Consider the following 125,238-nt stretch of genomic DNA (forward strand, 5'->3'; position numbering starts at 1 on the left):
TCACCGACTCGATGGCCATGAATTTGAGTAAATCCAGGAGTTGGCGATGGACAGGGAGGCCTGGCGTGCTGCAGTCCATGGGGTCGCAAACAGTCGGATACGGCTGAGTGACTGCAGTGACTGACTGTTACCCTGTCTTTCATTTTTCTCAGCCTTCACATAGTGACAGGAACGTATCTTGGGGATGTATAGTTTCTAATCATGGGGAAAGCCAAAACCATGTGGGTTTAAAACCTTGTATCTAATTTTAAATCAAGAATTCACATTAAAAGTAAAAAGCAACAAGTGAAATTAATTTTAATAAATCATATCAATCCAAAATATTCAAAATATTATTTTCAAAATATAATCAATATAAATTAATTTTTTGTACTGCATTTTCAACAATCCACTGCATATTTTATACTTATGTACATCTCAACTTAGACCAGCCACATTTCAAGAGCTACATCTGGCTGGTGGCTACTTGCCAGTGCTATGAGTCCACTCTTCTTGAGTGCTCTTCTTCTGAGCCATCATCATCTATGCCAGCGTCCCTCTTCTTTCTCCCTCCTGAAATCAAGGACTAGTGTTCTCAGAGAATCTGGTTTACACTTTATGAGAGTACCCACTTCACCTTGCCTTACAGTCAGACGTTTATGTTTCACACTCCTAAACAAGGTTACTAGTGCCTTAATGGCATTTGTCCTGTTCCCCATCTTCTCTCTTCACCAGGTTTAGCACTTAGTTTCAATAGGTGTTTGTTGACAAATGAATGAGACAATTCTTACAAGACTGATGGACATGCTTTATGGAAGCCTTTGTTTCATCTGGGATATCCAGGTTCATGCAACCCATTTCCTGATTAAACAGTGAAGCCATGCAAAGCGCTGCTGGTCTCAGGCTGGAAAGCAAGTGAAACACGTGCTTTATCCTCTGGGGTCTCATGTTCATGAATTCAATATAACAAACAGTTCCTGAACAACCTCCATATTCCAGGCACCATGCTGGGTGCTCTGGGAGCTGCAAAGAGAAGTAAGAAATATCCCTGTCCTCCAGACCCTAAGTATGTAGTAGAGGGCACAAAGAATTACACATTAATCATACACAAATATTTATAATTTTAGATTGAGTAAACAAACTGTTTTAAGTCCTGTAGGGAGAGGACACTTGCGAAAGAAGCTTTATTCAGACTTATCCTTTGAGATGATACTTCAGGTAATACAGAATTTGAACAATTGGAATGGAAGGAAGGAAAGAAACAGCTTTAAAAATCTAACAGATAAGGAAGAAACACAGTACAGAGGAGGTACAGTGAAGAGACCAATTAGGACAAAGAAATTAAATGGACTCCAAAGAGCAGCGTGGAAGAAACTACAGTGTGGCAGAGAAAAAAACCCCACCAGAGGGGCGAGGGCCCCACAGCTCCTTCTTTTTGCATTTCTTTCTTTAAAAAAAAAATTAACAGTTGCATTCCAGTGCTGTTAGTTTCTGCTGAACAGCAAAGTGAATCAGCTATACAGATACACATACCCTCTCTTTGTGACCACAGAGCATTGAGTAGAGTTCCCTGTGCTGTACAGGAGGTTCTCATGAATCATCTATTTTATACATAGCAGTGTATATATGGACTTTCCAGGTAGGGCAGTGGTAAAGAATCTGCCTGCCAATGCAGGAAATGCGAGAAAGGAGGGTTTGATCCTTGGGTTGGGAAGATCCCCTGGAGGAGGAAACAGCCAGTATTCTTGCCTGGAAAATCCCGTGGACAGAGGAGCCTGGCAGGCTATAGTCCATGTAGTCGCCAAGAATCAGACACAACTTAGTGACTGAGCATGCACAGAGTAAATATGTCAATCCCAATCTCCCCATTCATCCCACCTTTCCTTCTTAAACTCTTATTTAAGAAGGCAATGCTACAAAGAACAACTCGACTGGAGGAGAAACAAACCCGGGGATTCTGGGGGGTGGGGTAAGTCTCTGTCACAAGCTCAAAGCGGCAGAGGCAGGGACTAGAAGAATGAAGAGCCCTCCAACCAAGGAAGAGCAAATCTCCTAAAGCAAAGCCCCAGAGTGACAAAGTATGAGAAGAGATGAAACAAACCAAAAAGAACTTTATGTAGCACAGGAGACATGGGTGATATTCTGGCCAGAAAGTACTGTATGCCCTGAGATCACAGGAGCAGTCAGTACAGGAATCTGACAATAGCCTGGGAAAATGAAGAATAGAAACAGTGATTCACTGAGTTGATGTATAAATTACAACTTGTGATAGCCTTCTCCAAGCCACTAGAGTTGAGATTCATGCCTGGAGGTGTGTAGGCAATTCTTCACACAGAGCAGCAGAAAATAGTCCAAGAGTGGTTCTAAGGCAAGTGTACAAAAGGAGAGCAGAGAGAATCTGGTTTAAGGACAAGACTGATTTACCATCAAATTTATTTTAAAATTTAAGACGCATCTATTGCCCCTGAGCACTTTTACTTCAGAAAAAGAGAGACCAGGCCCTTTTACCTTTCAGAACAGGCACACCAGGGTGCCCACAGAACATGTTTTTGCATTTAGTGGTACACACCCAGACAGTAAAGGAGACTCAATGGCCAGCATACATTGGGCATGTGTCAACTACCAGGCCATGTGCAAAGCACTTCTATCAGAATTTAATCCTCAAAGTACTACCAATGACATTACACTGCCTTTTAAACTTTAATTGTTTACTGTTTGGCTGTGCTGGGTCTTCATTGCCGCGAGGGCTTTCCTCTGGTTGCAGCGCACAGGAGCTGGTCCGTGGTTTCTCAGTGTGCTGGTTCGTCTTGCTGCGGGGCGCAGGCTCTAGGCTCCAGTACGTGGGCTCTGTAGCTGTGGTTCCCAGCTGTAGGGCACAGGCTCCACAGTCGTGGCACACAAGCTTCATTGCTCCAAGGCATGTGGGGTGTTCCTGGATCAGAGATGGAATCTATGTCTTCTGCATTGACAGGTGGATTCTTTACCACTGAGCCACCAAGGAAGCGCTGACATTGTTATTATCTTCATTTCTGAGATGGGGAAATAGGTACATAGCTTGCCAAGACCACAACACTAGTAACTCATGGGGCTATAGGAAGCTTTTTATCTTGTAAATTCATAATTTTTATAGTTATAAGACGAATCATATTTCCTATTTTTTGCATGTCAGATTTAGTAAAACAGATTTCCTAGGAATTTAGATAGCTCATTTAAATATTTGAACTTACTGGCATGCTGCTGCTGCTGCTAAGTCACTTCAGTCGTGTCCGACTCTGTGTGACCCCATAGACAGAAGCCCACCAGGCTCCCCCGTCCCTGGGATACTTACTGGCAAAAATTTGGTCAAATTTCTCTCATAATTTTTAAAATTCAGCTTCATTTCTGATACTGGTTTTATGTGCTTCTTTCTCTTTTTCTTAACTAGTCTTTCTAGAAATGTATCAATTTAATTAGTCTTTTCAAAGAAAAGGTTTTCTTGATGTTTGCCCCTTTCTATTATAGATTTGTTTCTTATTTCATTAATTTCCCCTCTTATCTATACTATTTCTTCCTTCTATTTTCCTTGGGAGTTGCTGGTGATTTTTTTTTTCTAGTTTCCTGATATGGATGCTTATTAGATCATTGATTTTTAGCCCTTGTTCTTGTCTAAAGTATGTATTTAAGACTATACAACTTCCTGAAGACACAGTTTTTGTAGGCAGAAGCCCAATGTGTCTCCCTTTGCCTTGCAAAGCAAAATAGCTATCTTTTTCTACTTAAATGTCCATACAATAGAATACTACTTTATGATAAAAGAAAAAATAAAGTACTGATACCTCAAGGTGTAACATAAACTCCACATCATGCTAAGTAAAAGACATCTGTCACATAAGAGCATGTGTTCCATGATTCCACTTACAAAAAATGTCCAGAATGGGCAAATCTATAAAGATGGAAAGTAGACCCAGTGGCTGCCTTCAGTCAGGGGTATGGGTGTGGGAGAGCAGCATGTCTGTTGACCTAATAGGCAAGGGGTTTCTTTCTAGGGTGATGAAAAACTTCTAAGTCAGACTGTGGTAATGGTTGCACAACTCAGTCACTATACTAAAAACCATTAAGTTGTACCCATTAAATGGGTGAATTGTGTGGTATGTGATTGTATCTTAATAAAGATGTTAAAGAGAAAAAATGGCTATTCCATTAAATCAATGAAATATGATTTTAAGGTACATTCTATTACTTAATTATTAAACACTGAGTTTATTTTCAGGTTTTCCACACTGCTGAGTAATAGTGTAACTAAACATTCCATTTGAAAGAACTATTTTATTTTTTTTAACTAAAGCTGCTATAAATGTAAAAGACATGCTATGTTATTAAGGTCACCTTTATAACTTCAAGATTAACACTCTACAGATGTAAAGAACTAGTTATCTTCCATACAATTATCTCCCATAAAACAAGGTCAGTAGCCTGTTCTTATGCCTCATTTATGGTTAGTCCGGCAGAAAGAGACACAAAAATAAAGTGCCTTAAACAAAGAAGACATTTTCTCGGTCACATGAAAGTCTAGAGGTAGGCAACCCAGGGCTGGGGTGGCAGATATCTCCACAATGTCCTTAGGACCCCAGGCTCCTTTTAGTCTACTGCTTAGCCAATCAGAGTATGCTTTTATGGTTCAAACAGTAGCTATCACATCCCCGTTCCAAGCAACATGAAGAAAGAAGCAGGAAAAGTGACTGGAAGGAATGGCAACAAAGGGAACATGCCAGGTATCTTAAAGCAAGGTTCCCACATGCCATTTCTACTATGCATCCATTGTTAACCTAGCTATACTTAATTTCAAGTGAAACTGAGACTATGGTCTTTATTCTAGGTAGCATGTGCCTGGATAGAAATTAGGAGTTCTGTCATCATGGAAGAAAGGGAAACAAAAAGACATTCAGAAGTAAACAGCAGATTCTGCCAATGACTCATAACTTATCTAATGACACAAAACCCTACCAAAAGCTAAAAAGAAAAATAATCTGATCACTAAGGATGAAATAAGATGAACTAAGAACTATACATTAAATAAACCATGGAGGAATGACCGTGCCTAATAGTGAAAAGCATCAGAGGAGACATGTTTGCAAAAGGGTAGAGAAATAACCAAAAGTTCTAATGTGGGGGAGCGTTTTTAATAAAATGGGAACCAGAGGCAATCTATTAGATATATGAAGGCAAAAAAAAAAAAAAGTTTGAATGAGCAATAAAAAAACCATTCTGCCTTCACTTCCCATTAAGACAATAGATTTTAAAACATTATTTATTTTATTTGGAGGTTTATTACAATATTGTGGTGGTTTTTGCCATACATCAACGTGAATCAGCCACGGGTGTACATGTGTCCCCCCATCCTGAATCCCCCATCCCACCTCCCTCCCCACCCCATCCCTCTGGGTCGTCCCAGAGCACCAGCTTTGAGTGCCCTGCAGGCTTCATGTATCAAACTTGCACTGGTCATCGATTTTACATATGGTAATATACATGTTTCAATGCTATTCTCTCAAATCATCCCACCCTCGCCTTCTCCCATATAGTCCAAAAGTCCTTTCTTTACATCTTTGTCTCTTTTGCTATCTTGCATATAGGGTCGTCGTTACTGTCTTTCTAAATTCCATATATATGAATTAATATACTGTATTGATGTTTCTCTTTCTGACTTACTTCACTCTGTAAAATAGGCTCCAGTTTCATCCACCTCATTAGAATTGACTCAAATTGCATTTTTTTTATAACTGAGTAATATATTCCTTTGTGTATATGTACCACACCTTCCTTATCCATTCATCTGCTGATGGACATCTAGGTTGCTTCCACGTCCTGGCTATTGTAAACTGTGCTGCAATGAACACTGGGGTACACGTGTCTCTTTCAGGTCTGGTTTCCTCTGTGTGTGTGCCCAGCACTGGGATTGCTGGGTCGTATGGCAGTTCTATTTCCAGTTTTTTAAGGAATCTCCACACTGTTCTCCATAGTGGTAGTGTTGCTGCTACTGCTGCTAAGTCGCTTCAGTCGTGTCCGACTCTGTGCGACCCCATAGACAGCAGCCCACCAGGCTCCCCCGCCCCTGGGATTCTCCAGGCAAGAACACTGGAGTGGGTTGCCATGGTCATACTAGTTTGCAATCCCACCAACAGAAAACAACAGACTTTTAACAAAAGTTTATCTTTGTCTATTTTATTTGTTCAAATGCTTCTAATTCCCGAAAGGCTTATATTATTAATTGATTTTATTGCTTCTGGTTCTACTTCAAGGATATATAGTTACATCCGACCTTTTCTATATATACTTAAAGATGTGACCATGTTTGTCTAGGAATCACTTTTGTTGTAGTTTTTTATTTACAATGTAAATATGTGCATACTACATATATCAGAAAATACTCAAAACAATTCCAAGAAATCCCAGTGTACATAACTTGGTGTAAATTTACTTAACCCTTTTAATAATTAACTCCACGTGCACAGATAGGCTTGGGTTTTATATAAGAAACATGATTAACTGAATGTGACTAAGTGTTCAGGAGAGATAATATTTAATACATTTCAAGAAAAGGATAATTAATATATTTTAGGTGTTCAGAAGAATTTACCCACAGGAAAGAACTTAACTACACATATGAAGACATAAGGAAAAGTTATCATATGGGAAAAATAGAACTTTCTCGGCTAATGCTGAGATTAGTGTAAAAATTTCATATTATTGAGTTTTTCATAAATGAAAGACTGATGCCCATATATATACACAAATGACCCAAACACTAAAAAAAGTTCACTTTCTTTAGATAATTCTACAACTGGTATGCACTTCCTAGAAGAAAGTACAGGGGTTTTTTAATTGAAAGTAAATTTTTTTTTTTTTGCACAAAATTAATGATTATTCCACCTTTGTGTCATATTCCTGGATCCTTCACCAATGTTACATGAGAAAGAAAAACTAAAGCAAAACAAATGAAAAACTGAAATCAGAATCACTAATGTTATCAAGTAGGGAAACAAATAAATTAAAATCTAGCAGCCATCAGCAAGAGTACAGCACAGATAATGCTGTAAAAAGAAACAAAGAAAATTGCCAGAAAACTGTATGCATCATACTCTTTCAAACCAGCAAAATATGCTCCTGCATACAATGGAACGTAAACAAAATCAATTTCATGTAAGGTATTGAAAGTAAATTTTTAAAATGTAACAAACCCATCAGATTCCACATAGCATGATCATTTAAATAAATATAAGGTGCCTGGGATTTTCATGGTTGTCCAGTGATTAAAATTCAGCACTTCCACTCCAGGGGATGTGGGTTCAATGCCTGGTGGGGGAACTAAGATCTTGCATGCTGTGTAGCATGGTCAAAAATTTTTTTTAAAAGGTAAGAAGTTGCCGTCTTGAAATCACTAAAGCACTAGAAACCATTAAATCTCAATACTATTTCAACTTATTTAGAGGACAAGCCAAGCATGCTTGACTTGTTTCTGAGTCCCCTTTGCAGATTTGCTATTATATCTGACATAGCCTATAGCACATACCACTGAGGAAGAGTGGGAAAGGACTGGCCCGGAAAATCGAGAAGACCGTGCTCCAGTCCCAGTTCAGCCTCCAGTTAGTCACTCTAAGCAAGACACTCTGTCAAGGCCTTCATTTCCTCATTAAAAACAAACAAGTCAGGCCCAATATTCTCTAAGGTCCTTTCTAGCACTGTGATTCTATGGTATCTTGTGGGTTCATTTCAGAAGATGTAACATTTGTTTACATTAAATCACTTCTGATACATTGATTATCAGAAACTGTCCATATAATGAAGTGTGAATTATTTACTTCTTAACATATTTTTTCAGTCCAGAAACAGTAATTCAACTATTACATTCTGAGATTTTAATCAAAATAAGATGACAAGAATCAAAACTTAGCATTTACAGCATTACACCTAGAAATATATATACAGTTAATAGAAGATTAAAGTCAAAAGAATATCGGACAGAGAGAGATTGAGAATTCATGAAGTATGTTTCACTGACAATTACTCCATAACAACTGTGCACTCAGAATTTGTGGAATAACCTTACAAGCTGGGGGAAAAGGCCATCCCAAATGTCAAAACAGAGAACCAAAATGATTCTGAATTTCCTAAAGGTACATTTTGAGGAAGAAAGAATTCTTCCCCATTCCCCCAACCTCCTGTCCCAAAGAGGAGAATTTAAAAATATGCACATCTTTGGTAATAGTTTACAGAAAATAAATGCCCAGATAGAAGGACAATATTTAACTTAATACTTATTCTTTAATTTGTTTTTTATAGCAGACATGTTAATTTCATTTTGAACATGGTATGCCAAATAACCTGAACTTCCAGGAATGAAGTCATGTAGCTCCCCAAGAAATTTCTTCATGGCATCAATTGATATATAACCTACAGAATAGAATATACATAATGGAAATTCTATCATACTATCTCCTTTACAAGGTCTTTGATTTATTAGAGCTAAGATTTCCAAAGAATGTTTTTAGAAAAGAAGTAAAAAGAAGAAATACCAGTGAGAATATTCTCCATAAAACATGATAACTATCAAGGAACACCTTCCTCCCCTCTTCACCACTACCCCTAGCCTTATACTATTTTTAAAACACCAGATACTTCATTAGCCACTTTGACTACAGAGACTGTGATGTACCGGTTAGGGCTGGAACTTAAAAGTACCTAGACCAAAATAACTGGGACGTGTGTCTGGCTTCGAATGTAATCGCTTAGAACTCCCTATCCAGTTAGCTACTAGCAACACAAACAGCTAGCTCATCTTCCCAGTAGACAAGTGACACCTTCCTGCATTGCTAACACTGAGATAACAGTCTTTAATAAAAAATTAAGAGGAAAACTGATACCACAACTTAGTCATTGAAGGTTGTAGGTATGAGTAATTCCGATGTTATTAATAATCTGAAATAGATATGAGAATCAAAAAGAAAACCTGAATGGAAAGAGCTTACAGACTCAATGATTTTGAGTAATATTACCTTTATTGCAGTTGCTTATCTGAGTGATAATGTTTTATGTGTAATACAAATGTTTGTGGTTTATACTAATATTGAAACTTAATTTAAAAGTAAATACCATATGAAAAAATATTCTGCTAGAGCTCGGAGATGACTGAATTTAAACCACCACCATCAATAGTATATCTATACAGTTTGATTGTTTATAATAATAGATCATAAATTCAGTTAATAAATTAACTATGAGGCCAATAACATAAAATTTATTAGCATCTTTAAAGATATTTTAAACATAACCATTTACTTTAGAATATCTTTTAAAGAACTATTACTATATTCTATATTGCTCATGGTCCTTGCCTAATGGCTAGATTTCTGTGTAAAATAAACTAATGCATTAAAATATTAACATTTCATTAATTGCACATACATACTGTGTGAAGTTTCTAAAGATATGTGGGAGGATAGAAATTTTTTAAATATTTACTATATTAATAAAATTATTCCTGCTAGTTAAAGAAGGATAGGAAATTTACAATTTAAAACTGGATTATTGTAGCAGTTTTGAAGTAGTTAGGACTTCAGGCTGAAATGACAGACACCCAATTTAAACCAGCTTAAACGTAAACTAAGGAGAACCGACTGCATGCATAGCCCAGTAAACTCTGCTCAGTGTTCTGTGGTGACCTAAATGGAAGGAAATCCAAAGAAGTGGGGATATATATATATATACACATAGTTGACTCACTTTGCTATACAGCATAAACTAAAACGTTGTAAAATGACTCAGTTCAGTTCAGCCGCTCAGTCGTGTCCAACTCTCTGCAACCTCATGAATCACAGCACACCAGGCCTCCCTGTCCATCACCAACTCCCGGAGTTCACTCAAACTCACCTCCATCAAGTCGGTAATGCCATCCAGCCATCTCATTCTCTGTCATCCCCATCTCCTCCCACCCCCAATCCCTCGCAGCATCAGAGTCTTTTCCAGTGAGTCAACTCGTCGCATGAGGTGGCCAAAGTATTAGAGTTTCAGCTTTAGCAGAAGTCCTTCCAATGAATACCTAGGACTGATCTCCTCCAGAATGGACTGGTTGGATCTCCTTGCAGTCAAGGGACTCTCAAGAGTCTTCTCCAGCACCATAGTTCAAAAGCATCAAAATGACTATACTCCAATAAAAATCAATTTTAAAAAATTAAAAAAAAATAAATTAGCTGAAGGTGAGTTTACTGGAAAGACACTGCCATATCAACCAAACTATGAGGAAGGCATACATGTTGCTAAGCCTCAGAAATTACCAGCTCTCACAGCCATCTCACTGATCTCCAGCTTTTTCCTATACATATTAATTTCAATTAATTTTCTTCCCAACACAAGCTGACTTTCTTTACAGGGTAAAAAATATGGCCACCAATAGCTCTCAAGTTTTATATCTTAGAGCTATGGTCACTTGAATAAGAATGACATGACTTGCTGCACTCCATGTTTAGAAATCCAAAGAACTGTGATTGGTCCACCTCAAGTCAGGTATTCATTCCCAAAGCAACTGCTGGGGGTAGGAACTAGCTCATGTTTTAGAAAATGTAACCCAAAATAATTGGGAAGAAGAAAAGAGAGTTCCTAGGAAAGACATTCTTGGTAGACAATTCTATATGAGTCTGTGGTAGCCAGCCCCTCAGATGGCCCTGAATGATCCCTATCTCCTGGTATTCATGAATTTGTGTAGGCTCCTCCCACTTTGTAATTGGGTTGTTCCCTGGTGTCTCAGAGGTTAAAGCGTCTGCCTCCAATGCGGGAGACCAGGGTTCGATCCCTGGGTCGGGAAGATCCCCTGGGGAAGGAAACGGTAACCCACTCCAGTATTCTTGCCTGGAGAATCCCATGGACGGAGAAGCCTGGTAGGCTACAGTCCACGGGGTCGCAAAGAGTCGGACACGACTGAGCGACGGAACGGAACGGAATATGACTGACAGCACTTGGCAGAAGCAATGATATGTCCCTTCTGAGAAGAGGATATAGAAAAGACACTGGCTTCTGTCTTTGACACACTCTTTCTCACACCTGCATTTCTCATTCTGAGGAAAGCAAGCTACCATGTTGTGAACAGCCCTTACGGAGTCCACTTGGTGAGATCTAAGCCTTTTGCCAAAACCCAACAAGAACCCAGAGCCTGCCAACAACCATATGCATAAGCTTTGAAATGGATTTTCCTGTCCCTAAAATGACTGCAAACTAGCTGACAAACTGACTGCAACCTTACTAGAGATTATTAGACATAAGTATCCAACTAAGCTTCCCTCGTAGCTCAGTCAGTAAAGAATCTGCCTGCAATGCAAGAGACCTGGGTTCTATTCCTGGGTCAGGAAGATCCCCTAGAGAAGGAAACAGCAACCCACTCCAGTATGCTTGCCTGGGAAATCCCATGGACAGAGGAGCCTGGCAGACTATAGTCCATGGGGTCACAAGAGTTGGACACAACTTAGCAACTAAACTACCAAAATCCAACTAAGATGCTCCTGAACTCTTGGTCCTCAGAAACTATAAAATAATAAGTATTCACTGTTTTAAGCTGCTAAGTTTTGAGCAATTTGTTACACAGCAATATATAAATGGAGAAGGGAATGGCAAATCCCTTCAGTACTCTTGCCTTGAGAACCCCATGAACAGTATGAAAAGGCAAAAAATAGGACACTGAAAGGTGGACTCCCCAGGTCAGTAGGTGCCCAATATGCTACTGGAGATCAGTGGAGAAATAACTCCAGAAAGAATGAAGAGATGGAGCCACAGCAAAAAAAAAAAAAAATAGCCAGTTATGGATGTGACTGGTGATGGAAGCAAAGTCCAATGCTGTAAAGAGCAATATTTCATAGGAACCTGTGATGTTAGGTCCATGAATCAAGGCAAATTGGAAGTGATCAAACAGGAGATGGCAAGAGTGAATGTCAACATTTTAGGAATCAGCGAAATAAAATGGACTGGAATGGATGAATTTAACTCAGATGACCATTATATCTACTACTGTGGGCTAGAATCCCTTAGAAAAAATGGAGTAGCCATCATAGTAAACAAGAGTCCGAAATGCACTACTTGGATGCAATCTCAGAAAGGACAGAATAATCTCTGTTCATTTTCAAGGCAAACCTTGGAATATCACAGTAATCCAAGCCTATGCCCTGAGCAGTAATGCTGAAGAAGCAGAAGTCGAACAGTTCTATGAAGACCTACAAGACCCTGTAGAACAAACACCCAAAAAAGATGTTCTTTTCATTACAGGGTATTGGAATGCAAAAGTAGGAAGTCAAGAAACACCTGGAGTTGGCCTTGAAGTACAGAATGAAGCAGGGCAAAGGCTAATAGAGTTCTCCCAAAAGAATGCACCGGTCATAGCAAACACCCTCTTCCAACAACACAAAAGAAGACTCTACACATGGACATCACCAGATGGTCAACACCGAAATCAGATTAATTATATTCTTTGCAGCCAAAGATGGAGAAGCTCTATACAGTTAGCAAAAAAAAAAAAGACCAGGAGCTGACTGGTTCAGATCATGAACTCTTTATTGAAAATTCAGACTTAAATTGAAGAAAGTAGGGATTACCACTAGACCATTCAGGTATGACCTAAATCAAATCCCTAACAATTATACAGTGGAAATGAGAAATAAATTTAAGGGACTAGATCTGATAGACAGAGTGCCTGATGAACTATGGATGGAGGTTCGTGACGTTGTACAGGAGACAGGGACCAAGACCATCCCCGAGAAAAAGAAATGCAAAATAGCAATATGGCTTTCTGAGGAGGCCTTACAAATAGTTGTGAAAAGAAGAGAAGCGAAAAGCAAAGGAGAAAAGGAAAGATATACCTATTTGAATGCAGAGTTCCAAAGAATAGCAAGGAGAGATAAGAAAGCCTTACTCAGCGATCAATGCAAAGAAATACAGGAAAACAGTAGAATGGGAAAGACTATAAATCCCTTCAAGAAAATTAAGAGATACCAAGGGAACATTTTATGCAAAGAAGAGCTCGATAAAGGACAGAAATGGTATGGATCTAACAGAAGCAGAAGATATTAAGAGATGGCAAGAATACACAGAGAACTGTACAAAAAATATCTTCACGACACAGATAATAACGATGGTGTGATCACTCACCTAGAGCCAGACATCCTGGAATGTGAAGTCAAGTGGGCCATAGGAAGCATCACTACAAACAAAGTTAGTGGAGGTGATGGAATTCCAGTTGAACTAGTTCAAATCCTAAAAGATTGGAGAAGGAAATGGCAACCCACTCCAGTACTTTTGCCTGGGAAATCCTATGGATAGAGGAGCCTGGTGGGTTACAGTCCATGGGGTCACAAAAGAGTCGGACACGACTGAGCGACTAAACACCAACTTAGCTCCACTGACTTTTTTCCTCTGGGAGTGAAACTAAGGGAAGGGTGGGGTGGGGGAAATGATGCATGAAAATGCCTCATTCTGAAGACTTACTACCTAAATATAAATCTCACTATATGAAACAAAAAATCCTAAAAGATGATGCTGTGAAAGCGCTGCCCTCAATATGCCAGGAAATTTGGAAAACTCAGCAGTGGCCACAGGACTGGAAAAGGTCAGTTTTCCTTCCAATCCCAAAGAAAGGCAATCCCGAAGAATGCTCAAACTAGCGCACAATTGCACTCATCTCGCATGCTAGTAAAGTAATGCTCGAAATTCTCCAAGCCAGGCTTCAACAGTACATGACCCATAAACATGTAGATGTTCAAGCTGGTTTTAGAAAAGACAGAGGAACCAGAGATCAAATTCCCAACATCCGCTGGATTGTTGAAAAAGCAAGAAAGTTCCAGAAAAACATCTATTTCTGCTTCATTGACTATGCCAAAGCCTTTGACTGTGTGGATCACAATAAACTGTGGAAAATTCTAAAAGAGATGGGAATACCAGACCACCTCACCTGCCTCTTGAGAAACCTGTATGCAGGTCAGGAAGCAACAGTTAGAATTGGACATGAAACAACAGACTAGTTCCAAACTGGAAAAGGACTACATCAAGGCTGTATATTGGCACCATGCTTATTCAACTTAAATGCAGAGTATATCATGAGAAACGCTGGGCTGGATGAAGCACAAGCTGGAATCAAGATTGCTGGAAGAAATATCAATAACCTCAGATATGCAGATGACACCACCCTTACGGCAGAAAGCAAAGAAGAGCTAAAGATCCTCCTGATGAAAGTGAAAGAGGAGACTGAAAAAGTTGGCTTAAAACTCAACATTCAGACAACAAACATCATGGCATCCACTCTTATCACTTCATGGCAAATAGAAAAACAGTGGAAACAGTGGCAGACTTTATTTTTTGGGGCTCCAAAATCATTGTAGACAGTGACTGCAGCCATGAAATTAAAAGGTGCTTACTCCTTTGAAGAAAAGTTATGACCAACCTAGACAGCTTATTCAAAAACAGACATTACTTTGCCAACAAAGGTCCGTCTAGTCAAGGCTATGGTTTTTCCAGTAGTCATGTATGGATGTGAGAGCTGGACTATAAAGAAAGCTGAGCACTGAAGAATTGATGCTTTTGAACTGTGGTGTTGGAGAAGACTCTTGAGAGTCCCTTGGACTGCAAGGAGATCCAACCAGTCCATCCTAAAGGAAATCAGTCCTGAATGTTCATTGGAAGGACTGATGTTGAAGCTGAAGCTCCAATACTTTGGCCACCTGATGAGAAGAGTTGACTCATTTGAAAAGACCCTGATGCTAGGAAAGGCTGAAGGCTAGAGGAGAAGGGGACAACAGAGGATGAGATAGTTGGATGGCATCATCGATTCAATGGACATGAGTTTGAGTGAACTCCGGGAGTTGGTGATGGACAGGGAGGCCTGGTAGGCTGAAGTCCATGGGGTCACAAAGAGTAGGAGACGACTGAGTGACTGAACTCAATCAAACTGAAGAGATAACTAATAAAGTATCTCTTATAAGTTCCCAAACTTTTAATTATCAGAACTTTTTGGTTTGGGGACTTCCCTGGTGGTTCAGGAGTTAAGATTCACACTTTAATGCAAGGCGGTCTGGGCTTGAAATTTTTTGCCTGCAAGATATTTATCACTATTAGTTATTCTTTTCCTTTTTATTAACTATATGTGCTCAGTTGCTTCAGTCATGTCTGATTCTGCGACCCTGTGGACCATACCCCTCCAGGCTGCTCTGTCCATAGGCTTTTTCCACCATGAATACTAGAGTGGGTTGCCATGCCCTCCTCCAGGGGATCTTCCTGACCCAGAGATCGAACTGGTGTCTCCTGCATCTCCTGCACTGCAGGCAGATTCTTTACCACTGAGCCACTGGGAAGCCACATATGGAGCTGTTAATCAGAATTTTTTATTATGGTGATAACCAGTGAGAGAAATTAATTCCAGTCAAAAGCAAAAAATAAACAAAAAACAGACCAAAAAAACTTTAATATTTTATGGGACACTGGTAACACCTGGATATACATCTGGTTGTCACAAAGTGGGGGTCATGTGGTGGGGAGGGGCATGTTTCTGGATGGGATGCTACTGGCATCTAATGGGCACTAGCCAGGGTTGTTCTCTACAACAAAGAATTATCTGACCTAAAATGCCAACAAAGGTCCATCAATTTCAAAGCTATGGTTTTTCCAGTATTCATGTATAGATGTGAGAGTTGGACTATAAAGAAAGCTGAGCACCAAAGAATTGATGCCTTTGAACTGTGGTGCTGGAGAAGACTCTTGAGAGTTCCTTGGACAGCAAGGAGATCCAACCAGTCCATCCTAAAGGAAATCAATCATGAATATTCACTGGAAGGACTGATGCTGAAGCTGAAACTCCAATACTTTGGCCACCTGATACAAAGAACTGACTGATTTGAAAAGACCCTGATGCTGGGAAAGATTGAAGGCAGGAGGAGAAGGGATGGCATCACTGACTCACTTTGAGTAGGCTCCAGGAGTTGGTGATGGACAGGGAAGCCTGGTGTGCTGCAGTCCATGGGGTTGCAAAGAGTCAGACATGACTGAGGGACTGCACTGAAGTGAAAATGCCATATATGACAGTTCCAGAACTGAGAAAGCCTGTTCCAGGGTATGGCTCCAACTTGTATTTTCTAAAACCAGACATCTAATTAGATTTATTTTAAGAGATTTAACATTCACTGAGTTGAACTCAACCCATTTTGAGGAAGAGACAGTAAAGTTATAGTCACAAATGTTGATACCGCTGCCTAAATTAGAACACTGCTACCCTACAGTTTCAATTAGATTACCACTGCCCTACATTTTCAATTAACACAAGCTGATTTTCTCAACAAGCAGTTATTTCTTTCTGTACAGGCAAATGGGCATGATAAAAAAAGGAAAGACTGTCACTTTATGTCAAAATTGAAGACAATTAAATTATTTTTTAAATAAAGCTTTCTTCCAAGAAAGTACTATTTTTAAATTTAATGCAGTATTAGAAAGAAAAAAATAATTTTTCAACTTCACAAATTAAAAAATTAGAAGATTTTACTTTAGTTCTACCAATAAAATCAATACCAGATTACCACAGGTTAAAATTATACTTTAAAGATAACTAATGATTATTTTTACAGTTTTTAATACTTTTATTTGCCTGCACTGGATCTTAGTGGTGGCACGTGGGATCTAGCTCTCTGCCTGTGTGCTAAATTGCATCCGACTCTTTGTGACCCTATGGACTGGAACCCTCCAGGCTCCTCTGTCCATGGGATTCTCTAGGCAAGAGCGCTGGAATGGGTTGCCATTTCCTCCTCCAGGAGGTCTTCCTGACTGAGGGATCAAACCCATGTCTCTTACGTCTCCTGCACTGGCAGGTGGGTTCTTCACCACTAGCGCCACCTGGGAAGCCAGGGATCAAACCCAGGCCCCTTGTATTGGAAGCACTGAGTCTTAACCACCGGTCCACCAGGGACATCCCGATAGTTCTTTTTTAGTTTGTTTTATATAACACTGCTATGTCTTTTTAAACAGTAAGATGGAAGTGAGATATAGAACAGCATTGTTGCTTCTCCAAATCTAAGCATTTGTCTTTATTGTATGGCTGATTTTAATATTTATTATTGGTCTTTACGTTATCAAACAGTCAGTAAATCCAATGAGCAAAAGATATTTAGTATGTGGTGATGGAGCTGCCTGACGCAAAATCAATACCAATATTATACCATAACCATCCATGGTTTAAGGTACCTACATCTTATCTGAATATTTAGACCTAGGGAAAAATCTAGGCAGCAATCAGCTACTCCCAATCGTAGTACTTAAGTACAGTTGACCCTCCAAATAATGTGGGGGTTAAGGGTGCCAACTCTTTCAGCAGTCAAAAATCCACTTACAATGTATAGCTGGCCCTGGAGATTCAATGTTCCTCTTTATCTGTGGTTCTACATCTGCAAACTCAACCAGCTGCAGATTATGTAGAACTGTAGCATTTATTATTTAGAAAACCCTCATATAAGTGGACCCTGGAAGTTCAAACACTTGCTATCCAAAGGGCAACTGTACTTCTTCTTAGTTCACTGTCCTTTGCTGTCAACAACTGCTCCTAAGAGTTCTAGAATTGACTTTTCTACTATCATAGTTGGAATAGAAGTTTTCTTTGATATCTCCAACACTCAGCCCCAAACTACACATTCGAAGTTCTTAATTGCTTTTCTGAAGGCCATTTATATTACTCAAATGAATAGAAGGAAAAAACTAATAAAACAAATGGATAGATAAACTGAGTTAGAGGAACAGTAATATGATAGAAGACATTTAGGAATTTGTAAACTAGTTGCAAAAGGTAATTATGGCACTGCTAAAAAAGATAAAATGATAAATATACAAATGATTTTATAATGAAACATCTTAAAGACCACACATTTTAATTGTAGTGTTTTGAAAACAAATTTTTAAAATCCTCTATTTTTAAAATTAACAATGACCCTACTAAATACTACCCACATCAGATTATTCAAATAATATTTCCTACTTCACCTCACTTAGCACTGTTCAAATTTCAACGGCCACTTTTCAACTAGTTCCTTTGTTTGCACCCTCTCAATGTCAGCCTCAATTAACTGTCTTCTTTTTATGCTGGGCACTAGAAAATCTAAATATGGAGTCTGTCAACATCTGGGTGACCCATGAAAGGGCTTCTGGGCACACGTGAGCCTCTTTAAATTATATGTAAAGTTTACGTGTTATGTTTGTTTGTATGTATGTATGCTTAGGGGAAGGGACCTAAGTTTCATCAGATTCTCAAAGGAAACTATATAATCAGGGTTGTTCAAGCAATTAATCTGGCTTCCCTGGTGGCTCAGATGGTAAGAATCTGCCTACCATGCAGGAGACCTGATCCATGTGTCAGGAAGATCCCCTGGAGAAAGGAATGGCTACCCACTCCAGTATTCTTGACTGCAGAATTCCATGGACAAAGGAAACTGGGGGCCTACAGTCCAGGGGGCTGCAAAGAGTTGGGTATGACTGAGCAACTAACACTAACATTTTATACAATTAATTTTCTAAAGTGGGACACTTAAGAGCAAAACTTGATGCCAGGACAACAAACTGGAACTGTCTTATGTAAACAGGGATGTGTTTCCACCTTACCAATAGACCAGCATTTTAACATAAGAAATACAGGGACGATTTTGGGTCTGTTCTGCAGATTAATTTATTTAATGTATGAATGAGGTCTCCTATTAGTGTGGATGACAGGGGAGTTATACTTTGTACAAGATATTCCCTTGCTTCTTCCCTACTTGAGTTGACTCTAAATTTTATATTACCTGTTACCATGTTGTTCACTGGATAGTGCTGAAGAGGAAAGTACATCTGCTTTTCTACAACTGGAGTCCTTATAAAATGCTTTTCTGTGCTATAAAATGAAACATATAGAAAGTCATATTTATATTTGTTTTTTGGACTTGTTATACAAATTAGAAATTATTCCAGGCAATACGTATAGCAATGTATTGCTCTGTGATAAGACTTCAGTCTTATTGGATGAAAACATTAACTATAAGCTTCTTTTGTGCTTCCAAACAGACGGGGAAACACTGGAAACAGTGACAGATTTTATTTTGGGGGGCTCCAAAATCACTGCAGATGGTGACTGCAGCCATAAAATTAAAAGATGCTTGCTCCTTGGAAGAAAATTTATGACCAACCCAGACAGCATATTAAAAAGAAGAGACATTACTTTGCCAGAAAAGGTCCAGCTAGTCAAAGCTATGGTTTTTCCAGTAGTCATGTATGATGTGAGAGTTGGACTGTCAAGAAAACTGAGCACCAGTGAATTGATGCCTTTGAACTGTGGTGTTGGAGAACATTCTTTTGAGTCCCTTGGACAGCAAGGAGATCCAACCAGTCCATCCTAAAGGAAATCAATCCAAATGTTCATTGGAAGGACTGATGCTGAAGCTGAAACTCCAATACTTTGGCCATCTGATGCAAAGAACTGACTGATACGAAAAAACCCTGATGCTGGGAAAGACTGAAGGAGGGAGGAGAAGGGGACGACAGAGGATGAGATGGTTGGATGGCATCACCGACTCAATGGACAAGAGTTTGAGTAAACTCTGGGAGCTGGTGATGGACAGGGAGGCCTAGCATACTGTATTCCATGGGGTCGCAAAGAGTCAGACATGACTGAGTGACTGAACTGAACTGAACAGATATTTTTGGTTTTCGAGACTGCTTCCCAAAACAAGTTTGTATTGAGTAATAGAGACCTGGTCTTTCCCCCAATATTCTTGAAAGCATAATTCAATAATATTTTATAATTAGATAAAATACATAAATACACATGTAATTTTAAATACTCTAAAAGAAAACACTCCATTTAAAATAATCGTAACATTTACTGCTATTGTGTTCAAATAACTGGAACTCTATTAATTAGTACTTACACATTTTAAGCAAAAAATGATGTCTGGGAAAAAAACATGAGGTACACTAAGTAACTTCTGAGTTAAAAAAAGAAAAAGTTAAATTATTCTGAGTGTGCTTATATAGTACAATTAATTATATCTAATTTTTACAGAGCTAAGCAGTTTTCAACTAAAATATCCTATTTTCTAACTGACAAATAGCAATGTTTACTATATTTAGACTATATATAATCCATAGATAATATAACTGTATGAGAATAAAAACTTCAATAATAAAACACTGAGGTCATCCTTAAATTTATTTTCCTAAAAAAATATCTAAAATTATACTGAGTGATAACAAAGACTTTATTTTCAATCTGTTTAAAAGTCCTTCTAAAAGAAACTATAGCTTGGAGACTTCCCTGGCAGTCCAATGATTAGGACTCTGTGTTTCCACCACAGGGGTCATGGGTTTGATTTCTGGTTGGGGAACTAAGATCCTGCATGCCATGAGGCATGGCCAAGAAATTAAAAGAAAAGAAATGAAAATAGAGAAACCATAGCTCATTTAGGAACAGTTCTACAAATAAAGCAAAACCATATTCCCAGAAAGGTCACGGACTAAACAAGGATACCAATTATCATTGTTATTATTTACCATGACTCTAAAATTTCAGGCCAAGCAGAAAGAGATGGGGGAGGGAAAAGCAAGAAATGGAAGAGATAGCTAGTAAAATAGAAGAGTTATATACAGAAAAGGAAGAAAAAATACTTTCATTATTAACAAACGATATAAATGTGTACCCTGAAAAGCCAAGAGAAAAAACTGAAATATTTTTAGAATCTTAAAGATTCCAAGTGGGTAAATGTAAGACAAATACTCAAAAATAAATAAATTTTCTATGTATCAGCAATGACTAATGAAAATAAAATGGAAAAAATGATCCGATCCACTATAGCAAAAAAGTTCATAAAAATCTAGGAATAACATAATAAGCAGTTCAACATGATACTGAATAACCAACAAATCACAGAAGAAATAAAAAAAAATAAATCAAAATATGCATAGAAATGAATGAAAATGAAAACACAACAACCCAAAACCTATGGGACACTGTAAAAGCAGTGCTAACGGGAAGGTGCATAGCAATACAGGCTTACCTCAAGAAACAAGAAAGAAGTCAAATAAATAACCTAACTCTACACCTAAAGCAACCAGAAAAGGAAGAAATGAAGAACCCCAAGGTTAGTAGAAGGAAAGAAATCTTAAAAATTAGGGCAGAAATAAATGCAAAAGAAACAAAAGAAACCACAGCAAAAATCAACAAAGCCAAAAGCTGGTTTTTTGAGAAGATAAATAAAATTGACAAACCATTAGCCAGACTCATCAAGAAACAAAGGCAGAAAAATCAACAAAATTAGAAATGAAAATGGAGAGATCACAACAGACAACACAGAAATACAAAGGCTCATAAGAGACTATTATCAGCAACTATATGCCAATAAAATGGACAACTTGGGAGAAATGGACAAATTCTTAGAAAAGTACAACTTTCCAAAACTGAATCAGGAAGAAATAGAAAATCTTAACAGACCCATCACAAGCATGGAAATTGAAACTGTAATCAGAAATCTTCCAACAGGCAGACGCGAGAGACGCCCGGCTCCGGCGCAACCAACCACGTGCAGAATCGTGGCTGAGATGAGCTACCCCGCGCCCAGGGTTAGGGCGGTGGCCGAGAGGAGCTGTACCACGTTCAGGAGGCGGTGGCTGCTTGGGCACCAGAGGGCCAAGAGGAGCTGATCCACATTCAAAGCAGGAGGGGCGGCCTTGAGGAGATACCCCTCGTCCAAGGTAAGGTACAGCGGCTGCACCTTGCTGGAGCAGCTGGGAAGAGATACTCCACGACCAAGTGGAATATAAGAATCCAGTGTTTTGGGGAGGAAGGAACAAGATGGCGGAGGGATAAGACGGTGAGACCACTCTCTCCCCCACAAATTCATCAAAAGAACATTTGAACGTGGAGTAAAGTCCACAAAACAACTTCTGAATACTGGCAGAGGACATCAGGCTCCCAGAAAAGCAGCCCATTGTCTTCTAAAGGAGAGAGAAGAAATCCAGCTCCACCCACCAGAACACCGACACATGCTTCCCTAACCAGGGAATCCGGACAAGTCACCCGTCCAACCCCACACACAGCGAAGAAACTACATAATAAAGAGAACTCCACAAACTGCAAGAAGAGGGAAAGGCCACCCCAAGCAAAGCAATATAAGCAAGATGAAGAGGCAGAGAAATACCCAGCAAGTAAAGGAACAAGATAATTGCCCACCAACACAAACAAAAGGAGAAGATATAGGGAATTTACCTGATAAAGAATTTCAAATTTTGATGGTGAAAATGATTCAAAATCTTGAAAGCAAAATGGAGTTACAGATAAATAACCTGGAGAAAAGGATTGAGAAGATGGAAGAAAGATTTAATAAGGACTTACAAGAAATAAAAAAGAGTCAATATACAATGAATAATGCAATAGATGAGATCAGAAACACTCTGGAGGGAACAAACAGTAGAATAACAGAGGCAGAAGACAGGATAAGCGAACTAGAAGATAAAATTGTAGAAATAAATGAAACAGAGAGGAAAAAAGAAAAACGAATTAAAAGAAATGAGGACAATATTAGAGACCTCTGGGACAATGTTAAATGCTCCAACATTCGAATCATAGGAGTCCCAGAAGAAGACAAAAAGAAAGACCATGAGAGAATACTTGAGGAGATAATAGTTGAAAACTTCCCTAAAATGGGGAAAGAAATAATCACCCAAGTCCAAGAAACCCAGAGAGTCCCCAACAGGATAAACCCAAGGCGAAATACTCCAAGACACATATTAATCAAATTAACAAAGATCAAACACAAAGAACAAATATTAAAAGCAGCAAGGGAAAAGCAGCAAATAACTCATAAGGGGATTCCCATAAGGATAACAGCTGATCTTTCAACAGAAACTCTTCAGGCCAGAAGGGAGTGGCAAGACATGCTTAAAGTGATGAAAGAAAATACCCTACAGCCCAGATTACTATACCCAGCAAGGATCTCATTCAAATATGAAGGAGAAATCAAAAGCTTTACAGACAAGCAAAAGCTGAGGGAATTCAGCATCACCAAACCAGCTCTCCAACAAATGCTAAAGGATCTTCTATAGACAGGAAACACAGAAAGAGTGTATAAACTTGAACCCAAAGCAATAAAGAAAATGGCTACGGGATCGTACTTATCAATAATTACCTTAAACCTAAATGGGTTGAAATTTTCAAAAAGGCTAGGAAACAATTCTCATAGCCATCAATAGTTCAGTGTTGAGTTCATGAATAGTTTTTAAAGTTTGGGAAAACTGTAGTATTTGCTATTTGAAGTACTATTTGTAATTGGCATATTACGATGTAACATTGGTCTTCATTTCCAACTTAAAATGCCTAAAAATGCCTAACAGGTTTTTAGATTTGTGAATTTTAGTTGAAATGTATTTTACGATGTTACTAAACCTGCAGAAATATTGAAATATTTCAGGGAACTTATTCACTGTACATTTAATTTATTTTATTTATAAAAGTTATGAACTGTAGAAAGTTTTACTTGTTGGGTCAAATGCTTGTTGCATTTGAAGTGCTAGTTACAAGAAAATCAAATACCTTCAATGTATAAATGTTATTAAGTTTTTAAAGGACTCTGGAGTATAAGTAAGTTTGTTTAAAGAAATTTAGTCTGTTCAACTTGAAAAAAATAAATAAAATTGGATTATTTGATTTAAAAAAAAAAAAAAGAAATCTTCCAACAAACAAAAGACAAGGACAAGATGGCTTCACAGCTGAATTCTACCAAAAATTTAGAGAAGAGCTAACACCTATCCTACTCAAACTCACAATGAGCTACCATTTCACACCAGTCAGAATGGCTGCTATCCAAAAGTCTACAAGCAATAAATGCTGGAGAGGGTGTGGAGAAAAGGGAACCCTCTTACACTGTTGGTGGGAATGCAAGCTAGTACAGCCACTATGGAGAACAGTGTGGAGATTCCTTAAAAACCTGGAAATAGAACTGCCATATGACCCAGCAATCCCAATGCTGGGCATACACACTGAGGAAACCAGAATTGAAAGAGACACATGTTACTCCAATGTTCATCGCAGCACTGTTCATAATAGCCAGGACATGGAAGCAACCTAGATGTCCATCAGCAGACAAACGGATAAGAAAGCTGTGGTACATATACACGATAGAATATTACTCAGCCATTAAAAAGAGTGCATTTGAATCAGTTCTAATGAGGTGGATTAAACTGGAGCCTATTATACAGAGTGAAGTAAGCCAGAAAGAAAAACACTAATACAGTATACTAACGCATATATATGGAATTTACAAAGACGGTAACAATAACCTTGTATGCGAGACAGCAAAAGAGACACAGATGTATAGAGCAGTCTTTTAGACTCTGTGGGAGAGGGTGAGGGCAGGATGATATGGGAGAATGGCATTGAAACATGTAAATTATCATATGTGAAATGAATCACCAGTCCAGGTTCGATGCATGCCACACGGTACACTGGGATGACCCAGAGGGATGGGGTGGGGAGGGAGGTGGGAGGGGGGTTCAGGATAGGGAACATATGTACACCCATTGCGGATTCATGTCAATGTATGGCAAAAACAATACAATATTGTAAAGAAAATAAATAAAACTGAAAAAAAATTTTTTTAATTTCTATTTCCCATTTTTCTCTTACAAGGTCACTTAGGATAACTATTCTCTCCTTTACTAATTCCTTAATATCTTCACGGTCTCACCTTTTCAATTTCATTTTTTTTTTCTAACCTTACCAGTTTCTTATTTCAAAAAGTATAACAAGTTCAAGGGAGTTCTATGAATAGAGATTCAGTTCAGTTCAGTCGTTCAGTCGTGTCCAACTCTTTGCGGCCTCAGGTACTGCAGCACACCAGGCCTCCCTGTCCATCACCAACTCCCGCAGTCTACCCAAACCCATGTCCATCGAGTCGGTGATGCCATCCAACCTCTGTCATCCCCTTCTCCTCCTGCACTCAGTCTTTCCCAGCATCAGGGTCTTTTCCAGTGAGTCAACTCGTCGCATGAGGTGGCCAAAGTATTGGAGTTTCAGCTTCAACATCAGTCCTTCCAATGAACACCCAGGACTGATCTCCTTTAGAATGGACTGGTTGGATCTCCTTGCAGTCCAAGGGACTTTCAAGAGTCTTCTCCAACACCACAGTTTAAAAGCATCAATTCTTCGGTGCTCAGCTTTCTTTATAGTCCAACTCTCACATCCATACATGACCACTGGAAAAACCATAGCCTTGACTAGACGGACCTTTGTTAGCAAAGTAATGTCTCTGCTTTTTAATACAAAGACCTAGAATATGGATATTCAAACTTAAGTGGTGGAATATCTATAAGTCACGGGAACATGAAGCAATAGTTAACTAAAACTAAATACACAACTTTGTGCTAAATCAGATAACAATGTATATCAAATTAAGGAAAACCATATAGGAGGTACAAAAGGAACAAGAAAAAATTATGGGAAAAAAACTTCAAGGTAAAAAAACTATACTATATAAATTAAACTCATTAATTTTTATATTGAAGAAAGATCATTTTATTACAGCAGCTAAATCCCATACTTTTAATAGTTAATGCTCCCTATGAACATTTGGAAGCCACTGAAGTGGAAAATATAGTATTGGGGCTAGATAGTGAATAAGCCTGCCACAAGGGGGCCTCTCACAGATTAGCCCTAACACAACACCAAGTCCATGTTTGTTTGTCTTTTAAAATATAACTTTAATTTCTTAAGCCAAAGTAGCCACATTATAAACAATTTGGAAAAGAAAAAGGGAAATCCTCTTTCTAATCCTCCAATCCTAATAAAATTACTAATATTTAGTTTATTTCCTTATTATTATTATATATATTTTAAAAATAATATCATAGTAATCAAAAAAAATCCCGCTTCTTTTCTGTAAGGATAGTCTAGCATAATATGGTTAAATGCATGGGTTCTGGAATTAGACTGACCCAGTTAAAATCCTGCTTCTCCCCACTTAATAAAAGTTTGTGTGACTTTGGGGAAATCACTTCGTCTGCTTGCACCTGTGTTCCCTCCCTGCTGTCTGGCCTGAGGCCAGTCTATGGTGCAGGTGATGAGGATCATGGCGACCTCCTTCAGAAGGGCCATGGACGCACTGCTGCACTCAGTGCCCCCGACCCTGCCGCCGGCCACCGCTGACCCACGCCTCCACCAGAGACACCACGACACTCACAGGCAAGTCTGGGTCAGTCTCTTGTGTGGTCACTCCTCCTTTCTCCTGGTGTGCCCAAGGTTTTGTTGGTGCCCTCCAAGAGTCTGTTTCCTAGTCCTGTGTAAGTTCTGGCCACTCTATGGTGGGGTTAATGGCGATCTCCTCTGAGAGGGCTTAGCCATACCCAAGGCGGGAACACAGCCGTGCCCATCAGAACAAGACCCAGTGTCTCCCTCAGTCAGTCTCTCCCATCAGGAAGCTTCCATAAGCCCCTTATCCTTACCCATCAGAGGGCAGACAGAATGAAAACCACTATCACAGAAAACTAATCAAGCTGATCACATGGACCAAAGCCCTGTACTAATCTTTGTGCCATGCCGGGTAGGGTGACCCTATACAGACGGGTCATGGTGGAGGGTTCTGACAAAATGTGGTCCACTGGAGAAGGGAATGGCAAACCACTTCCATACTCTTGCCTCATGAACCCCAGGAACAGTATGAAAAGGCAAAAAGATAGGACACTGAAAGAGGAACTCCTCAGGTTGGTAGGTGCCCAATATGCTACTGGAGAACAATGGAGAAATAACTCCAGAAAGAAGGAAGAGACAGAGCCAAAGCAAAACAACACCCAGCTGTGAATGTGACTAGTGATGGAAGTAAAGTCCAATGCTATAAAAAGCAATTTGCATAGGAACCTGGAATGTTAGGTCCATGAATCAAGGTAAGTTGGAAGTGATCAAACAGGAGACGGCAAGAGTGAATATTGACATTTTAGGAATCAATGAACTAAAATGGACTGGAATGGGTGAATTCAACTCAGATGACCATTATATCTACTACTGTGGGCAAGAATCCCTTAGAAGAAATGGAGTAGCCATCATAGTCAATAAAAGAGTCCAAAATGCAGTACTTGGATGCAATCTCAAAAATGACAGAATGATCTCTGTTCGTTTCAAAGGCAAACCATTCAATATCACAGTAATCCAAGTCTATGTCCCAATCACTAATGCTGAAGAAGCTGAAGTTGAATGGTTCTATGAAGACAAGATCTTCATAGAATGAACACCCAAAAAAGATGTCCTTTTCATGACAGAAATGCAAAAGTAGAAAATCAAGAGATACCTGGAGTAACAGGCAAGTTTGGTCTTGCAGTACAAAATGAAGTAGGGCAAAGACTACAGGAGTTGTGCCAAGACAACGTACTGGTCATAGCAAACACCTTCTTCCAACAACACGAGAGAAGACTCTACACGTGGACATCACCAGATGGTCAACACCAAATACAGATTGATTATATTCTTTGCAGGCGAAGATGGAGAAGCTCTACACAGTCAGCAAAAATAAGACCAGGAGCTGACTGTGGCTCAGATTGCTGCTGCTAAGTCACTTCAGTTGTGTCCGACTCTGTGTGACCCCACAGACAGAAGCCCACCAGGCTCCCCTGTCCCTGGGATTCTCCAGGCAAGAACACTGGAGTGGGTTGCCATTTCCTTCTCCAATGTGTGAAAGTGGAAAGTGAAAAGTGAAAGTGAAGTCGCTCAGTCGTGTCCGACCCTTAGCGACCCCACAGACTGCAGCCTACCAGACTCCTTCATCCATGGGATTTTCTAGGCAAGAGTACTGGAGTGGCTTGCCATTGCCTTCTCTGATTATGAACTCCTTATTACAAGATTCAGACCTAAATGGAAGAAAGCAGGGAAAACCACTAGACCATTCAGGTATGACCTAAATCTTATACAGTGGAAGTGACAAACAGATTCAAGGGATTAGATCTGATAGACAGAGTGCCTGAAGAACTATGAACAGAGGTTCATGACATTGTACCAGGAGGCAGCAATCAAGACCATCCCCAAGAAAAAGAAATGCAAAAAGGCAAAATGGTTGTCTGAGGAAGCGAAAGGCAAAGGAGAAAAGGAAAGATATACCCATTAGAATGCAGAGTTCCAAAGAATAGAAAGGAGAGATAAGAAAGCCTTCCTTAATGATCAATGATAAGAATTAGAGGAAAACAACAGAATGGAAAAGACTAGAGATTTCTTCAAGAAAATTAGAGATCCCAAGGGAACATTTCATGCAAAGAAGGGCACAATAAAGGATAGAAACGGTATGGACCTAACAGAAGCAGAAGATATTAAGAAGAGGTGGCACCAATACACACAGAAGAAGTATATAAAAAAAGATCTTAATGACCCAGATAACCATGATGGTGTGATCACTCACCTAGAGCCAGACATCCTGGAATGCAAAGTCAAGTGAGCCTTAGGAAACATCACTAGAAGCTAAGCTAGTGGAGGTGATGGAATTCCAGTTGGGCTATTTCAAACCCTAAAAGATGATGCTGTGAAAGTGCTGCACTCAGTGAGTGAGTGAGTGAAAGTCATTCAGTCGTTTCTGACTCTTAGAGACCCCATGGACTGTCCCCGGAATTCTCCAGGCCAGAATATTGGAGGGGGTAAGCCTTTCCCTTCTCCAGGGGATCTTCCCAACCAGGGATCGAACCCAGGTCTCCCACATTTCAGGCAGATTCTTTACCAACTGAGTCACAAGGGAAGCCCAAGAACGCTGGAATGGGTAGCCTATCCCTTCTCCAGAAGATCTTCCAGACCCAGGAATCAAACCAGGGTCTCCTGCATTGCAGGCAAATTCTTTACCAACTAGCTATCAGGGCTCAATATGCCAGCAAATCTGGAAAACTCAGCAGTGGAAAACTCAGGACTGGAAAAGGTCAGTTTTCATTCCAATCCCAAAGAAAGGCAATGACAAAGAATGTTCAAACTATTGCACAATTGCACTCATCTCACATGCTAGCAAAGTAATGCTCAAAATTCTCCAAGTCAGGCTTCAACAGTACATGAACCATGAACTTCCAGATGTTCAAGCTGGATTTAGAAAAGGCAAAGGAACCAGTAGTAGATATAATGGTCATCTGAGTTAAATTCACCCATTTCACTACATTTTAGTTCACTGATTCCTAGAATATCTACGTTCACACTTGCCATCTCCTGTTTGACTACTTCCAATTGCTGTGATTCATGGGGTCGCGGAGAGTCGGACACAACTGAGCGACTCCACTGAACTGAACTGAATTTGCCTTGATTCATGGACCTAACATTCCAGGTTCCTATGCAATATTGCTCTTTACAGCATTGGACCTTGCTTCTATCAGCAGTCACATCCACAACTGGGTATTGTTTTTGCTTTGGCTCCATCCCTTCATTCTTTCTGGAGTTATTTCTCCACTGATATCCAGTAGCATACTGGGCACCTACCGACCTGGAGAATTCCTCATTCAGTATCCTATCACTTTGTCTTTTCATACTGCTCATGGGGTTCTCAAGGCAAGTAAACTGAGGTGGTTTGCCATTCCCTTCTCCAGTGGACCACATTCTGTCAGACCTCTCCACCATGACCCGCCCGTCTTGGGTGGCCCCACATGGCATGGCTTAGTTTCACTGAGTTAGACAAGGCTGTGGTCCGTGTGATCAGATAGACTAGTTTTCTGTGATCATGATTTCAGTGTGTCTGCCCTCTGATGCCCTCTCGCAATACCTACCGTCTTATTTGGGTTTCTCTTACCTTGGTCGTGGGGTATCACTTCACGGTTGCTCCAGCAAAGCATTTAACTCAGATGACCATTATATCTACTACTGTGGGCAGGAATCCCTTAGAAGAAATGGAGTAGCCATCATAGTCAATAAAAGAGTCCAAAATGCAGTACTTGGATGCAATCTCAAAAATGACAGAATGATCTCTGTTCATTTCCAAGGCAAACCATACAATATTACAGTAATCCAAGCCTATGCCCCAACCAGTAATGCTGAAGAAACCGAATTTGAAGGGTTCTATGAAGACCTACAAGACCTTTTAGAACTAACACCCCCAAAAGATGTCCTTTTCTTACAGGGAACTGGAATGCAAAAGTAGGAAGTCAAGAAACACTTGGAGTAACAGGCAAATTTGGCCTTGGAGCACGGAATGAAGCAGGGCAAAGGCTAATAGAGTTCTCCCAAGAGAATGCACTGGTCAGAGCAAACACCCTCTTCCAACAACACAAGAGAAGACTCTACACATGGACATCACCAGATGGTCAACACCGAAATCTGATTATATTCTTTACAGCCAAAGATGGAGAAGCTCTATACAGTTAGCAAAAACAAGGCCGGTAGCTGACTGTGGCTCAGATCATGAACTCCTCATTGCCAAATTCAGACTTAAATTGACGAAAGTGGAGAAAACCACTACACCATTCAGATATGACCTAAATCAAATCCCTTATGATTAAACAGTGGAAGTGAGAAGTAGATTTAAGGGACTAGATCTGATAGAGTGCCTGATGAACTCTGGATGGAGGTTCATGACACTGTACAGAAGATAGGGAACAAGACCATCCCCATGGAAAAGAAATGCAAAAAAGCAAAATGGCACTGAGGAGGCCTTACAAATAGCTGTAAAAGAAGAGAAGAGAAAAGGAAAGATATAAGCATCTGAAAGCAGAGGTCCAAAGAATAGCGAGGAGAGATAAGAAAGCCTTCCTCAGCCATCAGTGCAAAGAAATACAGTAAAACAACAGACTAGGAAAGACAAGAGATCTCTTCAAGAAAATTAGAAATACCAAGGGAACACTTCATGCAAAGATGGGCTCGACAAAGGACAGAAATGGTATGGACCTAACAGAAGCAGAAGATATTAAGAAGAGGTGGCAAGAATACACAGAAGAACTGTACAAAAAAGATCTTCACGACCAAGATAATCACGATGGTGTGATCACTCACCTAGAGCCAGACATCTTTGAATGTGAAGTTAAGGGGCCTTAGAAAGCATCACTATGAACAAAGCTAGTGGAGGTGATGGAATTCCAGTGGAGCTATTTCAAATCCTGAAAGATGATTCTGTGAAAGTGCTGCCCTCAATATGCCAGAAAATTTGGGAAACTCAGCAGTGGCTACAGGACTGGAAAAAGTCAGTTTCCATTCTAATCCCAAAGAAAGGCAATGCCAAAGAATGCTCAAACTACCGCACATTTGCACTCATCTCACATGCTAGTAAAGTTGTGCTCAAAATTCTCCAAGCCAGGCTTTAGCAGTATGTGAACCGTGAACTTCCAGATGTTCAAGCTGGTTTTAGAAAAGACAGAGGAACCACAGATCAAATTCTCAACATCTGCTGGACCATGGAAAAAGCAAGAGATTTCCAGAAAAACATCTATTTCTGCTTTATTGACTATGCCAAAGCCTTTGATTATGTGGATCACAATAAACTGTGGAAAATTCTGAAAGAGATGGGAATCCCAGACCACCTGACCTGCCCCTTGAGAAACCTGTATGCAGGTCAGGAAGCAACAGTTAGAACTGGACATGGAACAACAGACTGGTTCCAAATAGGAAAAGGAGTACGTCAAGGTTGTATCTTGTCACCCTGCTTATTTAGCTTATATGCAGAGTACATCATGAGGAACACTGGGCTGGAAGAAGCACAGGCTGGAATCAAGATTGCCAGGAGAAATATCAATAACTTCAGATATGCAGATGACACCACCCTTATGGCAGAAAGTGAAGAAGAACTCAAAAGCCTCTTGATGAAAGTGTAAGAGGAGAGTGAAAAAGTTGGCTTAAAGCTCAACATTCAGAAAACTAAGATCATGGCATCTGTTCCCATCACTTCATGGGAAATAGATGGGGAAACAGTGGAAACAGTGTCAGACTTCATTTTTTTGGGCTCCAAAATCACTGTGGATGCTGATTGCAGCCATGATATTAAAAGACACCTACTCCTTGGAAGGAAAGTTATGACCAACCTAGATAGCATATTAAAAAGCAGAGACATTACTTTGCCAACCAAGGTCCGTAAAGACTATGGTTTTTCCAGTAGTCATGAATGGATGTGCGAGTTGGCCTGTGAAGAAAATTGATTGCTGAAGAATTGATGCTTTTGAACTGTGGTGATGGAGAAGACTCTTGAGAGTCCCTTGGACTGCAAGGAGATCCAACCAGTCCATTCTAAAGGAGATCAATCCTGGGTGTTCATTGGAAGGACTGATGTTGAAGCTGAAGCTCCAATACTTTGGCGACCTCATGCGAAGAGTTGACTCACTGGAAAAGACTCTGATGCTGGGAGGGATTGGGGGTGGGAGGAGAAAGGGACGACGGAGAATGAGATGGCTGGATAGCACCACCGACTCGGTGGACATGAGTTTGAGTGAACTCCAGGAGTTGGTGATGGACAGGGAGGCCTGGTGTGCTGTGACTCATGGGGTTGCAAAGAGTCGGCCATGACTGAGCGACTGAACTGAACTGAACTGACAGGAACAGAGATCAAATTGCCAACATCCGCTGGATCACCGAAGAAGCAAGAGAGTTTCAGAAAAACATCTGCTTTATTGACTATACCAATGTCTTTGACTGTGTGGAGCACAACAAACTGTGGAAAATTCTTCAAGAGCTGGGAATACCAGACCACCTGACCTGCCTCCTGAAAAATGTATCTGCAGGTCAAGAAGCAACAGCTAGAACTGGACATAGAACAACAGACTGGTTCCAAATTGGGAAAGTACATTAAGGCTGAACATTGTCACTCTGTTTATTTAACCTATATACAGAGTACATCATGAGAAATGCCGGGCTGTATGAAGCACAATCTGGAATCAAGATTTCTGGGAGAAATATCAATAACCTCAGATACGCAGTTGACACCACCCTTATGGCAGAAAAGTGATGCTGGGCGGGATTGGGGGCAGGAGGAGAAGGAGATGACAGAGAATGAGATGGCTGGATGGCATCACCAACTCAATGGACATGAGTTTGAGTGAACTCCGGGTGTTGGTGATGGACAGGGGGGCCTGGCATGCTGTAATTCATGGGGTCGCAAAGAGTCGGACATGACTGAGCAACTGAACTGAACTGAAAGAGTCTTTTGATGAAAGTGAAAGAGGAGAGTGAAAATGTTGGCTTAAAACTCAACATTCAGAAAACTAAGATCATAGCATCCGGTCCCATCACTTCATGGCAAATAGATGGGGAAACAATGGAAACAGTGACAGACTTTATTTTGGGGGGGCTCCAAAATCACTGCAGATGGTGACTGCAGCCATGAAATTAAAAGATGTTTGCTCCTTGGAAGAAAAGCTATGACCAACCTGCTGCTGCCACTGCTGCTAAGTTGCTTCAGTCTTGTCCGACTCTGTGGGACCCCATAGACAGCAGCCCACGAGGCTCCCCCGCCCCTGGGATTCTCCAGGCAAGACTACTGGAGTGGGTTGCCATTTCCTTTTCCAATGCATGAAAGTGAAAAGTGAAAGTGAAGTCGCTCAGTCGTGTTCGATTCCTAGCGACCCCATGGACTGCAGCCCACCAGACTCCTCCATCCATGGGACTTTCCAGGCAAGCGTACTGGAGTGGGTTGCCATTGCCTTCTCCATGACCAACCTAGACAACATATTAAAAAGCAGAGACATTTGCCGACAAAGGTTCGTCTAGTCAAAGCTATAGTTTTCCAGTAGCCATGTATGGATGTGAGAGCTGGACTATAAAGAAAGCTGAATGCCGAAGAATTTATGCTTTTGAACTGTGGTGTTGGAGAAGACTCTTGAGAGTCCCTTAGACTACAAGGAGATCCAACCAGTCAATCCTAAAGGAAATCAGTCCCAAGTATTCATTGGAAGGACTGATGCTGCCACTGAAACTCCAATACTTTGGTCATCTGATGCGAAGAACTGACTCACTAGAGAAGAACCCTGATGCTGGGAAAGATTGAAGGCAGGAGGAGAAGGGGATGACAGAGGATGAGATGGTTGGATGGCATCACCAATTCTATGGACATGAGTTTGAGTAAACTCTGGGAGTTGGTAATGGACAGGGAAACCTGGTGTGCTGCAGTCCATGGAGTCGCAAAGAACTGGACACAACTGAGCGACTGAACTGAACTGACCTGACTTATACTTGATCTCTTTTTCTGTAAAATGGCAATGGTGATAATGATACCAATGTCATAAGAAGACTGAAGATTAAATGAGATTTAGACACATTATTCAAAGGTGTCTATATTGAATGAAGTATACTAACCAGTGAAGTATACAAATTCAGTACCTTTTGGATAATTCTTTCTTGTGATCTGTTGCTGGTACACTGCTTTCCCTAAAGGCCTTTAGTTCATTTGATGTTACTTCATCATGCTGTGGACAGCAAAAGAAATCACATTTTAAAAAATCAGCCATAACAATCATGAAATCAATAACATTTTTTTAAAAAGTAAATTGGCAATATATATATCAACAGTCACAAAAGTATCTACTGACTCAGATCCATTCCATTTCGTTTCACAGGAAAAACACAAAATTTTGTATATATGCACACACAGAATTATCTATTTTTAGAGACACTTAAATAAAGGACACCTAGATTTTTAAAATATAAGCTATGCTTGTATTAGATAGTAAAACTGACTGCTTTTATTCTCTTACTGATTTTTGAAATTTTCCCTAATGTGGTCATACAACTCTTTGGTTTAAAAAAAAAAAAAGTCAAAAATTGTGTTATTGTTCTAAACTTTCTTACAATCCTTGACATGAAAACTCCTAGGTATCCTGCAAGTTACAAATCAAAAATATGAAGTAAGTTGAATAAATTGTTTCCCCTTCAAAATTAAAGTGAAACATTTAGCTATGGAGTTACAAAAGAACTAAACATATATAAACCTTTTCCAAAAGATTATGTTAAAGTTGACAAACCTCAGATTCAGGTTTCTATCACAAAATATATTTACATAATATTCCATGAGGAAATTTCTATATATAGGTTGCAAGCCCACTCCAAACAATAATAATGGTTCCAAAATTACTTTCCAGATTTACCCTTGCTATTGCCATTAAAAGAGGTAACTTCTATTTACAAATTCCATGGTTGTATTATTATAATTAGTTAATATTCAATATCAATCAATATCTGAAAGAACAAAATTCTTCATCATATAATCATACAATTTCTAGAGTCAACAGTCAATACAGGCATATGCTACTAATACACTAGAAAATACCCTGGATTGGGCTGGAGCTGAGAAAATTTGGTTCCACTTTGCTAATATCTGGCTATGTGAACTAAGTCAGAGGTCTTACCTTCTTACCTCAGTTCAGTTCAGTTCAGTCGCTCAGTCATGTCTGACTCTTTGCGACCCCATGACACACAGCATGCCAGGCCTCCCTGTCCATCACCAAATCCCGGAGTTCACTCAAACTCACCTCCATCGAGTTGGTGATGCCATCCAGCCATCTCATTCTCTGTCGTCCCCTTCTCCTCCCGCCCCCAATCCCTCCCAGCATCAGAGTCTTTTCTAGTGAGTCAACTCTTCACATGAGGTGGCCAAAGTATTGGAGCTTCAGCTTTAGCATCACTCCTTCCAATGAACACCCAGGACTGATCTCCTTTAGAATGGACTGGTTGGATCTCCTTGCAGTCCAAGGGACTCTCAAGAGTCTTCTCCAACACCACAGTTCAAAGGCATCAATTCTTCGGCGATCAGCTTTCTTCACAGTCCAACTCTCACATCCACACATGACCACTGGAAAAACCATAGCCTTGACTAGATGGACCTTGGTTGGCAAAGTAATATCTCTGTTTTTGAATATGCTATCTAGGTTGGTCATAACTTTCCTTCCAAGGAGTAAGAGTCTTTTAATATCATGGCTACAATCAGCATCCGCAGTGATTTTGGAGCCCAAAAAAATAAGGTCTGACACTGTTTCCACTGTTTCCCCATCTATTTCCCATGAAGTGATGGGACCAGATGCCATGATCTTTGTTCTCTGAATGTTGAGCCAACATTTTCACTCTCCTCTTTCACTTTCATCAAGAGGCTTTTGAGTTCCTCTTCACTTTCTGCCATAAGGGTGGTGTCATCTGCATATCTGAGGTTACTGATATTTCTCCCAGCAATCTTGATTCCAGCCTGTGCTTCTTCCAGCCCAGCGTTCCTCATGATGTACTCTGCATATAAGCTAAATAAGCAGGGTGACAAGATACAACCTTGACGTACTCCTTTTCCTATTTGGAACCAGTCTGTTGTTCCATGTCCAGTTCTAACTGTTGCTTCCTGACCTGCATACAGGTTTCTCAAGGGGCAGGTCAGGTGGTCTGGGATTCCCATCTCTTTCAGAATGTTCCACAGTTTATTGTGATCCACACAGTCAAAGACTCTGGCATAGTCAATGAAGCAGAAATAGATGTTTTTCTGGAACTCTCTAGCTTTCTCCATGATCCAGCAGATGTTGGCAATTTGATCTCTGGTACCTCTGCCTTTTCTAAAACCAGCTTGAACATCTGGAAGTTCACAGTTCACATATTGCTGAAGCCTGGCTTGGAGAATTTTCAGCATGACTTTACTCGCGTGTGAGATGAGTATAATTGTGCGGTAGTTTGAGCATTCTTTGGTATTGCCTTTCTTTGGGATTGGAATGAAAACTGACTTTTTCCAGTCCTGCAGCCACTGCTGAGTTTTCCAAATTTTCTGGCATATTGAGTGCAGCACTTTCACAGCATCATCTTTCAGGATTTGAAGTAGCTCCACTGGAATTCCATCACCTCCACTAGCTTTGTTCATAGTGATGCTTTCTAAGGCCCACTTGACTTCACATTCCAAGATGTCTGGCTCTAGGTGAGTGATCGTGATTATCTTGGTCGTGAAGATCTCTTTTGTACAGTTCTCTGTGTATTCTTGCCACCTCTTCTTAATATCATCTGCTTCTGTTAGGTCCATATCATTTCTGTCCTTTATCAAGCTCATCTTTGCAAAAAATGTTCCCTTGGTATCTCTAATTTTCTTGAAGAGATCTCTTGTCTTTCCTAGTCTGTTGTTTTACTGTATTTCTTTGCATTGATCACTGAGGAAGGCTTTCTTATCTCTCCTTGCTATTCTTTGGACCTCTGCATTCAGATGCTTGTATCTTTCCTTTTCTCCTTTGCTTTTCGCTTCTCTTCTTTTCACAGCTATTTGTAAGGCCTCCTCAGACAGCCATTTCGCTTTTTTGCATTTCTTTTCCATGGGGATGGTCTTGTTCCTTGTCTCCTGTACAATGTCACGAACCTCTGTCCATAGTTCATCAGGCACTCTATCAGATCTAGTCCCTTAAATCTATTTCTCACTTCCACTGTTTAATCATAAGGGATTTGATTCAGGTCATACCTGAATGGTCTAGTGGTTTTCCCTACTTTCTTCTATTTAAGTCTGAATTTGGCAATAAGGAGCTCATGATCGGAGCCACTGTCAGCTCCTGATCTTGTTTATGCTAACTGTATAGAGCTTCTCCATCTTTGGCTTCAAAGAATGTAATCGATCTGATTTCTCATTTCTAAAACAGAATAATTAATGATCTTCAAGGGTCTTTTGGTATACTTAACAATTATTATCAAATAATAACCATTCTACCACCATTTATGTCCCTGGAACACTCTAACAGGTCAAGGATTAGAGTATTTGCTCATAATTAGATTCAGAACTTTGAACAAGAACACAAGATAATACTGTGTTTTCTTGATGTTGTATTGGCAGCACCTGGGATCTTATTTCTCCGACCAAGATTGAACGTGGGCCCTCAGCAATAAGAGTGTAGCGTCTTACTGGACTGCCAGGGAATTCCCTATACTGTGTCCTTTTTATTATATCACATTGAGCTGAACATAACAAGAGGTTGTTACAAATTGGTGATGCTAAATTTGATCAGTTGGTTAAGACGGTGTCTGCCAGATTCCTCCATTGTAAAGGTACAAGCAGTGCTTGCCTTTGTAATTAATAAGTAATCTGTGAGGTGATCATTTTAGATAATGATTTTAGCATCCATTTATGACCCTTGCCTAAATCAACTATTTTATTGGGAGTGGTAAAGTGCAAATTTTCTATCCTATCATCCTTTCTACATTTACTAGCTTTCATTCTGAAAGGAAATTTTCCCTACCCCATCTTTTACTTCCCTCCTTCCCTCTTTCCTTTCTGCCTTTTTTCTTCCTTTTGTTCCTCTGTTCTTTTTTTTTTCCTTTATGCTTTTGGAGTATCACTGTGGAAACATGGATTTAAAAAAAATAATAATTTAAAGTATTATAATCCATCACCATCATTATTCTTTTTGGATAAATTCTTATCCCAATTTTGCCTTTGCATAAAGATTCTAAAGTAAATAAAAAACATGGCAAATGTGAGGCAGGATGACCAAAGCTAAAAAACCTACAGTATTGCATACATTTATTTAGGTATTATTCATAACATTTAACAAATAGTGCAACAAGAAATTAATCAAATAGCATCTACACTGGCAGCAAAGAACTGGTAAATACTGTGTACCTATCATTCCCTTAATATTACTGAGGCAGATTTTCAAGCTTTTTTATTTTATTCATACAAAAATCTCAATTTCCCTAATGTTACTAGTTGTAAAAACAATGCCAAATGAGATGATGTTCAATAAAAACATGCCCTCTAAATTCCTTACTCTGGGTCACTGGAACTAACACATCACTAGGAGAAGGAAATGGCAACCCACTCCAGTGTTCTTGCCTGGAGAATCCCAGGGACAGGGGAGCCTGATGGGCTGCTGTCTATGGGGTCGCACAGAGTCGGACACGACTGACGTGACTTAGCAGCAGCAGCAGTACATATTTTAAAGATTATACTGCTTTCAAATTTTTTTGAAACTAAATATTCCGTATCAACTATATACCTTAATTTACTCTTACCTTTTCTATCAGAAAGTGTTGGTCTTGTTCCCAAATAAAACTACCAATTTTTCTCCTTATTTCTGTAGTAAGAAAAATAAATCCAACATTATTTTTCAAAAAGTAACTTTGTAGAATTCACTGAATTTTGTTTCGGTTTCAAATTTCTAGGTCGGCATTATTCCACTTGTATCAAAAGTACCTGAGATACTTGTTTAAAAGGAGGACTCCTATTGAACCAGATTGTTGAGGAGACGCTGGGAACTTGCATTTCTAACAAACTCCAGATGATTCCAATGCATTATGTGAATCATTGTTCTAAACTTTTTCTGCTATGATATTTTCATAAGATGTCAGTGTGTTTAGGTCAAGCATTAATAAAGATAACTGTCCAGTCAAAATAAAAGGCATAAAATTCCTGAATTTGTGAAGTGCTTAAATAATTCAATAGTTTAGTTTGTTAAACAAACGGAGGATGAGCAACATGTCTATTGGGCATGATAGTGCAGGAATTCTACAATGCTCAGCATGTCAAAGGACTGACATCATCTTAAATCAATGATCTCAGGTTTCCATAAGTAGCCCACTCAAGGATAAGAAGTTAACATTCCTCTAGACCTAAGCTACCTAGATAAATGTGGGTACATATTTCAAATGTGTAGTTAGTCCAACTTGAGACGTGCTATAAGTTTAAAATAAACACCGGATTTCAAATACAGTATCAAAAAAAAAAAGAATGCAAAAATTTATCAGTAATTTTATACTGATTATATATTGAAATAATATTCTAGTCATGTTAAATAAAACATATTCTTAATATGAATTTCATCTTTATTAACTTGTGGGTATTAGGTAATTTAAAATTAGTATATTGCTTACATTTGCCTTTCTTGGTTCTACTAGACAATCCCGGTCTAGGTGAATAATAATGCATACTTTTAATTTTTAAAAAGGAGCATGTTTTCATTTAAAATGGATTTTTAAGTCGAATACATTTTAAAGTAAGCTGTTAAACTCAAAGATTTAATAGGAGTGGTAACTTAGATCAGATAGCCATTCCATAATATAAGCTCCCTGAAGGTAGGTATTCACTGGTTTTAAGTAAACCAATTCTCCTATCCAGTCATTAATTTATTTGCATAACCATTTAGAACAATTTATTTTTTAAGTTATAACTAGGTTTTGCCAGGACATCAACTATGGAAGAAAGCCAATCCTCGAAGTTCCCAAAGCTCTTCGACAGAAATATTTTTCAAGCTTTTTCTTTTTTTAAATACTCTGCTCACTGGGAATCTGTACTATTTTCAGTCTGTCTTTCTAGGGATGGACACATACACATCAAGAAACACATTAAGAATTGGGTAATAATAAGATCTAAAAAATGGGATATTTAATGCTAGTTCATAAAGTATAGGTAGGATTTGGACAGAACAGGCTAAGAACGTGTGTTCCTAGCAGGGGGAAACTGAAAGAACCAATCTCAGAAGGAATTTATTCATTTGCTCTTTACTTCATACGGTTGCTGAAATAATTAATCTGCAAGTACTTTAAATAATATAAAAACAATACAAATACATGGATTTATTATCACGATGAATCTTGAAATATCAGTGGGGAAAAAAACAGAAAAAATAACGGGGAGAGTCAAAACTAGCAACGAGCGTATACTATATACTCACAGGTCAGATTACTTAATATATTATCCTCGAAACAACTGGGGAGAAATTGCTGGAGCCCACAAAAATTAGTTAAGTGCTGGATTCTCGCCAGTGAACAATGTGAGGACAATATTTGCTTCAGTCTTATGCACCACTGAACCCCCAGCGCCTCGGTTGAAAGGTAGAAGCTCGGTGAACGTAAGACTGAATGATACACAAATCGAGAACACACACCCAAGGCAAACTGATCCAAAGGACATGCTTTTCTGTTTATATTAAACGATATAAAACAAAACGCTCTGATGAAGAACAAACATCAGTAAAGCTGGATGACATAGCTGGATTTCGGAGTTTAACAGCGATTAAAGATCTTTGCTAACCTTTTTGCAGGCTTGCAGGAGGAAGAATGAAATGACCTAAAGCCACCGAGTTTTTTATTTCAGCATTGGCTACAGCAGAAAGATAGTAGGCGTGAAAAACTGTAGCATTATCTTCTATGTAATCAAGACTCTGATATATTCTAGGAGAAAGGAAATAATTTAGGTTATGAAATAAACAAGAATGTATTCAGCATTTCAAAAGAAAGGATAAATGAATGGAAACAGAATTATCTGTAGGTGATCAGGAGACTGGAGGGTGGAGTGGGGAGTGAAGGGGTGAGAAGGGGAGGGAGCCAGAACCGTGATCAGACCTCTGTTCTGTAAACATAATCACACTGCAATGTTAAGGGCGCTCACAGGTGTACAGATTGGAGTCAGAGCAACCTCTCAGAAAGTTCCCGTGATATCAGGGCAAGAGGCAATTTACGGTGTGTACTAAAACAGTGGCGGCAAGAACAAAGAACATTTACAGGAGCATGGTACACGGTGTTTGACCTTGGATTAATTGGATTAACAGATTAATTGGAGTAGGAGTGATTACTCAAAAATTACCAACACTTTCAGAACACAACGTTTAAGATAATAAGCAATCACACTTGGTTTAAATATACTGAATAGGAGAGTTCAAGGCATCACACGGATGTGGGAAAGTCTGCTGGAGAAACACAACTTGAAGTCGGGAAAAGACGTGAGGAGCGGGTAGGAGGCCAGGCCTCAGCGGCAGAAAAGGGCCCGCAAGCGAGTCCAGCGCGCGCCCCTGCCCCTCCCCGCACGCCCAGACGGGACTGAAAATGTGCCCGTCTCCAGTCCCCTCCCATTATCAACATTTATTAGCCGACGGCGACTCCCAGCGACAACTCCTGGTTCCGCATCCAGGTGACCTTCGGGTACCTCAGCGTGTCGGGGTGTGAGGCGTCGCAGCTGAACAAGAAGTCGGCGGCCCTCGGGTCACTGATAGTCCCCCCTTCAGCCACTGTGGAGGCAAGAGCACGGGGTGAGCCCAGAAAGCGCCCTGGGGCCGAGGTACCAGAGGGAGCAGCGGCGCTCTCTTCACCACCTCACCCGCCCCTTCTGCCCAACCTCCTACCCCAGAACTGCCTCAGGTCGCGGCTGACGCTGCCACAAAACCAACCCCGCTGCCCTTGAAACATGGCTCCGCCTCACGCTCCTCACACGCGAGGACTCGGGGGGGCGGGGCGGAAGGTGAGGTCACTGATTGGCCCCGGGTTGGAAGCCAAGCTCCCTGATTGGTTGTCAGAGCAGTGCCTCGGAAAAGCCTGAGGCACCAGGGAGAAGGTTCTGGGCTCTACGGGCTGTGCGGAGCTGCCTGTGGAGTTGTAAAGCGTCGGCTAAGCTTTTTCTGACTCAGCAGAGGAGGCAGGTGTCCTGCTTGTGAGTTTCAAGCCCTAAGTATTAACAAAGGTTTGGTGCTGTGTCATTATTTTGAAACAAAACCCATTTTATCTCTTTTAAATAAATCTTTCAGTTGGAGTCTCTAAAAGAGAATTCTTAAACAAAAATATCATTATCACATTTAAAAAGGGACTTCCCTGGTGGTCCAGTGGTTAGGACTCCACAGCTGCCTTTGCAGGCCTAAAAAGAGCAAAAAACGAAAACCCAAAAACCTTTTTTAAAAAACTTGTTTAATATACTAATGTATCACCAGTGTTCAAGTTATGTTTTTCTTTAGAGTTCCCCCACATCAATTCTGATAAGCTACATTGTTCCTGAATGGGGTCAATTTAGTCTGAAATTTTAAAAATGTTGATATAAAGTTGAGCATTGTGTGGGAAATCCAATGAACAAAGCCAGGCGGATTACAGTTCATAGGATCCCAGAGAGTCACACACGGCTGAGTGACTGAGCAAGCAGGAAACACTTCTATGATGTTTTGTAATCTCAGGCTCTGTAGCAGTGGTTCCGTTTTAATTTGTGACACTAGTTACTTGTGCCTTCTTTTCATTTCTTAGTCTTACTAGAAGTTTGTAGTTCTTATTAGCCTTTTCAAAGAACAAACTTGTGACATTTTTTATGCTTTCATATGTTTCATTTGTATATCGTTAATTGCTGCCCTTATAATTTCCTTCTACTTTTCTTGGCTTTAAATTGCTATTCTTTTTCTAATTTCTTGAAAGAGATGACTTTTTTTCATACTTTGTTTTGCTAGTATGCATATATAAGATTATCGATTTCCTTTAAACTGTTTGCCAGTGTTTCAGATGTCGTTTTTTATTATCATTCAATTAAAAATATTTTCAGATTTTCAATAGGATTTTTTTGATCCATGGGTTATTTACAATACTAAAAATTTCCAAGTTCCTGTGACTGTTTAGCTATCTTGTTATTGATACCTAGTTTAAATGAATTAAGATCAAAGAATATAACTGGTGTGATTATAATCCTTTTAAGTTTGTTGAAACTTTCCTTCTGACTGAAATATATGGTCAGAGTCCTGTGTGTGTTTACAAAGAATGTCCTGCAGCTGTTGGATGTTCTCAGATGTTGGGTACAGTGTTCTATCTAACCTATGTTCATTGAGTCAAATTTGTTAATCATATTGTCTGATTCTTCTATCAATTACTGAGAGAGGCATGTTAAAATCTCCCAAGTTATTTGCAGATTTATTAATATATTGTTAATTTTTGCTTTATATGTTGAAATTATGTTGTCAGGTACATGCACATGTATACTTGTTACTTTCTAACTGGTTGACTAATTAAGCACTTAAATATAAAAGGCAAAACTTTAAAATATGTAGAGTAAAACACAGGAGACTATCTCTGACCTGTGAGAAGAATTTTTTAAAAATGAGACAAAAGTATTAAGCTGTTGGAGAAAGTATTTGCAGTGCAGACAACCGACAGGATTGGTATCCAGGACATATAAGTAATCTTATGAATCAATGAGAGACAATCTTATACAAAAATTTGGCAAACATTTGTATAGGCATTTCACAGAAGAGGAAACTTAAAGGGATAATAAACTTTTCAAAAGATGCTCAACCACAGTGGTAATTAGGGAAATGCAAGCTAAAACCATGTGATTACATAATGTATCCACCTTACATATGTACCCTCCTACTAATAAAAATGACAAGTGAAAGTGAAAGTCGCTCAGTCGTGTCCAACTCTTTGCAACCCAGAGTTCTCCAGGCCAGAATACTGGAGTGGGTAGCCTTTCCGTTTTCCAGGGGATCTTCCCAACCAAGTGATGGAACCCAGGTCTCCCACATTACAGGTGGATTCTTTACCAGCTGAGCCACAAGGGAAGCCCTAGATTAATGGGGACTCCCACTGCTAGTGATGGTGTAAATTGGCACAGTCAATTTGACCGACTATTGAGCATTATTTACTTGAAGATGTGCATGCCCTATGTGCCGCTGCTTATTAGGTATAAACCTAGACAAATTCTTGCTCCCAATTACCGGTTCAGTTCAGTTCAGTTGCTCAGTCATGTCCGACTCTCCGCGACCCCATGAATCACAGCACGCCAGGCCTCCCTGTCCATCACCAACTCCCGGAGTTCACTCAAACTCATGTCCACAGAGTTGGTGATGCCATCCAGCCATCTCATTCTCGGTCATCCCCTTCTCCTCCCGCCCCCAACCTTTTCCCAGCATCAGAGTCTTTTCCAGTGAGTCAACTCGTCGCATGAGGTGGCCAAAGTATTGCAGTTTCAGCTTTAGCATCAGTCCTTCCAATGAACACCCAGGATCGATTTCCCTTAGAATGGACTGGTTGGATCTCCTTGCGGTACAAGGGATTCTCAAGAGTCTTCTCCAGCACCACGGTTCAAAAGCATCAATTCTTCGGCGATCAGCTTTCTTCACAGTCCAACTCTCACATCCATACATGACCACGGGAAAAACCATAGCCTTGACTAGACGGACCTTGGTTGGCAAAGTAATGTCTCTGCTTTTTAATATATTATTAAGGTTGGTCATAACTTTCCTTCCAAGAAATAAGCGTCTTTTAATTTCATGGCTGCAATCAGCATCTGCAGTGATTTTGGAGCCCAAAAAAATAAAGTCTGACACTGTTTCCACTGTTTTTCCATCTATTTCCCATGAAGTGATGGGACCAGATGCCATGATCTTTGTTTTCTGAATGTTGAGCTTCAAGCCAACCTTTTCACTCTCCTCTTTCACTTTCATCAAGAGGCTTTTGAGTTCCTCTTCACTTTCTGCCATAAGGGTAGTGTCATCTGCATATCTGAGATTATTGATATTTCTCCCAGCAATCTTGATTCCAGCTTGTGCTTCTTCCAGCCCAGCGTTCTTCATGATGTACTCTGCATATAAGTTAAATAAGCCAGGTGACAATATACAGCCTTGACGCACTCCTTTTCCTATTTGGAACCAGTCTGTTGTTCCATGTCCAGTTCTAACTGTTGCTTCCTAACCTGCATACAGGTTTCTCAAGAGGCAGGTCAGGTGGTCTGGTATTCCCATCTCTTTCAGAATTTTCCACAGTTTATTGTGATCCACACAGTCAAAGGCTTTGGCATAGTCAATGAAGCAGAAATAGATGTTTTTCTGGAACTCTCTTGCTTTCTCCATGATCCAGCAGATGTTGGTAATTTGATCTCTGTACACATATCCAATAATGTGTATGGCGGCATTGTTGCTAATAAGGATAGCAACAGAGATAATTTTAAAAATAAAACTAAGAACAACTACTTACTTATTAACAGTAGTTTGGATATTTAATTTTCATACACTGGAATACAATAAAAGTTTGAATTTAAAAAAGCTAAGGAAGATATGCAGCATGATTCCATTTATTTAAAGTTCAAAGAACAGGCATAATGAAACTATACCTTCTAGGAATACATACATGGGAAAACTAAACATATACGTAGGATGGGAAAACTATTAAACAATACGTTTGTTAAAAAAATGTATTTATGAATTATTTACAAACAGAAAAAACCAGACACAAAACATAGAATGTGATTAACTCAGGGCTGGGAGAGATACACAGGGGTCTTCAAAGGTTTTCAATACTGTTGTATTTCCAAAGCTAGATAGTGAATTAATGAGTGGGATTTTTTTTTTGTATTATTCTCCAAACTGTATATTGCATTACATATACTCTTCGGAATGTATTTTACAAGGCATTTTCCTTTTGAGGTTCTCGCCTCAGTGAATCCCAACACACTGACTGGAGCCTCTTTATCCTCTACTTCATTTTTTGGTTATTATCAGCCTCATCTCCTGTGGCATGAGAGAAAACAGTATATAAGATAGCTCCAGTCATGCTTAGCGAAGACTATTCTGAGCCTGGGCTTCCCAGGTTGCACTAGTGGTAAAACCCACCTGCCAATGCAGGAGACATAAGATACGCAGGTTTGATCCTTGGGTCAGGAAGATCCCCTGGAGGACAAAATGGACAGAGCAGCCTGGCAGGTTATAGTCCATGGGGTCACAAAAGAGTTGGTCATAACTGAAATGATTTAGCACACATGCATTCAGTCTGTTTCTAGCAGGGCAGTCCTATATTGGTGTTTTATAATTCATACTCCTTAAAAAATTCCTACTTTTAATTGTAATCTGAGTTCTCAGTAACTGGGTTGTTCAAATTACTCAATATAGAATAACCAATTATCTGGGAAAACTGTGGGAAAATTTGTGTCATCTATGTTGAGACAAATACTGGAAAGCTGAAGTAGCATACCTGAAAAAGTATTAAAGGTTGATTGATTCCTACAGATAGTGGAAAATATGTATTCACCTGTGGCCTGCTGTAATTCCCCAGGGAGGCCTGGCAAGCTGTGACTCATGGGGTCACAAGGAGTGGGACACAACTGAGCGACTGAACTGAACTGAACTGATCTGAATAAAACATTCACTATTTTCTTTCCCTTTTTAAAAAGCACTTTATTGTGGTATAATATACTTCTCATAGAAGTTGCCAATTATCTTTGTAGTTCACTTATTTATAGTATGGGCTTCCCTGATGGCTCAGCAGGTAAAGAATCTGCCTGCAATACAGGAGATGGCAGGTTTGCTCCCAGGGTCAGGAAATGGCTACCCACTTCAGTATTCTTGCCTGTAGAATTCAGAGGAGCCCAGGCAGGCTGTAGTCCATGGGGCTGTAAAGAGTCAGACGTGACTGAGCAACTAACCTTATTTGTAGTATATTTGTGTGGCTATGCAACCATTACCACAAAACATTCATTTTTAAGAAATACATTTTCCAAGTCTAGATTAGAATTTATATTCATTGCTACTTATCTTTCATTTTGTCCAACTTAATCACATCTTTTCCTTTGAATTTTCTCCTCCTTTACTGGTGAATGTTGACCTCCCTTTTCTCTGAACTCTGTAGCACTTGTCTGTCCCAAAGGCCAGACTTTACATGTCAGTTATCTAGAACTTTGCCTGTATATGACTTAACTAGACCCTCATCTTTCCTCCAAATTCTTTGTCATATTACTTGAGGGTTTTTTTTTAAACCATAGTGCCTAAAATCGCACCATTAGAAATATTTACTTATTTATATGGACTGTATATTAGCTACTAAGTAGTATTGTGTTGATGTTAAGTTTTCTGAATTTGATAATTTAGTACTGTGATTATGTAAGAGAATATCTTGGTTCTTAAAAGATACTTGCTGATGTATTTAGGAATAAGAATCCTAATGCCTGCAACTTATTCTAAAGTAGTTGAGCAAAAATGACATTAGTCATAATTATAGACACACACAAAATCATATGGGGTGGATGTCAGGAAGAGAGACTAAGAAAATATGGCAAAATGTTAATGATTGGTAATGTAGGTGGAGAGTATATGGGAGTTTACCATAGAAGTATGCAATTTTTCTCCGTTTAAAGTTTTTTTTTTGTTTAAGATTTAAAAAAGAGAGAAATCATGTTCCTTTAGTTCAGTGGTTCTCTGCCCTGGACACATTAGTAAGCTTTTAGAAACTGCGAATGCCTGGGCCCCAATTACTAGAGATTCTTATTTAATCGGTCTTAAATAGGGTCTGGGCACCTGAATTTCTTTTAAGTCCTCTAGGTGAACCTTTTTTTTTTTCTTTTTATACTTTTATATCCTTCAAAACATCTAGCAAGGTTCCAGGTACAGAATAGGTCTTTATGTCCATTCTAAAGGAGATCAATCCTGGGTGTTCATTGGAAGGACTGATGCTAAAGCGGAAACTCCAATACTTGGCCACCTCATGCGACGAGTTGACTCACTGGAAAAGACTCTGATGCTGGGAAGGATTGGGGGCGGGAGGAGAAGGGGACGACAGAGAATGAGATGGCTGGATGGCATCACCGACTCTATGGACATGAGTTTGAGTGAACTCCGGGAGTTGGTAATGGACAGGGAGGCCTGGTGTGCTGTGATTCATGGGGTCGCGGAGAGTTGGACACGACTGAACGACTGAACTGAACTGAACTGAACATTCCGGTTTAAATGAATTCATTTTTTAAAAAAACATTTCTTAAATGTAGCCATAACATGTCATGGCTGTTTGCCCAAATCAGCAGTTACAAATGTATGTATATTGTGTATTCCAACACTACATAAATAATACCTGTAGTGTAGGTATCCTTCCACTATGACAGATAGGATAGGGGGCTTTTACCTTGCCAGAAGAGCTGTGCTGATTGTAATTTTAGAGGGCCGTGCTGCAGATCCTAAGCACCGCTCCCTTGCCCTCCATCCCTCCCCAACAAACTGTCAGATAGAGAGAATGAAGCCCAGTTAGATGGGACTTCCGTGGAAAGGAGACAGGGATGGTTCCTCAAGGGTGCTGCTGAGGTTAGTAATGTTTAGAAAGAAGGAGCAAGCTATAGAATTAATATATTGGAGAGTACAGATGAAATACACTGCTGTTTAAATTATAGGCAGGAATGTTTACAAGGACATAGTCAAAAGTAAATGGATATATTTAAATATATTTGAATACAGAAAAACAAGTTATCCAAGATAGGTAAAGCAAAAAAAAAGAAACTGAGAAAGAGTCAGAGATTAGCTGGACTAAAAAAGTATCTTTAGAGAATTCAAGACCAGATTATAAACTAGCCTAGCCCATCTTAATTTTTAAATCTCAGGAACAGTTTTCTTTTAATTAAAGTAACAGCTTCCAGGAAATAAATGTTTTGTAAAATTTACATAAGAGCATAATTAAATAGGAAGAAGAGTGCACATCTGAAAATAATCTGTTAAGAGTCATTATGTTGGAGAATAAGGACCGCATGATAGAATTTCTGATCATGTTTGAAAAGGGTTCCTGAACATCACAAACTCAAGTTGCATTTTGCTCTGGTAAAAAAGGATGATGAGCATGCTCATGAAAGTGGCGCCTGTGTCATAGTAGACCCCAGAGAATTAGAATCACATCTCAAAAAGCTCCAATGAAATTCATTTAGAATACTGAGGATGGAATTCAATTTGTGAATCCTCTTTTCATTTTCCAGAGTTCCCCATACAGTGGGAAGAGAAACCGGTGAGACTGGTGAACTATTTCAATACCTCTTTAATAACTCTCTGAATTTACACAATAGTATGACAGATTACTGTGGATGTAAGATATGCAATGGTTCTTTATTCTCTCCACCATCATTAAGGCAAGGGCAGAAGTAGGGGTAAAGTTTCTCCATGAACGTGCTACTGAAGGTGTAAATGTGGGTCATAGTTTTAGCATTGTAGAAGGACACTTGTCCTCCCTCATAATCTAGATATATGCCCACCTTGTTGAGGTTGTTAGTCAGTTTCAGACTGTAAGAAGGAAAATCCAGAGCCTTTAGATCGCTTTGGTTCCTTAGTCTTAAAAGCCAGAATCCTTGCTCAGGAGTTAGAGGACAGCTGCCCTTCCGAAGGATGGATTCTCTGACAACTCCAACTGTCCATTTTGTCTTCTTTGCTACTTCTACTTCCCAGTACCACTTTCCAGATGTGAAGCCTTTTGAGCCCAGCACAGCCACGCTTGAGTCAAACCTCTCTGGATCATCAGGCATTACCTGCTTAATGTCACCATGCCACACACTGGTTCGGTTTTTGGAGAGCACTAGATTTGGGTGAGCAGTTTTAGGGTCCAGAGTTAATGGAGATAGGCCTAGTAAGAAAATAAGAGAAAGCAGGGCATGGGGAAAAAGGGATGAATGCAGGTTCCCATAGACAGTATTTATGTGCTTTATCTCCCCATGCCATATATGCTTAGATGGGCAGGTAATAACTTATATACTCTCTCTATATATTGTTTTGATATCCATGTGGCTACATTCTGGACATTTTTTATATTTGTGGTAAAAAAATCAGACTTTACTATGAAGCAATTTATACTCTAATAAAAATTACAGATAATATAAATCTGTACTAGTACATATAAGAAAATACAAATGCTGAAAGGATGTTCGGTAAGGGTGCCCAAAAAAGATTTCTAAGCAATAAGTGTTTTAGTTTGGTGTAACATGTATGAGGTGTATCAGGATGCTTTGGGTAAGCAATGGCAAAAACAGAATGGGTTAAAAACAGTAGCTTGCATGATAGAGAAGATAAGGGCTTGCCTGTTAGGGGCAGGTGAGACTGAACTAGCTGATACAGAATTTAGAGGATAATGGTGGTCAGTTTGCATTTGGTTTAACGGACAGTGGGACTTTTGAGGTCTGGAATGGTTAATGCCACTGATGCTCCAACTGTGACTCACAAACTGTATAATTGCCAGTCTGGGACAGGATGGTAGAGAAATTAAGAGTAAGCTCTTAGAAACTGTCAGAGAAATCTGACAGAGTAATTTTATGTCAATCAATTCAGTTAAAAAACTGGGCTTGGGGGAGGATAAAGGGAGGAGGGAGGTAGGAGGGGGGTTCAGGAGGGGGAACGCATGTACACCCGGGGTGAATTCATGTCAATGTATGGCAAAACCAACCAATATAATATTGTAAAATAATTTGCCTCCAATAAAAAATAAATTAAAAAAAAAAAACTGGGCTTGCACTTTGTAATTTTTTTAACTCCTTTCTTTCAAATAACATTTATATTCTACAAACATCAGTTTTTAAAACTGGTCCTTCATCACAGGTAATTTGACAAGTGGTTTAGACAGATCAATGGACAGCAGTATAAAAAAGGAATTTCTAAATGAAGAGAGGTTGGAAGCATATTAACAAGACGGTGACACAAATTCTGAGTGTGAGATAATTGAGCCTTGGCACAAAATTTGATAAAGGAAACACAAAAACTGTTCAAATCATGGACAAAGATACAAATATGCATTTGCATTTGTAACACGTTTGTTGTTAATGGATTTATTTATCCTCGGAAGCAAGAACAATCCAGCCTGTCTCTCTCTTCTCAGAAAAGCTTGAGTCTTTTCCATCATCCCAGAGACTTTTTCTAACAAAGAGACTTTGAAGAATCCTGAAGATTTTCCATGTAGGTCAAATCTTCCCACTATCACAGATCGATCCTCATTCATGTAGGGTTGTTATTTTTTCGGATGTGAGGACTATAATTTCTTTGGAAGTATCATAAAGAATTCCTGATAACCTTTTTAGAACCCCAGTCTGCTCTCATCACTAAGCCTCTGACATCTCCAGCTAGCTCAGCCTGCCCTCGCTTTGAGGATTGCTAGGAGTGAGCTTTGCATCCCAGCTTTTCTTCTTATGCCATATTCCATCCAACAGTAAGTTCTGTCAGCTCCACCTTCAGAATATATTCTGAGCCCACTCAGAATATATAGACATAAATTCCACAAATACCAGTGTCTTGGAACTACTGCAGTAGCTTTTTAACTGTTCTGTTTCCACTCTTGCCTGTCTGCAGCCTATTCTGCCAGTAACAAGAATGAGATCATCTAGTACTCCTGCTCAAACTACTCTTATGTTTCCCATCATCCAAGGTAAAATCCAGAGTCCTTACTGAAGAGACAAGACCTGCATGATTTACCCACTTCTCTGACCTCATCTCCCACCGCTTACCACCTCCCTCCCCCCATTCAGTTTGGTCCAACCACCCTTGCCTTTTGGCTGTTCTCTGAACATACTAAGTTCATTCCTACTGCAGGGACTTTACACTTTCTGTTCCTGTCCCTGGACACTCTTTCCCCACACTGTTTACTCCTTAACGTCATTCAGACCTTTATTCATGCAAGTTCAATAGAATGTTACTGATAGAATCTAGCTAGGTATAGAAGTATTTACTGTAAAATTCTTTAAACTTTTCAGTATGTTTAGAAGTGTCCACAATAAAACACAGGGAGAACCTGCTCAAAGAGGTTTTCTCTGGGCATTCTATCTAAAGTAGCATGTTCGTCCATCTATCATGGTTTATACTTATCCTGCTTTCTTTTCTCTCATAAATAATTGTTGAGTGTATCATGCTTTGTTTTCTTCACAATAGTTATCAGTATGTGAAATTACTTAATTGTCTCTTCCACTCGAGTGTAATCTCTGGAAAGGCAGGGAATTTGTTTTGTTTCCTCATCTATCTTCAAAAATTGAAACTGTTCCTAGGTATTCAAGTAACTATTTGTTAAACAATTAAATGAACTGCAATTAGAGTTCCATATGAATCTTTGACACCAACTAATTTCACCATGCCTCGTATTCCTGTTATCCTTCACATAAATACCCAGATTGTAGATCTCTCTAGTGATTTAATGTCTGCTGTACTTTTATCCTCATTATTCTGTTCTTTACTTCCTCTGCCTTCACCCATCCTCCAGCTGTTCCCACCCAACCATTTCCACTCTGCCCTTTGGATTTACCTCCCCATTTAACTCTCGTACATCTTCAGTTTACAGAATTCTCTTATCACCTCCTTAGTTTAACATAATCCAGACAACTAACTGAAAAACAGCTTCCAGAAGTTCAGATGCTGGAGGTCAGGTGGCCGCCGCCGCCACCTCCAGACCTGTGCTCTGTTTCTCAATCTCATTAAAAAAGCATTCTTCATTTGAGGCTCCTGTTGTTCCTTTTCACATTTCCCTCTGTCTCTCTTTAATGCTGTCATCTACAAACTTTTCCTGGTCATACCCCCTGCATTTTGGGTTGGCCTTACTTTCCTACATCAAATCTAGCCCATCATTTCGAGGGATTTTACTGTCTTTTGGATGTAGCTGCCCTTCTCTTCTTGCATGTCTTTGACTCTACTGCTAATGACTTTTGACTCCTTTACATTTAAGCTGCCCGTATCAATGACTATATTCTGGAACTTGTAGTCATCAGGAACTGTTCATTCTCTAAAATCTTCAATTCAGGTATGCCATACTCTTTACTTTTTGAGCTTTCTCACTCCCATGTCTCCCTGCAACCATTACTTGACTTCATTAACATCTCTAGTCTCCCATTTCTCTTTATTATCCTAATCTCTTTGCTTCCTGGCTTTAAATCCTTCCCTAAACAGCTTAGCATTGATAGCTTTGTTGCCAATAACCTCAACACTGTTATCCTCTTATGTTTCTGTTTCTGCAGCATCTGCCATGCGACTCTCCAACCTTGGATCTATTCAGCTGTTCAAATTCACATCCTAGTTCCTCACCATTGCAGGATGAAAATCACAAAATTATGCATACAGATACTGCTACAAATTCATTATTTCTACTCTATGCTTGGCCATCAGCACTGCCCCAAACTCTTATATTTCCCAAATCAAAGCCTCTCCACTTCCTCACAACGGCAATTTCAAACCTTCAGCTCCTCCTCAAATCACTGTTCCACCACTTCGCTCCTCACTTGCAGGCAGAAGGCTTCATCTCCTCTTTCACAGAGAAACTAGAGTACATTTTATAAATGAATAGATGAATCCCTCAGTTCTTCCTACTCATACTGCAAACCCTGTCGCACAAAATTATTTGCTTCTACCATCTTTATCTCCTCTCCAGTTTTGGAGAAAGCTATGTAAAGTCAGTACCTCTCTCTTCTGTAACTCTCACTCTTCCAAACGTGCACCGATTATTCCCTTTCTTATACTATTGATTTCTGCCCTTCTACAGGCTGCTTCCCTTCAGTATGTTTTTAGAAGTCCTCTTCCGTCTCTGCTTCCACATATACATCTTCCCTTCTTATTGAAACTTCTCAAATGAGTGATCTGTTCACTTCATTACTGCCTCATTCCAAATTGTTCCTGAACCCTATACAATATATAATAACTTATACTCATTCCACTCTTTTGAAATCACCCCTGTCAAAGCCACCGATTGTTAAAAGCATCTCTTTTCCAGTTATTTTCTAAATTGATCTTGGCATTTGGTATGAGTGACCATTCCCTCCTCCTTGACACTGTCTTTGCTTTAGACTCCATGGGGACTTTGTTTCCTGTTTTTCCTGTATTTCTCTTGCCAGATAATCCCTCAGTCCCTTCTGAGGCTTAACTGACCTTCGTCTGTTGTGACTGCAGCACGCCCTCTCCTTGACTCTATGCTCTCACGCTCCTTGGGCAGTCTCATTCCTGTCAGTAGCTCAGCTACCCCCACTCAGCAGGGTTTGTTCCAGCTCTGGCCTCTCCCTTAAGCTCTAGTTAAAATAATTATCCATTTGAATACATTCATTTAAGTGTTCTATAGGTCAGCACAACATGGCCAAAATTGAAGTCATCAGCCCCCTCCAAAATCTGCATCCCCTGTATTTCCATCCTTGACATTACCTTTCTCTATCCTTTACCACTAATTACTGTCCTGTATATTTCAACTCTCAGAATTCTGTCTCTGGAGTCTATTCTTTATGTTCCATTACCATGCCTCTGGCTTACATCTTAATAATTTTTCACCTAGAAGGTTGCTGCAGACTCTAACTTGGTCTTCGAAACTCTCCTGGGGAGCAGAAACTATGTCTTTTATTTCTGTATCCTTGGAGCCCAGCTTAATGCTCAGCATGTAGTAGGCCCTCTCTAAGTATGTCAAATGAAGGAGTGAACTTTAGTGATATTTTATTGATACACATAAAACTACAGAAAATAATATTAAAATATTTTAAGATAAAAACAATTCCCTACACTGAAATACATGAATGGCCATATTGTCCATGGTTGCTTTTTCACTACAGTGTCATAGTTAAATAGTTTTGACAAGACCAAACAACCCCCAAAACCTAAAATATTTACTATCTAACTCTTTACAGAAAAAGTATGAGCCCCTGTCTTAAAGCAACAGCCTCATTTATAACGCAGGAAAGAAGAAAATAAGAATCTGCGGAATAAGAATAAGCAAAGGCCTAGAAATAAGAAGTATAATGTATATTCTACCAAGGTTTGACCATAGTTACATATACTAAATAAATCCCATTTGATTTTCTTAAATGTAAAATTATACCAAAAGTAAGGGAAAAGTCGGTTTGTGCTTTAAATGATGCTAGAAGTGAAGTTTGGGGGCAAAGAGTACAAGAAGAAAAGCACTGTGATCCTGAGAGAGCTAGAATTTTTAGGGTAGAGTCACAGAGGAGGGAGCTGCACAGAGGCATCAAAACATCTACACAGGGACTCCCTCAAGGTTGTGGCTGAGGACGGCCACGTGACTGCAGTGAAACTCATTAAATCTATAGAGTGAATCTCCAGAAAGCAGAGCTCACACAAGACTGGGAGTAGTTTTCAATCCTGCCAGTCAGAATGGAAAAATGTTATAATATGTGGAATATCAGACAGAGTACTCCGAAGGGTGATATCTTAGAAAATTGGCAGAGTTAGCCCCAGATGAAAGGCTTCTCTTGAAACACACTAACAAAGCTTAAAGGCTCAACAAAGCTTAAAGTGTCAAAAGGAGCAAAGTTATTTCAAATAACTTCACTAAATGCCAAAGTTAAATCAATAGAGCTTAAAGGATTACAACAAAATTAGCAAATAGCAATGTAAAACTGATAACGTTTGACAGCCAGAAGAGACAAATTGCATAACTACCCATTCCTTAAGTGTGAGTTGAACATAGTAAGTTGCTTCCAAAGTATACAGAATGGAAAAGAGAGGAGAAATAACTTACACTACCTCAGCCAGGTGATTAAAGCCAACAACAACAGTCATAGACTATGCTGATAGAATGTATGATAAGATGAAAATGACACTTCAACTCCATGGTCTCCCTCGCAGTAACTCACAACCCTAGCATTATTGTGAGAAAAACATCAGACAGATTACACTAATGTGGCATCCTACAACATACAGAACCAACAGTCCTCAAAACTGTCAAAATCATCAAAAAACAAGGAGAGCCTGAGAAATTGTCACAGCCAAGAAGAGCTTAAAGAAACATAACAACTCAATGTAATGTTGCATCTTTGATGGGATCATGGAATGGAAAAATGACATTAAGTAAAAACTAAGGAAATCTGATGCTGGGAGGGATTGGGGGCAGGAGGAGAAGGGGACGACAGAGAATGAGATGGCTGGATGGCATCACCAACTCGATGAACATGAGTTTGAGTGAACTCCAGGAGTTGGTGATGGACAGGGAGGCCTGGCGTGCTATGATTCATGGGGTCGCAAGGAGTCGGACACGACTGAGCAACTAAACTGAACTGAACTGAATGTATTTGTAATGGTTCATTAATTGTAAATAATGTGTCACACTAAATATAAGATAATATAAACTAGGGATAAGGTATATGAAAACTCTACTATATTTTCAATTCTTCTGTAAATCTAAAAGTATTCTAAAAAATAAAGTTTATTAAGAAGAAAAAAATTTATCAGTCATGCAAAGCGGCAGGAAAATATAACCCACAGTCAGGAAAAAACTCACACAGTAAAAACATGTTAGAAATTATAACAGTGGTGGTATTAGCAGACAAAGACATTGAAACAGATATTATAAATATCTCTCATTAGCCTGAGAATGTAGATGAACAGTGAACATGGGAAAGAGAGAAACTGATGGTATAAAAAGATGCAACTTTTTGAAGAAATGTAACTGAAGTGAAAAACATCTAAACAGGATTAACAGAAGATTAGACAGTGCAGGTGAAAAGATGAGAGAACTTGAATAGCAATAGCATCTATTCAAAATTAAACACAGAAAAAAGGCTTAAAAAATGCTGAGCATCAATGAGAAGTGAGACAGTGTTAGGTGGTCTAATGTGATTGAAGGCAGAAGGAGCAGAGGTTGATAGAAGATGAGACGGTTGGATGGCATCACCGAGGCACTCCAGGAGATGGTGAGGGACAGGGAAGCCTGGTATGCTGCAGCCCACGGGGTTGCGAAGAGTCGGACATGACGTGGTGCCTGAACAACAACAAATGTAAAATTAGAGTTCCAGAAGAAGAGAAGAGAAGATGGAGATCCAGAAGAAGAGAAGATGGAGAGGTACAAAACTGCTAAACATATAACAGCCGACATTTTCCAAACCTGATGAAAATTATAAGCCCATGGATCCAAGAAAACACACCAAGACCCAGCATAGTCAACCTGGTGGAAAAAAAGTGACAAAAAACTAAATCTTACAAGTAACCCATGAGAAAAAAAGATAGTACATACAGAGAAATGATATAAAAATGATAATAGACATCTCATCAGAAACTATACAAGTGAGAAAACAATGGAGTGGCTTTTTTAAAGTAGTTGAGTCTATCAACCCACAATTCTATATGAGGAAAAATATTTTTTAAAAAACAAGGTAAAATAAAACTGTGGTGGTATCCAAACAATGTCACTGTAAAACTCACCGTGTAGTAAAAGATTAAAAAGATGACATAAAAATGGAGACTGATATTAAGAGAAACAAAAAGAGCCTTCTAGCCCAGCATGGGTATTACTCCATGTGGATGAACCAGAGGCAGGAAAAAACAAAAGCAAAACACTGAAGGCAAAGTGCAAGAAAGGAAAGTGGGGAAGCAAAGCAAAAGCAGTAAAGGCAGCAAGGGGTTTAGCCTGAGACCCTTAAAAAGCTCGAAAAATGCCACATGGGATAGATCCAACGTATACACTGGTTTCAGCGTTCACCAAATGAAAACTTTATTTCCATGTTTTAACTTGGCTTTGTTCAACTTAAGTCCAGCATAACTTCTCAAATTTGTTTTGGGAGCTTGAATAAAATATTTTCTTTAATGGATTTAAAACAATCGGAAAGATAGACATTATCAAACTTTGGCAAGGATTTGGAGAAACTGGGACTCTCATCCGTCGGAGGTGGGAATTAAAATGATGCCACCATTTAAGGGAAAAAAATGTGATAGTTTCTTATAGTTAAGCATATACTTAACACACAACCCAGCAATCCCATCACTAGATATTTACCCTGAAGATATTAAAGCGTGGACTTCCCTGGTGGTCCAGTGGTTAAGAATCCACCTGCCAATTCAGGGGACACGGGTTTGATCCCTGGTCCAGGAAGATTCCACATGCCGTGGAACAACTAAGCCTGTGCATCGCAACTGCTGAAGCCCATGTGCCCTAGAGCCCATGCTCTGCAACAAGAGAAGCCCGAACTCTGCAACGAAGAGTAGCCCCTGCTTACCAGCTAGAGAAAGCCCAGGTGCAGCAACGAAGACCCAACGCAGCCAATAAATCAATTAAATAAAAATAAATTTTTAAAAAAGAAATTAAAGCAAAAATATTTATAAACAAATATTCAGTCAAGTTTCTTCATACTAGCCATAAGCTGGAAACTATCCAAATGTCCATCAGTTGGTGAATGAATAAGCAAATTGTGATGTATCCATAAAATACAGTGGTTGATACATGCAACAACATAGGTGAATCTCAAAAAGCATTTTGCTAAATGAAAAAAGCCAAACAGAAAAGACTACATAATATATGTATGATATTTTAGAAACGATAAATAAAGTGAAATAACATAGATCAGTGATTATCAGCAACTGAGGATAGAAGAAAAAGATTGACCACAAAGGGTTATGCAGGAACTTTTGGGGATGACAGAAATTTTCTATATCTTGATTTTGGAGATGTTTACATAAGTGTATACATTTGTCAGACTCATCCAATTGTACATTAAAATTAGCGAATTTTCTTCCATGTTAATTATACCTCAGTGAAGTTGATTTTTTCATTGTCAGCTACCTGGAAAAATTAGCAGGGGTAGATGTGTGATTTTCATTAAATCAGTAGTTACAAACAATAATGAGTCTATAAAAAACTTCATTTAGAGCTCTATTTCTGTAACTATTTTTATTTAGAACTTTATGTTCTTGAAATGTTGTGTTCTTTTGCCCTGTCCTGTCTGCTGCTGCTGCTGCTAAGTCACTTCAGTCGTGTCCGACTCTGTGCGACCCCATAGACGGCAGCCCACCAGGCTCCCCCGTCCCTGGGATTCTCCAGGCAAGAACACTGGAGTGGGTTGCCATTTCCTTCTCCAATGTGTGAAAGTGAAGTCGCTCAGTCGTGTCCGACCCTCAGCGACCCCACGGACTGCAGCCCACCAGGCTCCTCCATCCATGGGATTTTCCAGGCAAGAGTACTGGAGTGGCTTGCCATTGCCTTCTCCAAGTCTAGTTGGGTTTTTTCTTCGTATCTGCAGGATGACAAAAACGTAGTCACAGCTATTGAAATAATTGGTTTTCTTTTGAAGCACTTAAGATCTCTAAACAGTCTCCTAAGATGATATACTCTATGTCATGAACGTTAACCAGAAGAGGAGCTGTACTCATACATATGATGACTATGTATAGTAACTTCCACCTTCAGGGCAGAGATGCCTCAGAGACTTATATAACTGTTTTAGAAAAATATTAAAATATTGGTTGTTACATTTGATAGAACAGTCAAGCAAAATCATAGGCTGAGAAGTTAGTTCTGACACCAGACTCTATTCACAAGTATAAAATCATGAATTCTTAGATAAGAATAAGAGAAGAAATTCAGTCATACCAACTAGCCTTTTGGCTAAACTTCATCCCTCCCTCCGTCTAGACTCACACGTACCGTTAGGGCCACAGAAGAGGCCCTGAGAATGAAACATAAATTGGGAGCCCCAGGGACCAATGGCTTCTACCCACTGGTACCTGGAGAGAGGGTGGACTGCATGTCCCTCCACATCATGTACTGGATGGGCCCTTTGAACACGCCTGGGCTCAGCTTTCTGGAGACAAGCTCCTTGGGCGTCAGCACTCTCATTCCTTGCTCCAAGCTGCAGGGGACGTAAATTGTTTATTCTTAGACATCCTCCGGGGACTGAAGGCAGGCTATTAATACCACAGGAAACACTTACCTGTCTAAGAGAGGTGTGATGTCCTAGAAGAGGAAAGGAGAAATGGAAACGTTAGATGCATGTTCATGAGCTCCATAGATGTGTTTGGCGTTACTGGCCAACACCAGAATTGGATGGTCAAAACTGCAGTCCTGTGCAGATGGCCCCCATCCCACTGCCACCAACTTCTCTCATCCTCCAAATGCCTTTTCTGATCTTCATCCTTCATCTATCCCAGGATAAACTGACTTACTTTCCTCTGATTTTCTAGAGTTTCTTTTTATAGGAAACAAGAAAAAGAATTAAGGTTAAGCTGTTTTTACCCGTACTGCCACGTAGTCTTAGGAGAACAACACAATAGATATTCGCACCCCAAGACCACTTTCTTTACTATGGCTAAATTAAGTTTCCAAGTCCTAAGGTAGTAACCAATGCCACTTTAGAGGTGAAGCGTCAAGTAGCAAAGATTGGCAAACAGCTTTCCAAACAGGTCAGTTTATGATTGCTGAGAGCCAGTAAAAGATACAGTTTAGGTGGCAACATTCTTATTTTCGAGAAATAAAGCTTCAGAGTTCTTTATGGGGAAATATTTAAACATACTGCTTTTAATGGCATCTTACTATTTTCTTTACTAGGCGTGTGAAAACTTTCAATTGAGTATAAGGCAAAAGGAACCTTCTGCTTTTCTCCCAGGGAATCTTAAAATCACTACAGCAGATTTTTTCCCCTCCTGGAAGGGAAAATCTGCTAGTACATTCTTTCCAACCCTCTCTTCCCCCCTCTATTGTACCCATAGTCATGTTGGTATGGAGTCTCACTTTGAGAAAGTCGAAGGGGTTCTGCTGCTCCATCCGTGCCTGGATGCTCACCAACATCTCCTTGACTAGGAGACACTGTTCCTGGATGTGGCTCAGATTCAGCTCCATCTCCTCATTCAAGGCTTTCCCCTCTTCTCGGAGCTCACTTAAAAGGTCCTTTTCTCTGCTGTGCAGGAACTGATGCAGCTTTAGAAACTCCAGGGAGATGTGTTGCTGCAGATGTAGCTTGTTTTCCTGGAAACCTCCATGATCATCACCATGGTAATTACTGAGACTAGCATTTAGGGATGGGGGCCCACACCACCAGCACTCACACAACTTGGGAAATACCATTAACAGGCAAATGCATGCAAATACTGCATATCAACATTCAGCTGTGCTAAAAGGAGGCCTTTGGGGAACTTACTCTGTCTCCCCAGCTAGTTTAATAGGGTTGAAATAGTCAAAAGTCATCTCTAGGTTCCTGTTGCAAAACTGAGGTGGAAACCAGTGCCATCTTAAATAAGACTGTGGGGTTAATCAAACATTTTAAAATGAACAATAATACCCTTTTATCCAGAAGTACAAACCGGTATCTACCAAGTGATGCTGTTAGACTGGGTCCAGAGGAGGCTGGGAGAACTGCCCTTTTGTAAGAAACTGTAACTGGAGGAGGTACCATTCCTGCTGCCAGGACAATACAAGAGAAGCCAGCGATGGGGGAGGTTTGAAGCACGTAAAGTTGATAACTGTTACACTGGCAGCTCTTTTCCTAGGTGACTTCAGCCTCCTCATGGGTTAGCCATCTGACATCCTGGCTTCTCAGTTCCTCATCATTATTTCTAGTGAATTTTGCCTTTATCTACTCATTCTTTTAGTCACATTGAGGGTTTTATCTTCCCCAGCAATTGTACCATCTCCAGAATTACCAGGTTCCACTGTTGCAACAGTTACTGGATTTCATAGAATCCTATTCATTGACCCCTCCTTTTCTGCTCATCAACTTGTCTGTCTTCATGTCCCCTCTTATCCAGCTTATAGTCTGTGGTCAGCCACTGTATTTGTACTCTTTGAAATAGTCTTAACTCTCGCTGTCCTCCAGGTCAGACATTTCCATTTTTCCTTTTACCTATTTCACCACTGTCTCTCGGTTTCATTTGTCAGTTGTGTCTCTAACCAAGCTCTGAACACTAGATTACTTGATGCTCTGTCCGAGGCTCTTTGCCGCTCTCATTCTGCACTTGCGTTCTCAGTAACAGCCTCTGCTCTCACAACTTTGAAGTGTAATCTATACACTGACTTTGTATTTTCAGCCTAGACCAACTTCTCAACTCCAGATTCGTATAAGCAGCTGTCTATTTGATATCACCACTGATCAGTCACCACATGCAGGTAGTTTTTGTTTCCAAAGCATGTGCTGAAGCTATTTATTTCTTTCGGTCTCTCCTGCCTTTTTAGTCCAAGCCGTCTTCGTTCTCTGGGATCACCGCAGTGGTCTTCTAACCATTATCCTTGTCATTGCCTTTCTCCAGGCCACACTCCACACAGCCACCAGACTGCTGCTTTCAAAATGAGATGAGACCATGTCCTGTTTAAACCCTTTAATGACTTCTCAATTATGAACAGAATAAAATTCAAAATTCATAACATTTTCTACAAGGGCCTGCATGATTGGGCCTTATCTGCCTTTTCGGTCTCATCTTGCCTACCAAGATCCATCTTAATTGGCCTTCTTTCGGTTTAACATAGTAACTAGCTTCCTGTCTCAAGAACTTTTCTATAATGCTCTTTCCTCTTCATAGAACATTCTCCAGGCCATTTCCTTCATATTCCCCTCACCCAGTTCACTTGGCTAAAGATAAGACTTATCCTTTCAATTCTCAATTTTTAATAAGAAATTTTTAATTTCAATTTTTAGTAAGTGACTTCTTCCGTCTAGATCAGGTTTTCCATTTATATACTCTAATATACTGTATATTTATAATCATTTATAGTAATTGTCACAGTGATATTTTATTATTGGTGGGATTATTTAATGTCTGTCTCCCACCATAGTTGGAATACAGTATCTACATAATGCTGCAGCACTCAGATATTTGCTGAATGAAAGAGTGTTGACTGTAATAGCTGAACTAAGGACTCTTACAACAGGAGCACGGTTCTCTTGAGACATCATGATTTCCATCTATCCTTCTTCTTTCCCTCATTCTATTTACTTCTTCTTCCAGATGCCAAATGCCAGAGAAGACTCTCCTCTATAGGATAATTAACGAAGAAACAGAACTTCCAAATTATTCCCCCAACCTAGGAACTGATTTGCCAAGTCCCTAACCATTAACATTGTCCTAGAACTCCTGTGAAGTTGAAAGTATAAGCAGCAGTTTTATTAGTTTGGGAAAAGATAAGAAGGATCAGATCAGAGAGAAAAGCCAGCAATCTAAGACACCGTGGTTCAGAGAGGCCTGGTTTTAAGCCCAAAGAAAAGAAAGGCATTTCTTTGAACGTAGCAATCTTTAGTGGATTTTTTAAAAATAAACTCCTTATTTTGCCATAGATAATAGGAAAGATCAGACAGATCACAGCCCCATAGCAATCACCTAGTGACTGCACCATGAAAAGGATCAGCTTATCTAGGGGAAGGGTCAGTCTGCTCTCTCTGTTGATCAGCTATTGGGAACCTACTCCACTGCCTCATTTCTCTCTGCGCTACAGTGTCTGTTTTCTACTTCTATAGGCCAGGTGCCATTTAGCATTTTGTTATATATGTAAAGGTACCTTTCTACCCACATAGCTGAAGTTACAAGGAGGGTACAATTCCAGTTCTGTCTCATGATCCCTCTACCCTGCTCCTCACCTTGTGAGCAACAATAGCATCTTTCTGCATATTCTTCAGGGACTGAAGCTCCTTCAGGGTTGCCTCCAGTTGACCCTGATGGATGGTAAGCTCCTCCTGGGGATACCATAAAGAATTAACCCAAGCTAATTGGGAGATAAAGGGCCATGAAGAACATCTACCCCAAAGCCCCAGGGTGTCAGGGAGAAAGAAAGAAAGCTCCTGCTGCAAAAGTCTCCTTTTCCCTTGTATCATAATTCCTGTGATACAAAATTCTTCCAAAATTCTTCCAAAAATTGTGAAGAAAATTACAAACTGCAGGAAAACTAAGCTTTATCTTCTTATTAGCTAACTATAGGGCTTTGAGGAAGATAACAGAACTCTGTACATTTTCTACTATATTTACACTGTTCTTGCTATCTCTACTTTTACTTACATTGTTCTCAGAACACTTTTTTCTTCCTTCTGTCCATCCAAATTCAAATAATTGCCCCCCGTTCAAGCTTTCTTTCACCATGCCTCCCCTGACTATTTCAGTTTTCTCTAATCTCTGAAATTCTAAACATTTGTGAATTACAAATGTGACAAAAATTTAGCTCTCAACAGTAGACTATCTTATATTCCTTCTGTTGTTTTGTTCACTTTAAACTTGACTAAATTTCAAGACTTTTATAACAAAAGCAATATTTTACATGTCCATGGTCTGTACAGTGTCTAGTAGAATGCTGTCAAGGCAAGGTTTAGGTAAGTGTTTGATTGGTTGAGGAAGTAGGCCAGAGCTCCTTTACTGCTTCCCTATAATTGACAACTGCAGAGAAAGAACTTTGTAAGATACGTTGTATTTTTTGAGCACTCTGAGCTTTCTAATAATCACTTGAATGAAGGGGTGGTATTGGAAGAAGTCCAACAAATGATTTTTCCCAGCCTGCCTAAGGAATTGCTCAAGACTGTTCAAGACCCGGGGCTTACCCACCGTGAAGAAATGGACAGCATCAGAGATCTGCAGGAATTCTTTAGACTGCCCCACAGACAATCGAGCATCTTTGCATTGAAAGCATATTAGTCTCCCATCTGGCTTACTGAACAGTTTCAGGTTCTCACCATGCTCTGGGCACTGTGGATGGCCCTTGAGCAGGGGTAGCTTCTTAATCTTCTCTACCAGCTTCTCCAGTACAAGATTAAACGTACAGTTGCTGTATTGACATAACATCTTACACTCAGGACAGTATGTTTCATTTGCCTGCTGCTTCCAAAAGTTTTGGATACAAGATTGGCAGAAATTGTGGCTGCAGCTTAGCATTAGTGGATCACGAAACCAGTCGTTACACAGTGGGCAATGTAATTCCGTAGTAATATCTTGTATCTGCACTTTGGAGGATATTTGGGTGATCATATCATTCACTTCAGCGTAGCTGTCTGAGTCAGTGTTGGAGGAGAGGTTGGAAGATACCTTTGAAAAAGAACAGCTAAAATGAGTTTCTCTTTCTTATTGCCCACTTCAGCATTTCAGGGTAGTGGGCTCTGTTCCTAAAGGAGCTGAGAATTGGTGCAGCCAGAGTAAAAGCATTATCATCTCTTCTTTGAAAGTGATCAGTAAATTCATATTGTGGGTTGGGTTCCAGGCAACCACAATAAAATGAATATCAGAGCAAATGAATCAGGTGAAATTTTTTATTTCCCGGAGTTTATTCTACTACCAACATTATTAAACTTTAATAGAGAACCAAGGCAGAAGAAGAAAGAGTACACAATCAAAGAAGTGTATCTCATTGTGCATCACTTCTCACACCCACTTTCTCCTTGTATTAGTTGAGAGTTTTACTTTAAACATCTCTTCTATCAGTTATTACTTTTCATTTTGTTTTCTAGAAGTCATGTGCAAAGAATTGGAAGATCAGTCAGATTCCTCAGTCAAAGGCATAATATCATCAACCATAATATCATCCAGGCCCTTCACCCTTCCTTTTTAAAAAACCCATTCCAGAAATAACATTTATACAGAAAATGTAGAATCTTAAGGGTACAGATCAATGACTTTTCACAAAACGAACATATCTGTGTAATCATAACCCTGATCAAGAAACAAAACATTTTCAGGATAACCAACAAGGTCCTACTGTATAGCCCAGGGAACTCTGTTCAAAGTTATGTGGCAGTCTGGATGGGAGTGGGGAGACTGGGGGAGAATGGATACATGTATATGACTGAGAGTCCCTTCACTGTCCACCTGAAGCTATCACAATGCTAATTGGCTATACGTCAATATAAAATAAAAAGTTAATTTGAAAAAACAATAAAAATGAAAACAGCATTAAAAAAAGAAAAACATTTTCAGCATCCCAGAAGCCCCCCCATATGCCTGCTTCAAGTCACTATCCCTCATTAAAACTGACCCCCATCCTGACTTCCAACACAATATATTAGTTTTACCTGTTGTTTTTTTTTTTTTGGTAATTAATTTATTTTTTATTGGAGGCAAATTATTTTACAATATTATATTGGTTGGTTTTGCCATACATTGACATGAATTCGCCCCGGGTTTACATAAGTTCCCCCTCCTGAACCCCCCTCCCACCTCCCTCCTCCCCTTATCCTCCCTCTGGGTCATCCCCGCATGCCAGCCTCGAGCATCCTATAACATGCATCGACCCTGAACTAGTGATTCGTTTCACATATAGTTTTACCTGTTTTTAAATTTTATATAAATGCAAATATATACTCTTTTGTTGCTGACCTCTTTTGTCAACATTATATTTGTGAGATTTATTCATATTCTATATAATTTTGGTCCATTCATCCTCATTGCTGTATAATATCCAGTGTGTAAATATGCCATAATTTACTTCTCTGTTCTACTGTTGATAGACTTTTTAAGTAGTTACCAGTGTGGAGCTATTATAAATAATGTTGCTAGGAACATTCCTGCTCATGTTCTTTGGTGAATATATATTATATACAGACATATGTTGGAGATATTGTGGGTTGGGTTCCAGGCAACCACAATAAAATGAATATCAGAGTAAAGTGAATCACATGAAATTTTTGATTTCCCAGTACATATGAAAGTTATTACTGTAATCTATTACATGTGCAATAGCATGATGACTAAAAAGTATGTATCTTAATTAAAAGTACTTTTTTGTTAAAATATGCTAACCATCATTTGAGCCTTCAGCAAGTGGAGTCTTTTTGCTAGTGGAGAGTCTTGCCTCTGTGTTGATGGCTGCTGACTGCTCAGGGTGATGGCTGCTGAAGGCTGCGGTGGCTATGGAGGTTCCTTGGAATAAGTAGTGAAGTTTGCTGCATTGATTGACTCTTCCTTTCACGAATGATTTCTCTTTAGCATGCGGCACTGTGTGATACCATTATACCCACACTAGAACTTCTTTCAAAATTGGAGTCAATCCTCTCAAACCTTGCCTCTGCTTTATCACTAATTTTATGTCATAGTCTAAATCCTTTGTTGTAATTTCAACACTCCTCACGGTATCGTCACCAGTAGATTTTATCTCAAGAAACCACATTTTTCCCTCATCCATAACAAGCAACTTCTCCTCTATTAAAGTCGTATGTTGTCTTTTTTTAATATGGACCATTTTTGAAGTCTTTGTTGAGTTTGTTATAATATTGCTTCTGTTTTATGTTTTGGTTTTTTGGCCACCAGGCATGTGGCATCTCAGCTCCCTGACCAGGAATCAAACCCACACCCCCTGCATTGGAAGGTGACCGCCACTAGACCGCCAGTTGTTTTTCTTGTTCAGTGGCTCACTTGTGTCCCACTCTTTGCAGCTCCATGGGCTGCAGCACACCAGGCCTCCCTGTCCATCACCAGCTCCCAGAGTTTACTCAAACTCTTGCCCATTGAATCAGTGATGCCATCCAACCATCTCATCCTCTGTCATCCCTTCTCCTGCCCTCAGTCTTTCCCAGCATCAGGGTCTTTTCAAATGAGTCGGCTTTTTGCACCAGGTGTCCAAAGTATTGAAGCTTCAGCTTCAGCAGATTGACTGGTTTGATTTCCTTGCTGTCCAAGAGACTCTCAAGAGTCTTCTCCAGCATCACAGTTTGAAAGCATCAATTCTTCAGTGCTCAGCCTTCTTTATGGTCCAACTCTCACATCCATATATGACTACTGGAAAAACCATAGCTTTGACTATAATACGGACCTTTGTCAGCAAAGTAATGTTTCTGCTTTTTAATATGCTGTCTAGGTTTGTCATAGCTTTTCTTCCAAGGAGCAAGCATCTTTTAATTTCATCACTACAGTCACCATCCACAGTGATTTTGGAGCCCAAGAAAAGAAAGTCTGTCACTGTTCCCATTTTTTTCCCCATCTATTTGCCATGAAGTGATGGGACTGGATACATGATCTTAGTTTTCTGAATGTTGAGTTTTTTTTGTTTTGTTTTTTGTTTTATTTTTTTAAATTTTAATATTATTATTTTTTATTGGAGGCTAATTACTTTACAATATTATATTGGTTGGTTTTGCCATACATTGACATGAATCTGCCCCGGGTGTACATGTGTTCCCCTTCTTGAACCTCCCTTCCACCTCCCTCCTCCCCTTATCCTCCCTCTGGGTCATCCCCGTGAATGTTGAGTTTTAAGCCACCTTTTTCTCTCTCCTCTTTCACCTTGATCAAGAAGCTCTTTAGTTCCATGAAATTGCAGTTAATTGAGTCATCTGTTTAGGCTCTACTTCCAGTTCTAGTTATCTTGATATTCCACCACATCTGCAGGTACTTCCTCCACTGAAGTTTTGAACCCCTCAAAGTCTTCTTTGTGGATTTTAATCAAATTCTTCCAAATTCCTGGGTATGCTGATAGTTTGACCTCTCCCCACAAATCATCAGTGTTCTTAATAGCATCTATAGCGGTGAATCCTTTCCAGAAGGCTATCAATCTACTTTGCCAGATCTATCAGAGGAATCACTGTCTAATGCAGTTATAGCCTTATGAAATGTATTTCTCAAATGGCAAGACTTATAAGTTGAAATTATCCTGTTCCATGTCCTGTTGGCAGGCATGAAAACAGCTTGAATCTCATTATACATCTCAATCAGAGTTCTTGAGTAATCAGACAAATTATCAATGATATTTTGAAAAGAATCTTTTTCTGAGCAGTAGATCTTAACAGTGGGCTTAAAATATTCAGTAAACCATGTTGTCGGCAGATGTGTTGTCATCTAGGCTTTGTCTATAGAACACTGGCAGAGTAGATTTAATGTAAATCCTAAGGGCCCTAGGATTTTCCGAATGGGAAATGAGCCCTGATTACCGGCGGCATTCGCCCTTAGCAGGAGACATGTCCTGGCCTTTGAAACTAGGGAGCCAGCCACTGACTACCCCCCTAGCTGTGAGAGTCCTTGGTAGCATCTTGCTCCAATATAAGGCTGCTTCATCTACACTGAGAATCTGTTGTTTAGTGTGGCCACCCTCACTAATGATCTTAACGAGAGCTTGTGAACAGCTTGCTGTGGCTTCTACCTCAGCACTGGCTGCTTCGCCTGGGACTTTCGTGTCTTGGAGACGGCTTCTGGAGCCATGTGTCTCCCTGGCTAGGTTCACACTCTTCTCCTGCAGCCCCTCACCTCTCCCAGCCTTCCTGAAATCGACGAGAGCTAGGGCCTTGCTTGGATGAGGCTTTGACTTAGGTGTTATTGTGGCTGGTTTGATCTCTTACCCAGACCCCCAAAGCTTCCTCCATTATCAGCAGTAAAGCTGTCTCGCTTTTTTACTCTTCCCAGCTTATTGGACTTGGACTTTTAGTTTCCTTCAAAAAATTTTTCTTTGCATTCACAAGTTGGCCACGTGGCACAGGAAGCCCAGCTTTCAGCCTGTCTTGGCTTTTGACATGCCTTCCTCACCAAGGTTTAATCTTTTGTAGCTTTTGATTTAAGCTGAGAGACGTGTGACTCTTCCTTCTCTTTGAACACTTAGAGGTCATTGTAGGGTTATTAGTCAGCCAAATATCCCTATATCTCAGGGAATAGGCAGGCCCAGGGGAAAGGAGAGAGAGGAATGGCCCATCTGCAGCAGTCAGAACACACACACACAGCATTTATTAAGTTTCCTTGTCTTATGCAAGTGTGATCTGTGGAGCCTCAGAACAATTAGAACAATAACATCAAAGATCACTAATCACAAATAAAATATCTGTGATAGAAATTTAATAATACATATAATTATATAATAATATGTAATATCTCAGATATTAGTATATTAATTTAAAAGCTTGAAATATTACAAGAATTATCAAAATGTGGCACAGAGACACAAAGTGAGCAAATACTTTTGGGAAAATGGGACCAATATACTTGCACAGAGCAGGGTTGCCACAGACCTTCAATTTGTAAAAAATGCACAATGCTATTAATAACATTCTTACATGTGTTATTGTATGTCTTTTCTGTATTTTTTTTGTGGACATGTGTAAGCATTATACATGTGGAAATAGCATTGCTAGATCATGGGATATGAACACCTTTACCTTTACCACATAATACCAAGTGAAGTGAAGTCGCTCAGTCGTGTCCAACTCTTTGCAACCCCGTGGACTGTAGCCCACCAGGCTCCTCCGTCCATGGGATTCTCCAGGCAAGAATACTGGAGTGGGTTGCCATTTCCTTCTCCAGGGGATCTTCCCGACCTAGGGATTGAACCCAGGTCTCCCGCATTGCAGGCAGATGCTTTAACCTCTGAGCCACCAGGGAAGCCCATAATACCAAACTGTTTGCCAAAACAATGGTAGCAATTTATACTCTACTAGCAGAACATGAAAATTTTGGTTGCTCCACATCCTCACCAACATCTATTTTTGTCACATTTTCTGTCTTATAACAAACAAACTGATGTGTAATGCACCTCAGTATAGCTTTAGTTTGCATTTTTGTGATTACCTCATGCAGTTTAACTGAAGAAGGCAGTGGCACCCCACTCCAGTGCTCTTGCCTGGAAAATCCCAGGGACGGAGGAGCCTGGTGGGCTGCAGTCCGTGGGGTCACTAAGAGTCAGACTTCACTTTCACTTTTCACTTTCATGCATTGGAGAAGGAAATGGCAACCCACTCCAATGTTCTTCCCTGGAGAATCCCAGGGATGGGGGAGCCTGGTGGGCTGCCGTCTATGGGGTCACACAGAGACGGACACTACTGAAGTGACTTAGCAGAAGCAGCAATGCAGTTTAACATTTTTCACATATTTGTGGATCATCTTTTTTTAAGAGAAGAAGTGTCTTAAGTTTTTTGTTCATTTTTCTAATGAGCTGTTTGTCTTACTGATTCAGAGTAGTTCTCTATATATTCCAGATACTAGGTCTATTTTGGTTGTTTTGTAAATATCTTCTCCCACCTCTGGTATATGGCTTGTTTTTCATCCCCATTATAGTGTCTTCCCATGAAAAGAAGTCCTTAATTTTAGTATAATTCAGTGTAATTTCAGAGAAGGCAATGGCAACCCACTCCAGTACTCTTGCCTGGAAAATCCCATGGACGGGGGAGCCTGGTGGGCTGCCATCTATGGGGTCGCACAGTCGGACACGACTGAAGTGATTTAGCAGCAGCAGCAGTGTAATTTAATATAATTTAGTTTATAAATCTCTTCTATTTTATATTTTGCCTAAATTAAAGGCAAGTCCCTACAGGGAACATCTGTGTTTATTTCTGCTTGGAGATCCAAATTACACCAACCCTTCATCATTTTATGTTAATATTATTGGTTTCAAATCTGTAGCTCATGGTGTGCATGCTAAATAAGTTGCTTCAGTCGTGTCTGACTCTTTGTGACCCTATGGACTGTAGCATGCCAGGCTCCTCTGTCCATGGGATTCTGCAGACAAGCATACTGAAGTGGGTTGCCATAACCCTCCTCCAGGGGATCTTCCTGACCCAGGGATAGAACCTGCTTCTCTTACATTCCATTGGCAGGAGGGTTCTTTACCACTAGCTAGCTCATAGAGAGGATTGTAAATTTTAAGCCTAACCCTGTAGTAGGAGGGCAAGTTTGTCTTTAAAAGTTCTCTGCGGACACTCTTGTTTATCACTCAGACTCCAGATCAAGAAAATAAAGGTCCTTTATTGTTTTTCTTTGCCACTCTTTCACTGAGGATGTAACTCTTCAAATGTGTTAGCGCTATTTAAGGGTCTGAGGTCCAACTCCCTAGTTGATATGGGTCTGCTGCTGCTGCTAAGTCACTTCAGTCGTGTCCGACTCTGTGTGACCCCATAGACGGAAGCCCACCAGGCTCCCCCGTCCCTGGGATTCTCCAGGCAAGAACACTGGAGTGGGTTGCCATTTCCTTCTCCAATGTGTGAAAGTGTAAAGTGAAAGGGAAGTCGCTCAGTCGTGTCCGACCCATAGCGATCCCACAGACTGCAGCCTACCAGGCTCCTCCGTCCATGGGATTTTCTAGGCAAGAGTACTGGAGTGGCTTGCCTAAAGATTGTTAAATCAATTTTCCACAAGGTAAACTAAATAATTTTTTTTAACTGTTAAATCTGGGTTTTCCTGAGGTACACAAAAAGTCTCAGTGCTGACACAGCTCTCGATGACTCCAGCCCGTCTCACTGCTTTCCATTCTGTATTCTTTGGAATTTCTCTTTACTTTCTTGTACACTCAGGTATGCATTACAAAGGATGTTTGTTACATTTTAACTGGCATTTCAAGCTGTTTTATAGTGGCAGGTTTTCTAGGATAAATGGTTCACAGTATTGCCAGATGTTTCCCAGAATAAATGATTCACAGTATTATAGCTGCTATTATTAAATAGTAACCAGCAGAAGTGGATTTCATATCAGTACCTAAGAGTCTGATGAAGTAAACATTCAATAATTCCAGCTCTGTTCTAATGCCCAAACTTGTTAGGGCATAGAAGTAGGTAAGATAGAGGCTCTGCCCTTGACCTGCTCACATCTGGGTTTTCACTAGCATTTGTAGGTCATAGCAAAGTACTACTTGAAGTCCCTGGCCCATTCTTCTTAACCTCCCAACTCCCTTACCCTATCCCATACCTCATAAGCATGTATGTGGAAAACTTAGCCCACACAACAAAGCTCCATACATGCACACACACACACCCCTATACACAGCTGCCCTTTGGGCACACAGTTGCCTATGGGAGCTATGGAGGTCCTAACAGTGGACACAGAATCTCTTGAATAGAGAATTTTAAGAGTCCTGGGTGCATGGCATGTAATTTAAAATATTTATGGGAGAGAGCATGTGCTCTGTGTCCAGTCATGGACTCTTTATCTTATAAAGAGGAATATAGCTGGAGGAGGGTCAGAGTGGGAGCCTTGCCCAGGTCTAGCAGTGGCACTTCCCTGCCCACTCCACTCACCTTTATTCTACTTCATCTGAGCACTAGCCATGGGTTGAGCCTGTCTCTGTTCTGGAATCAGCAAGGAGAGGATGGCCTGAAACCAAGTCTGGAGTTTCATCTCACAGGCCATATTTTTACCAGAACTGAACTTCTGGAGTCTCAGGGCCCTGTGGGATCTGTCTGACTTAGCTGTGTGGAGGACCTTTTCACCGTTGACACACCAAGGCTCTCCTTCTTCTAGAGTTTTCTGCCAGGATTCCTGAAATGACTTTGCCCCCAGCTTAGACTTTCAAATGCCAGGATCCGCTGCTCCCAGCATATTCCATTGCCAGCTCTGTGTATTCTTACCCTTTCCTAAATGCTAAAGCTGAAAGGCTGTGATTCAGGGGTATAGAAATGGAGACTGAGATGAAACCTCCTCAAAGCAGGAAGATAATTTGTATAGTAGAGCTAAGTATGTTTTAGGAGAGCATAATAGATGTGTCCTTGATGTATGACTAGGGGGTGTGGTCAATGGAAATATATAGGCTATATAAGATGGGACTCAAAAGATCAGATCTTAGGCAGACAGAAGTGAGGGACATTATTATGGGAGAAAAAAGAAATGTTAAATGTACATATACTATTTTTCAATTTGCGTATTGTGTCCTCCACAGGATGAAAAGCTTAAATATAGATGGAAAATTTATTCTGAGGCAGATTCCCTGATGATTAGTCCATCAGTTACTCTCATGCTCTTGAAAGGAAAACTAGAACTCAGAATTTGCTCTGACACTCAAGTCAGTCGTAGAATCAAGGGAGTCCAAAGGATTCTGACCCTAAGACCTCAGTTGTCTCCATCTGCTGTACATCCCCTCAAGAATTTAAGTATCCAGAACTTTACTCTTCACTTCTAACCCTCCATTACCACTCATAACTTTGTGCTTGCCTCTACTTGTAAGCTTAGTTTCACTCGTATTCAAATCTGTTCTAGCTAAGAGAACACGGCTAAAAATGCTTTGCCTCACCATTCATCAGATTCCATGCTCATCAATGACTCTCTTGCGCTCTTTCCACACTTATATTTTCACCTCTTTCTATCCAAATGCTTTGGCTTGAGTTCCTAGACCTTTGCTCCCTAGTTTCTCTGTGTTGCCTGTGTTCTTTACCCCTGACACTTGATCGCCTCAATCCTGTGTCTTGCCTGCCTGGACCTAATAGAGCCATCTCTCTTGGAATATTACCCCTCCACCATTCTCCTCAGTCTTTCTGCAACTTCTATCGGACAAATGTAAGAACCTCTCCCTTTAGCCCACATTTCTCTTAATTTCCTTCTCATATTCTCTAATTCCAAAGTTCTCAGTGCTTTGCTCTGGACATTTTTCCCCACTCTTTTTTTATGGATGCTACTTATTTTTTGTTTTTTTTAAACATTGAATGAGCTGAGTTCTTCCATGGCTGTTTGCAAGAGACTTTCAAGAGGCCGGAGGCAGGACCTCATTTAATGTCGCTTGCTCTGGAGAATCCCAGGGAGGGCGGAGCCTGGTGGGCTGCCGTCTATGGGGTCGCACAGAGTCGGACACGACTGAAGTGACTTAGCAGCAGCAGCTCTATGAACCAGTATGTGCATGAGCTCTTATAGTCCTTGCTGTTCCCTGATCAGCATTTCAGGGTTTCTCACACTGAAGAGTCTATGTCCTCCACTGTTCCTTACCGACAGACTGCTTTTTACAGACATGACTGTTTGTCCTTGTTCAATTTCACCTCAGATCTTTGTGACAAATGGAAATTTTTTTTAAAAAAGCTCCAACTTCGGTCTGCTTGCCTGTTCTTGTTGTTCAGTACAGGAGCTTTTTGGTCTTGGGTCACTCTCTTTGGAGAGCAATATTACTCTCACATTGTATGAAATCTGCATCCCTCGGCATCCATTATCACATTCCTGTTTGACTTTCACTATACTGGGCTGTAGTCATAGGCTGTAGTCCAGGCTTACAGACTATTTTTATCTGTTTTCGTTTGTCTATTTTCTCTGTTTTTCATTCTCTTTATAGTTTTGAGTTGGCTGAATTTCTGAGAGAAGAAAAAAATCACTGTTTTTATTCTAACACATAAACTAATGTTTAAATTGTTTTTCACCATTTATCCAATCCTTTTATGTATGTGGAGGAGGGCTGGGGAGAGGGTAGGGGGAGGATATTTCAATATGTCTTTCATACACCATCTTAATCAGATTAAGTAATGGACTTTCAGCAGTCATCAATGTGGATGCCTCTCTTCAAAGATTACAAGTTAAATTTCCTTCCAGCAACAGGTATAGGGACTCAAAGCCAGAGTTAAGCAGTGTCATAGAAAAGGCTGTGCTCTGATTCCCCACAGCTGGATTTTTAAACTAAGACTCACCCCCAGTACTTACTGGTTGTATTGATCACAGTTGCTGTCATTCCCATACTCCATGCTAAAGGTCAAGCCTGCATACAGCTTGTGACCTCCACTCCTTCCCCCAGGTGATCAAAATACAGGTGGGCTTCTGACCATTCCATAGGCTGTTCAACAACCCAAGATGTGACTCAGTGAAAAAAGATGGCATGGGAAAACCAGAACCTCTTGCGAAATTAGCTCTGGAAACAAGAGAGAGAATCAGGAAATTGACAATTGAAGGAGAAGCTTAAAGGTTTCCATGAGGTAGAGTTTGGAACAAAAAGGTCATGCCATGGAGAATCATAAAGCAACAGAATCTAGAAGATGGATTTTAAACGTAACGCAAAAACAAAAAGTTGCAGATGTGTAGGGTGGAAAGAATCAGTTAGATGATCGAGACAAGAAGCACATTATAGAAACAGATGCGGGGAGTGACAGTGTTACGTTAACCACAGCACTGTCCCTTGGCTTTTCCTGGATTCCTGCACCTGTCACAATGCCTTGCCATCGTAGGGGCTCAACAGATGCGTTAGATGGATAGATGTTTATCCTCAGGAGGCCTCTTTACTTAAGGTAACCTTTCTGAATCTCTGCTCTTGTAACAGACCCTTTACCCCAGCACCCTGTAGAAAGTGTTTTCTTAAAGCTTGCTGTGTATTTACTAAACACTCATTTAATAACTTAATGTTCATTCTCCTTGATGTGTTGAGTGTCTCTTTGGGCTCTTGTGGTCCAATGCTGCCCTCGTTCTCGTGCCTCTGACCACTCCCCTGCGTTAGCTGGTTTCTCCTCCTTGTTTCTGAGTAAATAATCACCAGAACTGTCTTCAGCTCTCTTCTGGTTCTGGACTGTCATCTTGCCAAGTGAGCTGTTCATTCCTGTAACTTCAGATACAGCTTCTACAAACGTGACTCCCAGATCTGAATCTCTGAACCCACAACTGTGTCCTTTAAACTCAACATCACTTAAATAGAACTTGTCTCTCTTTCTAAAGCAGTTCCTTCTCTCTTTTTAAAATTTATTTTTGAATTGAAGGATAATTGCTTTACAGAATTTTGTTGTTTTCTGTCAAACCTCCACATGAATCAGCCATAGGTTTTCATATGTCCCCTCCCTTTTGAACCTCCTTCTCATCTCCCTCCCTATCCCACCCCTCTAGGTTGGTTCGGAGCCCCTGATGAGTTTCCTGAGACAAACAGCAAATTCCCATTGGCTATCTGTTTTACATACGGTAATGTAAGTCCCCATGTTACTCTCACCAACTTGACTTCTCTGTTTCTGTTTATTGTACTACCAGCATCTCCCTTTTGAAATCTGAATTATCTTTGGCTGTTTTCTTCTTCATTCTCCATCATCTAATCAGCTGAAGGATCTAGTTAATAATACTGATAGAAATGATAATTGCTAACCCTCCTCTGGCTCAAAAATCTTTTTTTCCTCTCCATAGCCTACCAAAATAAGTTTTGTGTTTTTTAAGGGCCCCAGAATTCAGAATTCTCTACAACATGTTGCAAACTCTTATTTCTAGTCTTGTTTCCTACAGTTCTGTTGTATAGAAAGAATTTTAAATTTATTGTTCTTTTACATATTAATGAAAATAGAGGAAAACAATAGAATTGGAAAGACTAGAGATCTCTTCAAGAAAATTAAAGATACCAAGGGAACATTTCATGCAAGGATAGGCACAATAAAGGACAGAAACGGTATAGATCTAACAGAAGCAGAAGGTACTAAGAAGAGGTGGCAAGAATACACAGAAGAACTGTACAAAAAAGATCTTCACGACCCAGATAATCACGCTGGTGTGATCACTCACCTAGAGCCAGACATCCTGGAATGTGAAGTCAAGTGGGCCTTAGGAAGCATCACTATAAACAAAGCTAGTGGAGGCAATGGAATTCCAGCTGAGCTATTTCAAATCCTAAAAGATGATGCTGTGAAAGTGCTGCCTTCAATATGCCAGCAAATTTGGAAAACTCAGCAGTGGCCACAGGACTGGAAAAGGTCAGTTTTCATTCCAATTCCAAAGAAAGGCAACACCAGAATGCTCAAACTATTGCACAGTTGCACTCATCTCACACGCTAGTAAAGTCATGCTCAAAATTCTCCAAGCCAGGCTTCAACAATACTTGAACTATGAACTTCCAGATATTCAAGCTGGTTTTTGAAAAGGCAGAGGAAACAGAGATCAAATTTCCGACATTCCCTGGATCACAGAAAAAGCAAGAGAGTTCCAGAAAAGCATCTATTTCCACCTTATTGACTATGCCAAAGCCTTTGACTGTGTGGATCACAACAAACTCTGGAAAGTTCTTAAAGAGATGGGACCACCTGACCTGCCTCTTGAAAAATCTGTATGCAGGTCAGGAAGCAACAGGTAGAACTGGACATGGAACAACAGACTGGTTCCAAATAGGAAAAGGAGTACGTCAAGGCTGTATATTGTCACCCTACTTATTTAACTGATATGCAGAGTATCTTGAGAAACACTGGGCTGGAAGAAGCACAAGCTGGAATCAACATTGCTGGGAGAAGTATCTTTAACCTCAGATATGCAGATGACACCACCCTTATGGAAGAAAGCAAAGACCTAAAGATCCTCTTGATGAAAGTGAAAGAGGAGAGTGAAAAAGTAGGCTTAAAACTCAACATTCAGAAAACTAAGATCATGGCATCTGGTCCCATCATTCATGGGAAATGGGGAAACAGTGGAAACAGTGACAGACTTTATTTTGGGGGGCTCCAAAATCACCACAGATGGTGAATGCAGCCATGAAATTAAAAGACACTTACTCTTTGGAAGAAAAGCTATGACCAACCTAGACAGCATATTAGAAAGCAGAGACATTACTTTGCCAGCAAAAGTCCATCTAGTCAAAGCTATGGTTTTTCCAGTAGTCATGTATGAATGTAAGAGTTGAACTGTGAGGAAAGCTGAACGCCAAAGAATTGATGCTTTTGAACTGTGGTGTTGGAGAAGACTCTTGAGAGTCCCTTGGACTGCAAGGAGTTCCAACCAGTCCATCCTAAAGGAAATCAACCCTGATTATTCATTGAAAGGACTGATACTGAAGCTGAATGAAACTCCAATACTTTGGCCACCTGATACGAAGAGCCGAATCATTTGAAAAGACCCAGATGCTGGGAAAGATGGAAGGCAGGAGGAGAAAAGGATGACAGAGGATGAGATGGTTGGATAGCATCACCGACTCAATGGACATGAGTTTGAGTACACTCTGGGAGTTGGTGAGGGACAGGGAGGCCTGGTGTGCTGCAGTCCATGGGGTCGCAAACAGTTGGACATGACTGAGCAATTGAACTGAACTGAACTGATAAATACAAACAATAAATGCTGAAGAGCGTGTGGAGAAAAGGAAAGCCTCCTACATTTTTGATGGGACTGTAACTTGGTATAACCACTATGGAGAACAGTATGGATCTTCCCTAAGAAACTAAAAGTAGATCTACCACGTGATCTAGCAGTCCCACTCCCGGACATACATCAGGAGAAAAAACATAATCCAAACAGATAACATGCACCCCCACTACTTACAATAGCCAAGACACAGCAGCAACCTAAATGTCCATCAACAGAGGAATGGACAAAGAAGACGCACATAATACATGGACTGTCACTCAGCCATAAGAAGAAGGAAATAATGCCATTTGCAGCAGCATGGATGGACCTAGAGATTATCATCCTAAATGAAGTAAGTCAGAGAAAGACAAAGGTCATTGAATATCACTCGTATGTGGATCTAATTTTTTAAATGATACAAATGAACTTATTTACAAAGCAGAGACAAACTTTTGATTACCAAAGGGGAAATGTCAGAGGGAGGGCAAATCTAGAGCTTGGGATGAATATGCACACACTACTATATATATAAGATAGATAACCAACAAGGACCAGCAATTGTATAACACAGGGAACTCTACTCAGTATTCTGTGAGAACCTGTAAGAGAAAAGAACCTAAAAAAGAATGAATATATGTGTATGTATAACTGAATCACTTTGCCATACAACTGAAACTGACCTCACATTGTAAGTCAGCTGTACACCAATAACATTAAAATTTTAAAAATTAATAGACTAGTTGTTGCTAGGGCTGGAGCAAGGGGGAAATGAGGAGTGATTGCTAATGGTATGGAATTTCTTTTAGAGTGATAAATATGTTCTAAAGTTAGATAATGGTGATGGTTGTACAACTTTGTGAATATGCAAAAAGCCACTGAATTGAACACCATAGAAGGGTGAATTTTGTGATATGAAATATATGTATTTCATGTGAATTCATTCTTGCCAATTGAGGTTTTGCCAGTTATCCTGACTTTCAAGAGTATAGATGCTGCTGCTATAAAAGAAGGGATTCTCTTAATCTTATTAGCTAATATTTATTGATCTTTCATTGTGCAAAATACTGTGTATAAATGAATCCTCATATAACTTTATATAGAGTCCGCAAAGAGTCGGACATGACTTAGTGACTGTACAACAACAAGTTTATGAGATAGATATTTTTCCATTTTTAAGGGGATTGAAGATTGTGTGTTAAGTCACTTCAGTCGTATCTGACTCTTTGCAACTGTATGGACTGTAGCCCACCAGGCTCCTCTGTCCGTGGGATTCTCCAGGCATGAATACTGGAGGTGATTGCCATGCCATCCTCCAGGGGATCTTCCCGACTCAGGGACTGAACTCACGTCTTTTATGTCTCCTGCATTGGCAGGAGGGTTCTTTACCACTAGCGCCAACTGACATTGAAGCTTAGAGAGGTTAAAGAACTTGCCAAGGTTACATAGTAATTAAGTGATGAAGCCTGGGTTTGAACTGTTTGTATGACCAAGAGCCCATTATCCTAATAATCATTTAGTCACCAGAAAGCCAACCAGTGTTTTATGCAGTTGAATATATCCATTGGATCAAATTTGTGAGGCAAAAAACCTATAAAAACTTCCTACTGCTCTAAGGGAGGAATGCAATTGGAAATCAAAGAAGTTTCTGACATTGCTCTACCTAGAAATCTTAGGAAATCACACCCACTGACAGACCCTTATGGAAAGTCTAACCTTAAGGCAGAGGGAGGGAAATCCAAGTCAAGGATTGATTTCGTCCTTCTAAGCCTGTCTAAGAAAGCCATCCTTCAGAAAAGACAAGGAATAATGAAGTCCTTGGAAACTTGCAGAAGAAATACTTAGTTTTTCCCTGAGATTTTCTTTCCTGATTTTTAAATTGTGATTTTTGAAATCATGATTAATAAAATATTTAAGGGAATTTGTTGTTTGGTAAGGACCTTTGTTGCATATTTAAGAGCATTTTTTCTCAGTTTTTATTACTTCAAAGTAATTTTTTAAAACTTTAATGGGCAGATTTTCTGAAGAATTAACCAAAAGAACAGAGAAATATGATTCATCTGTACAGGACAAATCACATGGCAGAGTTACCGTACTAGCAAGACATATGTTTCACAAATCCTGCCATTTTCACATAAGAAGGGAGAATTATGAATTTTTTGACTTCTCAGAGCTCAGAATTGAAAGAGATCTTAAGTCATTTAATTCACTCCTTTCCAGCTTCTGCTTGAAATTTTGAAATAAGGGGAGGTTCACAATTACACAAACAATTTTTTTTATTATTAGAAGAAAGTATTTTTACTGACCTCACTGTAAAGGAACAAGAATGTAGTAGGAATAGGCAATAATGGAAGCTTTTTCTCTAGAAATTATAAACAAAACACTTACACCTTTTTTCTTTCAACAGCTAAGGACAGAGACGAGTAAGAGCAAATCGAAAGGTCCTGTGATAGAGGAAATTAGAACCTGGTCTCAACAATTAATATACATATAAGTTAAACTATGTAAGAAGTGGTAACTAATGGAAATGATAATTCATGTCACAGTTTCTTGTTGATGAATCTTAGTGAGTTTTTTTTTTTTACTTTCCTGTAGTTGTAGTAAATAAACATCTTTTTCTATCTATATGACAATCAAGAAAACACTAACTTCAGAGTATAACCGCATTATTTTAGCTCTGAAGAGATCTTGAAGGAATTCAACTTAACATGTTTAATCAATTCAAGTGTAAAATACCAAGTGTGATAGTATAATGAGCAAATTAAATTTTTTCAATATGAAATAATAACATGATTACAAAGTATATTTTTGTATAGTTAATTTTTCTCAAAAGTTTGTGGTGGATTTCAATACTTCCTACCATACTCTCTTCTCTAAATTCTCAATTATTTCAAGGCCTGGAAAGAATATAGAAGCTATAAACTGCCACAAGTTAACTCTTTCCCTGAATTTCCTTTCATGCTGTAAAATCCATGCCCTTTTCTGTGAGCCAGTTTTCCACGTTATACTCAGGAAACCAGCCAACTTAGAAAAAGGTTGCTCACCTCCATGAAGCTCTATCATCAGGCCACCAGGGGGCAGAGATAGACACTTGGACCAGAGCTCAACAGGCCTCTAGGATGGTTGCAGATCAGGAGTCTGTGACTTGTTGGTTTGCTAAGAATGGGCCCAGAGCATGAGAGAAGGAGGGAAAGTTCAGGAGCTGGGGAGACAGGAAGGCCAGAGTGAGGTCTGGCAGATTCCGTGACAGTTTTTCAGTTGCTTTGGTCATCATTAGCTTAGGAGAAAGAGAAACCCTGATTGGAATAGCCTCCCTGCCCACCGTTTTTTGAATCTAAACAACTCATTTAGATTCAAAGTGGCAGTCTAATCTTAAGGGTCACATATCCCCATTTCTGGTCTACATTGCACCTGAAAGTGGAGCGTCATCTGCCTGTAAGACTAACTCATGAGGAATAACCACTTCATCCCTGTTTCTGATTTCGTCACAGCGTTGAGGCCCAGCTGAGTGGCGTTCGTAGACAGTTATTCCACCTGAGACCTTACATTCCACTGAAACCGCCTATGCATTGAAATGACTGTCTCTGAGAAAGTAACATGCCTGGAGAACCCCCAACCATAAAGACGCAAGATGAGGGAAGTCTCATTTAAGCACTTTGACAGTTGTTGCTGGCAGCGGTCGGTACCTGGCCTGTGCCCCTGAGTGACCTGTAAATCGCCAGAACAGGACCCACAGTTCTCACAGTGGCTTCTCCAACTCAGTCTGTTTCCTCCTGTGTCAGCTCCTACCTCGCTGTCCAAGCTTACGCCTGGGACCCTCCCACCAGTGTGTGTGATTGCCTACATGTGCTGCTTCTGTGGCTAAGCACATGCTGATTCTTCTTCTGGGGGCCCGCCCTCCCTCACCCCAATCTTTATCTCTCCGGTAAACTTTTCCATAACCAGTCCCTTGTAGAAAATACTTTGCTGCCTGTATACCACCTCAGCCTCAGCCCTGTTGACATTTTGGGCTGCCTAAGTCTTTGTCGTTGGGGAGCTGACCTATGAATTTGAGGATGTTTAGCTGCATCTCTGGCTTCTGCTCACTAGATGCCAATATCACCCCCACCCCCAAGTTGTGAGAATCAAAATTATCTTCTGACATTGCCAAATGTCTGCTGGGGATATGGGAGTGGAACCCATCCTCCAGCTGAGAACCACTGCTTCACACATTTGTATGGCACAATAGACCTTTGTACATGTTTGTACATAATTAACTGTTGACTGCATGTCTGCCCCCTTCCTAAGTTATGAACAGCTGCTGGGTTATGCTGTGGTATGCTTACCTTGATGGTACACAGCATTCATTGGATCAAGTTCTTTGTCAAATAAAGGACTATGAAATGCTGATGACCACCTAGAAATCATGTCCCCAAGTTAAAAAAAAAAGTTTGATTCATCTTGAATATTTTGTTGTTGGTTAAAATGTTTAACAATGTTTAGTAAAGATGATCGTACTAAGTCAGCGCATTCTTGAGTCTTTGGCCCTGGGGCAAGAATAGTGGGTTAGGAGAGACAAGTCTTTTCTCCCTCCAGAACCATGAGTAACCTTGACTAAGATGTCTGACTCCTCTGGGACCAGTTCTTCCATCTGTAAAATATGAACTCCTGAGGCTTCCCTTCCACCTCCGAAGTTTGTTATTCCAAAACCTATTTAGCAAGAGGTCCAAAATCTCACAAAAAGGCATTTCAAGATTTTATTTCACTAGTCAAAAATAAAGTTTTGGGCATGGGGGCGGTAGACAGTGATGTTTAATAAACGACATACCAGCTCTGTGATGACCTAGAAGGCTGGGATGGGGGTGGGTTGGGAGGGAGGCCCCAGAGGGAGGGGTACATGTTCACATGTGGCTGATTCATGTTGTCATACAGCAGGAACCAATACAACAGCGTAAAGCCTTATACACTAATAAAAAAATAAACTACGTACCAGGTTTTACCATATAATTGGTAATCGGGGGAAGTGGAAAACGAAAATATAGTTGTTTTTCTTTTCCAAGCCTTAATTTTATCATATGTAAAATGGAGATGATAGGGAGTTCCCCGGTGGTCCAGTGGTTAGGACTCTGCCCTTCTGCTGCAGAGGACACAAGTGTCATCCCTGGTTGAGGAGCTAAGATCCCACAGGCCACACCAAAACATTTTTAAATAAATAAAAAATAAAATAGAGATAGGATTGTTTCGAGGATTAAATGAGATAATTTATGTAAAGTAGTGAGCAGTATCTGGCATATAGTAAGCACCCAATAAATAGTCATAGCTATTGTTGTTGTTATTGCACTAACATTGATACAGAAAATAGTTTACAAAACTAATGCCCCTTCCAATTAACTTTCTCTTGAAATATAACAAGAGATATAAGTATCTATAAGAGGTATTAATCTTAACAAGAGGTATTAATCTTCAAGAACTCCAGTGGAACTTAATGTAAATTGAAAGTTCAATTTTCCGTCTTCGAGACTCCGAGGAAGCTACTGAGAAGTCAGTCATTTCCTTTTGTGTGCCGCAGCAGCCCCTGGCAGAACTTTCCGTCGCAGATTGTATCTCACGGCATTGTGGTTTGTCTTTTAAGCTCTGTTTGTCTGTGACTGTGCTGTGTCTTCGCTGCTGCGTGGTCTTCTCCAGTTGGGGCGAGCAGGGGCCACAGTGTTGCAGTGCTCAGGCTTCTCGTCGTGGTGGCTTCTCTCGTTGCAGAGCAGGGGCTCTAGGCATGCAGGCTTCAGTCTTTGTGGCACGTGGGCTCAGTAGCTGCGGTTCTTGGGCTCCAGGGTACAGCTTCAGCATTGTGGACCACCGGCGTACTTTCCCCTTGGCACGTGGGATCTTCTCAGAGCAGGGATCTAATCACTGTCCCTTGCGTTGCAGGGCGGATTCTTAACTACTGGACCAGCAGGGAAGCCCTTCACCACATTCCTTCTTTCTTTGTGTTGTAACTCTCTTCCCCCTAGTGGTGAGCTTCTTGCAAGTGAAAGTGAGAGTCGCTCAGTCATGTTCCACTCTTTGCGACCCACAACTCTCCAGGCCAGAATACTGGAGTGGGTCGACTTTCCCTTCTTCAGGGTGTCTTCCCAACCCAGGGATCAAATCCAGGTCTCCTGCACTGCAGGTGGATTCTTTACCAGCTGAGCCACCAGGGAAGCCCAAGAATACTGGAGTGGGTAGCTGTCCCTTTCTCCAGCAGATCTTCCTGACCCAGGAATCAAGCCGGGGTCTCCTGCATTGCACGCGGATTCTTTACCATCTTGGATACGATCTTACTCATCTTTTTAACAACATAGGTCTATCATACTATCAAAAAAATTTGATTTTATTTTTAATTGGAGGATAATTGCTTTACAATGTTGTGTGGGTTTCTACCACACAAGAACATGAATCAGCCATAAGTGTATATATATATGTCCCTTCCCTCTTGAACCTCCCTCCTCCCCTCCACCCCACTCCACCCCACTCCTCTAGGTTGTCACAGAGCACTGGGTTGAGCTTCCTGTGTTACACAGCAGCTTCCCACCAGCTCGCTGTTTTACGTATGGTAATGTACATGTTTCAGTGCCACCCTCTCAATTATCCCACCCTCTCCTTCCCTGGCTGTGTTCGTAAGTCTGTTCTCTGTGTCTGCCTCTTCATTCCTGTCCTGCAGATACGTTCATCAGCACCATTTTTCTAGATCCCATATATGTGCATTAATATACAGTATTTGTTTTTCTCTTTCTGACTTACTTCACTCTATAACAGGCCCTAGGTTCATCTGCCTCCCTAGGATTGATTCAAAGTTGTTGCTTTTTATGGCTGAATAATATTCCATTGTATATATGTACCACATCTGCTTTATCCATTCACCTGTCAATGGACATCCAGGTTGCTTCCATGTCCTAGCTATTGTAAATAGTGCTGCAATGACCATTGGGGTACATGTGTCTTTTTGAATTATGGTTTTCCCAGGGTATATGCCCAGTAGTGGGATTGCTGGGTCATATGGTAGTTCTGTTCCTAGTTTTTAAAGAAATCTCCATACTGTTCTCCATATGGTTATATCAATAAACTTTCCCACCGACAGTGCAAGAGGGTTCCCTTTTCTCCATATCCTGTCTCCCATTTATTGTTCATACATTTTTTGATGATGGTCACTCTGACCGTGTGAGGTGATACCTCATTGTAGTTTTTAATTTGCAAAGAATCCGCCTGCAGTGCAGGAGACCTGGGTTCTCTGGGTTGGGAAGATCCCCTGGAGAAGGGAAAGGCTACCCACTCCAGTATTCTGGCCTGGAGAATTCCATGGACTGTATAGTCCATGGGGTCACAAAGAATCGGACACAACTGAGCGACTTTCACTTTTCATTTTATCTAACAATGAGCAATGTTGAGCATTTTTTCATGTGTTTATTGGCCATCTGTATGTCTTCTTTGGAGAAATGTCTTTTTAGGTCTTCTACCCATTTTCTAATTGCGTTGTTTGTTTATTTGATATTGAGCTTCATGAGCTGCCTGTATATTTTGGAGATTAATCCTTTGTCAGTTGCTTCACTTGCAATTATTTTCTCCCATTCTGAGGATTGTCTTTTCTTCTTGTTTATGGTCTCCTTTGCTGTTCAAAAGCTTTTAAGTTTAATTTCCCTGGTTGCTCAGACGGTAAAGAATCTGTCTCCAATGGAGGAGATCAAAGTTCAATCTCTGGATCAGGAAGATCCCCTGGAGAAGGAAATGGCAACCCACTCCAGTATTCTTGCCTGGAGAATCCCATGGACAGAGGAACCTGGAAAGCTACATAGGGTAGCAAAGAGAAAGACTAACACTTTCACTTTTCAGGTCCCATTTATTTTTGTTTTTATTCCTGTTATTCTAGGACGTGGGTCATAGAGGATCTTGCTTCAATTTATGTCAAAGAGTCTTCTGCCTATGTTTTCCTCTAGGAGTTTTATAGTTTCTGGTCTTACATTTAGGTCTTTAATCCATTTTGAGTTTATTTTTGTGTTTGGTGTTAGAAGGTGTTCTGATTTCATTCTTTAACACTAGCTCTCCAGTTTTCCCAGCACCGCTTATTGAAGAGACTGTTTTTCCCCATTGTATATTCTTGTCTTCCAGCAGCTACTGGAGCAAGAGATATAATACTATTAGAATTATTTTCTAGCCACTGGCAGCTGACACTCAGAAGGCCGCCCTGGCAGGTTCTTCCCTGTTGCTCAGCACAGGCAGCACTCAGAGGGCAGCCCTGATTGGGGTCCTTCTCAGTTGCTCAGTGCAGCAGGCACTGCAGGGCAGCACCTGCTGGGGTCTTTCTCTGTTGGTCAGCTGCAGGCGCTGCCAGTATGGGAAGAGAGAGGCTGCAGTCATGGTGCTGTAGTGACGACTGCTGCCTGCGACTCAGCAGTGGAGCCCTGCCTCCATGGCTGCCCAGCTTTCCCCCAAAGGCATTTTTTCCCATAAAGGAGAGATCAAAAACTCAGATGTCTACATAAGGTAAATATGGCTGGGTAGAACACCTTAGGGAGAGTCAAGGGCTGCTGGCAAGCTGGAGAAAATATGCCCTTTTCCCTAATCACATGGACATGTGCATGCATGCTAAGTCACTTCAATAGTGTTCAACTCTTTGTGACCCTATGGACTGTAGCCCTCCAGGCTCCTCTGTCCATGGAATTCTCCAGGCAAGAATACCAACGTGGGTTGCCATGCCATCCTCCAAGGGATCTTCCTGACCCAAGGATCAAACTCGTGTCTCTTACGTCTCCTGCATTGGTAGGCGGGTTCTTTACCACTAGTAATCGCATGGACAATACATGCAAAAGCAGAACCTGTATTTAATAGGCAACTCAGATTTTTCGATCGTTAGCCAAGTTTGTAATATATTGTGCTGTGTCATAGAGCAATTAATGGTCTCCAAAGTGAAACACAAAAGATGGACTATTGAAATGTAGGAAGTTCTACATCTAATATTTAGAACTTTTTTAAAATTTTCATGTTATTTTTCTTCCTCATTTCATTTTAGAACAAAGAAACCCACACAAAAGGTGTATACTACATTGATCTGCATATACTGTGCCAAGTCAAGCAACTGAGGTCTGAAATATGAGACACTGCAGAGAATACAGTGTGTAGAACAGACACGGTGCTGGAGTGGGCACTGCTCCACTGGCACAGCGGAGCCTCCACGGAGAAAAGCAACACTGCTACAACAATTGTAAGTAAAGAATACGCTTTACTTCACATTTAATTCTGAGGCAAAAGGAGAGAACACAGGAGAAATCATGTCCTCTCTAACTGTAAAGTGAAGATGAAATTATGAGTCCTGTGTGATTTTCTTCAAAGCAAAGAAGAGCTGATGTGTGCTGGAGGGAGGTGAGAAGGAGGTCTTCTCAAGGCCTGTGACCCAGTCAGACTGCAGGAGCACCTGGGATGTTGATGCAGTGACGTATTTGTTCACATGCTGCTGCTAAGTCGCGTCAGTCGTGTCCGACTCTGTGTGACCCCATAGACGGAAGCCCACTAGGCTCCCCCGTCCCTGAGATTCTCCAGGCAAGAACACTGGAGCGGGTTGCCATTTCCTTCTCCAACGCATGAAAGTGAAAAGTGAAGTCGCTCAGTCATGTCCGACCCTTAGCGACCCCACGGATTGCAGCCCACCAGGCTCCTCCATCCATGGGATTTTTCAGGCAAGAGTACTGGAGTAGCTTGCCATTGCCCTCTCCGCTCCCCAAGCTAGGCTTTACCAAATCTGAAAGTGGAAATTAACTTCCCCTGGTGATTTGTATGCACTTTAAAGTTTAAGAAGTATTGTTCTTGGATCCCTTCAACCTCTGACATTCTAGGATTCCAGGAGGACCACAGCAGAGAGCCATGGCAAAGCCAGAGCTGGATGAGACTGAAGGTGAAAATCTTAAGTCTCACTAACTCTCTTCTATCACTAGCTAGTGGAGACAACGGTGTTTCCTAGGTGGCGCAGTGGTGAGACACAAGAGACTTGGGTTCGATCCCTGGGTCGGGAAGATCCCCGAGAGGAGGAAATGGCAACCCACTCCAGTATTTCTGCATGGAAAATTACACGGATAGAGGAGCCTGGTGGGCTAAAGTCCATGGCGTCGCAGAGTCGAACACGACTGCGCACACAACTGACGGACTGACTGGAGACAAGGGAGAAAAGACACGTTTCCATCCCCCTTCGTATCCCTCAGCCTGTGGTTTAAGATATCCCTCACGTTGCATTCTCTAACTTGAGTACGTTTTGTAGGTTAAATTGATCCTTACAGCTTCACTTGTGAAAAGACTACAAAAATGTGCTCTGTTTCAGGAACGTGCAGCGGTTCAGTTCAGTTCAGTTCAGTTCAGTTGCTCAGTCGTGTCCGACTCTCCGCGACCCCATGAATCACAGCACGCCAGGCCTCCCTGTCCATCACCAACTCCCGGAGTACACTCAAACTCATGTCCACAGAGTCGGTGATGCCATCCAGCCATCTCATTCTCTGTCGTCCCCTTCTCCTCCCGCCCCCAACCTTTCCCAGCATCAGAGTCTTTTCCAGTGAGTCAACTCGTCACATGAGGTGGCCAAAGTATTGCAGTTTCAGCTTTAGCATCAGTCCCTCCAATGAACATCCAGGATTGATCTCCTTTAGAATGGACTGGTTGGATCTCCTTGCAGTATAAGGGACTCTCAAGAGTCTTCTCCAACACCACAGTTCAAAAGCATCGATTCTTCGGCGATCAGCTTTCTTCACAGTCCAACTCTCACATCCATACATGACCACGGGAAAAACCATTGCCTTGACTAGACGGACCTTGGTTGGCAAAGTAATGTCTCTGCTTTTTAATATACTATCAAGGTTGGTCATAACTTTCCTTCCAAGGAGCAAGCGTCTTTTAATTTCAAGGCTGCAATCAGCATCTGCAGTGATTTTGGAGCCCAAAAAAACAAAGTCTGACACTGTTTCCACTGTTTTTCCATCTATTTCCCATGAAGTGATGGGACCAGATGCCATGATCTTTGTTTTCTGAATGTTGAGCTTCAAGCCAACCTTTTCACTCTCCTCTTTCACGTTCATCAAGAGGCTTTTGAGTTCCTCTTCACTTTCTGTAGTTCCATTTAAAAGCTCCCTTTAAAAGCCGGGAACCACTTTGGGTTTTGTTTGTTTCGCTGTCTCACCCTCTAATACACACTCCGTGCCCAACCTCAGACAGGACTCTCTCCGCAGACTGCTGACTGACAGGAGAAAGCAAACGTTTGGTGGCATGACGCATTCCAGCAAAAGTCACCGGGACTGGAGTGAGCCTCAAGGTCCCACCTGCGGGCGGACATTCGAGTCAGTAGTACAAGTTCAAAGGCGCCTACCTCATATCGAGATTGAGGGCAGAACAGGAAATACCACAGACGTACCCCTAGGCCAGGGGAGGCCAGAGAAATGACCGGAACTCGCTAACTTGTAGATTAGCTGACCAGTATGGCGGAAGGCAGGCACGCTTGTAAACCTAGGGTGAAGACAGCCTCTCTCTGGTGTGGCAGGTCAAAGAGCACAGAAGCCCAACTCTAGATTCCAGTGTCTAGACATCTCCTCAGGCTGATTTCAACAGCCACTAGGAGTCCCAGCAGGACATGGGGCCTGCTTTTATACCTACCTCCACCATGCTGGTTGGCGAGGTGGTTATAAAGGACTGACTTCCTTCTACTCGAGTGGAGTCATGAAATTCAAAGAAACCAGGAAGATATCACCCTCCCTAGTCCATTAATTAAAATAAAGCTTCCATTTCTTTAAACAAGACTCCATATAATGTTTATTTAAATAAGAATGAAGTTTATTCACCTCTCAAGTACAAACCCAAACTTGTAGGCGGCTCTGGTTCGCAAAGTTGTCCGTCTCTCAGGTTCCTTCCGTTTATTTGCTCCATGATCTCAAGGATATTGCCCTTATTTACATTGCCAGGAATGCCCGTATGTGGCCAATTTAAAATTGACTGTTATGAGGAAGAAAGGAAGATTTGCTTTGAGGACAACCACCAGACTCCAGCATACTATGACAGCCAAGGCGAGCCCTGCAGCATGAAACAAATCAAAAGGTAGTCTCATAGCATGCAGGAAACGAAAGAGTTTTATATACGCTCCATAGAGCACTGTTTAAAATCAGGCTTTTTTAATTCAGCGTACTGAATGGTAACAATCTATAGTTTCTGCACAAGGACATGGGAAAATCCTAACTAGGTTGTCCGTCTGTCCTGAGCAGCATGGCACACTTCATATATAGATGCGTGGTACTGATGGCAGCTGAATTTTTTCAAACAAACTGGACAATTTTTAGTATATTTAAGGGAAGTGCAGAGGCACTGACTACGGAAGATGTGGCCACATTCTGTAGAGTAGACATGTCATTTACTCAGTTCAATCTCCTGAATACCCATCCATACAATTTCAATAGTGGATATAACCAGGTAATGTGCAACTTAAAGTTTCTTCTTCCAGGGCGTTATGGTCGGTACTGTTGGTCACAGATGCATCTCTATCCCTTATCAACCCCTTCTTATCACTGCTCACCACACAGCTGCCAGTTTGACCATGCAGTGACCTTGTATTTCCGCTTGACCTCCTCCTTTCTTCAGTAATCACAACAGAGTCATGGTGAGTTAGGTTAATCACTGCAGGGTTTAGAGATTCACAAGTGAGTTCAACTGTTTCATAACTTTCCCCAAGTCCTGTCAGTTCCACTTCCAAGATCATGTCTGGAGTTGTGCCCCCTTCCACAGATGTATGGAATTCTCTTGTCTGGAACTCACCTTGATACCATAGTACATTCTTGCGTTCTTTGTGCTTTTTAGATCCACTGTTCAGAGAAATAAGTAACCTGTGCCAAAGTTTATAGTGAATGCTAAACTCCTCAATGTCCCACAGCTCTTGGTCAGTCACTCTCTGACTTATGTAAGAATTTAGAGCTCAGATTTTCCAGTATATTTGAACTCTGATTCTGGTTCCATTCCTGTTTCCACCTCCACAACTGCTGTGTTCCCACAGTGGGGTGGGGTGAATCGTCCAGGAGCCACTTACGAGAAAGCTCAATCTGAATTTCTAACGGAAGAAAAAGGAAAAATTAAGCATTAGTAATACTTAAGATTGACAGCAGTATAAAATATATAGATAAATAGAGGAAAGTGTATTCAAAAATTTTGATAACTGTGCATTTAAACCAAGTTTAAACTTTGTGTCCCTCCTCATTCCATGTCCTGATGATGGTGAGGAGGAGAAGAAGCCCAGTGGGCGCTAACATAAAGAGAAGCACAAAATCATTAACCAACGAGAAAGGGTCACTACTTCATCCAAGATCCATTATGAGGATCTCAAGAAAATGCTCTTTTTTTTTTTTTTTCAGAGTAAAAATAGACTAAAAAGCTCTTTGTATATTTGAGTTTACTTTGCCAACAAAGGTCCGTCTAGTCAAGGCTATGGTTTTTCCCGTGGTCATGTATGGATGTGAGAGTTGGACTGTGAAGAAAGCTGATCGCCGAAGAATTGATGCTTTTGAACTGTGGTGCTGGAGAAGACTCTTGAGAGTCCCTTGTACCACAAGGAGATCCAACCAGTCCATTCTAAGGGAGATCGATCCTGGGTGTTCATTGGAAGGACTGATGCTAAAGCTGAAACTCCAATACTTTGGCCACCTCATGCGACGAGTTGACTCACTGGAAAAGACTCTGATGCTGGGAAAGGTTGGGGGCGGGAGGAGAAGGGGTCGACCAGGGATGAGATGGCTGGATGGCATCACCGACTCTGTGGACATGAGTTTGAGTGAACTCCGGGAGTTGGTGGTAGACAGGGAGGCCTGGCGTGCTGTGATTCATGGGGTCGCGGAGAGTCGGACACGACTGAGCGACTGAACTGAACTGAACTGAACTGAATAGTAAATAAGAAATGAATGAACCAATTAGTCCATGCAGAGGTTCATCTTGGCCAGGATTCCTTTTCTAACAGAGGCAGCTAGTGAAGTTTTATCCTAGATTCTGTTCTAGAAAAGAGGGTATGGAGTCCAAGCATTAGGCATAGAGAGATTTGGTTTGAGTCTAGTCTCTGTGATATTTGGACATGTGACCTAGATAGTTAAAGTTCTCAAAAATCTCAGCATGAAAATACTTCTTTAAAATTATTTTGTAATTTAAAAATAATGCATCATTAATCATCATTCAGTTCAGTTCAGTCGCTCAGTCATGTCTGAATCTTTGCAACCCCATGAATCACAGCACACCAGGCCTCCCTGTCCATCACCAACTCCCAGAGTTCACTCAAACTCATGTCCATCGAGTCGGTGATGCCATCCAGCCACCTCATTCTCTGTCGTCCCCTTCTCCTCCTGCCCCCAATCCCTCCCAGCATCAGACTCTTTTCCAGTGAGTCAACTCTTCGCATGAGGTGGCCAAAGTATTGGAGTTTCAGCTGGAAATGCAAATCAAAACCATAATTAGATACCAGTTCACACCGATTAGCATGACTATAGTTAAAAAAAATAGATATGGGGATTCTCTGGTGCTCCAGTGGTTACAACTCACTGCTTTCACTGCCATGGGCCCAGGGTTTGACCCCTAGTCAGGGAACAAAGATCCCACAAGCCACACAGCGTGGCCAAAAATAAAAAAATTAAAAAAAAAAGATAATAACAAGTGTTCACCCAACACAGAGCACCTAAATACATAAAGCAAATATGAGCAGACATACAGGAAGAAGTCAACAGTAATATAATAATAGTAGGGGACTTTAACACCCCACATACATCAGTAGATCATCTAGACAGAAAATCAATGAGGAAACACTGCCTTAAACGCTATATTAGAACAGCTGAACAGATATATATATAGAACATTCCATGCAAAAGCAGTAGAATACATATTCTTCCAAGTGCACGTGGAACATTCTCCAGAATAGATGATGTACTCGGCCACAAAGAAAGTCTCAATAAACTTAAGAAAACTTAAATCATATCAGGCATCTTTCCAACCACAATCCCATGAGACTAGAAATCAACTCCAAGGGGAAAAAAACACATGGACGCTAAACAATATGCTACTAAACAATCAATGGATCACTGAAGAAATCAAAGAAGAAATTTAAAACATACCTGGAGACAAGACTTCCTGGCAGTTCAGTGGTTAAGACTCTGTGCTTCCAATGCAGAGGATGCAGGTTCAGTCCTTGGTCCAGAAACTAAGATCCATATGCCTTGCAACATGGCCAAAAATAAATAAATAAAATTATCACATCTTAAAAGAAATACCTGGAGACAAAAATGAAAACGCAGTGATCCAAAAATCTATGGGACACAGTGAAAGCAGTTCTAAGGGAAGTTTATAGTGATACAGGCCTACCCCAGGAATAAGAAAACTCTCAAATAAACAACCTAACTTTACATATATAGGAACTAGAAAAAGAAGAATAAACAAAACTCAAAAGTTAGTGCAAGGAAAGAAATCATAAAGGTGTCAGAGTGGAAATAAATGAAATTGGGACTTGAAAAATAGAAAAGATAAATGAAACTTCAGAGTTGTTTTTTTTTAAAGATAAAATTGATCAACCATTAACCAAACCCATCAGGAAAAAGAGAAAGCCCAAATAAATGAAAACCAAGTGAAAAAGAGATTACTGGGTACAATTATATGCCAGTAAAATGGACAACCTAGAAGAAATTTAAAAATTCCTAGAAATGTACAACCTCCCAAGATTGAATCAGAAAGAGAAAATATGAACTGACAAATTACTAGTATGAAATTGAATCAGTAATTCCAAAACTCCCAACCAAAAAAAAAAGCCCATGACCAGATGCCTTACCATTTAGAGAACAGTTAACACCTATCCTTCTCAAACTGTTCCAAAAAACTGCAGAGGAAGGAATGCTTCTGAACTCATTTTATAAGACCAGTATCATCCTGGTGCCAAAACCCAATAAACATCACAAAAAAAGAAAATTATAGGCCAAAATCCCTGACAAACATAGATGTAAAAATCCTTACAAAATAAATATTAGCAAATCAAATTCAACAATACCTAAAAAGGATCATATATCATGATCAAGTAATCCCAGAGATGTATGGATGGGTCAGCATTCACAGGACATCACATTAACTGTATATTGTCACCGTGCTTATTTAACTTATATGGAGAGTACATCATGAGAAACGCTGGGTTGGATGAAGCACAAGCTGGAATCAAGATGCCAGGAGATATATCAGTAACCTCAGAAATGCAGATGACGCCACCCTTATGGCAGAAAGTGAAGAAGAATTAAAGAGCCTCTTGATGAAAGTAAAAGAGGAGAGTGAAAAAGTTGGCCTAAAACTCAACATTCAGAAAACTAAGATCATGGCATTCAGTCCCATCACTTCATGGCAAGTAGATGGGGAAACAGTGGAAACAAGACCAGACTTTATTTTTCTGGGCTCCAAAATCACTGCAGATGGTGATTGCAGCCATGAAATTAAAAGATGCTTACTCCTTGGAAGGAAAGCTATGACCAACCTAGACAGCATATTGAAAAGCAGAGACATTACTCTGTCACCAGAGGTCCGTCTAGTCAAGGCTATGGTTTTTCCATTAGTCATGTATGGATGTGAGAGTTGGACTATAAAGAAAGCTGAGCACCGAAGAATCAATGCTTTTGAACTGTTGTGTTAGAGAAGACTCTTGAAAGTCCCTTGGACTGCAAGGAGATCCAACCAGTCCATCCTAAAGGAGATCAGTCCTGGGTGTTCATTGGAAGGACTGATGTTGAAGCTGAAACTGCAATACTTTGGCCACCTCATGCGAAGAGCTGACTTATTTGAAAAGACCCTGATGCTGGGAAAGATTGAGGGCAGCAGGAGAAGGGGATGACAGAGGATGAGATGGCTGGATGGCATCACCGACTCGATGGACATGGGTTTGGGTGAACTCCAGGAGTTGGTGATGGACAGGGAGGCCTGGCGTGCTGCAGTTCATGGGGTTGCAAGGAGTCGGACACCACTGAGAGACTGAACTGAACTGAATAAAAATTACATGATCATCTCAATTGATGCAGAAAAAGATTTTGACAAAATTCAAAACTTACTTATGATTAAAAACTCAATGAAGTAGGTATAAAGGGAATATATACCTCAACATAATAAAGGCCATACATGACAAGCCCACAACTAATGTTATACTCAATAATGGAAAGTTGACAAGATCAAGAATAGGACAAAGATACCTACTCTCCCCACTACTCTCACCACTTTTATTCAGTGTAGTGTTGGAAGTCCTAACTATGGCAGTCAGACAAGAAAAAGAAAAAAAACAGAATCCAAGTTGGAAAGGAAGAAGTAAAACTTTCACTGTTTGCAGATGACATTATATGTAGAAAATCCTAAAGACACCACCATAAATCTACTAGAACTCATCAATGAATTTGGTAAAGTATCAGGACATGAAATTAATATACAGAAATCTGTTGCATTTCTATACATTAACAATGAGCTGTCAGAAAAATTTAGAAAACAGTACCAAAGAAACAATAAACCCTGCTGTGATGCTGGGTAAAAAGAGAAAGAAAACAGCCCCATTTACAGTCCTATCAAAAACAATAAAATACCTAAGAATAAATCTAAGGACATAAAAGACTTGTACTCAGAAAACTATAAACAGCAATAAAAGAAATCAAAGATGAAATAAGCAGATGGAAGGATACACTGTGTCAATGGATTTGAAGAGTTAATATTGCCAAAGTGACCATACTTCCCAGAGTAATCTACAGATTCAGTCCAATCCCTATCAAAATACCATTGGCACTCTTCACATAATTCTAAAATTTGTACAGAAACATAATAGACCCTGACTAATCAAAATAATCTTGAGAAAGAAGAACAAAGCTGACAGTATCACATGCTCTGATTTCAAACTCTACTACAAAGCTGCAGTCATCAGAACAGTATGCTACTGGCATAGAAACAGACAAACAGACCAAGGAACAGAACACAGTGGCCAGAAATGAACCCACATTGTATAGGCAATTAATCTAGGACAAAGGAAGCAAGAATAGTACAGTAGGGGAAAGATAGCCTCTTCAGTAAATGATGTTGGGAAAATTTGACAGCTATATGCAAAAAACAGCTGGATTACTTTCTCACAGTATACACAAAAATAAATTCAAAATGGATTAAAGACTTATATATAAGACCTAAAACCACAAACCTTCTAGAAGAAAATAAAGGCAGTAACCTGTCTGACATCACTCTTTGTAATATTTCTTTGGATATGTCTCCTCAGGCAAAGGAAATAAAAGCAAAAATATCCAAATGGGACTTCATCTAAGCTTTTGCATAGCAAAGGAAACTATTAACAAAATGAAAAGGCAACCTACTGAATAGAAGGTATTTGCAAATTTATATCCAATAAGGGGTTAATATCCATAGTATACAAAGGACTTACATAACAAAAGATAAAAAAGAAACAAACTGATTTAAAAATGATCAGAGAATCTGAATAGACATTTTTCCAACAAAGACATACAGATGGCTACAGACATAAGAAAAGATGCTCAACATTAGTAATCATCAGAGAAATGCAAATCAAAACTGTAACTGAGATATCACCTCACACGTCAGAATGGCCAGTATCAAAAAGATAACAAATAAGACGTGTTGGCAAGGATGTAGAGAAAGGGCAACCCTTGTGAACTGGGAATGTAAATTGGTACATCCACTGTGGAAAATGGTATGGAAATTACTCAAAAAATGAAAAATAGAACTAGAACTACCTCATAATCCAGCATTTCCTCTCCTGGGTATTTATCCAAAGAAAACTAATTAGAAAAGATATATGTACCTCTCTGTCACTGCATCGTTATTTACAGCAGCCAAGATACAGAAGCAACCTAAATGCCCATCAATAGATGAATGGATAAAGCAGTTGTGGCGTATATATTTATATGATGGATAAGACTCAGCCATAAGAAAGAATGAGCTCTTGCGTTTTGTGACAACACAGATGGACCTAGAGGGTGCTGTGCTAATGAAATATGTCAGAGACAGACAGATACTGTCTGATGTCACTCATATGTGGAATCTGAACTTCAGAACAAAGGAACAGACATAACAAAATAGAAACAATTCTAATTACAGAGAAAAACTGGCGGTTGCCAGAGAGGAGGGAGTAAGGGAGGAAAGAAATCAGCGAGGGAGATTAGGAGGTACAAACTTCCAGTTGCAAAATAACTCACGGGTATAAAATGTATAGTATAGCTATGTGGTGTCTTTGTATCTGACAGTATAATCATGGTGACTATCTTGACGTGAATAGAAACATCGAATCTCTATATTGTGTAACAGGAACTAATATAGCATTGTCAATTATACTTCAATAATAAACTCATAGAAAAAGAGATCATATGTGTGGTTACTCAGAGGCAGGGGGTTGTAGAAGGGAGAATTCAGTAAAGGCAGTCAAAAGGTACAGATTTCCAGTTATATGTATAGGGATTAAATGTACATGATAAATATAATGAACAGTAGGATGTTATACGGAGAAGGCAGTGGCAAGCCACTCCAGTACTCTTGCCTAGAAAATCCCATGGATGGCAGAGCCTGGTAGGCTGCAGTCCGTGGGGTCGCTAAGGGTCAGACACGACTGAGCGACTTTACTTTCACTTTTCACTTTCACACATTGGAGAAGGAAATGGCAACCCACTCCAGTGTTCTTGCCTGGAGAATCCCAGGGACGGGGGAGCCTAGTGGGCTGCCGTCTATGGGGTCACACAGAGTCGGACACGACTGAAGTGACTTAGCAGCAGCAGCAGCAGCAGCAGGATGTTATATATAAAAGTTAAGAGAAAAAATCCTGAGTTCTCATCACAAGACAAACATTTTTTCTATTTATTTAATTTTGTATCCATATGAAATTATGGATGTTCACTAAACTTTTGTGATAATCATATTGTGATATAATGTAAACTTATGTGCTGTATGTCAATTATATCACAATAAAATGGGAAGAAAAAAAGGTGTTGGCAAGGATGTAGGAAGACTGGGACTCTCATATACTTCTAATGGGAAGGTAAAATGGTGTGGCACCTTTGGGAAACAGCCTGGCAGTTCCTCAGAATGTTAAGATATAGTTACTATACGACCCAGCAATTCTACTCCTAGACGGAATTCCACTCCACCCAAGAGAACTGAACACTTGTACATGCATGTTTATGGGGCTTCCCAGGTGGTGCTAGTGGTAAAGAAACTGCCTGCCAGTGCAAGAGACATAAGAGATGCAGGTTTGATCCCTGGGTCAAGAAAATCCCCTGGCAGAGGGCATGGCAACCCATTCCAGTATTCTTGCCTGGAGAATTCCATGGACAGAGGAGCCTGGCAGGCTATGGACCATAGGGTCACACAGAGTTGGACATGACCGAAATGACTTAGCACACATCAGTCCAGTTCATGTATGCATATAAATGTTGATAATAGTATTATTTTTTAATAGCCAAAAAGTCAAAACAACCAAAATGCTCATTAACTAATGAATGACTAAAAAATATGTGGTGTAATATACAACGGAATATTATTCAGCAATAAAAAGAAATAAATGCCAATAGTTACTAAAATGGATGATCTTTGAAAATACTATACCAAGTGACAGTAGCCAATCACAGAAGACCACATACTGTATCATTCCATTTATATGATTTATCAAGAATAGACAGATCCATCTAGACAGAAAAACTAGTCACACCCTAGTAAAGTCATGCTCAAAGTTCTCCAAGCCAGGCTTCAGCAATACGTGAACCGTGAACTTCCAGATGTTCAAGCTGGTATTAGAAAAGGCAGAGGAACCAGAGATCAAATTGCCAACATCCACTGGATCATGGAAAAAGCAAGAGAGTTCCAGAAAAACATCTATTTCTGCTTTATTGACTATGCCAAAGCCTTTGACTGTGTGGATCACAACAAACTGTGGAAAATTCTGAGAGATGGAAATACCAGACCACCTGACCTGCCTCTTGAGAAACCTGTATGCAGGTCAGGAAGCAACAGTTAGAACTGGACATGGAACAACAGACTGGTTCCAAATAGGAAAAGGAGTACGTCAAGGTTGTATATTGTCACCCTGCTTATTTAACTTATATGCAGAGTACATCATGAGGAATGCTGGGCTGGAAGAAGCACAAGCTGGAATCAAGATTGCCGGGAGAAATATCAATAACCTCAGATATGCAGATGACACCACCCTTATGGCAGAAAGTGAAGAGGAACTAAAAAGCCTCTTGATGAAAGTGAAAGAGGAGAGTGAAAAAGTTGGCTTGAAGCTCAACATTCAGAAAACGAAGATCATGGCATCTGGTCCCATCACTTCATGGGAAACAGTGCAGTGGCAGACTTTACTTTGGGGGGCTCCAAAATCACTGCAGACGGTAACAGCAGCCATGAAATTAAAAGATGCTTGCTCCTTGGAGGGAAAGGTATGACCAACCTAGACGGTATATTAAAAACCAGAGACATTATTTTGCCAACCAAGGTCCCTCTAGTCAAGGCTATGGTTTTTCCAGTGGTCATGTATGGATGTGAGAATTGGACTGTGAAGAAAGCTGATCGCCGAAGAATTGATGCTTTTGAACTGTGGTGTTGGAGAAGACTCCTGAGAGTCCCTTGGACTGCAAGGAGATCCATCCAGTCCACTCTAAAGGAGATCAGTCCTGGGTGTTCATTGGAAGGAGTGATGCTAAAGCTGAAGCTCCAATACTTTGGCCACCTCATGCGAAGAGTTGACACACTGGAAAAGACTCTGATGCTGGAAGGTATTGGGGGCGGGAGGAGAAGGGGATGACAGAGAATGAGATGGCTGGATGGCATCACCGACTCGATGAGGGTGAGTTTGAGTGAACTCCGGGAGTTGGTGATGCACAGGGAGGCCTGGCGTGCTGTGATTCATGGGGTCGCAAAGAGTCGGACACGACTGAGCGACTGAACTGAACTGAACTGAGGCTGGGAGTGGTTGGGGAGAAATGGGTAGTTATGGCTAATCGGTACAACGTTTCTTTTTGGAGGTGATGAAAATGTTTTAATATTGAGAAGATAGTTTCACAATTCCATGAATATACTGTAACCCGCTGAAGTACATTGTAAACAGGTGAATTTTACAGTTTGTGAATTATTCCTCAATAAAGCTTTAACGAAAAAAAAACATCTAAGATGCCACAGAAGTGATACACACAACAGTGTGAGATATTTAGATTTAGATACAAGTCCTTGAACCTAGTGAGGAAGTGTGGTGCCGGGAGGAAAATGGTGGGAGTCCAGAGGAAGGAACAGTGCTCAGTGCTTAACTTAAAGCAGTTAACTTAAAACAGTGCTTAACTTAAAGCGCTGACTGCTGACTGAGGCGGTCCTTATCTCGGACCCACAATCGCCTGTCTCCCAGCAGACACTGACCTCGTGAGCAGCTGCCCCTCCTCCGCTCTGCCCAGGAACAGAGACGCCAGGCAGCCCCGCAGGCAGGGCCCAGCGTCCCCGACCTCACGCGCGCGCCCAGCCGCGGGTCAGCGACCGTGGCGCCGTCTCCCGTTTCGCCCTGTCCCGTCTGGGCAGCTGTCCCGAGAGGAAGAACAGGGAGCCTGCGCTCCCGCGGCGCCAGTTTCTGGCCTCCCCGCGGCTGGTTGGGCTGCTCCAGACTGAGCTTGAACGAGCCGAGCCCGGGTGCCTAGCTTCTGGGCCGGGAAAGAGGAGTCAAGGTCGGGGCCGAACTGGAGAAGCCGAGCGCGGCGCGGGCGGGGCGGGGGCTCAGGGTGAGCGCGCCAGGCCGGCGGCAGTGCCCAGAGGACAGAGCCGGGACTGGAGCCAGGGCCCCGTCCCCGCCAGCCCGTGGGCAGCAATCGCAGGCTTTCTCTCCTCGTAACCCGCTGTTTTAGTTTCTCCACTGCCCAATCAGATCCAAGCCCGTGGTAGCGTGTCACAAGTCTCTGGGCGGAAAGCGCTGTTTCAGGTTAGAAAGGGGACTGTGCAGTCCGGAGGCTTTCTCTGAAGTCTCCTGTTTTCCGAGAAAGGGGAGGGGCCACGTTGTTTGCCTTGTTTGTTTTTTTCGCTAGTCATTAGCAACTCTCACTTTCTGGAAAACTGGTTCCTAATGGCAGTATGTCTCTCTGGGAGAAGTTTTGAAAATTAATACGGCTGCCTTTGCTTTTCCGGTGATGGGGTCCCTCCGGATATTTAAGGACCGAGCCGGGGACCCCAGCCTAAACACGCACTCTATTTCTTTCTTCCTCTCTATTTCTGAAAACCCTGCTTGTAATCTGGGCTTTACAATTACATGATGAAGTGAGTTTTGTTTTTCAATTATTTTAATTTTTTTCGTTGATTATTTACTGACCATTTACTATGCCAGACCCATATACACTGAATTTTCCAAGAAGGCAACTACCAGGCAACTCAAAGGAAGATATATATTTGGTTTTTTTTGTTTGTTTGTTTCCTTTTGGTTTTTTACCTAGAGATTTTTCACCATTTCAAAGAATCATACCACAGCAAGCAATACCATGTCTGAACTGGAGCCATGCGTGTAATGCAGTTCTCAGTCATCAGTGTCAGGGGTGACAGAGATCCTAGGCCAGTTGCGAGCATCTGACACTTCTTTACAGTAGCCAGTGCAGCCACGCTAGAGCATTCACATACGAAGTTGCTTAGCTTTCATAATCAAATTAGTAAAAAGATTACCATTGAACAGTTGTTATAAACAGGAGGTGCTAGATATGATTGGAGTTGAAGCCTCTAATCTACACTGGAGTCCTAGGGACTGTGCCCACCTCAGTCTGCCAAGCCTGAACTTGACCACTAACTCCCTCTCCTAGAACTCTAACAGGTTATCACTGTTAGTAGCTGAGAACTCTTCATTTTACAGATAAGGGAACCAGTGATAGGAAATGTTAAGAGATTTGAAAAAGGATGAACTGTGACAGAGGCAGGTCTAGACATTCTGGAAACAACTCTAGTTGTTTGTTTTATTTTCCCCAACCAGCTCAGTATGAAGAAGTTTTTCCTTGTATCTCCTGCTGTGGTTGTAGGCAATTTTATGTGTTCTAGTGAGCTGTGAAAATAAATAACCACTGGAAATAAAGCAGTTGCCTAGAGCTTTACATTTTACGGAGTTCTTCTTACCACTATCCCCTTCTCAGAATAACCCTGGAACAGAACCTGACTCAAGAGTAGACACTCCATATTCACTGAAGGAATGATTGACCAAATAAATGAGTAAACGTTTGATGTAAAGATGATTCTCCCGTTTATGGATTTGGTGACAAAGAATCAAGACAGTGATAATGACTTTTCCAATTTCTTTTGTGGAGTTAGAATTCAAACTTAAACAGAAACATGACTTTTCCCATTCCATTTGTGGAATTAGGATTTAAACTCAAGTCTGAGTTCAGTGGCATTCACTCACACTTTAATGCTTTGTTTTTGGTGTTCAGTCACCAAGTTGTGTCCTACTCTTTGCGACCCCATGGACTGCAGTACAACAGGCTTCCCTGTCCCTCACCATCTCCCGGAGTTTGCTCAAGTTCTTGTCCATTAAATCAGTGATGCCACCCAACCACCTCATCCTCTGTCATCCCCTTCTCCTCCTTCCTTCAATCTTTCCCAGGATCAGGGTCTTTTCCAGTGAGTTGGCTCTTCGCATCAGGTGGCCAAAGCAATGAAACTTCAGCTTCAGCATCAGTCCTTCCAATGAGTATTCAGGGTTCATTTCCTTTATGATTGACTGGTTGGATCTCCTTGCAGTCCAAGAGACTCTCAAGAGTCTTCTCCAACACCACAATTCAAAAGCATCAATTCTGTGCTCAGCTTTCTTTATAGTCCAACTCTCACATCCATACATGACCACTGAAAAAACCATAGCCTTGACTAGATGGGCCTTTGTGGACAAAGTAATGTCTCTGCTTTTCAATATGCTGTAGTTTTGTAGAATTTGTGATCGTCTGTGTTGTGGAGGACTAAGGAAGATAAATAAGTCTGTATCCAGTTAATGGGAGGAGATGTATGGAATTTAGTGCATAGTAAGTACTTGGGCTCCCCTCATAGCTCAGTTGGTAAAGAATCTGACTGCAGTGCAGGAGACCCGGGTTCGATTCCTGGGTTGGGAAGATCAGCTGAAGAAGGGATAGGCCACCCACTCCAGTGTTCTTGGGCTTCCCTTGTGACTCATCTGGTAAAGAACCCGCCTGCAATGTGGGAGACCTGGGTTTGATCCCTGGGTTGGGAAGATCCCCTGGAGAAGGAAAAGGTTACCCAGTCCAGTATTCTGGCCTGGAGAATTCCACGGGCTGTATAATCTATGGGGTCCCAAGGAGTTGGACACGACTGAGTGACTTTCACTTAAGTAATTGATATGTGATCAAACTGTGATTTGTAATTATATTTACTACTTGGGCTTTTTTTTTCTATTAAACCCTTCTCATGTTCTCTGAAGTATCAGAATATTTTTTAATGCATAACATTTCCAATTAAGGTACTCATAACTATTTAAGATATCTGGGACCCCAATTTTAGTCTTCAGAGTTTTTTTTGTGTGTGTAAAAACCTATAATTCAAGGAAAAAGTGAGGCAAAGTCTTGATGGGTACATCACAGACAAAATTCTGATTTTATTAAAGGCTTTGAATTTTACCTCAAGTTTAAAATATAAGAAGTGTAAGTAAAAGCGACAGCCCAAACACACTGGGACAGTAGTTGTCGACAAACACTAGGCATGAACATTTGCAGTCCTCTGCATTGTTTCCTCTTGTGCAGCTTTCACTGGGGACAGTGAAAAAAGTGAGATACAACAATTATCCCAAAAAGTTTAAAAGTCATAACAATGACCAGTTTTTAAAAGATAGAACAAAAGTTACAATCTCCTGAAAAGCTAACCACACTAGGGACTTCCTGGTGGTCCAGTGGCTAGACTCCACATTCCCAGTGCAGGGGACCAAGGCTCAATCCCTGGTTGGGGAACTACATCCCGCATGCCGCAGTGAAGATCAAAGATCCTGTGTGCCGCAACCAAGACTCGGTGCAGCAAAATAAGTAAAAATATTTTTTAAAACTAATCATACCAAAACGAACATCATCTCTGGGTGGTGGAATTCACAACTTGGTTTGGGGTTTTTTTGCCTATACAGACTATGTTTTTTAAAAAATTATGAACATACATTCAAATAATAAAAGAAGCATGTAGAATTATATTTTAAAACTCTGTCTTCATGTTCTCCTGACATCTTGACCCTTGCCCCTAGGTAAATATTGTTAAGAGATTGTTGTATACATTTCTGGACCTTTTCTTGTTGGTGTTAATCTGCTTAGAGAGGTTAAAAAAAAAAGTTAAAAGGTTAATATGGTTTAAGCCTATATAAAAATGGGATCAGAGGTAGCACCTCAGCGTGAAATACCTGCGATGGTAAATACTGATGCTCTGAAACGAATGAGCAGGATGACTGCCACGTTGCCAAGATCTGAGCACCGTTTTTGAGGAATGTTATCCACAAACCACCAAGTTACAGTCACAGTCCCATCCCTTGATGTTTCCTTATAGGTCCTTGGGTCAACAGAGCAGTTTTGTTAAAATTGTTGAATTCTAACCTGCATTTCTGTGTTTCTTTAGACTCTCTCTTCCAGGTGTTTTTTTTCTCCCTTTACAATGGTTTATTGCCTTAAGTCACAGCTCCCACCTTACAGCTTTTTCTCAGTATCACTTGCTTTGGTCAGTGAAGTTATGGGGTTCTCTCAGGCTGCCCTGCAGTTCTAAAATTTGCATCCAATCCTGTGCTTTCTTTCTCTAATTTCTTGGATCTTTCTAAATTCTCCTAAGTGGGAAATTACAAAGAAATGCAAGGAGAATCTATTTAACAAAGATCTCTGTAACATAAGATGGAGAATGATGGGTTGAGAGAATTCAGTGGGATCCCAAAGGTGGTAATCCTGTTATGAGAGATTACAAAGGTTTATAATATTTTTATTTTCATTACTTGATGATGTGTGTGTTACGTGTGTTGTCGCTTCAGTTGTGCTCGACTCTTTGCTACCCCGTGGACTGTAGCCTGCCAGACTCCTCTGTTCATGGGATTCTCCAGGCAAGAATACTGGAGTGGGTTGCCATGCCCTCCTTCAGGGGATCTTCCCAACCCAGGGATCAAAGTCAAGTCTCATGTCTCCTGCCTCCCCATGCAGGAGGATTCTTTACCACTAGTGCCACCTGATAAGGGGGACAATTTTAGAACAATTATAAAATCAATTCCTTGAAAGAAAAAAAATTATTTATCAATTAGCGAAACAATTCTTCCAATAATCAGTTTGCTCCAAACTGAGCAACAGCTTCCTTGGGCCCTTTCACCAGCATAGCCTGGGGTGAAACCAGTTCTCTGCCTGGGAGATTGTGGGCAATATTGATAGGTCCTACCCTCCTTCTATCTGGCCTGGCCATGGTAGGTGGTGGTTGGCTCAGCTGCCACATCTCCCAGTGTTGAGAAGAGCAAGGCACAGGCCTCGATGTTGGCCGCGGCAAGCAGCAGGAGGGGAACACCACTGCTCAGGGTCTGAGCCTGCGGTTTCCCCTTCTAATCCCCAACTCCCATCCCTCTCCCAAATCCCTCCCCACTCCCTCCAGTACATACGGTTTCTGGAAAATACCGACTGACACTAATGAAAATGACTTGCTTTCTCTTTATATACCCTAATCCATGCCTTGAATAACAGTTTAAAGCAGGGGCATTACTTACCAGACCTGCTTTTGTGTATGATACAAATATAAAATGCATGTCCTTATATATAACGGCTTACAATATATATTTTCTAAAAACTGCTTTTCTGCTTCACCCATAGAACATGGGTATTCTTCCAAGTCAGAATATAAGATCTAATTCTTTATTACGGAAATTGATACTTTTTAATTTGCAACTGCAGTTATTTTTAATAAGCTTAATTAAGCTCCAGTATTTCTCCTCTTTGATCAATCTCTTCTTCTGAAATGGGAGACTAAAGCATGCTCCAAAGTGTCATTACATTGAAACATCAGCCAGAAAAGCAGCTTTTCACAAAATAGTTGTTGAGTGACATGGAACAAAAAAGTCTTTTATGATGTAACTCAATGGGTCTCAACCTTGGCTGTACATAAGAACTATGTAAAAATTTAAGCAAATACTGTGAAAACTTACATCCACAATAATCTGCAATGCTGTTTATAGCAGCTTCATCCATAATTACCCAAATTTGGAACAAACCAAAATGTACTTCAGTAAATGAATGGATAGCCTGTGGTACATCCAGATAATGTAATATCACTCAAAGCTTAAAGATGAGTTATAGTCATTTAAAAAAGACACGGAGGAACTTTAAATGCATGTAACTACATGGAAAAAGTCAATATGAAAAAGCTGCATATTGCATGATTCTGGATATAACATTTTGGATAAGGAAAAACTATGGAGACAGTGAAAAAAAGATCAGTGATTTGCAGGGGTGGCAGAAATTAATAGATAGAGCACATAGTTTAGGGCGGTATAATGATTGATACATGTTATGATACTGGGTTGGCCAAAAAGCTCATTTGGGTTATACCTATGGAACAAAACACCAAGAACAACCTTAAATTATGAACCTTGTTGATTATGATGTGTTACTATAGGTTCATCAGTTTTAATAAATGTACCACTCTGGTGGGGGATGTTGATAGTGGGGGAAGCTATGTATGTGTGGGTGCAAGAGGTATACGGGAAATGTCTGCACTTCCCCTCAGTGCTGCTGAGATTCTAAAACTGCTGTAAAAAAATAAGGCCTTAACTTAAAAAATAATAATAATACTGATATGTGGGCTCTGTACTTACAAATGTGATTACAGATTGTGATTTAGTTGGTCTAGATTGGTGCTTGGGAAGGTGGTGGGGTTTTTTTAATAGGCTTTAATTTTTAGAGCTGGTATTTTTTATTAAGTTCCATAGGTGATTCTTGAAGGAAAGTTACATGGCTCAAAATAGCCAGGAATTAAAACTCCCCTCCAGGTCCTCCCCACCATTCTATGCAAAACAAAGAACTCTCTCACCTGAAGAAAAAAATGGACATTAAGGCTGATTACACCCAGCTCCCATCTGGTCTAGCCTCTGACCTATCTCCGAGAGAAGAACAGGCCCCCTTAATACAGCAGCTTTCCACATATATGCCTATATATACTTACTCTTTTCTTGGGTTAGGGCAGCAGCTCACTAATCTGACTGCTGCCCCTTCTTGCCTCATTAAATGTGATCTGTTCCTGTGAAGGGCCGGTCTCCTCCTTTTTCCGAGCCCCGCCTTCTCTAACTCCCTTACCCGACCCTTCTAATGTGCATCCAGGGTGCACATTTCATCTTTGCGCCACTGTTTGGAGTTATGCACGCCTGTCATGCCTCTATACACCTCACAGTTTACCTGCTTAACTCAGGCCCCATCTCACAACTCGAAGAACCACGACCCAGTAAAGCTCAGCACAGCAAATGGCTCCCTGACCTAAAGTCTGTGTTTCTGCATATTGACAGTCAGCCAGCCGATCAGAAAGACAGATGAATATGAGAGAAAAGGGAACCCGAGTACACAGTTGGTGAGAACGTAAATTAGCCATCACTGTGGAAAACAATATGGGAGTTCCTTAAGAAATAAAAGCAGAACTACTGTACAATCTACCTGAAGCTTTTATTCCCTGAGCACATTCTCCTGTCACCTAGTTCTTTGGGCATAACTATGCTATAGTGCTTTTCAGGGTGTATTTTAACTGTTTAAGTGCATGTCTCCGCCTCCACTAACGCAATTTGAGAGCAGTGTTTTATTCACCTTGTCAGAACCTAGCACTAATTCAAATTCATGGTCAAGTTTTTAAAAATGCACAAACCCGATCATCAAGTATAAACTATCCCTTGAGGTTTTAAATCTAGTATTTTTCATTGGGATATATCGCTTGCTAAAAACTCCTCCAGATACTTTTGCTTCCTCTGAGAGTCTTCACATTCTCATCCCTTAGCTCAGGGAACAGAATTCTGGTTAAAAGACAGAAGCCAGATCTCCCAACAGACCACAGACCCTTTACTTATTTAACTTCTTAGGGAGGCTGTTCCTTATTTGTAAAATGCAAATTGCTGATGCTCCTTCCACTGTGAGCAAAAGCCTACACATCAGGAGTTTACATTCTTCTCCAAATGATACCTGAAGACCACGTCCCTGTTTGAATGAAGGCGTTAAAGAGGAGTTAAAAATAAGTACTGTACACATCAAGTTTTACCACATTTTAATCAGTAAAACAAAATAAAATGAAAACAGGCATAGCCATGTCTCAACAGAATTAAGAAGTAAATATCACTTTATATGACAAAATGCCATCCACCATAACACACTTCCAATAATTCTCACAATTATCTTTTACAACATTTTGCAAAATTCTAAGGAAAATTACAAATTGGAGATTTGCTCTAAACATGCACAGCTATCTGACTACAATTTATGTGCAAAACACCCTGAAGACTTTACTTGACCAAGATGTTGATGTCGAACATCAGAGTTCTTCCCTCCACACCTCTAAGATGCTAGCATAACACCTCCACTGCAGCTTACTGCCAACACAGACCAAACTACAGGGAAACGCAGGCACAAAGAATTAAAAGATGTTTGTGGTAACATCAGTACAATTTCTTATTTATGTGTACAAAGCATAAATGTGTATCAGTATTAAAAAGCAAGAAAACAATTTGGAATTAGTCCAACCCAAATGAGGCATCTTTAAACCTGGGGAAAAAAAAGAAAAAAAGGGTTATTACCAAGTACATTTATTTTATTTAGATTGCAGATAGCACCACCAAACTCATCTAACTTGTGCTGTATATAAATCATTCTTGGTAACAGTAGTAGCTGCAGGCGATTTTCCAGATGAATTAAAAGAGCATAACCTACTAGTATATCCCACTGGTTCACTAACAACATTAAAGAAAAGAATACTGGTATTAGAGTTCATATCCTGGCTCTAGCGTTTAGTGTGTGTGTGACACTGGGCAGGTCAGCCAAACTCTCTGATGCTCTCGCAAATTAATTGCCCTGTCCTTCAGTCCAACAGGAAATTTGAACAGGTTTTCCATCCAAGATACACTGAGTAATAAAATTTCCCGGATTATCTGCCTCTGGCCTCCACCTGAAGTGGCAGAGGCGTCCAACCCCTCCCTGCTTCATGCTGCTAGAGTTAGGGGCGAGCGCCGCAGTGCGTCTGCGACAGTGTCTTTACACTGAGTCACAACAGTCTTGTCTCCACTTCTCTCCTCTATCGCACTGGGAGCTCCCAGACCCAACCACAGTGCCCAGACTCTTAGGAACGGTGTTTCTGCAGAACCATGTCACTCTTCTCTTCAGGCTATATGTAGCAAAGAGCTGCCATGCAAAGGGACAGTTCACCTTTGAAGCCACAGAGATGCCCAACGTGGAAATGGCAGAAGAGCAGACGCTTGCAGGTGCTGTGGGTAACACCTGCCTCTGCCTGTAACCCCACACCTGCAGCTCCTCTGTCCTCCTTTAGAGGGTTAGTGATGCTGGGAAAGTCACACCCAGGACCACGGCCTTCCTCATCTCCCCCGCTCCCAGGGACGTGGAATGGGACCCCACGGGATTCTTCTCTGCCTGCTGAATTGTTACCCTGATTAATGTCTTCCAGACTGTGAGGCTTATCATATTAGAGCTGTCTGTAATGGTCCCCAGGATACTGATATTACAATAGGGTTTCTTATGGTTAGAAACCCACCTCGATGGTGCTGCTTACAGGTCTCGATCTATGGAAAAGAAAATGGAGAAAGAAAACAGTTAAGTTTGACATCTGAAATGCTGCGTACTACAAAAGTCTAAAATTGTTAAAAACAAAGATGGCAGAAGAGCCTGTGGAGAAAAACCTAGACGTTTCCTACCAGCCTGAGATCCCAAGCCATCCAGAGGACTGGAGGAGGCCAGGGTTGGAGGGCCCTGCCGTAGCAGGGCTTGCACAGGAAGCCCGTGCCTTCCAGAGACCCTCCTTGGTCCTGGGTGTGCCCGAGGCTGCCCGGAGAGCTACGGAGGCCACAGGGAAGAAGCCTTGGGAGTGCCTGTGCACGTGCTGCTGCTCCCTGCTCTCACTGCAGCGAAACCGGTCTCAGCGACCACGCTGTGCCCAGCTCTCTCAGAGGGCGCCACTATGCAGAGCTTCACTAACATCCCTGAGAATCCCAGGATGCAGATGTTCTCATATCAAAGCAGCTTTATGCCATGGCTGTGCTCAGATGCAACTGTCAGTGGCTAATCAAAGGACTGGAAGACCTACCCCACTTAACTATATGGGGCTCTGTGAGAGTGACGTGCTTCACGCGGCAGCTGTACTGGTCCCTGCTGTTGGGGGTGAACTCAGCGTGGGACAGCAGGTAGAAAGACCAGTCCTTGCTGAAAGACAGGTCTGACTGCTCCGACTCCATCTTCTCCCCATTCTTCAGCAAATCGATTTCAATCTGGGGTGGATGGAACCCAGACACATAGCAGTTCAGGTAATTTGGCTTTCCATCTTCTGGTGGGTGTCTTGAGTACACTTGAATCTTTGGAACACCTGAGGAGCGGCAGGGAAAGACAGATGAAATTGCAGAGTGTTCCATTTGGGGCTACCCTGGTCTGAAGGTAGACCAGGCACCAAATGTTTATATTGGATCCTCCATTTCTCCCAATTCCACTTTCCCTCGGGCCAAATGACCTTCCAGTTTTGCAAAAGGCCACCTCAGTTTGTGGGATACACCATGACTCAGTAGCTCTCCCACATAATCCCCTTCACATGCCTTTCAGGCTTTTTCTAGCAGATTTCTAGTACCATCTTTTTCTGTCAGTGGACATTGTGCTGTGTCTTTTAAGAGTTGTGTGTGGAGGCTCTCAAGAAGGCGTCATGGGTCCTCAGCACATAGAATCTATACCACTCAAGGGTCTCCATGATTTGGCCCCAGGCTACTGATCGAGCTTCATTTCTCACTTCACACACCCTCCAGAGAGGCCACATCAAAACACTCCCTCATTATACCCTGTTTCGGCCCCATCAGCTATTTTCCTCACATTTACTGCCTTCTTCCTGGTCTCTTGTCTAGATGCACACCCACCAGACTTCTCAATAGGTGCCGAGTACAGTGCCCTGCACAGTGCAGCTGCTTGGTAAATAAATGGCAGGTGTAATTATTGTCACCTCCTTGCTCAGGTTCCTAAGAGTCAACCCAAAGTATATTTCTACAGAACACAACCTCTTCATCATGTCTAGAGTTTATATGACAAATCGCTATCTGAATGTGTACCTGATCTCATGAGCCAGACAACAAAGAAATAAAAGTGAAACACCTACAGGAGCTGGAAAACACCTTAGATGAGTGGGTTGGGCTGGGTAAGAACAATAGGGGAGAGTGAGGACTGCGGCGAGTGGGAAAGATCATACTCTCCATTAGGACCAACCGGAGCAATGCATGTGACAGTGGAGTCTGCATTGTCAGTGAGCATGTCGAGTGACTTCCATAATCTGCCAGGTTGATGATATTATATATTGCTACAGGACAGATGGATTCCAAAATGAGATGCATGTTTAGACCCTCCATGAGAATGTGGAAGAAAATATTTATAAGCTCTATACATATATTTTTCTAAGTGAACTGTTAATGCTACTAAATATATAGACTAATAAATATATGTATCAGTTCAGTTCAGTTCAGTCGCTCAGCCGTTTAAATACAAATACACTCAGGGGACATGATTACAAAGGTCAGTTCATCCTCTATGTCCAGGAGGTACAGAGAAGGAGGAGTCCAGGCCACTGTGACTGGATATATCTCTGTAGAATCATCCGATCATCAAAGAAAAGATCCCCCTAATCCCACTAAGAGCTAGATAGACTGGAAATACTATGAAGCCCTGGTATTTTTCCATCGTTCAAAGTGAAGATAAATCAGAAACCTCTTTACATTTGAGCTTCTAATGAGTGACAGTTAAGTCGCTCAGTCATATCCAACTCCTTGCAACCCCATGGACTATAGAGTCCATGGAATTCTCCAGGCCAAAATACTGGAGTGGGTAGACTTTCCCTTCTCCAGGAGATCTTTCCAACCCAGGGATCAAACCCAGGTCTCCCACATTGAAGGCAGATCTAATAATTAAACTATAATACATACTACAGTATTGAAAGCACAGGTTCATCCCACCTGGAATCCTCCCTTTGAGGGAGGTAGGCAGGTTTGTGCGAGAGGCAGGTTTGCAAGGGTATCACAATACTAATTTCCAAAAGAAGGAGGTGTATCCGACAGACCTGGGTTTGAATCTGGCTTCAGCCACTTACTGCTTCTGCATTTTGGGGAGAGTTATTTTAGCTTCTGTAGTTTAATTGAAAATTTATGCCCAGACTGAAATAAAACCTACACAGGGAAAGAGCTGAAAATAGACCACCCCCCCACCCCGCAAAGTGAATCACACTTACACGTTTATTTTGTATGCCTTCCAGAAATCCCCTGTGTATTTTCCAGGAATGTATTATCTTGGAAATTTTCTAATGAATGTACTTTTTAATGTCTCATTGTTATTTTTTGAAAGAATTCTATAGCCACAACAAAATATCAATTATCGTGATAATACAGACATCATGTGTTTTTTTGGCAAATAAATTTTAAATTCCATTTTCACATGAAAGAGAAATCTGAGCTTCAGTGTATTTAGAAGGTATCTAAATACAGTGTCCCTGACAACCTGGGTAAGTGTGTTGATTATTCATCCTTAGTTTTACAACCTTTCTGACTGATAAACATTCACTTACTCAAAACTGAAAGTAGAGAGACACTTCATCTTGGAAAGAACCAGGCAAGGAGCCAAAGGAGGAAGCCCTTTGTGAACAAAGGTCACAGAGGCCCATGGCTGCCCAGCTTGCTCCCTAGAATCTCACCCCAGAAGATTGTGAACAACGCACCTGTGACGTCCAAGGGGCGCACCACCCAGCCAAAGGCTCTGGTCAGGCTCTACTGTCTGCCACTGATCCCCTGCAGAATTAACTTACTTCAACTTTTCAGCCTCCATTTCCTCACTTGTGACATCCTGATGATAGGCTGTCTAGGCTGGTCATAACTTTTCTTCCGTTATAACCAACTTAGACAGCATATTAAAAAGCAGAGACATTACTTTGTCAACAAAGGTCCGTCCAGTCAAGGCTATGGTTTTTCTAGTAGTCATGTATGGATGTGAGAGTTGGACCATAAAGAAAGCTGAGCGCCAAAGAATTGATGCTTTTGAATTGTAGTGTTGGAGAAGGCCCTTGAGAGTCCCTTGGACTGCAAGGAGATCCAACCAGTCCATCCTAAAGGAGATCAGTCCTGGGTGTTCATTGGTTGGACTGATGTTGAAGCTAAACTCCAATATTTTGGCCACCTTATGCGAAGAGCTGACTCATTTGAAAAGACCCGGATGACGGGAAAGATTAAAGGCAGGAGGAGAAGGGGATAACAGAGGATGAGATGGTTGGATGGCATCACCGACTCAATGGACCTGGGTTTGGGTAGACTCCGGGCGTTCGTGATGGACAGGGAGGCCTGGCGTGCTGCGGTTCATGGGGTCGCAAACAGTCGGACACGACTGAGTGACTGAACTTAGCTGATAATAGGCACCATATTTACACGGCAGACCCCTTTCGCAATTAAATGACACAGCACACAGCGCAGGACAGACAGCTGTCAACGGGCTCTATGATTATTATTAGAAGCCGAGTGTAAGGAGAACAAGAGAATTAACGACGAGAATTGGTTTGTTAAGCCTCAAGGCATCCCACGAAAGTCGCCGGAAAATTCCTCATTCTGGTTTGGTCCCTTATTTAGGGAAAAGTACAGAGGGGCAGGTGAACCTGCCCGGCCCTGCTGGAAGCTCCAGGCCCTCAGGATGCCAGCTGGCCGACACACCCTGGCGGCGACGCCCCCAAAGCCCACGGGTTGTCTCCACCCGTTCGCAGCCCCCAACCCTGTCCTCTGGGACCCGCCAGCCCGCGCCCCACTCCAGAGGTGCGCGGGGGGGAGCCAGAGCCCCGCGAACCAGCGGAAGAGAATCCCTCCCCCACCTCGCCCGCCCTGAACCACGTCCGCACCCGGGAACTCCGTCCCGACCCACGCGGTACCGTCCGGGCGAGCCAGGGGCTCCCTCCCCACACCCGGGGAAGCTGGCGACCTGGGGTCGCAGCCGCTCCCCACTCCCCGCGCAACCCGCCGCGTCCACCGCCGGGAAGAAGCTGGGTGCCCCTCCACCGAGCTGTGAAGGAAAACTTGGGAGCGGGACCGGGGCGGACAAAGTTAGTGGCCAGGGAGCCAAGTGGGTGTGATCGGGACAGGACGGGCTGGCGGAAGAGGGGACAGAGGAGAGGACACTCACGCTGGATGGCGTCCAGTCCAGACAGCGACAGCAGCCCGAGAAGGACCAAGGCCGCGAAGCGAGCCATCCTTGCAGCAGCTGCGCGGGGTGGCCGAGTGAGCGGCCGGGTTCTGCGCTCGCCTTTATAGTCCGCACACAGGCAGCCAATCGGAAGCCTGCCCGCCGGGCCGTCACAAGTCTCCGAGCGAACTAGGCCGGGGCAGGTTAGAAACCGGCTTCCCCGTTTTCAGTTTCATTTTCTGAAGAGTCTCTTGATGCTCAGGAAGGCAGGGTTGGGCTCGGTGCATTCGCGGCCTATGCATCAGCGCCCTCTTATCTGGGGTGCGCGCCCAAGCCTGGCGCGCGAACCGCTCACCCGAGAACCTCGGTGTGGACGAACCCTCGCTTTTCGGAGCAGCACCGGAAAGGCTAAGGGACTTGTTCCCGTGCATGCCCCAGCCAGTTAGGACCCTAGCACCTGGTTTTCAGCTGGGAGACCTGAAGCATAGAACTGTTAAGGGTAAGGACGGAGACTGAACGGTACTGGGGGCGGAATCAGAACTCGGTTCACAATTCCAGCCCAGAAATACATTGCAAGTCTTCTGGATTCTCTGGGCAAGAAGTTTCCAGGAACCTCGAGCTCAGAGAACCATCTGGCATGAAGGAGGACCTTCTTGCTTCCTGAATATTTTCCAAAAAGGAAAGGCGTTTCGGAACGTCGGTGCCAAGAAACTCTGGTCCGTAGCCTGCCGTTGTAATTTAAGTAATTTTCTTTGCTTTGGTGGTTAGTGGAGAAATGACCACTGATAGTAAAAACTGTTATAAAAGCAGTAACTGCTTAGAGCATTAGCGTGTCTACCGCCTCGAGGGACATTAGTCCCTGCGACTTAGCACATTAGAATGGAGGTTGGCCCAGACTGGGTACTTGATGAACTGAATGGAGGAGAGTGCAGATGAGTGGCTGGTTAAACTCATGAAGGAAGGACCGGCTGAACATGTGAGGGATACCTGAATAAACCCTAGGATGTAGGAATCACCCCGTTATATTTGTAGGGATAGGAAAACAAAGGCTGAGGTTACAGGCTGGCCTGATTCTAATGGCATTTGCGCCTCAGACACTTGGAAGATAGAGGACTGGACAATTTTAGTATGAATTTGGATTGCATCTTCTGTGGGCTCAAATAACAAAGTTAGACCTATAGATTCTAAGAGGGTGTCAATGTTACAAAGACTTGTTAAGAAAACCCACTCTCCATAGATAACATAAAAAGGAGCTGACATGACCTGGTGGCTGAGTCCAAGGATCATTTCTGGAGTGGAATACCCGGAAGAGGAAGTGAACTTGGGGGCCGAGAGTGGCAGAGGTCTTGGAAATCACCCTGGTGTGCAGTTGAAGGGAGTTGGGTGGTGCTTCCCCAGAGAGCCCAAGAAATGTCATCTGGATTCCTTTCCCTTATTTTTAGACCTTTCAGTAATCCCTGTTGTGGAGCTCGTGTCTACACTAAAGAAAGCAGGTTCCTCTCCACAGACCTAATGAAGGGGAGTGTGCACCGAGAGAGCCCCAGGGAGTTCGTAGTGAGTGTTCTGTAATGATTAAGAGTCTGCTATGAGACATTACTTTGCCAACCAAGGTCTGTTTGGTCAAGGCTATGGTTTTTCCCGTGGTCATGTATGAATGTGAGAGTTGCACTGTGAAGAAAGCTGATCGCCGAAGAATTGATGCTTTTGAACTGTGGGGTTGGAGAAAACTCTTGAGAGTCCCTTGGACTGCAAGGAGATCCAACCAGTCCATTCTAAAGGAGATCAGTCCTGGGTGTTCACTGGAAGGAGTGATGCTAAAGCTGAAGCACCAATACTTTGGCCACCTCATGCAAAGAGTTGACTCACTGGAAAAGACTCTGATGCTGGGAGGGATTGGGATCGGGAGGAGAAGGGGACGACAGAGATTGAGATGGCTGGATGGCATCACCGACTCGATGGAGGTGGGTTTGAGTGAACTCCAGGAGTGGGTGATGGGCAGGGAGGCCTGGCGTGCTGTGATTCATGGGGTTGCAAAGAGTCGGACACGACTGAGTGACTGAACTGAACTGAAGGCCAATAATGTTAGTGTTCAATTATTTTCTAGTGCCCTGGCGGTAAAGGAAGAAAGAGAGCTAGTCCTTGTTTACCACCTCACAGTCAAATACCGTAATACTTAAAATTCTTACGAGATAGAATCTGATCTATTCCCTAAGAAAATCTATTTTAAAAACACTTTTTAAAAAAGCTGTGAAGACAGAGAAAAGTACATTTTTCAGTTACTTCTTTTTTATATTCTCTTATGAGAGCAAACTTCTGGAAATCTACAAACATGGCCTTTTAATACTGTTATCTCCCATGAGTAGGATGAATGATGGAAATGCTTTTTTTGGCCCTAATGACTTTCCGAAAAAAATTTCTCCTGTGTTTATTCACAGTCGTAAATATTTTCCAGAATGTGGAAGAAATGGAACTTCATACTCTTTTGTTGGTAATGTAAAATGGTACACCTGTTTTGGAAAATAGATTAAGTTTTTTAAACTTAATCATACACTGGCCATATGACCCAACCACTCCACTCTAGGTGTTTACCCAAGAGAAAATGCAAGTGTATATTCATACAAGGACTTGTGCAAAACTGTTAAAAGCAGCTATATTGGTAACAATCAGAAATTGGAAAACGTTCAAAGTTCCATCAACAGGCAAATGGATAAACAAATTATGCCAGCTATCCATACAATGAAACACTATCAGCAATAAACAACACATGAGTTACTGGTACACACAATAACATGGATGAAATAATTAGGCTGAAAGAAAAAAGTGAGACAATAAATGAGGCTTCCCAGGTAATTTCATTAGTGGTAAAGAACACGCCTGCCAGTGCAGGAGACATAGGGGACGCGGGTTTGATCACTGGGTTGGGAAGATTTCCCTGGAGGAGGTCATGGCAACCCACTCCAGTATTCTTGCCTGGAGAATCCCATGGACAGAGGAGCCTGGTGGGTTATGATCCATAGGGCTGGAATAATTAGGCTGAAAGAGAAAAGGTGAGATAGTAAAAGAGTAACTGTGCATGATTCTTTGTATTTAAAATTCTAGGAAAGGCAGACTAGTCTATGTAACAGAAGCAGATGGTTGGTATCCAGGGGTCGGAGGGTGCATCCGGAGCTTAAAGACACTTTGGGCGGGTGATGGATATGTCATTATCTTGAGGAGGAGGATGGTTTCTCAAGTGTATACATACTGTAGAACTTATTAAATCGTATACTCTAAGTGCAATTTATCATATGTCAATTATACCTCAATAATCTTTAAAAAATGATCCGGACTTGCCTGGTGTCTTAAGAATCCACCTGCCAACGTTTTAAGAATTTTTAAGAATCCACCTGCCAACGCAGGGGACACAGGTTCAATCCCTGGCCCGGGAGGATTGCACAAGCTTCGGGTCACAACTACTGAAGCGGGCATGCCCTAGAGACCGTGCTCCACACCAGGAGAAGCCACCGCAATGAGAAGCCCACGCCTCAGAACTGCAGAGTAACCCCGCTCACAGCAACTAGAGAGAGCCTGCACGCAGCAGCCAAGACCCAGCAGAGCCAAAAACTAACTAATTAATTAAACATTATCACCTAAATGCATAGGTACCAGTATCTTTGTTAGGCCAAAGAAGAATGAAGTCCTTGAACAGAGAAAACAAAATAAGGATATTGAAGTGGGGAGAAAACAGGAATATGTTGAAGCTCAGGTGAGTTGAGTTGCACCTTAAGAGATCTCAGTCAGCACTTCCCTGAGGTGGGCTCATCAAGCAGCCAGAAAACCCAGGCCCCCTGGAAGGAGAGGAACAAGCACAGGACATTTGTGCCTGGGCTCTTGCAGATGTTGTGTCACTCATCAGAGTGTGGTTCACGCATCACAACATCAGCTCCACTTCTAGGACCTCTTAGAAATGCAGACCCTTGCGGCCATCCTAGACCTACTAAGTCAGAGCCTGCATTTTAACAACATCCCAGGTGATTCATCAACACATTAAAGTTTGGGAGGCCGCTGATCCAACTACATGACAATTCAGAAGGTAGGTCTTTCTTTCTTTTACAGATGAAGAGACAGTTTCAGAGAATCAAGATCTTGTCCATGTTCACTCTGAGCTATGATTCAAGTGCCAGCCCATGTGATTTGAAAGGCCTCATACTATCCACTTGAAAACCACTTCTGAGCAAGGGTTCACAGGAAATGTATCACTGGGTGGCTCAGATCAGGGCAAGAATTAAAAGCATACAAGTGATGCAGAGAAACAAGAGCCAGTATCACAATATAGTATTATTTTTTTTAACTCATGTTTATTTTTTTCTGCCATACAGAAAAAGTATTATACACATATGATAGAAAATTGAAACGATCTAAAAACTATGAAGAAAATTAAAACCACAGTGATTCTGCACATCAGAAGACTATCGTTAAATGGCTTAATGAGCTTGAAGATGGCTGCCTGCTCAAAAGAATGTCTATACGTATATAACTGAATCCCTTTGCTGTAGAGCAAAGGTTGGCACAACATTGTAAACAAACTCTGCTTCAATATAAAAAAATAAAAGTCCATCCTGGTTAGATCTGTTTGGGGGCTGGAAATCCTCAGTCTTTTGTGTTAAATTCTGTTAGGTAGTTGGAATAGGAAACCGGAGTCCAAAATGGCAGTGGCTAAAAGACACTGAAGGGAAAAGCCCACGAAAATAGAACAAAGGAAAGTCAAAGGAAGGTCCGAGGACCGGAATGAGGACCTCAGGTAGAACAAACAGCACTCCTGGCTAGCCCAATTTTCATAGGGCAGTCCCAGCAGGGAGGAAAAGACATATAAAAAGAGGAGCCAAAGTGCAGTCTCTCTCTCTCTCCCGCTCGCTGGCACGCTCCCCCACTCTCTTCTCTTCATGCCCTCACAGCCTCGAGGATGGATTCCCTTGCCATTTTCTAAATAAAATAGGGCTGTAACACTGATTTGTCGAAGAGCTATAACACGATCTGTCCAAGACCCGAGAGCTGTGATGCACCGAGGGCTTTAATGTCCATCACTCCAAATCTTTGTTGTGACAAGACAGAACCGAGGAGGATACACTCGCCTGACAATTCCATTGAATGAGTGAGTGTTGCTGTGTCCGACCCCATGGACTGTAGCTCACCAAGGTCCTCTGTTCATGGAATTCTCCAGGCAAGAATACTGGAATGTGTTGCTATGCCCTCCTGCAGGGGATCTTCCCAACCCAGGGATCAACCTGGGTCTCCCACATTGCAGGCAGAATCTTTACTTGTCTGAGCCATTAAATACAGGCTATGTCAGTCGAGTGCAGGCTTGTGGCAAATGTAAATACTGTCAGGATAAAGCAGAAGACGACCCCAGACTGCCAACCAGGAGATACCAACCTAGAGTTCAAGTCAGCACAATAATTAACTTATTAGCAGCCACCTAAGGTGTTCATTCTGACTGAATTCTCAGGTTTGTGCTGTTATATAACAGGCAACAGATCCAAAGGAAGTGGGACACCCAGAGGGGAGTGTTGTTTCCTGAGAGTTAGAAGCCATACCGAGGACTGGAAAAACCTGGCAACATCCCGGAAGCCTAGTCCTTTATCACTAATTGAGGGAGAGTTATCTGGGCAGACTAAAGTTGAGACAGATGAAGGATCTAGTTGCTGAGGAATCTCTGCCCCCAGGCTTGTGTGTAACCACCACATTCTTCCAACTGCCAATGTGATCTCATTGGAAAATCATACCGACTGGGTATAAAATAAATTAAGCAGTGCAGAACTAAACAGTAGTAACCACAGTGTTGCAGGTACTGAATACTTCTTATTTTTAATTACAATCCCAAACATGATGGATGTATGCTGCCAGAGTGCAATCACTCAGAAGTCTGCTGAGTGAACGTGAGAGTTGCCCTCCTGTGTCTGCTCCCCTTTCTCACTGCAAAGGAAACAGTTAAGCTTTGGTGCCTATCCCTTCATTTGTGTGCATGCTAAGTCGTGTGTGACTCTTTGTAACCCTATGGGCTGTGGCCCACCAGGTTCCTCTGTCCATGGGATTCTCCAGGCAAGAATACTGGAGTGGGTTGCCATTTCCTTCTCCAGGGGATCTTCCTGACCCAGGGATCTAACCCGCGTGTCTTACATCTCCTGCATTGGCAGGCAGGTTCTTTACCACTAGTGCCAACTAGGAAGCCCATCCCTTCATAGATATATTGAAATATTGTATACAGTTTAGAAGGTGAGGAATTTTTAAGTTATAACTACAGAGCCTGCTCTTATTAGGTGTTCAGGACTCAGTTCAGTTCAGTTCAGTTTAGTCGCTCAGTCGTGTCCGACTCTCCGCGACCCCATGAATCACAGCACGCCAGGCCTCCCTGTCCATCACCAACTCCCGGAGTACACTCAAACCCACGTCCACAGAGTCGGTGATGCCATCCAGCCATCTCATTCTCGGTCGTCCCCTTCTCCTCCCGCCCCCAACCTTTCCCAGCATCAGAGTCTTTTCCAGTGAGTCAACTCGTCGCATGAGGTGGCCAAAGTATTGCAGTTTCAGCTTTAGCATCAGTCCCTCCAATGAACATCCAGGATTGATCTCCTTTAGAATAGACTGGTTGGATCTCCTTGCAGTATAAGGGACTCTCAAGAGTCTTCTCCAACACCACAGTTCAAAAGCATCGATTCTTCGGCGATCAGCTTTCTTCACAGTCCAACTCTCACATCCATACATGACCACGGGAAAATCCATTGCCTTGACTAGACGGACCTTGGTTGGCAAAGTAATGTCTCTGCTTTTTAATATACTATCAAGGTTGGTCATAACTTTCCTTCCAAGGAGCAAGAGAGAGTTAGCCTCAGTCCTCAGCTTGGATGGAGAGTGAGGTTAGGTAAATGCTGAAGCCAGGACTCCCTGTCACTGTGGGGGCACGGGACAACCCCAGGAGCCAAGGCTTAGGCACCATCCCTGGGGACTACTGCACCAGTGACTAAGCTACTGGCACAGCCTCCTTTCTTGGGTGTTTTCCCTTCATAGGCCCTTGGGTCTGCATCTCAGAACCTACCCCAAACTGCAGAATTCCAACCTGGATTTTTTGATCCAGCCTGGGATTCTATGCAGCACTCTCAAAAATTAAGAATCTCCTGCAAATGTTCTTTTTCCTTTTTGGCAAATTCCTCTAAGCCCCACCTTCCCACTTCCCAGCTTGCTTGACTGACACCTGCCTCTGACCAATCAGAGTCTGTGGTCCTTTCTGGCCACCCCCCCCCCCCAACGTTGAACCTGCATCAGATCCCTTCCTCTCTACTTTCTGGTTTCTTAGACTTTTCTAAACACGTCTCCTTAAACAGGACTGTGAAGAAACCAGGAAGAATTGTTTAGTAACCAATCAGAATTTTAAAACAAACAGGGGAAAAAATGCCAGAGACGTATACACAAGAGCCATCAAACACACAGTAGAACCAGTGTAGGTACAAAGGCTGCTGCTGCTGCTGCTAAGTCACTTCAGTCGTGTCCGACTCTGTGTGACCCCATAGACGGAAGCCCACCAGGCTCCCCTGTCCCTGGGATTCTCCAGGCAAGAACACTGGAGTGGGTTGCCATTTCCTTCTCCAATGTGTGAAAGTGAAAAGTGAAAGTGAAGTCGCTCAGTCGTGTCCGACCCCTAGCGACCCCATGGACTGCAGCCCACCAGGCTCCTCCATCCATGGGATTTTCCAGGCAAGAGCACTGGAGTGGCTTGCCATTGCCTTCTCTGAGGTACAAAGGAGGGGCCAGTAAATAGAAGTTCGATGAGTCTGTAATCATTTTCCCTTATTTCATTATTTATTATCATTGTTATCTATTATGGTTTTAACTGTAGATCAATTTGCCACAAATGGGTTTGCTAAAAGACAACTTTTCATTTATCAAATTAGCCAAAAATCTATCTAATGACCAATGACCACAAAAATGAGGTGGGACTTCCCCCTCTGCCATTCAATACCCTGAGAATTGAGTGGATGAAGTAGCCCCCCCACCATTACCCCACAAAAGCCAGGATATGATGGGTGGGGGGGGTGGCTCAGAGAGAATTCATTCAGCATTTATTGGGAACAATGGAGATTCTACAAAATTAGGACATTCTATAAATATTTACTGAACTTGCTAATTTCTAGTTCATAATATATCAGATATTTTCCAGATCTTTATATAGAGAACTGCGTACTTATCATGAACAATAATAGACATTTCTGTGGTTGGGAGAATAATGCCTCCCCCCATACCCCCAAAAAGATGTTTATAGCCTAATTCCTGGAACCTCTCAATACATTACCTTACATAGCATAAGGGACTTTGCAGGTGTGATTAAGGTTAGGGACCTTGAGATGAGGAGATTGTCAGAGATGATTTGGGTAGGTTCAGTATAACCACAGAGGTTGTTAACGCAGAGAAATTTATTTCCCTGACTGTGGTCAGAGGGAGTTGTGACTACTGAAGTGTGATCAGAGAGTTGCAGCATGCTGGCTTTGTAGGTGAAGAAGGGGCCGTGGATCAAGGAATGTGAGCAACTTCTAGAAGCGGGGAAAGGTAAGCACATGGAATATACTGTACTCTCCAGCAAGAAAAGCAGCCCTGCTTAATTTTAAGCCCAGGAGATTTGTGTTGGACTTCTGACTTAAAGAACTGTAGGATGATAGATTGTATTGTTTTAAGCCATCAGGTTTGTGGTAGTTTATAACAGCAGCAAGGAAAAAAACAAAGAAACATTCATACGGCTCCAGAATCATACAGTTTCGGGCCTTTGTTGCCAGGAGCCTATCTCAGTGTAAACATTTGCCTTTTCCATGTTGTCTTTACCTGTTAGTTAACTAGATCTACCCACATGGCGCATTTGGGGTACTATCCTTGTGAGGGAGGGCTCTCAGCAGCCCAGCAGCTGAGGGGAGGACCTTTGCTGGGCCCCAGCTTGGTCAGGAGCCTCGGTCCTCCCCTCCTGCCATGGCCCTGGCTGAGTTGAGGCAGCCCCGGGGATGTGGGCCCAGCTGGCACTGCCATTTCTGGACTGTTCAACTCCTCCAGCACGCACCCACTGAGGCAAACCACTCCTGCTCTACCAGTGGTTGCCATGCTGAACAGGGAATGAGAGTAGGAGCAAGAGCCCTCTAGTCTCCAGGACAATGGTGCCTGAAGCTTTGGCTTCTTTCTTCTTGGTCTGGCCCCAGCCTATCCATCAGACCTCTATGTTCACAGCAGTCAGTCAGGTGCTACCCGCCTCTACTGTCACCTTGCTAGGTGCTGGGCGCTGGGCTGGTCTGGGGAAAATTCTTTCCTCAAAGAGTTCATGTATTCTGATTCGTATACCTTTGATAGATTATGATTCCAGAAAAGCAACCTATTTCACACAGAGGGTTCAAAGAGCCTGGGAAGGACTTTGGTGCCAAGAAAAAGAATGTGGATATAAACTCTGGACCACGACGCTGGCGCCAGCAGAGCGGGGACTTTGTTTTTGCTTTTTTCCTGTGGTTTCTTTACAGCATTTTTTGTTCGGTATTTTAAGTAACTTTTCCACTTAGCTTATTTTTTCAAATTATAAAGTTCATATCCCTTATGAAAAGTTCACACATCATAGGTAAAAATAAAGATAAAAATTTAAATCACCTATTAAAACTACCATCAAAAAATATCCACTTCTCATGAACTAATGTTTGTTCCCAGACTCTGTCTATTCATATACAGGTTCAGTTCAGTTCAGTCGCTCAGTCGTGTCCGACTCTTTGCGACCCCATGAATCACAGCACGCCAGGCCTCCCTGTCCATCACCAACTCTCAGAGTCTACCCAAACCCATGTCCATCGAGTCAGTGATGCCATCCAGCCATCTCATTCTCTGTCGTCCCCTTCTCCTCCCGCCCCCCAATCCCTCCCAGCATCAGAGTCTTTTCCACTGAGTCAACTCGTCGCATGAGGTGGCCAAAGTATTGGAGTTTCAGCTTTAGCATCAGTCCTTCCAATGAACACCCAAGACTGATCTCCTTTAGGATGGACTGGTTGGATCTTCTTGCAATCCAAGGGACTCTCAAGAGTCTTCTCCAACACCACAGTTCAAAAGCATCAATTCTTTGGTGCTCAGCTTTCTTCACCGT

General features: G+C 41.2%; 3 protein-coding genes and 1 pseudogene across 4 annotated transcripts; all 4 read right to left on the bottom strand.

Moving 5' to 3' along the window:
• Positions 1-7,304: 7,304 nt before the first annotated feature.
• On the bottom strand, positions 7,305-42,082 carry TERB2 (telomere repeat binding bouquet formation protein 2). Its single transcript, XM_055436563.2, has 7 exons — positions 42,016-42,082; positions 41,820-41,901; positions 40,929-41,068; positions 38,912-38,973; positions 34,280-34,365; positions 18,798-18,886; positions 7,305-8,409 (listed from the first exon to the last, which is right to left on the bottom strand). The coding sequence occupies exons 1-7, from the start codon at positions 42,077-42,079 to the stop codon at positions 8,267-8,269; spliced, it is 666 nt and encodes a 221-aa protein (XP_055292538.2). The 5' UTR covers positions 42,080-42,082; the 3' UTR covers positions 7,305-8,266.
• A 7,372-nt stretch (positions 42,083-49,454) lies between these two features.
• Positions 49,455-68,927, bottom strand: TRIM69 (tripartite motif containing 69). The gene is made up of 7 exons (XM_088839994.1): positions 68,919-68,927; positions 64,612-65,088; positions 63,660-63,755; positions 60,827-61,144; positions 60,030-60,052; positions 59,824-59,948; positions 49,455-49,996 (listed from the first exon to the last, which is right to left on the bottom strand). Exons 1-7 carry the CDS (start codon positions 68,925-68,927, stop codon positions 49,455-49,457), a joined length of 1,590 nt encoding a protein of 529 aa, XP_088696120.1.
• A 20,693-nt stretch (positions 68,928-89,620) lies between these two features.
• On the bottom strand, positions 89,621-101,602 carry LOC129563244 (E3 ubiquitin-protein ligase RNF4 pseudogene; annotated as a pseudogene). Its single transcript, XR_008687323.2, has 4 exons — positions 101,131-101,602; positions 93,825-93,925; positions 90,534-91,786; positions 89,621-90,017 (listed from the first exon to the last, which is right to left on the bottom strand). The product of XR_008687323.2 is annotated as an E3 ubiquitin-protein ligase RNF4 pseudogene (transcript).
• Positions 101,603-108,955: 7,353 nt separating this feature from the next.
• B2M (beta-2-microglobulin) lies at positions 108,956-115,261 on the bottom strand. The gene is made up of 4 exons (XM_055435433.2): positions 115,107-115,261; positions 111,016-111,291; positions 110,467-110,494; positions 108,956-109,466 (listed from the first exon to the last, which is right to left on the bottom strand). The coding sequence occupies exons 1-3, from the start codon at positions 115,171-115,173 to the stop codon at positions 110,481-110,483; spliced, it is 357 nt and encodes a 118-aa protein (XP_055291408.1). The 5' UTR covers positions 115,174-115,261; the 3' UTR covers positions 108,956-109,466; positions 110,467-110,480.
• Between the last annotated feature and the right edge of the window lie 9,977 nt (positions 115,262-125,238).

Source organism: Moschus berezovskii, chromosome 9 (assembly GCF_049115385.1).
Source record: "Moschus berezovskii isolate FMDL1 chromosome 9, NW_MosBer_1.0, whole genome shotgun sequence".
NCBI lineage: Eukaryota > Metazoa > Chordata > Mammalia > Artiodactyla > Moschidae > Moschus > Moschus berezovskii.

Bases quoted from the DNA above. Each gene is read 5' to 3' on its own strand.
- TERB2 (XM_055436563.2), bottom strand. From the start codon at position 42,079: ATGTTTCAAGGGCAGCGGGGTTGGTTTTGTGGCAGCGTCAGCCGCGAC. The intron at 38,974-40,928 runs GTTAGCAAAGAT...TTCTTACTACAG, and splicing joins TCCTGCAAGCCTGCAAAAAG to AAATAAGGAGAAAAATTGGT. The intron at 8,410-18,797 runs GTAATATAAAAT...TCTATTCTGTAG, and splicing joins AGTGAACAACATGGTAACAG to GTTATATATCAATTGATGCC.
- TRIM69 (XM_088839994.1), bottom strand. The intron at 63,756-64,611 runs GTGGGTAAGCCC...TGGTATCCCCAG, and splicing joins ATGCTGTCCATTTCTTCACG to GAGGAGCTTACCATCCATCA. The intron at 61,145-63,659 runs GTGAGGAGCAGG...GTATTTCCCAAG, and splicing joins ATGCTATTGTTGCTCACAAG to TTGTGTGAGTGCTGGTGGTG.
- B2M (XM_055435433.2), bottom strand. From the start codon at position 115,173: ATGGCTCGCTTCGCGGCCTTGGTCCTTCTCGGGCTGCTGTCGCTGTCT. The intron at 111,292-115,106 runs GTGAGTGTCCTC...GCCGCTCCTCAG, and splicing joins TGGACTGGACGCCATCCAGC to GTGTTCCAAAGATTCAAGTG.